Here is a 115,283-nt window from a genome sequence, read left to right on the forward strand (position 1 = left end):
TGGACTCTCGCAGCTTTGAGATTGGGGTGCTATGCAACAATGCAATAATAAAACAGCAGTGTGTACCTGTGCCAGAGACAAAGTGTTATGTACTGAGTTGAATAGGATCCAAACTGCAGCAGTCTGATTGGTCCTAGAACAATAGGATCCAAAAGGCAGCAGTCTGATTGGTCCTAGAACAATAGGATCCAAAAGGCAGCAGTCTGATTGGTCCTAGAACAATAGGATTCAGAATGCAGCAGTCTGATTGGTCCTAGAACAATGCAGCAGTATGATTGGTTGGCAGGAACCACCCAATCATGCTCCAGATAGAAGTGAATCCACAACCTGATTGGCTTACAGTAGTATTCCGGAATTAGCCAATCATGTGCAGCCCATTGTGTAAATAATGCATATAAAGCAGATACTTTGAGGGGATTTTCATTCATTCCTCCTCACCACTATGAGCTGAATAAAGAGCATGAAATCACTTTGCGACTCTTGAGTATATTTCACAAAGGTATGATGAGTATGGACTCCAAGGCCTTTAAGGCATGTGGTTGAAATCCCTTCCTGGAACTTTATTTAGATGTCCCCCTATTAAATCACATACCAGCAAGAGAAGAATAGATTGCACCTTTCTTGTGCCATCTGATTATTATTTTTTTGGGCAGTGCTTCCCAGAGCCATGTCAACCTGCACCTGAACACTCACTCCAGCCTCACCTTTCAGAATGAGGCCCACTCTTCACTCTGTTTAACAGAGACAGTTCCTGGGTTCTCTCTCACTTGACTTTTGGGGGGAAATAAATCCAAAGTAAGTGGGCATAATATTTGGGCCATGCAACCCTATACATACTGTCATGGTAGGGTTGCCATATTCCCCAAAGTGAAAATCTGGACAAAATGACACCATTTTCAACACAACACTCTCCTTTGCAGATGGCACACTTTATAGAAACCTTGATTTACTTGCTGTCCTATAATCAATGTTTTGTGTTTCCAGGCACCCTACTCCTACCCCCACCTAGCAGACCATCTTAAACCATAAATAATGAGGCACGACAAGTTCTTATTTTAGGTCAAAGGATCTCCCTGAACAGTGCCGGATTTACGTATAAGCTAAACAAGCTATAGCTTAGGGCCCCACTCTCTTGGGGGCCCCCCAAAAAATAAAGGGGGGAAAACTGGATGTACATTTCCAAATATAAGATAAAAAACAAATAAAATAAAAAATACACACAGCAACAGTGAATTGAATTTTATTATTACCATCACAGACCAGTTCCGGCTCACTTACAATACCAGGAAAATCATAAAACACAACAGGAATACATTGAATTGCAATTGGGTATAACAGAGACAATTCAGATATAGTGGCAATTAAAAATATATATTAAATCTTGATTACTAAAATATAACCTAAAATTATCATTTAAAACCTTAATCATTCTGGTAGTATAGCTTGTTCCCTAAGTTTTATGGCAGTCACACAGAATTTGGCCACGCTTAGCGTGATCTCTAGATCCTAGTCCTCTACCAGTAGTTTTAGACATTGAAGTTTGGACCCATTTAGAGATTTTTGTATAACAGGAGTGATAAATACCGAGCGTATATCCCTGTAGAAAGGGCAGCATAACAAGACTTGAGAGACAGTTTCTACCTCCATCAAGCTGCATGGGTAGACTCATTCCATGTATGGTGTTTTGTTTTGTGTAGGCTCCTATGATTTATTTTTTATTTTTAAAAAAAGTTTTATAAGTTGTATGTCTTTCTTTCTCTTGATCCTTTTACATGGTTTTGTATATTTTGTGGTATTTTATGCATTGTGATTTGCTGTTATTTCTATTGATTACAGATTGGTAATTCTTTATTGTGGTTGAACGGTTTAATTATTATTTGCTGATGTTTAATTTTACTGTTTACCATTAGATTCTGATGGATTGTTGAATGTTGCTTTGTTTGATATAAATTGTTTAAAGTTATTGTGACTTTTATATTGTTTTATGTTTTATTATATTTTTATGTCTTATTTATATGATGTTAGCTTCTCTAAGCCCGGCTTTGGCCAGGGAGGGCGGGATACAAATAAAAATTGTTGTTGTTGTTGTTATTTAAGTAGTGGGCCTGCTCTCTAAAATATCACCAGTTTGCTCATTTCAATATATAGGTATAGGGTGCCTACATTCTGCTATTTATAATTATTATTATAATTATAAATAAATAAACAAATTATTATTATTATAATTACAATACATTATAATTATAATACATGTATTATAATACATTATAATAAATGGGGGACGCAGGTGGCACTGTGGGTAAAACCTCAGCGCCTAGACTTGCCGATCGCATGGTCGGCGGTTCGAATCCCCGCAGCGGGGTGCGCTCCCGTTGTTCGGTCCCAGCGCCTGCCAACCTAGCAGTTCGAAAGCATCCCCGGGTGCAAGTAGATAAATAGGGACCGCTTACCAGCAGGAAGGTAAACGACGTTCCGTGTGCTGTGCTGGCTCGCCAGATGCAGCTTGTCACGCTGGCCACATGACCCAGAAGTGTCTGCGGACAGCGCTGGCTCCCGGCCTATAGAGTGAGATGAGCGCACAACCCTAGAGTCTGTCAAGACTGGCCCATACAGGCAGGGGTACCTTTACCTTCCCCTCCCCTTGACGGTTAATTTTAATTATCTTTTACTGCTGCATATTCTAAATATTCAATGTTCTATCTTTTTCCATTTAATCTCAGATTACTTTATACTACGGAATTTTTTCAAATTCTGTTAACATTTTAATTTGTTCAGAGTGATTTTTAAAATATTCTACAAACCATTTGAATTCAATTTGGATACAATAACAGAACTGGAGGCCCCTCGACTGTCCTCGGGTCCAGTATTGGACCACTTTTACCAAATATCCCCAACCAATGTGGACAGACTCCTCTGAGCTGGAAAGCCCACCACCTGTCCTCTTGACCCGTGCCCATCCTGGCTGATTGGAGCGTGTCCAGACAAGGTGCTGGGCCCCCTAGGGGATATCATCAATTTTTCCCTTGGCACCAGGACATTCCCAGGGGAATTGAAAGAGGCAGTGGTGTGCCCGCTCTTAAAGAAAACATCATTAGATCCTTTAGATCTATCCAATTACCACCCAGTTTCAAATCTTCCATTCATGGGTAAGGTGATTGAGAGAGTAGTTGCTGAACAACTTGGTGGGTTTCTGGATGAAACATCAGTTCTGGATCCATTCCAATCCAGCTTCTGCTCTGGTCATGGGACCAAGACGGCTCTGGTTGCCCTAACAGATGAGCTCCATAGGAAGCTGGATCGAGGCGGGTGGGGGCTGCTGATTCTTTTAGACCTGTCAGCAGCCTTCAACATGATCGATCACAAACTTCTGGACCACCACCTTGCCGACGTGGGGATCCAGGGCACAGTCCTTCAATGGCTGTGCTCGTTTCTCTCTGGTCGGGGCAGAGGGTGGTGCTTGGGGGGGGAACAGTTGTCATGCCACTCCTTGGTGTGTGGAGTGCCACAGGGTGCAATACTCTTCCCGATGCTTTTCAACATCTTTATGCGCCCCCTCACCCAGCTTGTCTGGAGTTTTGGTTTGGGCTGCCAACAGTATGCTGATGACACCCAACTCTATCTGTTGATGGACGGCCATCCTGATTCGGCCCCAGACACACTGATCAGATGTTTGAAAGCTGTGGCTGGATGGTTACATGGGAGCCGGTTGAAGTTAAATCCTTCAAAGACAACTCCCATCTCTTGCGGGGGTGCAGTTAGTGCCAGCACCGTCCGTTTGGGTGTAATCTTTGACACCTCCCTTTCAATGGAGGTGCAGATTGCAGCTATAACAAAGGCAGCATTTTTTCATCTCCACCAAGCTAAGCATTTGGCTTCTTACCTCTCTCGCCCTGACCTAGCCACAGTGATCCATGCAACGATCACCTCCAAGCTTGATTACTGTAACTCGCTCTACGCGGGGCTGCCCTTGAAGCTCATCCAGAAACTCCAGTGGGTGCAGAATGCCAAGGCGAGGCTCTTTATGGGGTCCTTGCTGTGGGATCACATTCACCCTGTGCTATACCATCTGCACTAGCTCCCAGTGGAGTACAGGATCAGGTTTAAGGCGCTGGTTTTAACCTTTAGGGCCGAATACGGCCTAGGACCCTCGTACAGTGGTGCCCCGCAAGACGAATGCCTCGCTAAACGAAAAACCCGCAAGACGAAAGGGTTTTCCGATTTTTAGCGGCTTTGCAAGACGAATTTCCCTATGGGCTTGCTTCGCAAGACGAAAGCCCATAGGGAAATCTCCGGGGACAGCGGGGAAGCGCAGCGCGCCTTCTCCTCTGTTCCCGGACCTGTCCTAAGGCTTGCGGTGGGAGGTCCGGGAACAGAGGACAAGGCGCGAAGGGCTTCTCCTCTGTTCCCGGGGCTTGCGGTGGGAGGAGGGTTTTTCAAAGTCTTTGCTCCCCCCTGCCTGCCTTCCCGGGAGAGCGGAGAAATTTCCAGGACCTCTTCTGAATGCTGGCGGGGGGCAAAAGTCTTTGTCCCCCCTGCCTGCCTTCCCGGGGGCTTTTAAATCGCCCCGGGACAGCGGAGAAGTCCTCCGCTGTCCCGGGGTTTTTAAAATGCTGGCGGGCAGCAGCGAAGGCTTCGCTGCCACCCGCCAGCATTTTAAAATCGCCCGGGACAGCGGAGAAGTCTCTGCTGTCCCAGGGGCTTTTAAAATGCTGGGGGACGGCAGCGAAGCCTTCGCTGCCGCCTGCCAGCATTTTAAGATCGCCCCGGGACAGTGGAGAAGTCTCCGCTGTCCCGGGAAGGCAGGCGGGGGGGAAGCAAACACTTTCAGACCTGGTCTGAAGGCGGTTTGGCCAAGGTACAGTCTGGCCCCTTCTCTCCTTCTGTAATCTTCACAGAACTCTAGCCCAATGCTTGCCATTAATTTAACTTAATTGATTCTGAACTAATTTTAGAATGTATTTCAATTAATTGACTATGATTTTATGTAAACTGTGCTATTTTTACTGTTGTTAGCCACTCTGAGCCTGGCTTTGGCTGGGGAGGGCACGGTATAAATAAATTATTATTATTATTATTATTATTATTATTATTATTATTATTATTATTATTATTTCTCAAAGGCCCCGTTAGTCCTGCTCTCTCATATTACTAGTTAAAATAGCCATTTCTGCATATTCCATCAACTTCCTCTGCCATTTCTCCTCCTTTGTTGGAGCTGGACCCTCCTTAAATTTCTGAACATATACCATTTGCTGTAGCTGCATATAAAAACATTTCCCCCCCTGATCTCTAAGGACCTCTACACTAGTTATTCCTAAGAGAAAGGCTCCCAGTCCTTTTCCAAAAGACCTTTTAAACAATTTTTTTTTCATTTCATTGTATATCATCTCCCAGAAGCCCTTGGCCATTTTACATATCCACCACGTATAAGGCGCCTTCCTTCCCTTTACATTTCCAGCAGGTATCTGATTTGTACATTTTTGCTACCTTACTAGGTGTCAGGTACCATCTATATATCTTTTTCATAGAATAACATGCTAGAAATTTTAAATCTTTTTTTCCATCATTTCTCCCACACACTGAACTCTATATTATGTCCTAAATTCCTCGTACAATATATCACAACTGATTTTACCAGTTCATCCTTCCTCTCCCATTCTAGAGGTAACTTATACATTTTGAACTGCCTGTAAGCTCCCTTTCAAATTCGGAACTTTGATTCATAAATCCATTTCATTTATCCTATCTGAAAGCTGCATTTAATTGATAATGTTGTAGCCAATCCATCACCCCCTTCCTGATTTCTTCAAATTTCTTTAATTTTATCTCTTGCTCTGAAAAGTCCGAGATCTCTGTACATTGCCCAATGTTGTTCTGTATTCCGTCTTTTCAGAGAAATTGCATCTTTGGGTGAGAGCTATAAAAGTGTTTTCATTTCCTTTTTTTAAAAAAAAAATTATTAACAGGCCAATCACATTACATTATTCAAATCACATTAGTTCCAAATTATACAGCCAAATTTTAAATTTTGTTGAGGGTACCCATACATCAAGCTCCGCACGAGTCCAAAATTCCGGATAACTCCAGGCATCACTTATTTTACTGCTTTAATTAGACAGTTCTATCCAGTTCGATCCGGATAGTCCTTTATTACTTTCTTTCTCTTCTTGTTGTTATCATATATTCCTTTCTTTGCGATCTCTGATGATTTTCACAAGCAGATTGAAAACTGGCGTCTCTGTGTGGGTTTTGTACTCTTCAAAGACCATATCGCTCAGGGACAGCCTCTGTTCAACGCTTCCATAAACAAATTAATCTTCGGTCTGTCCTTTATTTTTTCTCAGGCTAGCCAAATAAATCAAATAAATCAGGGGGCTCTGTCAGGTCAAACTTGCATTCCAACATTCCTTCTCTTTCGAACAATCCTGATTCTCCTCCCCCTGTCCTTCTTTCTCCAGCAAGCCTGTCTTGGCGAGACACCATTTTTTAACTGAGTCATAAAAAAATTCCTCTTTCTCACTGTTCACCAATCTTCTCTCCTATTGTAATCTATCCCACGCAGTTCTTAAAATCCTGCTTATGATTAGTAAAAATGTGACGATCTTATTTCTTTTTGGGGTGAAGGGTTATTAATATCACATCGTGCAAAGAAAAAAAGAGTTTTTTCCTCCACCCCCCTTCGTTCCAAACATACAGTCTCCTAGTGGTAATTCATCAGAAGATTTACTTATCCATCCGTCACTCCCAGGTCACAGAGGTCCATTAATCAGCAGTCTTATCTGTCGAGCTTCACTTGATGTATGTGCTTCAGCTTCATTTCCAATCGTATGTTTCCAATTATAATTCCGAACTGAAGCAACCAGCACGCGCTAATTGGAATCGGCATCAGGAAGATCTGACTTCACCGAGGGCTCGTGCCAAGTGTTTGGCACCCCCATCTCTCGGATCAGGGGGGTGCATTGTGAACACCGCTGGCAAGACAGTTCCCCCCCACCTCCTGGGGGGGTGGGAAGGCTGCATACTTCGCATAGCAGCCCCTTAATTACCTTGCATAGGTCAGAGAGATGTTATTGTCAGCCATCTTCCAACACGCCACCTGGTGGAAAAGTGTTTTCATTTCCAGCAGGTTTTTATATTTTTCCTATACCCTATAAAGCTTCTTTCTAACTACATGGTTCATGCAACTCTTAGGTATTTTAGCTTTATCATACCATAGATATGCAAACTGGCCAGAATTATTATCATGTCGATCTAAGTCTAGCAACTGAATAGTCTTCGGTATTAACCACTCTTTCAACCAACAAAGTCATGCAGCCACATAATAGAAATATAAGTCTGTCAGTAAGAATTGATGCTTTTGAATTATGGTGCTGGAGGAAGCTCTTGAGAGTCTCATGGACTGCAAGAAGATCAAACGTATCCATTCTTAAGGAAATCAGTCCTGAGTGCTCACTGGAAGGACAGAACATGAAGCTGAGGCTCCAATACTTTGGCCACCTCATGAGAAGAGAAGACGAAGACTCCCTGGAAAAGACCCTGATGTTGGGAAAGATGGGGGGTACAAGGAGAAGGGGACGACAGAGGACAAGATGGTTGGACAGTGTTCTCAAAGCTACAAACATGAGTCTGACCAAACTGTGGGAGGCAGTGGAAGACAGGAGTGCCTGGCATGCTCTGGTCCATGGGGTCACGAAGAGTCGGACACAACTAAACGACTAAACAAGAATCCATCGCTGTCTTTAATATTTCTCAAATCTCCCTGGACATCTGTGATGCTGGCACTCTCTCTCATTGCCCAAATGCCAAAGTCCATGTCTTTCGCACTGTCTTTGGCTTTCCTCGGCATCACAAGTGAAATAAAAAGAAAGTAAATGTATCTCTCTGTGTGTGTGTTTGCATATATCTAGTTTCTGAATAAGCTAGTCTATTAAATCTGCAAGCTCCTCTGGGCAGAGACCTGCCCCCCCACCAGCTCTTAGCTGTTACCAATTTATCTTTAGAAACAAATGCACAAATTATTTTCCCCAAACACATGGGATGGAGGAAATTTAGACTTTGAGTCACTGTGCATTTTATTACTGTACAACAAAGGAAACTAGACAGACACTTGTCTCCCCTTACCAAAAATAAATAAATTCGTGATTCTGACTATCAGAGAAATCTGGCAAAATTGCCTGGACTTCTGGAGATCTAATCCAGTTTCACTGCTGAGCTTTGAATTTTAGTGTAACCTGATGGGACTTGTTTTCCCATATCCAGGGAGGTGAAATTGAGGCTGGCAGAGAGACGTGTCCTTGGAGTTATTGGAAGGGGGAAGATATTTAATTTGTTTTCTACACGTGCTTTATATTATGCTATAGCATAATTAGAATTCTAGCAATTTGTCCTGAATCCATTGTTCCTGGTGCTGGCAAAGTGCTCCTTGCAATCTTCTATAAATTCCTCCAACTAAGCCTCTTCATACATCAGTTCCTTGCTTGGCCCAGTGCTGTTCTCAAACTCCTTCCTGGCTCTTCAGCTCTCTAGAATGATGAAGACACTCCTGATCTCCTGCCTCCTCTTGGCCCTGCTTCCTCCAGGTGAGCAGAACTACAGCTGCTGTGCTGTTCATCATGTTTCCAGGAAGGAACTAAGCGGGGGATCAGCCATTAAAGCAGGACAAGGAAGGAACCAGGACTTGTGGTTCCTTTGAAAGGGAGAGGAATAAAGCACAAGGCCAAACAACATAGGATCCTCATTCATAGATTGCTTGTTCCCAATATTTATATTTATTTTTATTTAACGAAATGCGTACAGAGAGGTGGGGTACCAGAGTCTGTCATGCTTGCTGTAGCTGATGGGAGCTGTACTGCAGCAACTTCAGGAGGGTCAAATATTTCCCCACCCCTGCCCTACAGATCCTCTCCCACAGCCTGCAGGAGCCACCTGGGACAACCATTCTCTGGTGTGTCCAAGGCCCGCCCCCATCCACAGAGTTTAAGAGCTACAGGGGAAATATATATAAGGAAGCATTGTGTAAATGAAAAATGGCCCATCTAGTCCAGCATCTTGTTCTTGCCATGGTGCCTGTGGAAAGCCAACAAGCTGGAGCAGAGTGCAACAGCTCCCTTTCTGTAGTTTCCAGAAACTGGTATTTAGAAGCATAGTGCCTCCACTGTTGAAGAGAAAATATTTCCACTGAGGACAGTAGCCAGGAACATACTCATTGTCCCCCATTAAGCCCTTGTTGAAGCCATTCATGTTGGTGGCACTCCCTGCCTGTTATGAGGTGGACATCATAGGAGGAACTGTCATGTTAATGTACCTTTATAGAGACCTATTCCTCCCCCTGTCTGCAGTGGCATCTCTGTTATGTGACACTTGTTGGAATCGAGGAGATCATTGCGAAAACCCCACAGATATGCCATGTTTCTCGTTCAGTAACCAGTCCTGCATGTCAGCACTTGGAGAAAGCAGTATATGTAAGTGAGAAGAACTTTAAACTTTTTGACCACCAAATCATAAACCCCCAGGGTCATGTTCTAAAGCCATATCTTAGCTACAAACCATGGGATATGGCTTTTTCACAAAGCAGTATATTAGATCCTGCACTGGATGTAGGAACCAGAGGGAAATTTAAGTCAGTTCATATTTAAAGGTGAGTTTACCTAATGGGCACTTTCCAAAACAATATGCAAAACAAATCAAAGCCCTCCTTCAACATTTGCACTTCTCCCATTTTTGCAATTCTAGTTGTCCAGCCGTGTAACAAGTCCAAAAATGCACATACTAAGGCAAGGTGTGCATATAAGACCCTACCTGCGCTCCAAATTTAAAGCAGTGCCACACTACTGTGAACAGTCATGGCTTTCCTCAAAGAATCCTGGAAACTATAGCCTGTTAAGAGTCCTTAGACCCCCTATTCCCCTCACAGAGCTATATTCTCAGAGTGGCTTAAGCGTCAATCATTTTTCACAGGGAACTGTCACTCTTCAATAGAAATAGTGTTACACGCCCTTAACATCAAGGCGGCTTACAACAGGAAAGGATTTCCATGACTACAAGCATAAGAGCAGGGCAGTAGCTAGGGGGTGATGAGGAAGGCCCCAGCCAGGGGTGCTGGGAGGGGGGGCACAAAATGGGCTAAAAATAAATATGTCTATAAATAAAAATATTGATTATTGCCTCATAAGAAAAGGTTTTAAATAGAAGGTCTTTATATGATATGTGGGGACTCTGTCTGTGGCTAGGGGGAGCAATTTGTCCATGGCTAGGGGGCTCAATCTGGATGGTCCTGCCAGGGGCGCAGGATCACCTGGCTACGGCTCTACATAAGAGAAGTAGTCATAAACAATAAAACACATCAAAAAGTATGCAAGAAAACTGAACAATTTCCAAATAAATCATAAGAGCTAAAAATATAGAATACCAATTAGTATCAGTTACAGCAACAACAAAAAACAAGCAATACAGAAAACAAACTCAAGAGTTTGTTCAGCAGCCTCAGCTTTTGTAGTTGGAGTCAGTCAGTCAGGGTCCCACCTCCCAGGCCAAGTGAAAAAAGGCCTGCAAGGCAGTGAGCAGGTATGCCCGGAGTCACAACCAAGATGGTCAACAAACCTCCTGTTCTCCCCATGCAAGGAGCCATGGCTGCTTAAAGCAGTATCACCCTGAAGATAGGGCCTAAAGGGGGTGGGTCACATTAAAATGTTGGTGAATTTTCATGAAGACTTTAAAAATGTAGGAAACTGATGTGAAAATGTGGAGACATGAACTTAAAACAAGAACTCAGAAAACGGAAACTGACAATTTTCCCCAATCTAACATGCTCCCTTTGTAAGCTCCACGACAGTCTCTCATCACAGATAGGCAGCCGTGTTGGTCTGCCATAGTCAAAACAAAAAAAAAATCCTTCCAGTAGCACCTTAAAGACCAACTAAGTCAGTTCTTGGTATGAGCTTTCGTGTGCATGCACACTTCTTCAGATACACTGTATGCACACGAAAGCTCATACCAAGAACTGACTTAGTTGGTCTTTAAGGTGCTACTGGAAGGATTTTTTTTTGTTTAGTCTCTCATCAGACCACTTTCCTGTGCTGCCATAAAGCTTATTGCATTGATGAATTGCTTCCCATTAAGCCTCCTCAACTGATCCTATTCAATGATGGGAGGGAAGGTAGAAACTTCTGGAGGGTCAAAAGTTCTCCATCCCTGCCTCACATTCAACAAATAGATAAAACTGGAGGTCTGTCTTTCCGCTGCAGGCAGGGCCAGCCCAAGCCATTTTGACACCTGAGGCGAACCTTTAAATGCTGCCCACCTGTCAGGCAGGGAAGAAGGGTGACTGAAGATTTACATCAAGAACAAGGGGGGGGGGTGGGAATCTACACTGGCGTTAAGTGGACAACAAAGCTGAGAGGAGACCAGCAGCACCTCCTAATTGCCAAGAGGCCACTGCAGAGGTGGAATTGGGGGAGGGGGCTGCCAAGAAGGAAGCTCTTGCACACCACAGCTGCAAAGGCAATAGCAGCCTGAGGGGGGTGACAAAATGGCACACCGCGGGGGGGGCACTTATTGCGGGGCCTGGCCTGCAGAGTGCCTGAGCCACACATCTCTCCTGGAAGTGATCCGGTGGCTTGGGTGCCTGCAGGCTCTGCACCTGGGCAGATTGCCCCGCAGCCCCCCTGGGCAGATTGCCACCCTGCCGCCCACTAGGCAGATTGCCCAGACTCCCAAGGAGGTAGCTCCACCGCTGCTCAGCAGGCAATCATCTCACCTTTCCTCGTGGGAGGGCTGGCCTTGTCTCCAGGTCTAATTATTTCCTTCCAACTCTTTCTTTTATAGTTGGTCTGAAGACACCATTTGTGATCAAGTCCTGCATGAATGCAGACATTTGCAATGGAGGCTATTCCAGTGTCTCCATATCATCATCTTTGTACGCCCACAGCAACATCTTATGCTACGAGTCAGATTTGTGCGACAGATCTGAACCTCCCAAAAGTAAGTATCATCATCAGGAAAGATTGTCTCCCAAACCTCAAGTAATGAGAAGTCAAAGAAAGACAAACAAGTTTTTGGCAGGCGTTTGTCAGGCATTTGTTTCTCGATTTTACAAATAGCCCTGAATCTGGCAGAACAGTTCCCAACTGCATTTAAAATGGTTTTGTCTTTTTGAGAGAAAAGAGGGTCAACCAAAGAAGACTCAGATGAATCGAGAAAAATGAAATGTGGATCTATTTAGTGGGGTATTTTTTTTTTTGCTTGTAGGTTATAGATAATGATGTGCGTGTAAAGGGAAAGTAAGCATTGAATATTAGGAAAGATCAAATATTATGTCAAACAGAAGTTTCTTAGTTACAGGTAGGTAGCCGTGTTGGTCTGCCGGAGTTGAAACAAAATTAAAAAATTCCTTCCAGTAGCACTTTAGAGACCAACTAAGTTTGTTATTGGTATGAGCTTTTGTGTGCATGCACACTTCTTCAGATAATATATTGTCCATTTTGGAAGTATAACCTGACTCTGCTATTCAACAGAGAGAAGTTGTTTATGATGATGTTGAATTATACACAACCCTATACCCAAAGGTCTCAGGGTGGTTCACAGAAAAGATCACAATATATATATAATCAGAATTTTAAAATAACCAATAACACACACCAGAAAAGAGCCATATTTTAAAAGTATATAGGATGTCAAGCAGATGAACCGAAGGTTAAAAAGGAACCTTTTTGCCTGGTGCCTAAAGGAGACATTCCACAGACAAGGATCCACTGCAGAGAAGGATGGTGTGCACCAGGTACAGACACAGGCCTGTATAACCATCCTTTTCAAACTAGAGACAGAAGCTGGGGTTAGGATTTGAACCAAGAACCCCAAAGCTTGAAGCTATGCTGGGCTGGAGCCTGGCTTAGTGAGCTACCATGAATTGAATAGTGAGGCCTCCTCAGGTGCACAGCAAGATAGCAATAAGAGCACACCAGGCAGTGCAAACTGGTAAGGTAGTATGATACCTCTGGATTAGCCAGGCTGTTCTATAAATATCAGGAATGTGGGGAATAAATATCAGGAATGTAGAGTGCATTCTAAGAGGATATCTACATTATTTAATAACATAGCATTGTAAAAGGGGGAAAAATTGCTGAGAGAACAAAACCAAAAACCATGTTTAAATAACAAGATTACTTGAACAACATGCATCATCCATTATCAAAAATTATAAGGGAGCTTCACAGTTTTACCTCATTCCTAGAAACACCCCTGGCATGTCACAGTCCCTCTCCTGCAGCAGCTTCTGATATTTACAACCCTATTCCTTCCTCCAAGGAGCCCTCATGCTCTCCATTTTAGCCTCAAACACCCGTGTAAAATAAGTCACGCTAAGGGGCAGTGTCTGGCCCCAGGTCACCCAGAAAGTGTCATGGCTCAAGTACAGATTTGACCTCTGGTCTCCTCCCACCCTTGTTCCTGATGTAGATGTTCACATTCCCTTGTTCCTAATGTAGACCTTCACTCACCCCTCCCTTCTTTGGTGGGAGGAGGCACCATTTTGTGGTCGCCTTAGCATTCCCAACACCCTGGTGTATGCTTTTATTGTAAACACTACAACAACATTAGGACAAGGAATTCTGAGAGCGGTAGTTTATTAAGGGTGCTGAGAGTTGATAGGAAAACCCCTATCACCCTCACAGAGCTACCATTTAGCAATCAATCCCCACATAGTAGCTCTTATTAGTTAGCATTCTTTGTTAGGTGAAATTATAATTTTATCTAGAATTAAGCCCATCTTTTTCCAGAATAGGTTTTTTTAAAAAAATCAGAAAACTGTTGAGAGTTTTATTTTTCTTCCCCTCTCTAAGAAAGAGGGCCATTTTGTAAAATTTTGTCACCAGTTTGTGTGTATCTGTAGCTACCATTTTGTCGCTCAGAAGGCCCCCAATGGTGCTCATTGCTAAGCCCAATTGCTTAAAACAGTATCCCTGTGCTTGACATGTATGCTGTTGTTAGAGACTTCAGAATCCGGACCAGAATGGAAAAAATCCAGGCAGCAATATTTTAAAACAAAAGTTTTATTGACTTTGGTATATTTGTCAGACAAGCAAAGCAAAGTGGGTACATTCAGCAAAAATGAGAGAATGCCCACCGTCAGTCAGATGCAGACAACTTTTATGCTCTAAGGCAAAGCAACAGTTCAGCCCCTTCACCCACCCCCTTAAACATTCCCCTTTATGCATATTCATTAAAGCTCTACCAATAAACTTGGTGTTTGCCTTGTTCGGTTCCAAGCTGCATTATCCACTAGGTGGTGCTGTAAGCTTATAATCCTCTTGACCTATTTGCAATTCCTTGTAAAACCACATTGACCATCTGTGTTCTCACCGTTAGTTTTGTGGTGGGCTACATCTTCCTGTTGTTGCTCTCTTCTCGGTCTGTTTACTGGAATTGGGTCAATAGCTAGAGCAGGTGTGAAGTGCTCTGACCACACTTGCTGCATTTACAAAAATGCTGTGTGCAGGCAGAGGAGAGAAATAGTTTTTAGCTTTCAGCTTGCTCCTTATAAAATGGCTTCAGTCTGGCTCTCCAAAGTGGACCCAGGTGGACCCCTGGTCCTCACTCCTTCATTCCCCCCTTTCCATCACGAAAATGCTGACCGGTTATGGTTCCTCATTTTCGATTGATGGACCTATAGGTCATAGAGAGCCAGGATATGGGTGCGTGTTGCTGCATTAACTAATGCTCGTTTGTGAATGGTGGAACGGTTAAGTGGCAGTGGGAGAAGTGGTAGTCCACTCGTGGCATCTGTTGGGGCCAAGGTGCATACCAGACATTCTGACTTATTGGCAGAATGGGCTACCATTTCAGCCATTTGTAACTACCTCTTGTAGGGGTTATCGACGCCCCATTCAGTCATTAGACGGGGAAAAAAAAGTTGGCATGGGAGGCCAGGGGACTCTTTCCCGCTTTGGCCAATACACAGGTAGGTTCTCCAATTCTCCAACCAGATATGATATTGTTCATGCCAGCAAGAATACAGGAGCATCCAAAGAAATAGGGCAGTACATACCACTCCTACCCACCAATACTCGGGGGCCATTCCTAATATTCTTTTACTGCTGAAGGGCCCACTGATATTCGTATTCAATTATTCGCTGGGCCTCAGGGGTGACTCTCCACCTTATTTCTGAAGCTCCTACCACTTGGATCAACTTCCCAACTATTCCCGGTGGGTGGGGACCCCTGTGGTTTCCTGGGAGAGTACTATATCCAAAAGGGGCCCCTTCTTCCACGTAAATGATGTTGCACCCACAAGAATATATCCACCCCTGCAACGGCCTGACACACGGGGTGACTATATCAAGGGGTTCTGGGCCCAATACCAAAAGTCCTAGTGGTGCCTCTAAATTTGCTGGAGAGCAAGTTTCTACGTTGGGGACGCTGCCAGTTGGCGCCCCTCCCATCCAATTCTTCCGGAACTAGGTGCCCTGTCTGTCTACTGGGTGGCAACTCTTATGCAGCCACAGGAATACCCTGCCACATTCAAGGGTATTAGGTGTGGAGTTACCAGGCCCACTAGTTCAGGTAGTATTCTGGGATTTTGGGAGGCTTGAGCCACCACGACAACCACAGGTGGGGCGGCAGGATTTACAGGCACCTGTTCAGTAATTTTAATGTGCACCTGATTCAGACACCCTCCCATGCATCACCTGGAGTAAGATTTGGGCCTGGTTTATCAAATGGGGTTGATATATCGCTTTACCTTGCAACCAGCGGGCTATTCCCCCACAACCACAAGAGCAGTCTAGAACTCGATAGATTTCGACCGATCCTGCAGCTCCCCGGAGGAGCCACATCCAAGTGTGCTGGGCAATGCAGTGAATAAAGAGCCACAGTGGGAGAGTGGGGTGCTGTACTGTGGCCGGCCTATTGAACCCTCGTTCCCAAGAGCCAACGAGTATGCCGTCTCTTACCACCGGCAAGACGAGCCAGTCATAGCAGAGGTCAGCAGGCCAATAGGGTTGGTATGGCTTGGTAGGGTCAGGGCAATAAGACATAGAGCAAGTCAATAAAGAAAATAAGAGAGAAAGGAGAAAGTCTTTGTGACTGTCCTTGTGATGATTAGTCGCAGGATCTCGTTGCCCATGGCCCAACGCTTTTCCCTGGTAGCGTCAGACACAAGGTGATGATCAGCTTCAGAGGGTCAGCAGGATTTCTTTTGCAAGTCCAGACACCCTCCGACATCTTGATGTACCCAGGGGATCACCTCGGCTACTTTCACCGCAGTTGGGGATGAGGGGGTCGCCAGACGTTGTCACCCAGTTGGAACTGGTGAACCTGCTCAGCGAGACTGCCACGGGACTGCGCGGTGTACGCTCGAGGGAATACCTGGAAGGGAAGCAAACACACACGACAAACACAGGGATTGCACTTGTCTCGGACTAAAGGCGGTGGCCTGCCATACAAAAGTTCAAAGGGTGATAGTCTCAGTCTCTTGGTTGTCGCACAGGACACAATTTTGGGATGTAGCAGCAGTTAGTTGAGATAGGTTGGGGATGTAGAGTATTCTCCCAAGGTGTGCTTTAGCAGTTGGGCCTCCCAAATGGGTGGGTGGATTCGTGGCAATTCTTCACAATCACGCTGGCCAGATGCTGGGGCACAAAAACACGGCTGTCTGCTCCTTCTTGACGTGCCCACTGATGTTCATCGAGGGTGTAACGCGGTTCCACATCATCCGGAGTGAGTTCTGGGATTATTCTTTTGGCATAGCAGGCATTTCCTGGAAATCTGGGCTGCCAGTTGATAAAGGTTGGCTATATAGACATACTTCTCCAGCTGCTTGGTTGTGGCATCTGGCCCCATGTGGGTGGACTCATAGTATCTGGTTTGTTAGCAGTGCTTAAGATCCCTTCTGGGACCACTGCTCCAATAACTGAGGCGGGGGCCGGTTCCCGGGCTGCTTCCTTGGCCACTCTGTCTGCCAATCGATTTCCTCTGGCCACTTCTCCTGGTCCAGTCTTGTGTCCATAACCTCAATGCAATCGTGCGTCTACTCCTCACCTTCTCCTACCGGCAAAACAGGGTAGCTGGGTTGAGGGCGGTGGTGCCCACTGGTGGAGGTTTCAGAGCTGCCTCACAAGCTGCATTATCTGCTTTCCGGTTGCCTCTAGTGACCATGTCCCGACCTCTGCCATGGCCTTTGCAGTGCATTACAGCAATTTCTTCGGGGGCCCATACAGCTTCTAGTAACGTCTCAACTTCTGGACCGTATTTCAGAGCTTTCCCGGCTCTTTCCATAGGGCGCCATGCGCATGCAGGGTTAAGAAGGCATATTTAGAATCAATATAGATGTTAGCCTTGCATCCAGCTGCCAATTGCAGGGCAATGCCTTTCGCTGTTGGACTTCACCTCAGAGGACAAATAACTCTTGGAGACTTTGGCCTTCTCAGAACTCTTGGAACGGCTTGCCTGGCCTCAGCCTTTCTCCAACACACAGTCCATCATACAGATGCGGTGAACCGTAGAAACAACTTCCCAAAGCAGCCTCAGCCCCCTCTGGGCTTGGTACTCAGCCCCCTCTGGGTTTGGTACTCTTTCTGGGCATCCTCTAGGTCCCTCTGGGCTTTCTGGGCGTCCCACAGTCCCTTCTGGGCTTCCAAGTCCCTCTGGTCTGGCTTCTACTGCAGCCTGACATGCCGTCTTCAGTCCCTGCCATGCAACCCAGGGCTTCTCTAGAGCATCAGTCACGTCTGCTTCACAAGCCTCCGCTGCGCCTGTAGACTTCTCAATGGGCTGGGCAAAGCCTGTTTCAGCCTGTGTACTTTCCCATAGCTGCTTTTCTGCCAGCCAATAGTACATGCGTTTTGACCAGGCTTCCCAATTGGCTCCATGCAGCCTTTCGCAGGGGTAACTCTCATGGCCTTGCTGTTGCTGAGCAGGCATCTTCCTCCCCCTTGGCCGCGGGTCTCTGAATGGCTACGGCGGACCCCTCGGATCCCTGGGTTGTGAGCCATTGCCGTGCCTAACACTGCTGTCTTTTCTTTCCTCCACTGCTTTTCCTCCCTCTTCTCAACATCTCCCCTTTGTTCAAACACCTTTTGGGCGGGTTGTCCCGAACTACACGAAGGGGGGGGGTCAGGACTGTTGCTCCTGCCTCTGCGGTGGACCTGGACCGCTTTAGGTGCTCCCCCAATGCTTAGGCTCAAACATTGCGATAAGCTTCTGCAGCTTCTCGATACATAGTGGTCGAACTTCTGTATTTGTTCATCCTTTCCCTCAATTCTTTAACTTTGGGGTATATTTCCTCCAGGGTCTGGTCACTGGGCTCCGCCTTGTGTACTTCTGGGCTGGCTGGCAGCCCCCCCCTTTCCTGCTTCGGCTCCCGGGGCCGCATATCGGCGGTGGAGCTTTGGGGATATGGGGCTGTCCCTGTCCTCCCAAGGGGGGCCACCACGGCACTTGGATCATATGGGGGTGGTGGAATCAGAACTTCTGCCTCGGGTCCCTGGTAGATGGGCTTTTTGAGTCGATTTTTTTTGCCTGTGCCCCTTTAATTTCAGCCCTAACGGTCATAATTTTGCATTGTTCAGTTTTGCACTTCTTCAGCCAGGGGGGATTTTCTGTTACCATGTTCAGCCAACTGTCTATGTAAGGAATCTGGTCAGGATGGACTTTGACAATGTTGGACCACAATCTTCCAACCAGGGACGTATCATAACTGCCCTTGGAGGGCCAGTCAGTTCCTTGCTGTGTCCAGTCCAATTCACACAGAGTGCGCAAGCGTTCTGGCGTCATCACAACGCCATAGTCTCCGCTGAATCCTTTCTTGAAATTGTTCAGCATGCATTGCAGGGGAGTTACCGGACCTTTTGAGCCACTCCCTCCCATATTTAATATGGCCCTTGTGCAGCGTCCCCAAGCACCAAACACACGCACATGCAGTTCCCAATTTTCCTCGCCCAGTCGAGCTCGCGCTGCTGGGAAACGGAGTACTTATTGGTTCTACCCCAGGGGAATACCCTGGGGTTGCACACACACACGCACCAAGTGCCTCTTTCACTGGACGCTGTACCACACACTAGCCTCCCGGTTCCCCCCCCTTTTTCCTTCTGCCTTCCTTTAAAATCCTTAAGGGTGGGTGGCTATCAGGGGCCAATCCTTCCCTTAATGCCACCAAGCACGCTTGGACATGTGATCAAGATGTCCCTTCCCCTTTTAATTACAAGGGGGTCTTGCCTTCCTCTGTCCCCAGGGCCCTTTTTCCCATGTACTCACCAGCCGGCTGGTCTCTGCCCTGTTCTCCCAACCTCGGTCCTTCAATCCGTTGTCTTCCCTTGAGGGTGCAGCAGAGGGTCAAATTGGCTTCGCCCTCCTCCGAAGAAAGGTTTCGGTGAGCGCTCTTGGAGCAGCGGGGCCTTGGCCCTCGGCTGCTCCCTGTCCAGAGAAGGACAAGGGAGCTGCCTTCTGGTCCTTTGAGGACTTAAGGTCCTCGATCCGAGTCACCTGTGGCACCAGAAATGTTAGAGACTTCAGTATCCGGACCAGAATGGAAAAAATCCAGGCAGCAATATTTTAAAACAAAAGTTTTATTGACTTTGGTTTATTTGTCAGACAAGCAAAGCAAAGTGGGTACATTCAGCAAAAATGAGAGAATGCCCACCGTCAGTCAGATGCAGACAACTTTTATGCTCTAAGGCAAAGCAACAGTTCAGCCCCTTCACCCACCCCCTTAAACATTCCCCTTTATGCATATTCATTAAAGCTCTACCAATAAACTTGGTGTTTGCCTTGTTCGGTTCCAAGCTGCATTATCCACTAGGTGGTGCTGTAAGCTTATAATCCTCTTGACCTATTTGCAATTCCTTGTAAAACCACATTGACCATCTGTGTTCTCACCGTTAGTTTTGTGGTGGGCTACATCTTCCTGTTGTTGCTCTCTTCTCGGTCTGTTTACTGGAATTGGGTCAATAGCTAGAGCAGGTGTGAAGTGCTCTGACCACACTTGCTGCATTTACAAAAATGCTGTGTGCAGGCAGAGGAGAGAAATAGTTTTTAGCTTTCAGCTTGCTCCTTATAAAATGGCTTCAGTCTGGCTCTCCAAAGTGGACCCAGGTGGACCCCTGGTCCTCACTCCTTCACTGTGAATGTGGCCCCAGTCAGAAATCTCTTGCACCATGCATTAATGTAGCCCTGAATGTATGAAGCATGGCTGAAGCACTTTTCTTGGAGAAGTGCTGGGAACTGGTACACATCCCTCTTTGACGGGGCAGCACAACTCCTACCCCTCACATACAGCCAGATGTGGTTTGCATCTGCAGACGAAATACATTGAGTGGACCCTGACTAACAGCAACGTTGGGGTGGTGATTGTTTTACAGTGCCTGCGCGTGAGAAGAGGGAGCCCAATAGACTGAAGTGCCCAAGTTGCATCTCCCTCTCGTCACTAGATTGCGTGGCTGAGAATACCGTCGACTGCATAAATGAGGAGGATCAGTGCTTCTACTCTGCCGCTTACATCTACTATGTGGATGATTGCCAATCCAGTGAGTCTTGTGTAATGGCTAAGGCCCATCTGCACTATGTATATAAAGCAGTATCATGCCACTTTGAACCTTCATGGCTTCCCCCCAAATGCTGGGATACTTAGCTTATGAAGGGTGCTGAAAGTTATTAGGAGACCCACGATGGCCTCACCGAGTGTCAGGGATGGGCAGGAGGAGGGATGTGTGGGCAGGGAGGTGGGCGGAGGAGGAGGAGGAGGATACAGGGGAAGGGGCTAATATTTCCAGGGTTCTGTGCCACCCATGAGGCTGCTCTTGGAGGAGTTAGGAGGAGGGGACCAGGAGATGGAGGAGGCTGCAGAAGAGCTGCAGGAGACGTTGGAAGAGCCTTTAGTGCTCCTAGAGAGAGTCATATAGCTTTGGAAATCTCGGGATCCCTCCTCCACTTCCAATTGTCCTGTGCATAAAAAGCAAAGGTTGGAGTGCTTTTCCATTTTCACTCAGAACGGAAAACGTCTCTTTTTCAGAAAAAAGGTTGCCCACCCTTCTGTCTGAGGGAGAGGTTTTGGATTAAAAAAACATGTTGTTGTTGTTTTCCAACAGGGGAAACCAACCTGATGGTGGCTATCCGAGGCTGTGCAACAAGTAATACGTGTGACTATGTTAAGGGGTTAAGGGCCGCTGGTTTTTATTACGTAGGAATTGAGATCACTGAAGCAGAGTGCACCAAAGCAATGGACGACAATGCCAATGAGCTGTAGCTGAGGGAAGGCAAACCACCACCACCCAGAAAAACCCACCATTTATGGAAATTGGTGGCCTAGTGGTTGAAGCAGGGGTGGTCGCAGCCTGAGGACTCCCAGGCTTTCTTTCCAGAAGTCTAGAAGCTCCTCCTCAAGGACAGGCTGTATTTGACTTTCATGTTCAAAATAAATATATATGGCAAATAATGTGTTTTGTATTATTTTACCAAATGCAACAATTATTGGGGGAAATAATAGTGCTTGGGGATGGGAGATATGTTTTGCAGGGATGAAATCCAAGGTCAGACTTCCATGTCCAATTTTAACCTAACCCAGAAATAGTACCTTGGTTTAAGAACTTTGCTTCAGGATGAGAACAGAAATCGTGCAGCGGTGGCACATTAGTTAAAGTGGTGCTTCAGGTTAAGAACAGTTTCAGGTTAAGAACAGACCTAAAGAACGAATTAAGTTCTTAACCCGAGGTACCACTGTACTACCTGCACCCCAGTCCCCTACGCCCTGTGGAGGGGCATGCAGTGACTGCCTTTGGCCCCCAGGTCAGCGGTTCCCCACCCCTGGTATAGATTACTCAAGGCCTCCATAGTTTCCCAATTTTCTCTCTCCTTTTTCTTCCCTTACTCAGCCAAATGAACAACTAGGTGATTTTAGAAAGAAATTGTGAAACCACGTTTCTTCAGCAGGTACATTGTGAATCCCCTCATCTTCAGCAGGTACATTGGGTGAGCACCACTTTGAGGCAATCAAGTTTTTGGCTAATGTTAGCTTTCCCACAAGCTTCAATTGGAACATCAGCCTGCTGAACCAGTCCAGCTGTTCCAGACCCCTGTTGTTGCAATGGCCAGCAAGATGCCTGTGCAAAGCCTCAAAGCAGGACTGGACAGCAACACCAGTTGTCCCCATCCCGTCCCCCCGCTTGTGATTCCCACCAACTGACATTCACAGGAATACTGTCTCCAACACTTGAGGAAGAACATGGCCAAATTGGTTAGTAGGCATTGATAGCCTTATCCTCCATCATTTTCTTCTAATCCTCAATCAAGCACATCTACGTTGCTGCCCATCTTTACTTCCTGAGAGCAAATTCCAGAGTTTAACTATCTGCTATTTCAAACAGTACAGCGGCCACTCGGGTTGTGTTACCTTCGGGTAATGTAACTTTCGGGTTGTGAACGCAACAAACCTGGAAGTAGGGTTGTCGTTCATGCACATGCAGAAGCGTTCTGCGCACCTTGTGCATGAGCAGAAGTGCTCCACGGCGCCGCACACATGTGCAGAACAGGTGCCTCCGGTTACAAAGATTTCAGGATACGGCCATACTTTCTTCCATCTTTCTCGAATCTTCCAACATTCACTGTCATTGGCTGCCTACAAATTCTAGTATTGTGAGAAAGGAATAACAGCTTTTCTCTCTCCTGTTGCACTAAAGGCTTCCTGTGAATTGAAAGCTGACTAAACCTCAGGTGTGTAGGGAGCTACAAGAATTGCCCCCAATCAAAGGATCTCACTGCTTGAGGTGTAGCATAAGGGTTTGTGCACCCCTCAAGGCACTTTTGGTTCACATTGCTCAGGAATCAGTGGAAATAAACATAAGCACCTTGAATGTGACGTGGCAGCAAGTTGGCAACCTGTGCCACTGTCTCAGCAATAGAGTGACATGTGGCCAGTAGCCTGCTGCTATGAGCACTCTGGCTGTTGTGTTCTGCAATAGCTGCAGCTTCTGGACCTGATACAAAGACAGCCCCACTGCATGCTGGCATAATCAAGTCTTGAAGTTACCAGTCATGAACCCCTGTGTCCAGGCTGCCAAGCAACTGACCTATCTCCAAGATCCAGAAATCACTCATTCATAAGGCCTCCAATTTTTCATGGTTCAAGCTCAGTTTGTTGGCTGTCATGAACCATGGCATCCAAGCACCAATCCAGAGTTTCACTCCAAAACTCCAAATGACTCTTCCCAACAGCTTCATTTTGATGTTCAAGAGCCACTGCATACCCTCCAACATTCCTCAGATGAAAACATGGACATTTCTCACTCCCCACAACTGACACTCCTCCCATTTTTGACCCCCACCCCATGCCCCCCCCCCCCAGCATTTTCTATCAGAAGAATGGCCAGTTCCACAGCCACATCACGAACAGGACACAGCATGTATATCCTCCACTGACCTGAGAATACCCCATAATCCCAGTTTTATTTTATTTCATGTTTGGTACATTTACAAAAAGAAAAGAATGCACCAACAAATAATTTTTTGAAAGTAAAGTGGCAAGATTAGACACAAACATAAAAGATTTTTGGGGGAGAATGGAAATCTAGACTCCTTGCACTCTCCCCCCATGCCGCCCATGGAGGCCTTGCCCTCTGCTTGCCCCTCAGATCCAATGCATTATTTGGGGAAGGGCCTCCATTTTAGCAGCCTCTCCTGCTTTACCTTTGCCATCTCTGCATATAATAATAATAATAATTTTATAATAAATATATTATTTATACCCCGTCCATTTGGCTGGGTTTCCCCAGCCACTCTGGGTGGCTTCCAGCAGAATATTAAAATACAATTCTAAGGCTTTCACCATTCATTTTTCCTTTCAGGGTATTCTCACAATTTTCCATCTCTGAGCATAAAGAAAAGTTCCATTGCCACTTTTCCATGCATACAAGAATACAGCTACATATATAAACAGAGTTTGGAATTTTGCTGACCAATATATCCTGCCAGAAGTGTTCTGGACTCTTGGAAAAGTCAGTTTGATCCCCCCCCCATCATATATCATGCCCCAAAAGACCTTAGCCTTCCTACAGATCTACCACAAGTGACAGAATGACCCCTTGCAATTCTTAAATTTCCAACATTTTTTTGGTACATTCTTATATATTCGATCTAAGCTCTTTAGAGTTAAATAACATCGATACATCACCTTATAATAATTAACTCTTATAAAATGAAGAAGATGGTGAAGGAAGATGACATGAGCCCAATGTCACTCTCCCCACCCTCTCCATTGTGATTATCTACATCTGGGAGTCCCATTCCTCTTAGAAGAAACAATGTGAAGAATCTAAGCTGACAGTAAATTATATAGCAACATTATATATTACACAAATATATACATAATACTAACAGTGCACCAAGAAAACTCTCCCAGGACATCTGTGATGCTGCCACTCTCCCTCTCGCATTGTCCAAATGTCAAATCCACATCATTCACACTGTCTTTGACTTTTATCAGCATCACAAGTGAAACAAAAGCAAAGGACATGGAGCTGTGCTTGTGTATATCCAACCCCAGTAAAAGATAGTCCCTTAAATCTGCAATCTCCTGTGGACACAGACCTGCAATCCCCCCCCCCCCCCGCTCTTAACTCTGTTGTTGTTTAGTCGTGTCCGACTCTTTGTGACCCCCTGGACCAGAGCACCCCAGGCACTCCTGTCATCCACTGCTTCCCACAGTTTGTTCAAATTCATGTTAATAGCTTTGAGAACACTGTCCAACCATCTCGTCCTCTGTCGTACTCTTCTCCTTCTGCCCTCAACCTTTCCCAGCATCAGGGTCTTTTCCGGAGAGTCTTCTCTTCTCGTGAGGTGGCCAAAGTATTGGAGCCTCAGTTTCACGATCTGTCCTTCCAGTGAGAACTCAGGGCTGATTTCTTCAGAAAGGATAGTTTTGATCTTTTTGCAGTCCATGGGATTCTCGTAACTCTAACCAACTTATTTTAAAGAGCAAGTGGACCAATTCTGTACCTCAAACAAGTGCATTTAATGGGACAGAGGAAATCTAGATCATGAGTCACTTTGCATTTTATTACTGTACAACAAAGGAATCTGGACAGACATTTCTCTCCCCTTACCAAAAATTAATAAATTTGTGATTCTGACTATCAGAGAAATCTGGCAAAATTGCCTGGACTTCTGGAAATCTAATCCAATTTCACTGCTGAGCTTTGAATTCTGGTGTCATCTGATGGGGCTTCACTTCCTGGGTGGTGAAATTGTGGGTATCACAGGTTATAGGGGGGACATGTCCTTGGAGCTCTGGGAAGGGGGTAGAGATTGATTTACCCCAAATGCAACTGCATTTAATGGGAGTGAGGGGATCCGAGTCACCGTGCATTTTATGACTGTACCACAAGGGAAATCACAAAAAAAGTTCATACTCTCAGGGAATCTGCCTTGGCTTCCAGAAACCTAATCCAATTTCAGTGCTGTAACCTGATGGGACTCGTTTCCCCACATCCAGGATGGTGAAATTGACACTGGCACAGATTAGGAGGGACGTGTCCTTGGAGTTATTGGAAGGGGGAAGAGATTCAATTGGTTTTCAACACTGTGCTTTACATTATGGTATAGCATGATTAGACTTCTAAAAATTTGTGACACTGTCCTGAACCCATTGTTCCTGTGTGCTGTCAAAGTGATTCTTGCAATCTTCTATAAATCCCCTAAATTAAGCCGTGTCATGCATCAGTTCCTTGCTTGGCCCAGTGCTGTTCTCAAACTCCTTTGTGGCTCTTCAGCTCTCTAGAATGATGAAGACACTCCTGATCTCCTGCCTCCTCTTGACCCTTCTGAATCCAGGTGAGCAGAACTACAGCTGCTGGGCTGTTCATCCTATTTCCAGGAAGGAACTAAGTGGGGGGTCAGCCATTAAAGCAGGAGAAGAAAGGAACAAGGACTTGTGGTTCCTTTGAAAGGGAGAGGAATAAAGCATATGGTCAAGCTACAAGGGATCCTCAATCATAGATAGTTTCTTCCCAATGTTTATATTTGGTTTTTTTATCCAAATACACACTGAGAGGTGCAGTATCCCCAAGTCCATTGGGGGAGCAATGGGGGCAGTTGCCCACTCTTGGGTAAACCAGAATCCTAGGTTTCATCTACAACAAAGAGTATGTTTCTTGAACTTCTTTCCTGTTTGCTTGCCTCATCATCCACTCAAATTCTGCCCCTTCTTCCTGAAACTTTGTTCTCAATATTAAATCTTTATTTTACCAGATGCATACAGAGGTATGGCATCTCCAAGTACATTGGGGGAGCAAAAGAGGCAGTAGTTCACTCTTCAATAAACCAGAGTCCTAGCTTAAATTTAAAGCAGTGCTGTCCAAACTTTTTTCAAAGAGGGCCAGATTTGATGAAGAGAAAAGCTGTGGGGGCCAATCTATAGGCACAAATTTTCTCATATTTCGGAGCAGAATTATCCTGCCCCGACCCCATGCAATCTTTTAGTTTGCTGGTATTACACACCACCCCAATCTCTGAGTGGAGTCAGGTTCCAGGGGTACCAGATGTGCTTACCAGTGTCTGTCATGTTTGCTGGTCTGATGGGAGTTGTAGTACAACAACTTCAGGAGGGTTAAAGGTTACCCCACACCTTCTCTACTGGTCCTCTCCCTCAGACTGCAGGAGCCATCTTGGACAATCATTCTCTGGTCTATGCAAGGACCACCACCTTTCACAGAGTTTAATAACTACAGAAGGAATTTATACTAGTTTGCAGAAACTAGTATTCAAATAGTGCCTCCAATGTTGCAGAAAAAATATATCAATTGAGGATGGTAAACATGAATTTATGCAGTCTGCTTTTGAAGCTATCCAAATCGGTGGCCTTTACTAGCTCTCGTAAAATGGAGTTTGTAGCAGAAAGTGTTGTGTTCATGTACCTTGACGCAAACCTATTCTTCTTACACAGTAACTAAAGTTTTCTAAACCCATTTTCCCCTGTCTGCAGTGGCATCTCTGACATGTGAGTCTTGTTGGAATGAAGGAAAAGATTGCAAAAATGCCACCACTGAGGAGTGTGACGAGTCCAGTGACCAGTCCTGCATGTCTGCCCTTGCAGTTGGCAAAGTGTGTAAGTGAGAAGAACTTTCAGCCTCTTTGATCACCAAAACGTAAACCCCCTGACTCACTTTTGAAGGCCATATCTTAGCCACAAGCCACGGAACATGACTTTTCATAAAGTAGTGTTCTAGGTTCTGCATTGCCTGTAAGAGCAGGGAAGAAATTCAAGTCAGTTCATATTTAAAGGTGTGTTTACTCAATTGGCAGAGCAAAACAAAGCCATCCTTCAGAATCTGCCCTTCTCCCATTTATGCAATTCACTTGTCCACCCATGTAATCAGTAGACAAATGCAAATACTAGGAGCGTAAAGTGTGCATATAGGAACCTACAACAAATGAAGCAATAGTCACCTAATACATAAGAAGAGCTAAAAATAAAGATAGAAAAGAAGCAATAGTCAGTAACAGCAACAAACAATAGTCAGTAACAGCAACAATAGAAGCCAAACAATACCCCAACCCATTCAGCAGCCTCAGCTTTTGTAGTTGGAGTCAGTCTATCAGGTTCCCATCTCCCAGGCCAAGTGAAAAATGACCTGCAAGACAGAGAGCTAGTCCGCCAGGATTCACAGCCAATACGGTCAACAAATATCCCACACACACCCCGCCCCCATGGGGGAAACCATAACTGCTTAAATCAGTATGACCCTGCAGATGGGGCCTAAGAGTAAAAATTACATTCACACTAAATGTTGATGGGGGGTGGGGTGAGTTGGAAACTGGATATGAAAATGTGGAGAAATGAATTTAAAATAAGAAACCAAGAGAAACTGACACTGACATATTGCCCCTTCCTAATTGCCTGTGGTACATGCTCCCTTTATGAGCTCCAGCATCGACTCTCATTGGTCCAGTTACAGGGTGGATTTGATTTAAATCACAATTTAAATCACTAGTCAGTAAAACCTGATTTAAAACATTTTTTTGCAGAAAGACTCATTCTTGCTGGTATAATCTTAATATTTACAACTAGATGAAGGTTTCGTTTTTAGAATAATAAATTTTCAGAGTAGTTTTTAAATTTATATCAAAAATTACTGATTTGGTTATACTATTAGAAAAACATTGAGAGATAATTATTTTAAAAAATTAGGTTTAATAAATTAACTTTATATTTGGACAACTTTTCTGCTGTACTTTATTGGAAGGAAAAAATAATCATTTCATTAATAACAATTTAAACAATTTATTTAACTAAAACAATAACATTATAACATACGTATCCATGTTTGTTAACTGATGTGATTGAATGATTTTTTTAGAAAAACCTTAGAGGGAGTTATAGCACACATGAAAAGCTTAAAACAAATCCTTATTTCCTGATGAGTATAGTCGTTGGACTATAATGTAACTTAAATAGAAAACTATCTTTGGGGGGGGGGGGGAAATCCTCCAAAAGCATTTTTAAAAAACCAATTTAAATTTAAAAAATTTGATTTAAATAAAAAAAATTCTGATTTAAATTTAAAAATCTGATTACTTTGATTTTTATAAAATTTATTTATATCCACTCTCGTCAGCCACAAAACTTATTTCATTGATGAATTCCTTCCCATGAAACCTCCTGAACTGGTCCCACTCAATAAGAAGGGTGGTAGAAACCTCTGGACAGCCAAAGGTTCTCCATTCCTGACTCACATTCAACAAATAGATAAAACTGGAGAGCTCTCTTTCTACTCCAAGCAGGGCCTGCTCAACACAATTGGATACCTGAGTCAAACCATGAAATGTTCCCCACCCAGCAGACCGGGAAGAAAGGGTGACTGAAGATTAGGCCTGGGCAATTTATTGATATATCGCCCCAGGATCGGTATGAGGGGCAGACCGTGATGACAGCATCACTCAGCAGTAAATCGGTGGGGGAAACCTTGCCTATCCTGAGTCCCTCTGCCTCCAGCACCCAGAACGCTGAGTCTCTCATACCGGCAGTGGGAGAAACAAGCTGCATGACAAGGCTTAGAAAGGATATTCCTCCCTCCCTCCTTAAACTGCTTGGGTTAAGAGCACATTGCTGCCCTTGCCTCAGCCAAGCAGTTCTGCGGAAACCCCAAATGAGCCAGTAGTGGGGCAGGGGCTCAGGTGCTCCCCCTCCCCAGCTGCAAGAGCCTGGGTGGAGTGCAGGCTCCGGCGAGAGACAGCCTTGGCTGCCACCTGCCTGCTTTTTCAGCACAGGAGGAAAGACGGAAGCCACTCTGCCAGTCAAAGGCAGCCAGGCAGTGCAGGCAGCCCTGCAAGGGATAGGTAGGGTGGCTTTGCAGCCTGCGCTTTGCAAATGACCATCCCACAAGGAAAGAGGCAGTGTTCCTGCATGGGCACCAGCAAGGCGGAGGGAGCCTCAGAAAGGAGCTACAAGGTGGTATTTGCTAAAATGCATAGAACTCAAGATAAGGCATGTTGGAAATGTAAGGAGAAGGAAGCGAATTTCTTTCAAATGTGGTGGATGTGTCCTAAGATTAAAGTCTACTGGGATATGTTATATAAAATACTTTTAGTAAAAAACCAGAGGCTTTTTTATTACGGATAATAGGTGAAGAAATTCCCCCCAAAAAGACATAAATATATTTATGTATGCTACCACAGCAGAAAGGATACTTTTAGCCCATAAATGGAAGCAGCTGGATCTTCCAACGTGGGAAGAATGCCAGACAAAGATGATTGAATACGCCAAGCTGGCGAGACTGACGGAGGAAATCCAAAACCAGCGCGACAAACTGTTTGAAAAGGACAGGTTATGATTTGATACCTGTTTATAAATATTAGAAGTAAGTCTTTTAAGTATGGAGATAAGGTAAATAGGGTGATTTAGAGATGCGAAGATAAAAGTGATTGCATATGGAAGTCAGGGAGGGGGACGGGAGGAAGTCAATGCTGTGTGATGAAGAAATTTTATTTGTGATGAAGAAATTTTATTTGGTTGTTATAAAGGAAAAAAGAAATTTTAATAAACATTATATTAAAGAAGAAAAAGGAAGGAGCTCCAAGGTCCCTGCCACGAACAACAGGGACATGGGGTGGCTCAAATGGGGGAGAGGAACTGACGAGGAGGTGGCAGATTTTGCCTCCAAGGATCACGCCACAGCTTCAAAGGCAGCAGCATCAGGCAATGCTTTTCTTGGTGGTCAGATCCCCTGCCCCTCTGGATCCTGCCACATAAGGTGACCATCAATCCTTGCCTCATGGGTGGACCAGCCCTATTTCCAGGTCTAGTTATTTCCTTTTCCAATTCTTTCTTTTATAGCACTTTTGGGGTCAGCAATGGTTCTCAAGTCCTGCATCGATACAGAGTTGTGTGATGCAGACTATTCCAGTGCCTCCATAATGTCATCAATGTACATCCACAGCAAGATCTCCTGCTGCAAAACAGATATGTGCAACAGCGGACCTCCCGAAAGTAAGTATCATCATCAGGAAATATGGTCTCACAAAACTCAAGTAATGAGAGAGGTCAAAGAAAGACAAACAAGTTTTGGGCAGTATCCTGATGTCAGGGACTGGCTAGACAAGGAGGAGTGGTGGCAGCCAGGCACTCCAGGAGGTGCCTGAGGGTGACACTAGGAAAGAACATTTCAAACCTGATTCAGACTGGTGGGACAGGGAGGAGCCACTGACAGAGGGAACGAGCAGGGAAGCATTGGAGCCATAGCATGGGGGTGGCGGGAAATAATACAACAAAACCCAAAATATTTTTTTTTAAAAAAAATAATTAATTCAAAGTTATAACAAAACATATTTTCCAAAAACATATCCTTATTCCCCCCCTTTTTCCTCCCCCCCCCCCACAAAACCCATTCCCCCACCCCACCCCCGACTTCCCTCAGTTCCAGTCTTTGGTTTCTCCAATAATGCTATTTTCTGCATGTTACAGAGTTGTATAGATCCTCCAACTGTTTAGCTAATTATTATCAGTAAAATAAAATTGTGGATGTTTATTCAAAACCTGCCAAGGAGTCCAGTTCACTTTGTTGCGTCTTCAAATACTTTGTGAAAGGTTCCCATTCATCCTTAAAGTCACAGTTATCCTTGTCCCGTAGCTTATGTGTCAATTTTGCCAGTATTGCATAATCCACCAATTTTTCTTGCCATGATTTTTTAGTTGGGATTTCTTCAGTCTTCCATCCTTGCGCTACCAGAACTCTCGCGGCCGTTGTCGCATACATGAAGATGTTTTTCAACTTTTTTGGCAGGTCTCTCCCTACAATCCCCAACAAAAATGCCTCAGGTTTTTTAACAAATGTTAAATGGAACATTTTCTTCAGTTCATTGTATATCATTTCCCATTTTTTTTAAAATTACTTTACAATCCAACCACATATGATAAAATGTTCCCTCCTTTTCCTTACACTTCCAACATATGTTTGAACTAGTTTTGTACATTTTCCCTAACTGCACTGGTGTTGTGTACCATCTGTACATCATCTTCATGTAATTCACCTTCAATAGGGAACAATCTGTAAATTTTAAGTCAGTTTTCCATAATTTAACCCAATCCTCCATCATAATGTTGTGACCTACATCTTGTGCCCATTTAATCATAACTGATTTTACCTCTTCATCTTTCGTCTCCCACAAAACCCAAAATATCAATAAGAAGATTACCTGAACAACATGCAGCATCTATTAGCAAAAATTACAAGGAAGCATCACAGTTTTACCTTAGTCTTAGAAACACCCCTGCCATAATGTTACTCACAGTTCCTCTCCTACAGCAGCTTCTGGTATTTACATCCTATGTTTTCCTCCAAAAAGCTTGAGCTCCCGCTCACCATTTTAGCCTCAAAATATCCTGTGAAATAGGTTACGTTGAGAGATGGTTCCGGCCCCAGGCCACTCAGCAAGTGTCATGGCTACAGTGGAATTTGAACCCTGGTCTCCTAGATTCTAGTCCAACCCTCTAACCACTACACGTCACTGGCTCATTGGTTTCCCAGAGTTCTAGCCCCCAAACCTAGACCAACCCACTTTCTTTGATGCATTTGCATTTGTAGAGATATTTTTAGCAGGAGAGGCATCTGTCCTTCTTGTGTGGGAGGGAATTGATTTCTTTGAGGTTTGCATTCAGGGAATTGATATCTTCAGGTTAAAGCAAATGCTAATAAAGATCTATTAGATGCAATGGTCTCCAGTGATGCTTAATTACTTATTATAGAGGAACACTATACAGTGGCACCTCGGGTTACTTACATTTCAGGTTACACACACCGCTAACCCAGAAATAGTGCTTCAGTTTAAGAACTTTGCTTCAGGATGAGAACAGAAATCGTGCTCCGGTAGCACGGCGGCAGCGGGAGGCCCCATTAGCTAAAGTGGTGCTTCAGGTTAAGAACAGTTTCAGGTTAAGAATTAAGTTTCCGGAACGAATTAAGTATGTAACCAGAGGTACCACTGTATAGACAAAGGGAAGAACAAGCAGGTGGTGCAAAAAATAAAAAGTAAAAAAAATTACATTTGTTGCTCCACTCACTTTCGCAACAGGCCCTGCCACTGGCATGTGGCCCTGAGAATCTTGCCCTGAAGGAAATGTGGCCCTCACTGAAACAATTAATATGAAGGTTCAATCTGTAAGCCCCGGCTAGGCTCCTGGCGTACACCAGCTGCTGACACAGGCCTGTATCACCATCCTTTTCAAACTAGAGACAGAAGCTGGGGTTGGGATTTGAACCAAGAACCCCAAAGCTGGAAGGTGCGCTGGGCTGGAGCCTGTTTTACTGAGCTACCATGAATTGCATCCTGAGACCCTCAGGTGCAGAGGAAGATAGGAAGAACAGCACACCAGGCAGTGTGACTGGTAAGGCAGTATCATTGTTCTTCTTCTTTGGTGATCACTCGTAGCCAAGTAAGATTGTCTTTCATAAACACAGTTTTAACAATGAGTCCATAAGTGACCATGGAGGCCAATTCTGGAACAACACGTCCTTCCACAGTGGTGACATTGGATTCTGGGTGGGAGTTGATCATGGTGTGGATTTGCCAAGCATGCCAGTGTGGTGTAGTGGTTAAGAGCGGTAGTCTTGTAATCTGGGGAACCGGGTTCGAGTCTCCGCTCCTCCACATGCAGCTGCTGGGTGACCTTGGGCCAGTCACACTTCTGTGAAGTCTCCCAGCCCCACTCACCTCACAGAATGTTTGTTGTGGGGGAGGAAGGGAAAGGAGAATGTTAGCCGCTTTGAGACTCCTGAAGGGGAGTGAAAGGCGGGATATCAAATCCAAACCCTTCTTCTTCTTAGCACGTTTCTCCCTTACATCCTGAGTTCGAGTGTCTTCAAAGCCCATGACACCTTTGGTAAAGGCTGTTCTCCAATTGAAGCGCTCGCAGGCCAGGGTTTCCCAGTTGTCGGTGTTTAAACTTCATTTTAAAAGATTTGCCTTGAGACAGTCTTTAAAGCTCTTTTCCTGACCACCAGCATTACGCTTTCCATTTTTAAGTTCAGAATAGAGTAGTTACTTTGGAAGACGATCATCAGGCATCTGCACAACATTACCAGTCCAACGAAGATGATGTTGAAGAATCATTGCTTCAATACTGGTGATATTTGCTTCTTCCAGTACACTGATATTAGTTCGCCTGTCTTCCCAAGTGATGTGTAACAATTTTCAGAGACACCGTTGATGAAATCTTTCGAGGAGTTGCAGATGGTGTTTATAAGTGGTCCATGTTTCACAAGCATACAGTAAGGTTGGTAGTACAATAGCTTTGTAAACAAGTATTTTGGTTTCTCTATGAATGTCCCAGTCCTCAAACACTCTGCACTTCAATCGACAGAAAGCTGCACTCGCAGAGCTCAGGGATGCTGGATTCTGGCGTAAGTGTTAGCCCTTGTGGAAAGATAACTGCCTAGGTGGGAGAAGTGAATGACATTTTCCAACCTTACACCATTGAGTTGGATTTGTGGCGCTGCAGAGGGGTTATTTTGTACTTGTTGGTGCAGTACTTTGTTTTTTGGTGTGTTTTTTTTGATGTTGAGCGAAAGGCCAAACTTTTCGTAAGCTTCTGGGAGGATATTTAGGATGGTTTGGAGGTCATCCTGTGAGCGTGCACACACTATGTTGTCATTAGCATACTGAAGCTCTATGAGGGAAGTTACTGTAACCTTACTCTTTGCTTTCAGCCTGCTTAGATTGAAGAACTTTCCATCTGTTAAATATATTATTTCTACTCCGGTGGGGAGTTTTCCTTTGACAAAGTGTAGGATCATGGCAATGAAAACAATGAACAGAGTTGGGGCAATAACACAATCCTGTTTAACACCTGATCCCACTGTGAATGGTTCACTTTGAAAGCCATTGTTATCTGTGATTGTTGCTGTCATATTATCATGGAGGAGTCGGATGATGTTTACAAATTTATCTGGGCAGCCAATTCTCAGAAGGACAGTCCATTACGATTTACAGTGTCTAAAGCCTTAGGTAAAAAAACGACATATATGGGGGTTGGTTTTGATCTCTGCATTTTTCTTGAAGCTGTTGAGCGGTGAAAATCATGTCCACTGTCCCCCTAGAAGGCCAAAAACCATTTGGGGATTCAGGAACGGTCACCTCGGATATTGTTAAGAGATGGCTTGCTAAGATCCTTGCAAAAATTTTGCCACCTGCAGCTAATAGAGAGATGCCTCGATAGTTTCCACAATCAGTTCTGGCACCTTTTTTAAAAAAAAAAAAATTGATAATTTTGGCATCCTTAAAGTCTGCTGGGATCTCTTCTCTCTCCCGGATCTTTTTGATGAGCTTGTGAAGTTGTTGTGTAAGAATTTGTGAGAGGACCTCAGCAGCTACCGGGGAGTTGCGGTTAAGGTGATGTTGGTAATGTTCTTTGCAGCACAGTGCAATTGCTTCTTTATCTTTTAGAAGTGTGATACTATCTGATGAGTGTAGGGGGAATATGCCATGATTTATTGGCCCATAGATGGTCTTTGTGGCTTGGTTCACAGGCTGCAATAATGGATGTTTTTAGCTTGGTCCAGTGTTCCTCGATGTTTTCAGGGAATTCTGAAAGCAGATGGCCCTTAAGAGTCATTTGGAAGCAATCCCACTTAACGGGATCTTGAAGGGCTTGGGTGTTCATTTTGCGCCTTGTTTTCCTTCCTTGAAGCCTGTGTTAAGGTATAATATTGATAGCCATTGTGGAGCATATTAGTCAGTGATCTGTCCAGCAGTTGTCAGCACTCGTCATAGCTCTGGTAAAGAGCAGATCACGGCAATCTTTAGCACAGACCATAACATAGTCTAAGACAGCGGCAGGCAACCTAAGGACCATGGGCTGGATGTGGCCCAATCACCTTCTCAATCCGGCCCGTGGACGGTCCAGAAACCAGCATGTTTTTATATGAGTAGAATGTGTCCTTTTATTTAAAATGCATCTCTGGGTTATTTGTGGGGCATAGGAATTCGGTCATATTTTTTTTCAAAATATAGTCTGGCCCACCACATCGTCTGAGGGATGGTGGACCAACCCATGGCTGAAAAAGGTGGCTACCCCTGGTCTAAGAGGTGCCAGTGGTTTGACCGAGGATGCCGTCAGGGAGTTTTAAATTTATTTTTCTGTCAAAAGAGTGTGTTGAAATCTCACCCAACTCCTGCATTAAAATCACCCAGGAGGATGAGTTTATCTTCCGTAGGCATCTCTGATAGAGCGGTATCCAGCTGAGAGTAAAAAAATTCTTTAATGTCTTCATCGGCATCCAGTGTTGGTGCATAAGCACTTATAAGAGTAGCCTGTTGGTTTTTGGTAAGCTTTATTTGGGGGGTTAAGAGTCACTCATTAATGCCAGTAGGGACTTCTGACGGGAGCTTCAGAAGATCGTTTTTTATAGCGAAGCATACCCTATGTACCCGAAGTTCTTGTTCACTTTCTTTCCAGAAGAAAGTGTAGTCTCCTTTTTCTTCCTTCAGTTGTCCCGTGCCTGCTCTTTGAGTCTCTTGAAGCGCTGCAATATTGATGTTAAAACGTTGCAGCTCTCTTGCAATGATGGCAGTTCTGCATTCAGAACACTCACTATCTGTGTTATCTGTGTCATCCACTCAGGGGGAAAGGGAGGCAGAGTATGTTTAGGGCACCTTTTCTAGCCCCTCCCCCTTTCCTGGGTGAGCAGAGTGGATCGTAAAACGGGCTGCTCAGTCATGGATACAGCTTCCGAGCTACTCAACTGCCTCATTCCTTGGGTCAGAGTGACTGAATCTGTATGTACCGCCCATGTGCTGGTTCATGAGTAGGGGCTTCCAGATTTCATGATCCTGCCCCCGTTACCATTTGCCGATTGCCAGGTGACTTTTGCGGTTTGGGATGGGTTTTTGGAAGACACCAGTACGTGAATTTGTTTTTTGTGTGTAGATCAGTGCATGCTGACCAAGGCACAATCTTCGCAGTAGGGCTCTGTTCCGATGGCATGAGTAGTCACAATGAACCGGTAGATTCCTATCTGGTACAGCCCTTATGCACCTTCACAGCCATTGTAACATACTGCTTGTAATCATCCGCCTGTTCTGCCGTTGAGGATTTTTTGGATCATTCTTTGTCTAGCTCCTTGCCTTTGACCTTACCACCTTGGGTGACCCTGTTAGGAGTACAGGATTCCTGATGGCTTCACTCACATGGGTCATAGGAACGTGCAAACCCACTCACCACAACAAGGTAATGATCCAGTGAGTGAGAAGGCAGTATGATACCTCTGGATTGGCCAGGCCTTCTACAAACATCTGCAACGTGGGCTTCTGCCTTCGCCAACAGAACAGGGCTTTCTAAGAGGATATTTGTATTATTAAACAACATAGCATAGTAAAAGGAAGACTGCAGATAGAACAAAACCAAAAACCACGTATCAATAACGAGATTACTTGAACAACATGCAGCATTCATGAGCAAAAATTACAAGGGAGCTTCACAGTTTTACCTTAGTCCTAGAAACATTCCTCACATGATGTTACTCACAGTCCCTCTCCTGCAGCAGCTTCTGATATTTACATCCCTACTCTTTCCTTCAAAGAGCTTAATGTGGTGTGTCTGGCTCTCCTGCTCACCATTTTAGCCTCAAACACCCATGTGAAATAAGTCAGGCTAAGGGGCAGTGTCTGGCCCCAGGTCACCCAGCAAGTGTCGTGCCTCAAGTACAGATTTGAACTCTGGTCTCCTCCCACCCTTGTTCCTGATGTAGACCTTCAGTCACCCCTCCCTTCTTGGTGGGAGGCGGCACCATTTCGTGGTTCGCCTTAGTATTCCCAACACCTGGTGTATCTTTTTATTGTAAACACTATAACAACACTAGGACCAAGAATTCTGGGAGTGGTAGTTTCTTAAGGGTGCTGAGAGTTAATTGGGAAACCCCGATTCCCCTCACAGAGCTATGGATTAACAAACCAACCCCACACAATAGCCATCCTGACTCGGCCCCAGATACACTGACCAGATGTCTGGAAGCTGTGGCTGGATGGTTACGTGGGAGCCGGTTGAAGTTAAATCCTTCAAAGACAGAGGTCCTCTGGCTGGGACGGAGCAATATGGGATTGAGGGAGCAACTCCCATCTCTTGCGGGGGTGCAATTAGTGCCAGCATCGTCCGTTAAGAGTTTGGGTGTAATCTTCGATACCTCCCTCTCTATGGAGGCACAGATTACAGCTATAACAAAGGCGGCATTTTTTCATCTCCGCCAAGCTAAGCAGTTGGCTTCTTATCTCTCTCGCCCTGACCTAGCCACTGTGATCCACGCGACGGTCACCTCCAGACTGGATTATTGTAACTCGCTCTACGTGGGGCTGCCCTTGAGACTGACCCAGAAACTCCAGTGGGTGCAAAATGCCGCAGCGAGACTCCTTATGGGGTCTTCGCTGCGAGATCATATTCATCCAGTACTATACAAGCTGCACTGGCTCCCGGTGGAGTACAGGATCAGGTTCAAGGTGCTGGTTTTAACCTTTAAAGCCCTATACGGCCTAGGACCCTCGTACCTACGGGACCGCCTCTCCTGGTATGCCCCACAGAGAAATTTACGGTCTGCAAATAAAAACATCCTAAAGATCCCAGGCCACAGAGAGGTTAGGCTGGCCTCAACTAGAGCCAGGGCTTTCTCGGCCGCGGCTCCAATCTGGTGGAACACTCTGTCACAAGAGACTAGGGCTCTGCGGGACCTGTCATCTTTTCGCAGGGCCTGCAAGACAGAGCTGTTCCACCAGGCCTTTGGTCAGGGCGCAGCCTGACCCCCTCCTCTGGCAACCTACACAGAATTTTGCTTGATGGTTGCCATTAATTTGATTGTAATTAATTTTATAATGAATGTTTTTAGAATGTTGAACTATTTTGACTGTTGTTAGCCGCCCTGAGCCCAGCTTCGGCTGGGGAGGGCGGGATATAAATAAAATTTATTATTATTATTATTATTAGCTACCATTTCTTCTTAGGTGAAATCATTATTTTACCAAAACTAAGCACATGTTTTCCCAGAAGTGATTTTTTAAGGATAAATCTATTAAGAGCTTTCTTTCTCTTTCCCCCTCTCGGGAAGAGGGCCATTTTGTAGAATTTTATCATCATTTGTGTGCATCTGTGGCTGCCAAATGCTTAAAGTGGTATCCCTGTGCTTGAAATGTATGCTGTGAATGTGGCCCCAGTCAGAAATCTCTTGTACCATGCCTTAATGTAGTCCTGGATGAATGGAGCATGGCTGAAGCACTCCGCTTGGGAAAGTGCTGGAAGGTGATAGGCATCACTCTTTGAAGGAGGAGTACAATTCCCTCCCATCAAATACAGCATGTTGTGGTTTGCATATGCAAAAGCAATACATTGACTAAATGCAATGTTGGTGTGGTGTGGTGTGGTGATTGTTTTCCAGTGCCTGAATATGAGACAAGGGAGCCCAATGGGCTGAAGTGCCCGAGTTGTTTCTCCACCTTATCAGATGAGTGCGAGGGCTGGAAGACCATTAGCTGCCGAAATGAGGAGGATCAATGCTTCTACGCTGGAGGTCGCATGAAGTTCGGTGAGTCTTGTATAATGGAGTGCAGCTAGGGCCCCATCTTTACAGAAGTATCATGCTACTTTAAGCAGTCATGGCTTCTGCTAAAAGACGCTGGGATACTTTGTTTATTAAGGGTGCTGAATGTTATTAGGAGACCCACGTTGCCCTCACAGAGTGTCTGGGATGGGCAGGAGCCCAAGGAGGAGGGATGTGTGGACAGGGAGGTGGGAGGAGGAGAATACAGGGAAGGGGCTAGTGATTTCTGCAGTTCTTGTCTGGAACTCTGTGCCACTTTATTTTATTTCCCCCCAGAAATACCTTAGAAGCCTATTCAGATAGGGACATGCTCTATTCCCTTTTGCTGTTCATTCGATTGAAATGTAAATGTTTTAATGGTTTTAACTGCTTTTATTGCTAATGTAAGTATTTCTTGTAAACCCCTAGCAGTTTTTACAGCGAATCAAGTGATTTATAGATTTTGTTAAATAAAAATACATCTTAAAATGGCACTTTACATTGGGGGGGCAGGATGGAGACCCACAGGCCCAGGGGCCAAAGGCTCTAGGACTCTCTCTCTCTCTGGCCCTTCAGATCCTCCTTAGCCACACCTCCTCTCCCTAAGCCACACCCTTCTCAAGCCCCACTTCATACCCTACCTGTATGCTTTGGCCTGGCTGGATTGTTGCCCCTGGACTCTTGGTTACCTGGACGGAGGACAAAGAGGGGGGTTTGAATGTATCTAGAAAATAGCCTGCCATGTAAAGGATAATTTTACATATGTTTCCATTGGCCAGTGGACCTCCCAGAAGGTCACCCAGGCTGGAAAAAGGCTCTTGGTCTGAAAAAAGTTCCCCACCCTTCTGTTTGAGGGAGAGGGTATGTATGTTTCTTTTTCCCAACAGCATATGTATGGTTTTTTTCCCAACAGGGGGAAGCACCATGATGGGTGCTGTCCGAGGCTGTGCAACAGCTAGTATGTGTGACTACGGTGAAGGGATGATGGAGACTGGTCTTGAATCATTAGGAGTTGAGGTCACTCAAGCAGAGTGCACTGAAGCAATGGAAGACAATGCCAATGAGCTGTAGCTGAGGGAAGGCAAACCTCCACCGCCAAGAAAAGCCCCCATTTATGGAAATTGGTGGCCCAGTGGTTGAAGCAGGGGAAGTCTCAGCCTGAGGAGACCCAGGCTTTCTTTCTAGAAGTCTAGAAGCTCCTCCTCAAAGACAGGCTGTATTTGACTTTCATGTGCAAATGAAGTCATTGAATCATGTCCAAAATAAATATATATGGCAAATAATGTGTGTTGTATCATTTATCCAAATGCAACATTTGTTGGGGGAAATAATAGTGCTTGGGGATGGGAGCTAGATTTCAGGTTTGAAATCCCTGGCCAGCCTTCCATGTCAAATTTAATTGTGTCCACTTTGTGCTCCCTTGTTGTCAGGGGTAGTGCATCCCATTTCACCACAGCAGCCATGCTCCGTAACCCCCACCAAAGCATCCCTTTCCACTTTGAGGCAATCAAGATTTGTGCTAATGTTAGATTTCCCACAAGCTTCAACTGGCACTGCTTGCATCCACCTGCTGAACCAGTCCAGCTGTTCCAGAACCCTGTTGTCAAAATGGCCAGCAAGATGCCGGTGCAAAGCCTCAAAGCAGGACTGGACAGCAACACCAGACATTCCCCCCCCACACACACACTTGTGATTCCTGACATTCAGAGGAATACCGTCTCCAACACTTGAGGAAGAACATGGCCATCTTGGTTAGTAACCATTGTTAGCCTTATCCTCCATTATTTTCTTCTAATCCTCAATCAAACACATCCACGTTGCTGCCCATCTTTACTACCTGAGAGCAAATTCTAGAGTTTAACAATGTGCTATTTCAAGCAGCACTTTCTTCCATCTTTCTCAGATCTTCCAACATTCACTGCCATTGGCTGCCCACAAATTCTAGTGTTATGAAAAAGGAATAAAAGCTTTCCTCTGTCCTGTTGCACTAAAGGCTTCCTGTGAATTGAAGGCTGACTAAACCTCAGGTGTGTAGGGAGCTACAAGAATTGCCCTACTCAAAGGACCTCACTGCTTGAGATGTAGCATAAGGGTTTGTGCACCCCTCAAGGCACTTTGGGCTCACATTGCTCAGGTACATGTGGAAATAAACATAAGCACCTTGAATGTGACCTGGAAGAAAAATGGCAACAAGTGCCACAGTCTCAGAAACAGAGTGACACGAAGCCAGTAGCCTGCTGCTATGAGCACTCTGGCTGTTGTGTTCTGCACTAGCTTCAGCTTCTGGACCTGATACAAAGACAGCCCCACTGCATGCTGGCATAATCAAGTCTTGAAGTTACCAGTGCATGAACCACTGTGTCCAGGCTGCCAAGCAATTGACCTATCTTCAAGACCCAGAAATCACTCATAAATAAGGCCTCTAGTTTTTCAAGGTTCAAGCTTAGTTTGTTGGCATCCAGGCACCAATCCAGAGTTTCACTCCATGGCATCCAGGCACCAATCCAGAGTTTCACTCCAAAACTCCAATTGACTCTTCCCAACAGCTTCATATTGATGTTCATGAGCCACTGCATACCCTCCAACATTCCTCAGATGAAAACATGGACATTTCTCACTCCACGCAACTGACAAACACCCCATTTCAGTCCCCACATGACCCCCCCCCCCACAACATTTTCTATCAGAAGAATTGGAAGTTCCACAGCCACATCACGAACAGGACACAGCATGTGTATCCTACACTGACCTGAGAATACCCCATAATCCCAGTTTTATTTTATTTCATGTTTGGTACATTTACAAAAAGAAAAGAATGCACCAATAAATAAGTGGCAAGATTAGACACAAACATAAAAGCTTCGAGAACACTATCCAACCATCTCGTCCTCTGTCGTCCCCTGCTCCTTCTGCCCTCAATCTTTATCAGCATGAGAGTCTTATCCAGGGAGCCTTCTCTTCTCATGAGGTGACCAAAGTATGGGAGCCTCAGTTTCACGATCTGTCCTTCCAGTGAGCACTCAGGGCTGATTTCTTCAGAATGGATAGGTTTGATCTTTTTGCAGTCCATGGGACTCTCTTAACTCCAACCACCTTATTTTAAAGAGCAAGTGGAACAATTCTGTACCCCAAACAAGTGCATTTAATGGGACAGAGGAAATCTAGATCATGAGTCACTTTGCATTTTATTATTGTACAACAAAGAAAACTGGACAGACACTTCTCTCCCCTTACCAAAAATTAATAAGTTTGTGATTCTGACTATCAGAGAAATCTGGCAAAATTGCCTGGACTTCTGGAAATCTAATCCAATTTCACTGCTGAGCTTTGAGTTCTGGTGTCACCTGATGGGGCTTCACTTCCTGGGTGGTGAAATTGAGGGTGCCACAGGTTATAGGGGGGACATGTCCTTGGAGCTCTGGGAAGGGGGTAGAGATTGATTTACCCCAAATGCAACTGCATTTAATGGGAGTGAGGGGATCCGAGTCACCGTGCATTTTATGACTGTACCACAAGGGAAACTGTGGACAGACATTTGTCCCCCTTTCAAAAAAGTTCATGTGTCAGAGAAAATGCCTTGGCTTCCAGAAACCTAATCCAATTTCAGTGCTGTAACCTGATGGGAATTGTTTCCCCACATCCAGGATGGTGAAACGGACGCTGGCACGAATTAGGAGGGACGTGTCCTTGGAGTTATTGGAAGGGGGAAGAGATTTAATTGGTTTTCAACACTGTGCTTTAAATTATAGTATAGCATGATTAGACTTCTAAAAATCTGGGACACTGTCCTGAACCCATTGTTCCTGGGTACTGCCAAAGTGCTTCTTGTAATCTCCTATAAATTCCTCCAACTAAGCCTCTTCATGCATCAGTTCCTTGCTCAGCCCAGTGCTGTTCTCGAACGCCTTCCTGGCTCTTCAGCTCTCTAGAATGATGAAGACACTCCTGATCTCCTGCCTCCTCTTGACCCTTCTGAATCCAGGTGAGCAGAACCACAACTGCTGTGCTGATCATTTCCAGGAAGGAACTAAGTGGGGGGTCCCAATAGTGTATATTTGTTTTTATTTAACCAAATACACACTGAGAGGTGCAGTATCCCCAAGTCCATTGGGGGAGTAATGGGGGCAGTTGCCCACTCTTGGATAAACCACAATCCTAGGTTTCATCTACAACAAAGAGTATGTTTCTTGAACTTTTTTCCTGTTTGCTTGCCTCATCGTCCACTCAAATTCTGCCCCTTCTTCCTGAAACATTGTTCTCAATCTTAAATCTTTATTTTACCAAATGCATACAGAGGTGTGGCATCCCCAAGTACATTGGGGGAGCAAAAGAGGCAGTAGTTCACTCTTCAATAAACCAGAGTCCTAGGTTAAATTTAAAGCAGTGCTGTCCAAACTTTTTTCAAAGAGGGCCAGATTTGATGAAGAGAAAAGCTGTGGGGGCCGACCAAAGGGCCAACCAAAATTGTTGAGCATTTTTTAGGACTGAAGTTGTTGAGGTTTTTTCAGGATTTTACCCCTGGAAAATAAACTGCCACAGGGGCAGGATTAAACTGACCAGTGGACCCCTGAAATGGACTTTGGCCATGCCTGATTTAAAGCAAAGAGTAAGTTGCTTACATTTGTAGAAACTTATGATAGGATAGCACACAATCTATAGGCACAATTCTTCTCATATTTCAGAGTGGAATTATCCTGCCCCCCCCCATGAAATCTTTTAGTTGGCTGGTGTTACACACCACCCCAATCTCTGAGAGGAGTCAGGTTCCAGGGGTACCAGATGTGCTTACCAGAGTCTGTCATGTTTGCTGGTGCTGATGGGAGTTGTAGTACAACAACTTCGGGAGGGTTAAAGGTTACCCCACACCTTCTCTGCTGGTCCTCTCCCTCATACTGCAGAAGTTATCTTGGACAATCATTCTCTGGTCTATGCAAGGCCCACCCCCCATTCACAGAGTTTAAGAACTACAAAAGGAATATATGGTATACTAGTTTGCAGAAACTAGTAGTCAAATAGTGCCTCCAATGTTGCAGAAAAAATATATCAATTGAGGATGGTAAACATGAATTTATGCAGTCTGCTTTTGAAGCTATCTAAATCAGTGGCCTTTACTGGCTCTCGTAAGATGGAGTTTGTAGCTGAAAGTGTTGTGTTCATGTACCTTGACGCAGACCTATTCTTCTTACACAGTTACTAAAGTTTTCTAAACCCATTTTTCCCCTGTCTGCAGTGGCAACTCTGACATGTGAGTCTTGTTTCGGTCAAGGAAAAGATTGCAAAAATGCCACTGAGGAGTGTGACGAGTCCAGTGACCAGTCCTGCATGTCTGCCCTTGGAGTTGGCAAACTGTGTAAGTGAGAAGAACTTTCAACTTCTTTGATCACCAAAACATAAACCCCCAGACTCACTTTCGAAGGCCATATCTTAGCCACAAGCCACGGAACATGACTTTTAATAAAGTAGTATTCTAGCCTCTGCATTGCCTGTAGGAGCAAGGAAGAAATTCAAGTCAGTTCATATTTAAAGGTGCGTTTACTCAACTGGCAGAGCAAAACAAAGCCATCCTTCAGAATCTGCCCTTCTCCCATTTTTGCAATTCAGTTGTCCAGCCATGTAATCAATAGACAAATGCACATACTACGGTAAAGTGTGCATATAAGAACCTAAACCAAGTCAATGAACAGTCACCTAATTCATAAGAAGAGCTAAAAATAAAGATAGAAAAGATGGATATCAGTAACAGCAACAAAACAAGCCAAACAATACCCCAACCCAAGTGTTGGTTCAGCAGCCTCAGCTTTTTGAGTTGGAGTCAGTCTATCAGTCACAGCCAATATGGTCAACAAACATCCTGCCCCCCCCCCCGGGGGGAAACCATGACTACCTAAATCAGTATGACCCTGCAGATAGGGCCTAAGAGTAAAAATTACATTCACACTAAATGTTGATGGTGGGGGGAGTTGGAAACTGATATGAAAATGTGGAGAAATGAACTTCAAATAAGAAACCAAGAGAAACTGATATGGACATATTGCCCCTTCCTAATTGCCTGTGGTACACGCTCCCTTCATGAGCTCCAGCATCGACTCTCATTGGTCCAGTTACAGGGTGGATTTGATTTAAATCACAATTTAAATCACTAGTCAGTAAAACTTGATTTAAAATATTTTTTTTTACATAAAGACTCATTCTTGCTGGTGTAATCTTAATATTTACAACTAGATGAAGGTTTTGTTTTTGGAATAATAAATTTTCAGAGCAGTTTTTACAGTTATATCAAAAATACTGATTTGGTTATACTATTAGAAAAACATTGACAAATAATTATGAAATTTTTGTGAGGTTTAATAAATTAACTGTTTATATTTGGACTTCTTTTCTGCTGTATTTTATTGGAAGGAGAAAAAATAATCATTTCATTAATAATAATTTAAATAATTTATTTAACTAAAACAATAACATTATAGCATATGTATCCATGTTTGTTAACTGATGTGATTGAATGATTTTTTTAGAAAAACCTTAGAGGGAGTTATAGCACACATGAAAAGCTTAAAACAAATCCTTATTTCCTGATGAGGATAGTCTTTGGACTATAATATAACCTAAATAGAAATGTATTTTGGGGGGGGGGATCCTCCAAAAAACCAATTTAAATTAAAAAAAAATCTGATTTAAATTAAAAAATTCTGATTTAAATTTAATCTGATTATTTTGATTTTGTTTAAATTGATTTTTATCCACTCTGTCATCCACCTTGGCAGCCACAAAACTTATTTCATTGATGACTTCCTTCCCATGAAGCCTCCTGAACTGGTCCCACTCAATAAGGAGAAGGGTGGTAGAAACCTCTGGACAGCCAAAGGTTCTCCTGTCCTGACTCACATTCAACAAATAGATAAAACTGGAAAACTCTCTTTCCGCTCCAAGCAGGGCCTGCTCAAGACAGTTGGATACCTGAGTCAAACCATGAAATGTTCCCCACCCCGCAGACCCAGAAGAAAGGGTGACTGAAGATTAGGCCTGGGCAATTTATTGATATATCGCCCCAGGACCGGTATGAGGGGCAGACCGTGATGACAGCTTCACTCAGCAGTAAATCGGTGGGGGAAACCTCGCCTATCCTGAGTCCCTCTGCCTCCAGCACCCAGCACACTGAGGAAAAACGAAACAAGCTGCAGCCTGGAGGGGTGGCAGTTTCATCAACGATGTGAAATCATCATCGTGGTCTGTCCCATATACTTGCACTGAGAGAAAAAAGCTGCATGGACAAGGCTTATACATCTTGTTCCTCCCTTCCTCCCTCCCTCCCTCCTTAAACTGCTTGGGTTAAGAGCACACCGCTGCCCTCGCCTCAGCCAAGCAGTTTTGCGGAAACCCCAACCTGCCACTGGCTCACATGAGCAAGTAGTGGGGCGGGGGCTCTGTTAAAGTGCTCCCCCGCCCTAGCTGCAAGAGCCCCACCCCCACTCCTGCTTGCACACAAGTAGGAGTGGTATCTCTGCTTCTAAGCAGGGGAACTGCGAGCCATGTCACCCTTTCCTGTTGAGGGGGCACTGCTGCCCACCTCTCAATGGAGAAGTTTGAAGGAGCCCCCACCTTGCGTGAGTCGACAGTGGAGTGCAGGCTCTGGGCGGAGACAACCTTGGCTGCCACCTGGCTGCCTTTTTCAGCACATGAGAAAAAACGGAGCCCACTCTGCCAGTCAAAGGCTGCCAGGCAGTGCAGGCAGCCCTGCAAGGCACAGGTAGGGTGGCTTTGCAGCCTGAGCTTTGTGAATGACCACCCCACAAGGAAAGAGGCAGTGTGCCTGCACGGGCACCAGCGAGGCAGAGGGAGCCTCAGAAAGGAGCTCCGAGGTGATGTTTGATAAAATGTATGGAACTTAAGATAAGGTATTTTGGAACTGTAAGGAGAAGGAAGGGAATTTCTTTCAAATGTGGTGGATGTGTCCTAAGATTAAAGTCTACTGGGATATGATATATAAAATACTTTTAGTAAAAAAACCAGAGGCTTTCTTATTAGCGATCATAGGTGAAGAAATTCCCCCAAAAAAGACATAAATATATTTATGTATGCTACCATGGCAGAAAGGATACTTTTAGCCCAGAAATGGAAGCAGCAGGAACTTCCAACGTTGGAAGAATGAAAGACAAAGATGATTGAATACGCTGAGCTGGCGAGACTGACGGGGGGAAATCCAAAACCAGCACAACAAACTGTTTGAAAAGGACAGGTTATGATTTGATACCTGTCTTTTAAGTATGGAGATAAGGTAAGTAGGGTGATTTAGAGATGTGAAGATAAAAGTGATTGCATATGAAAGTCAGGGAGGGGGACGGGAGGAAGTCAAAGCTCAATTTGAGCAAAGATATATGTGATGAAGAAATTTTATTTGGTTGTTATAAAGGAAAAAAGAAATTTTAATAAACATTATATTAAAAAAGAAAAAGAAAGGAGCTCCAAGGTCCCTGCCACGAAAAACAGGGACATGGACTGCCGGTATGAGAGACTCAGTGTGCTGGGTGCTGGAGGCAGAAGTACTCAGGACAGGTGGGGTTTCCACCACCGATTTACTGCTGAGTGAAGCTGTCATCACGGTCTGCCCCTCATACTGAAGGCAGCAGCATCAGGCAATGCTTTTCTTGGTGGTCAGATCCCCTGCCCCTCTGGATCCTGCCACATAAGATGGCCATCAATCCTTTTCTCATGGGTGGGCCAGCCCTATTTCCAGGTCTACTTATTTCCTTTTCCAATTCTTTCTTTTATAGCACTTTTGGGGTCAACAATGGTTATCAAGTCCTGCATCGATACCGAGTTGTGTGATGCAGACTATTCCAGTGCCTCCATAACCTCATCAATGTACATCCACGGCAAGACCTCCTGCTGCAAGACAGATATGTGCAACAGTGGACCTCCTGAAAGTAAGTATCATCATCAGGAAATATGGTCTCACAAAACTCAAGTAATGAGAGAGGTCAAAGAAAGACAAACAAGTTTTGAGCAGTATCCTGATGTCAGGGACTGGCTAGACAAGGAGGAGTGGTGGCAGCCAGTCGCTCCAGGAGGTGCCTGAGAGTGACACTAGGAAAGATTTCAAACCTGATTCAGACTGGTGGGACAAGGAGGAGCCATTGACAGAGGGAACGGGCAGGGAAGCATTGGAGCCATAGTATGGGGGTGGCGGGAACTAATAGAACAAAACCCAAAATATCAATAAGAAGATTACTTGAACAACATGCAGCATCTATTAGCAAAAATTACAAGGGAGCGTCACAGTTTTACCTTAGTCCTAGAAACACCCCTCTCATAATGCTACTCACAGTTCCTCTCCTGCAGCAGCTTCTGGTATTTACTTCCTATGCTTTCCTCCAAAAAGCTTGAGCTCCCGCTCACCATTTTAGCCTAAAAAAAATCCAGTAAAATAGGTTACGTTGAGAGATGGTTCCTGGCCCCAGGCCACTCAGCAAGTGTCATGGCTACAGTGGAATTTGAACCCTGGTCTCCTAGATTCTAGTCCAGCCCCCTAACCACTACACGTCACTGGCTCATTGGTTTCCCAGAGTTCTAGCCCCCAAACCTAGACCAACCCACTTTCTTTGATGCATTTGCATTTGTAGAGATATTTTTAGCGGGAGAGGCATCTGTCCTTCTTGTGTGGGAGGGAATTGATTTCTTTGAGGTTTGCATTCAGGGAATTGATATCTTCAGGTTATAGGAAATGATAATAAAGATCTATTAGATGCAATGGACTCCAGTGATGCTTAATTACATATTATAGAGGAACACTAACTCAGAGAAGATGGTGAAATGCAAACAGGGGACACAGAGAGGGCTGAACTCCTCAATGCCTTCTTTGCCTCAGTCTTCTCCGATAAAGAACACAATGCCCGACCTGAAGAATTTGGAGCAAATGATTCAGCAGAGGAAACACAGCCCAGAATAACTAAGGAGATAGTACAAGAATACTTGGCTAGTTTATTTTTTTTTTTTATAATAATTTTTATTAAGGTTTTCCAAATTAAAACAAATTAAAACAAATTAAATCCAATTTATAAACTTTTTGCCAATAACCAGGACTTCCCCTCCCTACCCCCTCTTGTGTTCCAAATCTTCCAAATAAGCAATTAAATTCAACAAGTTCTTATCCCCAAATTACACTCATCATCAGTAACCCAATTTATCCAAATTCCCATCCCCTAAGATCGATCTATTCCCTTCCACGAGTTCCCCCCTTTCAAACATAGTACAGATGGAAATAAAATAAATATGAGTAGTGATTTTACAACCTTTGGATTCCAACTTTCCCTCCCCTCTTTCCCCTTTGCGTTTCACCTATCCCTCTACTTCTAATATCTTCCTGGAGTTCCCACATTACACTATGTCCCTCAGGTTCTTTGCCAGTCTTTAATTACGAGTGTCCAATCATAGAAGGAGTCTATCAAAAAAGGGGCCCATTTCTTCTATCCAGGTTTTTATATCCAGGAGTAAAAACTCCAATTTTGTTTCCATAAGCTTGTCAAACCTGGATATCCCAAATGTTCCCTCTCCCAGTTCTGTCCAGTTCTTGTTGTTTCCTTGTTCTTGTCAATCATTCTCCTCCTTTTTGTTTCTCTGTTCTCCCACAGAAATGTTCTTTTTCCAAAAGTTTCTAGTGTCTCTGCAGAGGCTTGTTATTCAGGAGCAAAGCATTGCATCATGTTCCTTTCATTTTCCAACAAATAGTTCCATTGTTTCCTGTAGTGTATAGACCTCTGTAGACAAAATAATGTTCCATTCCTGCAGTTTCCCAGGAGATTAAAAGTTCCATTCAACTGTTCAAGTTTCCTGTCAAAAACACATGCAATATCCCTCAGCTCCTCTAGATGGATTACAGTAGCAAAGTTCCCTTCCAGAATCACATCCACCAGTCCAAGTAGCTTGTTAGCCCATATTTGAAACAGTTTATGTTCAATTTATAACAAATGTAACCGGCAAAGTCCTCATAACAAAGTCTCTATTTTAATCTTCCTTTTTGACAGCTCTTTGACAGCTGTCAAAACCTCCATTGCTTTTCTCCAGGCAGTTTCACGAATCGCTCCAGGGATTCCGGGGGGGGTTGCTTTTTTAAAACAATTCCACTTTTCTCCTCCAGCTCAATCTTATAATTTTCCCTCGCGAAGTTGCTAATTCGGCGAAATAAGGTTACACTCGATCTTAGTTGTCCAGTCCTTTGTTTTGGCTCTTCCACAATTTAGGGGTGGGCTGACTTCCTTTTTTCCGCCTCCCCCATTCGCTCCAAATTTTGAAAATTTATCCCTTTTTTTTTAGTCCATATTCCAATTACTCACGGGTTCTTCTTTAGATCCAAATTTTCAATAGAAGAAGTCAGCGCTCTCCGCCGGATGGCATGCGGCTGCGCTCGGCAGGGATAGCAGAGAACTCAAAGCACCACGCTTCTCCCCGGCACCCGATCCGTAGCCTTTAAAAAGGCTCCTTCACGAGTCGGGAGAGCGCTAACGGTGCCAGCCGAGTCTCCATGTCCACGGCCTCCTCTGGCCGTGGTTTTTAAGGGTCCCCGCATCGCCGGTGCGGTAGGACCCATCCCCTGCCAAGCAGGCTCCCTCCGGAGCTCGGAGGGAGTCCGCCATTCGGCGATGGCGCCGACCCGGAAGTCAAGAATACTTGGCTAGTTTAGATGTATTCAAGTCTCCAGGGCCAGATGAACTGCATCCAAGAGTATTAAAAGAACTGGCAGATGTGATCTCAGAACCACTGGCAGTCATCTTTGAGAATTCCTGGAGAACAGGCGAAGTCCCGGCAGACTGGAGGAGGGCAAATGTCCCTATTTTCAAAAAGGGGGAAAGAGAGGACCCAAATAATTACCGCCCAGTCAGTCTGACATGAATACCAGGGAAGATTCTGGAGCAGATCATTAAGCAAACAGTCTGTGAGCACCTAGAAAGGAATGCTGTGATCACCAATAGTCAGCATGAATTTCTGAAAAATAAGTCATGTCAGACTAACCTGATCTCGTTTTTTTGACAGAATTACAAGCCTGGTAGATGAAGGGAATGCAGTGGATGTAGCCTACCTTGATTTCAGCAAGGCATTTGACAAGGTGCCCCATGATATTCTTGTAAAGAAGCTGGTAAAATGCGGTCTTGACTATGCTACCACTCAGTGGATTTGTAACTGGCTGACTGACTGAACCCAAAGGGTGCTCATCAATGGTTCCTCTTCATCCTGGAGAAGAGTGACTAGTGGGGTGCCACAGGGTTCTGTCTTGGGCCCGGTCTTATTCAACATCTTTATCAACGACTTGGATGATGGACTCAAGGGCACCCTGATCAAATTTGCAGATGACACCAAACTGGGAGGGGTGGCTAACACCCCAGAGGACAGGATCACACTTCAAAACAACCTTGACAGATTAGAGAACTGGGCCAAAACAAACAAGATGAATTTTAACAGGGAGAAATGTAAAGTATTGCACTTGGGCAAAAAAAAATGAGAGGCACAAATACAAGATGGGTGACACCTGGCTTGAGAGCAGTACATGTGAAAAGGATCTAGGAGTCTTGGTTGACCACAAACTTGACATGAGCCAACAGTGTGACGCAGCAGCTAAAAAAGCCAATGCAATTCTGGGCTGCATCAATAGGAGTATAACATCTAGATCAAGGGAAGTAATAGTGCCACTGTATTCTGCTCTGGTCAGACCTCACCTGGAGTACTGTGTCCAGTTCTGGGCACCACAGTTCAAGAAGGACACTGACAAACTGGAACGTGTCCAGAGGAGGGCAACCAAAATGGTCAAAGGCCTGGAAACGATGCCTTATGTGGAACGGCTAAGGGAGCTGGGCATGTTTAGCCTAGAGAAGAGGAGATTAAGGGGTGATATGATAGCCATGTTCAAATATATAAAAGGATGTCACATAGAGGAGGGAGAAAGGTTGTTTTCTGCTGCTCCAGCGAAGCGGACACAGAGCAATGGATCCAAACTACAAGAAAGAAGATTCCACCTAAACATTAGGAAGAACTTCCTGACAGTAAGAGCTGTTCGACAGTGGAATTTGCTGCCAAGGAGTGTGGTGGAGTCTCCTTCTTTGGAGGTCTTTAAGCAGAGGCTTGACAATCATATGTCAGGAGAGCTCTGATGGTGTTTCCTGCTTGACAGGGAGTTGAACTCGATGGCCCTTGTGGTCTCTTCCAGCTCTAGGATTCCAGGATTCTAGGATTCTAGGATTCTAACAGTTGTACCTCGGGTTACTTACACTTCAGGTTACATACACTTCAGGTTACACACTCCGCTAACCCAGAAATAGTGCTTCAGTTTAAGAACTTTGCTTCAGGATGAAAACAGAAATCGTGCTCTGGCAGCACGACGGCAGCGGGAGGCCCCGTTATTTTTAAAAAAATAAAAAGTAAAAAAAAAATACATTTGTTGCTCCACTCACTTTCGCAACAGGCCCAGCCAATGGCATGTGGCCCTGAGAAGCTTGCCTAGAAGGAAATGTGGCCCTCACTGAAACAATTAATATGAACGTTCCATCTTTAAGCCCCGGCTAGGCTCCTGGCGTACACCATCTGCTGACGCAGGCCTGTATCACCATCCTTTTCAAACTAGAGACAGAAGCTGGGGTTGGGATTTGAACCAAGAACCCCAAAGCTGGAAGCTGCACTCAGCTGGAGCGTGGCTTGGTGAGCTACCATGAATTGCATACTGAGACCCTCAGGGGCAGAGGAAGATAGGAATAACAGCACACCAGGCAGTGCGACTGGTAAGGCAGTATCATTGTTCTTCTTCTTTGGTGATCACTCGTAGCCAAGTAAGATTGTCTTTCATAAACACAGTTTTAACAATGAGTCCGTAAGTGACTATGGAGGCCAATTCTGGAACCACACGTCCTTCCACAGTGGGGACATTGGTTTCTGGGTGGGAGTTGATAATGGTGGGATTTGCCAAGCATGCCTTTCTCTTAGCACATTTCTCCCTTACATCCTGAGTTCAAGTGTCTTCAAAGCCCATGACACCTTTGGTAAAGGCTGTTCTCCAATTGAAGCGCTCGCAGGCCAGGGTTTCCCTGTTGTTGGTGTTTAAACTTCATTTTAAAAGATTTGCCTTGAGAAAGTCTTTAAAGCTCTTTTCCTGACCACCAGCATTACGCTTTCCATTTTTAAGTTCAGAATAGAGTAGTTACTTTAGAAGACGATCATCAGGCATCTGCACAACATGACCAGTCCAACGAAGATGATGATGAAGAATCATTGCTTCAACACTGGTGATATTTGCTTCTTCCAGTACACTGATATTAGTTCGCCTGTCTTCCCAAGTGATGTGTAACAATTTTCAGAGACACCGTTGATGAAATCTTTCGAGGAGTTAGAGATGGTGTTTATAAGTGGTCCATGTTTCACAAGCATACAGTAAAGTTGGTAGTACAACAGCTTTGTAAACAAGTATTTTGGTTTCCCTGTGAATGTCCCGGTCCTCAAACACTCTGCACCTCAATCGACACAAAGCTGCACTCACAGAGCTCAGGGATGCTGGATTTTGGCGTAAGTGTTAGCCCTTGTGGAAAGATAACTGCCTAGGTGGGAGAAGTGATTGACATTTTCCAACCTTACACCATTGAGTTGGATTTGTAGAGCTGCAGAGGGGTTATTTTGTACTTGTTGGTGCAGTACTTTATTTTTTTTTGGATGTTGAGTGACAGGCCAAACTTTTCGTAATCTTCTGGGAGGATATTTAGGATGGTTTGGAGGTCATCCTGTGAGCGTGCACACACTACGTTGTCATTAGCATACTGAAGCTCTATGATGGAAGTTACTGTAACCTTATTCTTTGCTTTCAGCCTGCTCAGATTGAAGAACTTTCCATCTGTTAAATATATTATTTCTACTCCGGTGGGGAGTTTTCCTTTGACAAAGTGTAGGATCATGGCAATGAAAACAATGAATAGAGTTGGGGCAATAACACAATCCTGTTTAACACCTGATCCCACTGTGAATGGTTCACTTTGAAAGCCATTGTTATCTGTGATTGTTGCTGTCATATTATCATGGAGGAGTCGGATGATGCTTAAAAATTTATCTGGGCAGCCAATTCTCAGAAGGACAGTCCATTACGATTTACAGAGTCTAAAGCCTTAGGTAAAAAAACGACATATATGGGGGTTGGTTTTGATCTCTGCATTTTTCTTGAAGCTGTTGAGTGGTGAAAATCATGTCCACTGTCCCCCTAGAAGGCCAAAAACCATTTGGGGATTCAGGAACGGTCACCTCGGATATTGTTAAGAGATGGCTTGCTAAGATCCTTGCAAAAATTTTGCCACCTGCAGCTAATAGAGAGATGCCTCGATAGTTTCCACAATCAGTTCTGGCACCTTTTTTAAAAAAAAAAAAATTGATAATTTTGGCATCCTTAAAGTCTGCTGGGATCTCTTCTCTCTCCCGGATCTTTTTGATGAGCTTGTGAAGTTGTTGTGTAAGAATTTGTGAGAGGACCTCAGCAGCTACCGGGGAGTTGCGGTTAAGGTGATGTTGGTAATGTTCTTTCCAGCACAGTGCAATAGCTTCTTTAACTTTTAGACGTGTGATACTATCTGATGAGTGTAGGGGGCATATGCCATGATTTATTGGCCCATAGATGGTCTTTGTGACTTTGTTCACAGGCTGCAATAATGGATGTTTTTAGCTTGGTCCAGTGTTCCTCGATGTTTTCAGGGAATTCTGAAAGCAGGTGGCCCTTAAGAGTCATTTGGAAGCAATCCCACTTAATGGGATCTTGAAGGGCTTGGGTGTTCATTTTGCGCCTTGTTTTCTTTCCTTGAAGCCTGCGTTAAGGTATAATATTGATAGCCATTGTGGAGCGTATTAGTCAGTGATCTGTCCAGCAGTCGTCGGCACGCGTCATAGCTCTGGTAAGGAGCAGATCACGGTGATCTTTAGCACAGACAATAACATAGTCTAAGACAGCGGCAGGCAACCTAAGGACCATGGGCTGGATGTGGCCCAATCCACCTTCTGGACGGTCCAGAAACCAGCATGTTTTTACATGAGTAGAATGTGTCCTTTTATTTAAAATGCATCTCTGGGTTATTTGTGGGGCATAGGAATTCGGTCATATTTTTTTTTTCAAAATATAGTCTGGCCCACCACATGGTCTGAGGGATGGTGGACCAACCCATGGCTGAAAAAGGTTGCTGACCCCTGGTCTAAGAGGTGCCAGTGGTTTGACCGAGGATGCCTCCAGGGAGTTTTAAATTTATTTTTCTGTCAAAAGAGTGTGTTGGTAGTAACAAGGTTGTGCGCTGCACATATCGTCAAAAGTAAGATTCCGTTCTGGTTGCTGTTGCCAATTCCTTCTTTCCCAATAATCCCAGGCCACCGATCGAAATCTCACCCAACTCCTTCATTAAAATCACCCAGGAGGATGAGTTTATCTTCCGTAGGCATCTCTGATAGAGCGGTATCCAGCTGAGAGTAAAAAAATTCTTTAATGTCTTCTTCAGCATCCAGTGTTGGTGCATAAGCACTTATAAGAGTAGCCTGTTGGTTTTTGGTAAACTTTATTTGGGGGGGTTAAGAGTCACTCATTAATGCCAGTAGGGACTTCTGACGGGAGCTTCACAAGATCGTTTTTTATAGCGAAGCATACCCTATGTACCCGAAATTCTTATTCAGATAGACCTTTCCAGAAGAAAGTGTAGTCTCCTTTTTCTACCTTCAGTTGTCCCTCACCTGCTCTTTGAGTCTCTTGAAGCGCTGCAGTATTGATGTTAAAACGTTGCAGCTCTCAGTCATGGATACAGCTTCCGAGCTGCTCAACTGCCTCATTCCTTGGGTCAGAGTGACTGAATCCGTATGCACTGCCCATGTGCTGGTTCATGAGTAGGGGCTTCCAGATTTCATGATCCTGCCCCTGTTACCATTTGCCGATTGCCAGGTGACTTTTGCGGTTTGGGTTTGGGATGGGTTTTTGGAAGACACCAGTACGTGAATTTGTTTTATGTGTGTAGATCAGTGCATGCTCACCAAGGCACAATCTTCGCAGTAGGGCTCTGTTCCAATGGCATGAGTAGTCACAATGAACCGGTAGATTCCTATCTGGTACAGCCCTTATCCACCTTCACAGCCATTGTAACATACCGCTTGTTATCATCTGCCTGTTCTGCCGTTGAGGACTTTTTGGATCATTCTTTGTCTGGCTCCTTCCCTTTAACCTTACCGCCTTGGGTGACCCTGTTAGGAGTACAGGATTCCTGCTGGGAGTACGAGATTCCCGACGGCTTCACTCACTCAAGTCATAGGAACGTGCAAACCCACTCACCAGAACAAGGTGGTGATCCAGTGAGTGATAAGGCAGTATGATACCTCTGGATTGGCCAGGCCTTCTACAGACTGCTGAGATAAGATGGCACCCGGCACACTTCCCCTGTGCTGGAGTGAGACTCTGCACGTGCTTTTAGCAGTAGCTGCTCAAAGAGGGCACCAAGTGCACCACTTTGATGTGGATGTGGCTTATTTGAACTCGGATCTGAAGGAGGATCTGTACATGTTACCTCCTCCAGGGTTTGAGGGCAATAAGCCAGGTGTTGTATGGAAGCTACACAAGTCAATTTATGGTTTGAAACAGTCAGCCAGAAATTGGAACATGTGCCTGAATGAAGCTCTGGAAAGTTTGGGTTTCCGGAAGAGTCTTGCAGACAGTTGCCTGTACCTGAAGGGGTCAGGAGAGACACAAGAAGCGATTCTGGTGTTCGTAGGTGATATTCTGTATGTGGCACAGACAGGTAGACAGGTGCAAGGTTTTGCCAAAGAGCTTGGTAAGAAGTTTAAGCTCAAAAACCTTGGTCCCGTTCAGTTTTATCTAGGCATTAGACAGGTCTGAGAACGGGGGTTTCTTGCTCAGTCAGAAAGGCAAGATTGAGCAGTTGCTTGAGAAGTTCTGGATGTCTGACTGTGCAGGGGTCAGAATGTTTTTATTTTGTTTGTTATTGGTATGAAAATTGGGACATTCGTGGAAGGGAATTTTGGTCGATCTTAGAAAAAATGTTTTAAGAATGAGTATTGATGTATAAGTATAGATGTTTAAGTTTGGATAAGGTAAAACTGGTTTTTAAAATGAATTAAATTAAAGGAAAATAAGGTTAGCAAAAATAAATTGAGGAAATGGATGAAAGAGAAAAAGTAAAATAATAATATGTTAAAATAAATTATTAAGTTAAAGTTGAGAAATAAGTAATAAGGATTTGCTGAGCTAATAAATTGAATTGGAATACAAGAAGGGGAGGTGTGAGGAGGTCTGAGAAATAAGTTAAAAGAAAATAAGTAATTGAAATTTTATGTGTTTTTTAATTGTTTTTAAGTTTTGTATTTTTGTATGTTTGTTATTTTTTTGTTTGTTTTTGTTTTTGTTTTATTATAGAAAATGCTAATAAATATTCATTAAAAAAGAAAGATAAGTTATTGGAAGATTCGCTGTGTTTTTTAATGGTTTTTATTTTCCTGTTTTCTTCTTTTTCTTTTTCTTTTTTTTCTTCTTTTTCCTTATTGTGATGTGTTGTTTTGTTTTTGTTTAATATGGTGTTTTTACTTTTAATTTTTGTAACCTTTAAAACTTTAATAAATATTATTTAAAAAGAAAAAAGAAAAATCATCTGTCAGCATGAGCGCATACCTGGCTCCGCCCAGACTCGGCACTGGCATGGGTCCACAAAGGTCTGTATGCAGTAGCTCAAAAGGCCTTGTGGTTACCCTCTCCGATCTGGGATAACTGCACCTTTTTACCTTTTCCCTCTTGCATGCCCTACAATCCAAGAACTTATCACATGCTCTCATCTTACAACCCTCAGTGCATTCTGGCAACTTCTGGATATATTTCCAACAGCTATGCAACATTCTTCGGTGCCACAAATGAGCACACGAATCATGTGTGGGAACGTTAGCACACTGCGCCTGTGCTGTTTCAGCGTCCCCCTTACACTCCAGAGGTGTCTCCAGAACAAAGAGGTTGTTCTGACATGCAACATTGACCAGTTGTTTCCCACCCCTGGAAATAGAACAGACATCATTTTCAAAGCAAACCTTATAACCCTCCTTTACAAGAGCAGATACAGATAAAAGACAACACTTCATTCCTGGCACAACGTAGACTTCCAGCTCTGCCTGTAAAAAAGAAACAAACACATTGCCAACAGTGGTTAATTGTCTCTGTGAGCCATCAGCAAGAGTGACTGTTTTCCCAGTTGAAGCAGCCCTGCAGTTCCACATTTCGCCACTAGATGGCATCAGGTGATGGCTGGCTCCTGAGTCAATGACCCAACGCAGCATGCTGCCCTCACTGGAGTTGTCCTTCAACGTTGCCATGGAGGCAGCTAGGTGATAAGAAGAACCGTCCTTCTCACTTCCTCTGTCACGTCCTCCTTTGTATTCCCACGCTGGCCTCCTTTCCTAGTCTGGCTGCCATGGAAACCTGGCTAGCTGCCACGAGGACTTGGCTGACTGCCATGGGAAGCGACCTTGGAGACATCCTGCCCGGCCTCTCTGGCTCTCCTCAGACAGGACCAACACAGGTGTTCAACAGACCCGCAGACAAAGCAACGACGAGTGGAAAAAGCCTGAACTGTGCCTTCTGGCTTGGCGCCCCCCCATGCTACCGGCAGGGCACCCTGCGCCAGCTCGGCCCTCTCTGAGACGGCGTTCTTCCTCATCACACAAACGCCCAGTCACATACTGCAGAGTAAGATCCGCTAGATTCATCGATTCCAAAGTTAGACACAAATTGTCATAACTTTTGTCCAGAGAGCTGAGCAAAATATAAACTTTCAGTTCCTCAGTAAAGTTGACTTGCAACAGTCTCAGCTTGTTGAAAACAGAGAGCATCTTAGTCACATGCTATCTGATGCTATCACCAGGACGCAGCTTCAGCTCAAACAAGCTTCTGGTGGTGTGGATCTTTGCCCCAGCTGTGGTCCTGTGGTGCACTCTCTCTAGTGCCTGGTAGGCCTCCTGGGCAGTCTCAAGACCCTCCACCAAAGGTAGCTGTGAGCCCTCCAAACTGAGCACTATAGCTCCTAGGGCTTTCTGGTCTTTCCTCTGTGAGGCATGGGCGGCTGCAACAACTGCTGCTGCAGCTCCGGCTGGAGCTTGCAGTGGGGGCCCTTGGGTCACCTCCCACAGACCCTTGGCTACCAGCCAGGCCTTCAGCTTCCTTGACCGCTCCTCCCAGTTGCTCCCATTTAATTTTTCAAAAGGGACTGAGAATGACTCCTGGCCATCTGCCATCTTCTCCCCCGGGGCTGAGCCTACTCACGTCACCAGCAGCTCCTCTTGGCACCCGGTCCTGAAGATGAGATCCTCCCCAGCAAGCTTCACTGCCTCAAACGTTAGGCAGGAGCTCCAGCTGGCTTCTCCCACACACACAGGCACGACGTGGCAACAGCTTCCAAAGCTTGGCTGGTTCCATGACCTGCTGAGATAAGATGGCGCCCGGCACACTTCCCCTGTGCCGATGGACGCCTGTGCCGATAGAAAAAACTTGAGCTCTCTTTGCAGCTCTTAGCAGAGATCTGCAGCGGCAGAAAATGTTGCCTTGTGTGTGGATAAAAAATCAGACTGTACGCAGGCTTCTTCCTAATCTCTAACAGCCTTTAATGAGAAGACAAACATCATAAATCAGCCCAGCGAGAGAGCAGGCATTCTTTCCTCTCTTAGTCCAAAGAGCTTGAGGTGGCATTTCTGGCTCTCCTGCTCACCATTTTAGCCTCAAACACCCATGGGAAATAAGTCAGGCTAAGGGGCAGTGTCTGGCCCCAGGTCACCCAGAAAGTGTCATGGCTCAAGTACAGATTTGAACTATGGTCTCCTCCCACCCTTGTTCCTGATGTAGATGTTCACATTCCCTTGTTCCTGATGTAGACCTTCACTCACCCGTCGCTTCTTGGTGGAAGGCGGCACCATTTTGTGGTTCGCCTTAGTATTCCCAACAACCTGGTGTATCTTTTTATTGTAAACACTATAACAACACTAGGACCAAGAATTCTGGGAGTGGTAGTTTCTTAAGGGTGCTGAGAGTTAATTGGGAAACCCCGATTCCCCTCACAGAGCTATGGATTAACAAACAAACCCCACACAATAGTTCTTATTAGCTACCATTTCTTAGGTGAAATCATTATTTTACCAAAACTAAGCACATGTTTTCCAGAAGTGATTTTTTAAGGATAAAACTACTAAAAGCTTTCTTTCTCTTTCCCGCTCTCAGGAAGAGGGCCATTTTGTAGACTTTTATCATCATTTGTGTCCATTCTTAGCTACCATTTTATCTCTCAGAATGCCCCCCAATGCTGCTCAGTGCTAAGCCCAATTGCTTAAAGAGGTACCCCTTTGCTTGAAATGTATGCTGTGAATGTGGCCCCAGTGAGAAATCTCTTGCACCATGCATTAATGTAGCCCTGGATGAATGGAGCATGGCTGAAGCACTCCCCTTGGAGAAGTGGTTGGAAGGTGGTACGCATCCATCTTGGAAGGGGAAGCATAATTCCCACCACTCACATACAGCACGTTGTGGTTTGCATCTGCAAAAGAAATACATTGACTAACTCCAATGTTGGTGTGGTGTGGTGATTGTTTTCCAGTGCCTGAGAGTGAGAAAAGGGAGCTCAATGGACTGAAGTGCCCCAGTTGCATCAACATCTTGTCAGATGAGTGTGAGAGCAATAAGACCGTCAGCTGTAGAAATGAGGAGGATCAATGCTTCTACGCTGGGGGTTTCGTGAAGTTCGGTGAGTCTTGTATAATGGAGTGCAGCTAGGGCCCCATCTTTGAGGAAGTATCATGCTACTTTCAGCAGTCATGGTTTCTGCTAAAAGACACTAGGATACTTTGTTTATTAAGGGTGCTGAAGGTTATTAGGAGACCCACGTTGCCCTCACAGAGTGTCTGGGATGGGCAAGAGCCCAAGGAGGAGAGATGTGTGGACAGGGAGGTGGGAGGAGGAAAATACAGGGAAGGGGCTGGTGATTTCTGGGGTTCTTGCCTGGAACCCTGCACCAGTTTATTCCATTTTTTCCCCAGGAACACCTTAAAAGCCTATTCATATAGGGACATGCTCTATTCCCTTTTGCTGTTCATTCGATTGAGTTTTAAATGTTTTAATGATTTTAACTGCTTTTATTGCTAATGTAAATATTTCTTGTAAACCCTTAGCAGTTTTTACTGCAAGCAAGCGGTATATAGATTTTGTTAAATAAAAATACATCTAAAAATTTGCACTTTAAATTGGAGGGGGCAGGATGGAGACCCACAGGCCCTGGAGCCAAAGGCATTCCTCTAGGACTCTCTCTCTCTTTCTCTGGCCCTTCTGTTTGAGGGAGTTGCCCACCCTTATGTTTGAGGGAGAGGGTTTTGAATTTCAAAAATATGTATGTGGTTTTTTTCCAATAGGGGAAACCACGCTGACGGGTGCTCTCCGAGGCTGTGCAACAGCTAGTATGTGTGACTACGGTCAGGGGATGATGGTGACTTATCTTAAATCATTGGGATATGAGATCACTCGATTAGAGTGCACTGAAGCAACGGACAATGATGCCAATGAGCTGTAGCTGAGGGAAGGCAAACCTCCACCGCCCAAAAGAACCCACCATTTATGGAAATTGGCGGCCCAGTGGTTGAAGCAGGGGTGGTCTCAGCCTGAGGACTCCCAGGCTTTCTTTCCAGAAGTCTAGAAGCTCCTCCTCAAAGACAGGCTGTATTTGACTTTCATGTGCAAATGAAGTCATTGAATCATGTCCAAAATAAATATATATGGCAAATAATGTGTGTTGTATCATTTATCCAAATGCAACAATTGTTGGGGGAAATAATAGTGCTTCGAGATGGGAGCTAGATTTCAGGTTTGAAATCCCTGGCCAGCCTTCCATGTCAAATTTATTTGTGTCCACTTTGGGCTCCCTTGTTGTCAGGAGTAGTACATCCCATTTCACCACAGCAGCCATGCTATGTAACCCCCACCAAAGCATCCCTTTCCACTTTGAGGCGAACAAGATTTGTGCTAATGTTAGATTTCCCACAAGCTTCAACTGGCACAGCTTGCATCCTCCTGCTGAACCAGTCCAGCTGTTCCAGAACCCTGTTGTCGAAATGGCCAGCAAGATGCCTGTGCAAAGCCTCAAAGCAGGACTGGACAGCAACACCAGTTGTCCCCATCCCGTCCCCCCGCTTGTGATTCCCACCAACTGACATTCACAGGAATACTGTCTCCAACATTTGAGGAGGAACATGGCCAACTTGGTTAGTAGCCATTGATAGCCTTATCCTCCATTATTTTCTTCTAATCCTCAATCAAGCACATCCACATTGCTGTCCATCTTTACTTCCTGAGAGCAAATTCCAGAGTTTAACTATCTGCTATTTCAAGCAGCACTTTCTTCCATCTTTCTCAGATCTTCCAACATTCACTGCCATTGGCTGCCCAAAAATTCTAGTGTTATGAAAAAGGAATAAAAGCTTTTCTCTGTCCTGTTGCACTAAAGGCTTCCTGTGAATTGAAGGCTGACTAAACCTCAGATGTGTAGGGAGCTACAAGAATTGCCCCAATCAAAGGATCTCACTGCTTGAGGTGAGGGAATGCACACTCCTCAAGGCACCTTGGGCTCACATTGCTCAGGTATCTGTGGAAATAAACATAAGCACCTTGAATGTGACCTGGAAGAAAATTGGCAACAAGTGCCACTGTCTCAGAAACAGAGTGACACGTAGCCAGAAATTTTTTTGAAAGTGGCATTATGTGGGGAAGGGCCTCCGTTTTAGCAGTCTCTCCTGCTTTACCTTTGCCATCTCTGCATATAATAATAATAATAATAATAATAATAATAATAATAATAATATAATAAATATATTATTTATACCCCGTCCATCTGGCTGGGTTTCCCCAGCCACTCTGGGTGGCTTCCAGCAGAATATTAAAATCCAATTCTAATGCTTTCACCATTCATTCTTCTTTTCTTGTTATTCTCACAACTTTCCACTTCTGAGCATAAAGATCCTTTGCCACTGTACCTGCATACATGAATACAGCTGGATACATAAACAGAGTTGGAATTTTGCTGACCAATATCCCCTGCCAGAAGGGTTCTGGACTCTTGGAAAAGTCAGTTTGAATCCACCCCCTCCCCATTATATATCATGCCCCAAAAGAGCTTAGCCTTCCTACAGGTCTACCACATGTGACAGAATGACCCCTTGCAATTCTTACATTTCCAACATTTTTTTGGTACATTCTTATATGTTCGATCTAAGCTCTTTAGAGTTAAATAACATCGGTACATCATCTTATAATAATTAACTTATAATATGAAGAAGAGGATGGTGAAGGAAGAGGACATGAGTCCAATGTCACTCTCCCCACCTTCTCCATTGTGATTACCAACATCTGGGAGTCCCATCCTTCTTAGAAGAAACAATGTGAAGAATCTAAGCTGACAGTAAATTATATAGCAACATTATATATTACACCAATATATACATCTCTCCCTCTCTCATTGTCCAAATGCCAAATCCGCATCATTCACACTGTCTTTGACTTTTATCAGCATCACAAGTGAAACAAAAGCAAAGGACGTGGTGCTGTGCTAGTGTATATCCAGCCCCAGTAAAAGATAGTCCCTAAAATCGGCAAGCTCCTCTGGACACAGACATGCAATCCCCGCACCTGCTCTTAACTCTGTTGTTGTTTAGTCGTGTCTGACTCTTCATGACCCCCTGGACCAGAGCACCCCAGGCACTCCTGTCTTTCGCTGCCTCCTGCAGTTTGGTCAAACTCATGCTGGTAGCTTCAAGAACACTTTCCAACCATCTCGTCCTCTGTCGTCCCCTTCTCCTTCTGCCCTAAATCTTTCCCAGCATCAGAGCCTTTTCCAGGGAGCCTTCTCTTCTCATGAGGTGGCCAAAGTATTGGAGCCTCAGCTTCATGATCTGTCCTTCCAGTGAGCACTCAGGGCTGATTTCTTCAGAATGGAGTCGGTGGAAGAAGATTGGAAGAAATTTAAAGTTTACTTACAGAAACATTGTAAAATTAAGGAATGTTAGAAGGAAGCTGGAATGAAGTTATGTGGTTTTAGCAGAAATGTTATAAAGGACTAAGTAAAAATGGATTGTTAATTGGTGAAAGAAGAGAATGTAAAATTACAGTATATTAAGATAAATTATTAGGATAAAAACAAAGATGGAAAGGATTTGCTGAAATATCTAACTGAACTAGAATACAAAAAAGGGAGGTGTGAGGAGGTCAAGGAAACAAGCAAATGAAAGATAAGTTATGGGATAATTTGATTTGTTTTTTAATTGTTTGTATTTTTCTGTTGTTGGTTTTTTGTTTCTTTTTTGTTTGTTTTTATTTATTGTGATGTATTGCCTTTTTTGCTTAATTTGGTGTTTTTTCTTTTTTCCTTTTGTAACCTTTAAAACTTGAATAAATATTATTTTTAAAAAATTTAAAAAAACAAAACAGAATGGATAGGTTTGATCTTTTTGCAGTCCATGGGACTCTCTTATCTCTAACCAACTTATTTATAAAGAGCAAGTGGACCAATTCTGTACCCCAAACAAGTGAATTTAATGGGACAGAGGAAATCTAGATCATGAGTCACTGTGCATTTTATTACTGTACAACAAAGGAAACTGGACAGACACTTGTCTCCCCTTACCAAAAATAAATAAATTCATGATTCTGACTATCAGAGAAATCTGGCAAAATTGCCTGGACGTCTGGAAATCTAATCCAATTTCACTGCTGAGCTTTGAATTTTGGTGTCACCTGATGGGGCTTCACTTCCTGGGTGGTGAAATTGAAGGTGCCACAGGTTTAGGGAGGGACATGTCCTTGGAGCTCTTGGAAAGGGGAAGAGATTGATTTACCCCAAATGCAACTGCATTTAATGGGAGTGAGGGGATCCAAGTCACTGTGCATTTTATTACTGTACCACAAGGGAAACCATCAATCAATTTCCTTTATTCGACCGATAGTCAGAGATAAAACACAATACAGAATCATAAACTAAATCATCATAGGGGTACATAAATAAGGTAGGGCCATAGTAGTAAACCTCTCACAGATAACCCACATCAAAGCATTCAGTTATATGTTTCCGACACTTGAGTGCCAGGAAAAGGAATTTAGCCACTGACAAAGTTGTTTTCCCAGAAGACGTATTTAGATATGCTGTCTGCTTTCCTCTTTGTCGGGGACTGAGCTGGAGTAAGTATGGGGTTATAAGATACTGTCTTAAATCGTTGTAGAAGGGACAGCTCAGTAAAATGTGCTCTGTGGATTCTACCTCACCCAACGCACAATGGCATAATCTCTGGTCATATGGGACTCCTCCATATCTTCCCTTCAGAACCGCCGAGTCAAGAACATTCAGCCTAGCCGCAGTAAATAGTCTGCGGTATTCCACGTAGTGGATATCCGCCAGGTAGCGAGCTGGAGCAGCCCGATACATCTGCTCCCCCAGAAACAACCCAGGTTTCACACAGGCTATGTCCTCCTGTCTGGCAATATCCCTTAATCTTTGGGCGATCACCGCCTTTGCGTGGCTATACATCATGGACTCTATATAAAGGGAGGACAACCCGCACTTCTGCACTTCCTCCACTATCTCCCCTTCCCATGGAGATTTAAAGTTATCCCTCAGAATCAAGGGGGCCAAACCCACCGGTCTGAAACAGAGCTTGAGCCATAGCCATAACTTCGCTTTCAGGGCCACATACCTAAAGGCTTGACAACCGGTTTCCAATCTCATGATCGCACCTGCCACGGAGGGGGGGATCCTGAGTATGGCCCTGAGGAATTGGGTTTGGATAGATTCCAATTTTTCATAGTCCCTACGTGAGCCCAAGGCAATGCCCACCAGCAGAAGAGGGAGGACTTTCATTTTAAAGAGTTGCAAGGCAACTTTGACAGTTTGTGCCTGTTTCTTGGAGTACAGGGTTCTAATCACCAAGGCTGCTTTCAATGCGTTTGAGGCTATGTATTCTCTGTGCGCCAAGAAGGACCTATTTGATCTTACAACCTGACCCAGGTATTTGAAACAACTGACCTGCTCTAAAGGAATACCATTAATTGACCATAAATTAGGTTTCAGTCGAGCAGCAAAGACCATTATTTTGGTCTTGGCATAATTTAGTTGGAGCTCGTGTTGGGTCTCATACTCATGAAGAGCTCGAAGCATCCTCCTTAATCCGATGGGGGAGGTAGCTAATAGGGCGGCATCGTCTGCATACAGTAGGACATTCAAGGCTCGTCCTGCCAGTTTTGGTGGATGGAAATCAGCATTTGCCATATGCACCACTAGCGAATTAATATAGAAATTAAACAGAGCAGGGGCAAGCAAACAGCCCTGTCTTACCCCTCTAGTGGTGGCAACCGGATTGGAGACTAGCCCCTTGCTATCTAGCCTAATCCTCAGGAAGGTATTTGTATGCAAATTAATAATCAGCAGGAGAAGGCGGCGGTCGATAGATGTCGCTGCCAATTTTGCACATAGCTGGTTCCTGGGAATTAGATCAAAGGCCTGCTTAAAGTCTATAAAGGCGACGTGGAGGGCTTTTAGGCCATTGTCAGCGTACTTGGTGGCCAAGTGATTTAGGATTAAGATTTGGTCTGTTGTTGATCTTCCAGGGCGGAAACCCGCCTGTTCCTCTGCGATGATATTGTTGCTTTCCATCCAGGTCGTTAATTTGTTAAGTAGAAATCTTGAATAGATCTTCCCGATAACATTTAGCAGGCTAATTGGTCTAAAATTAGCCGGGTCTGTGCACGGCCCTTTCTTGTGAATTAACACAATCAGTGCAGAGTTCCAGCTTGGAGGAAATTGTGCTGTTTTGTTTATATAAGTAAAAAGAGCTGCTAGGGGTGGACACCACCAATCCTTATTGGCTTTAATAACATCTATGGAAATAAGATCGTCTCCGGGTGCCTTGCCCGGCTCAAATTGACCTATAAGTGTTTCCACTTCAGAGCCGGTAACAGGTTCCCACTCAGGCAAGGGGGCCAATTCTATCCTTCCTCCGCTGGCAGCGTGAGCTGCATATAAATCAGAGAAGAAGCTTTCCCAGGTGTCAGCTGAAATTTGGGGTTCTATCCTTGACCACAGTCTACCCAGGTATTGAGAAATTTGGTGCCAAAAGGAGGAGGGATTTCTATTTTCTGCAGCTTTTAGAAGGTTATTCCAATCATTTCTTTCTGCCGCAAGCTTCTTTTCCTTTAATAGTGCTTTATACCTTCTCTTGAGGTTCATAAGGTGACTGCTAGGTGCGGGGTCATTTGATGCCCTATATGCCAAGAATTCATTATATAGGTTGTTCTTGAAGTGTCTACATTCCTTGTCAAACCACTTTTTATGTGAGAAATGGTTACTATTCATTACCGAGGCCTTAGCCAACAAAGGTTTTAGCAGTTCTACTAAATTGTCATATATTGGCAGTGGCTCAACTACCTGGACAAGGGAGTCCCTTGTCTCTTGCAGTTGGTCAGACCAAAGGAGTTCATTTATCCGTTGAGCCAAATTGTCGGTCCATTTTAAGGCAGTGGGCCTCATCTGAAGCTAGTTATTTGTAATAGGCACACAGGAATAGGTAGCCAATTCTCCATCCAGGGTCAGAGAGAATTCTAATGGAAAATGGTCACTTTCCAGCCTCGTTACCACCCTAAAGTTGGAAATTTTGGGAACTAGGTCTACTGATGTCCAAATAAAATCTATGGTAGAGGCTCGGGAGCCTGACCAGAAAGTAAATTTGGCAGGGTAATCAGAACTGAGAGCTCCGTTTAGAAGGTGAAAATTAAGAGCCATCAAAGTTTGTCTACATTTAAAACCTGCGTATGTAGCAACACTGTCTTTAAAGTTCCTGGGTAAAAGGTCTGAGGTTAAAATGGGTAGTGGGGGATATTTATTATATTTAGCAAATAATGATTTATCAGAGTGAGACAATCGGCCATTGAAATCTCCTGCAACTAGAAAGGTGGCTTCAGGATATTTCTCTAGGAGAGTTTCAAGAATCAGTTGAATTCCCCTCCATCTTTGGTCCACCAGGTTTTTCTTGTAGGTTGGGTGCAAATAAACATTAATCACCACGAACACTTCCTCCGCTGTTTGTAGCTTTACACCCAGCATGGATGACGACTGGATGTCGATTTGTTCCACCTGCAGATTTAAGGCCAAAGAAACTAAGGTAGCCAACCCACCTTGTGGTCTACCAGGTGATAGTGAATTCTGTTGTGCATTCAGATAGAAGCCCTTATACCCTGATAAGGAGAAGCCCTCACAAGCCCAGGTCTCTTGCAGTAAAAGAATACGACTGCCTTTTATGTAGGCGACAAAGGATGGGTCCATCAGCTTAGGTTTAATGCCAGCTACATTCCAGGATAAGAAAGTAAGTGATCTCCTGGTCACCCCTTCGAGTCATGCTGGGCCTTGCGGAACCAGCACAGCAGAATCCACCTGGGAATGCATGTGGCGAGGGGGGGGGGCAATAGGCTGGAAGAAGGAAGTAATTGTAGCTTGCTTACCCGGCAATTTCCAAACACCACTTACCGCAGCAGCAGCCATGGATTGAGGCTTAATTTTTGGTAGCTGCAGGGATGGATTCTGGTGCACGGGAGTATCACTTAACGACAGGTCCATAGACTCTGCATTTAAGGTATGCTCTAAGATTGAGAGGGGTGGACCTTTTGGGTCAGCGGTTGCTGTAGGGAACATGCAGTGTAAGGCAGGTGGAAGACATCCTTTTCGGTTTGCCTCCAAAAGAGCATTCAGTCTTGCCACAGCTTCCGAGTTTGACCAGAGGGTTGTCGAATCTTCCACTGTATCCTGCCCGGGCTTGACATCCCGAGGCCGTGTACAGCCAGGTTGCAGATCAAGGGTCGTTAAAACGGGTTCCACTTGGGCTTGTGTAGACTGCTCTTCAATTGGTGAGGAATTCATCTTATTTACATGAGCATGATCTTCTGAGTTACGGAGACAGAGTAGCAACTCGTCCAGTCTGTCCGTTATCTCTGTTCGCTCCAGTTTTGGCAATTGGGAGAAGGATAGAAGTAACTCACGCTCCGTAGAATTCTCCAGATGTATAGCCTTTGTCAGTGGAGGCGGGGGGGGCAGTCCAGCTAATTAGATCTGCGGCCAGGGGAGTTGGAGTCGTGGCAATTGGCGGACCCTCAGACTTGTCTGCTTTCTTTTTGAACAAGCAGTTTGGTAAGAGGGGGCAGATCTTGGTATTGGTAAAGACTCTTGTAGCAAGGATTCCATAGTTAATTAGAAGGCTTCTTGGGGACATAATAAGTAAAGGGAGCTTTTTGGTTTTAAAGGAGAGCAGCACTCTCTGCCTCTGAGGTCTGCTGCTAATATGGTCAGTATGCTTCAGGTCAATAGAGCTAGGGATTACCCCCAGGAGCTCCGCTAGGTGTCTCCTTATATCACTCTTATAATGCCAGTTTATCACCTTGCCTCTAAAGGGGCAAACCGTTAAGCAGATTTTGGTAGCTTGCAGCAGCAGTTTGTAAGGAGGTGCATAGTGTTGTTCCTTCTTATTTTTCTCACTTTGCTCACTTTTCTGATTGCCAGCAACTTGAGAAATTATACAGGAGGTGTGAGGTAAAATGGGTGCTCTGGACATTTGTATGGGTTTCCTCTCAGGTGGTACATCAGGGGAACTGTCTTTACCTGTTAGGGATACAAGCGAGATAATCTTCTCCAAGGATCCTCGGATGTCTTTTATGTATTTAAAGATATAGTCCACTGTTTTAGCAGCTAGGTCTAGAGTAGTCAAGTGTTCAAATAGTATCTCATCAATGCAACTTTCACGGGCTCTAGTGCAGTCATACAAGTGGATACCAGTATTATTGTTGCTTGAAGGTTTAATAGGCAGGTTATCAAAAGGTTCTTTCGAAATGGTTTCCTCGTTATTCATCTCTGCTAGCAGTGTGAAAGAGTTTGAAACCGGAATATTAAAAATACCCTTTGTACTTTCAGATTCACTAATTTTTGTTTGTTTAGCAAGAGGCAGGCATCTCAGTTCCTCTGTGTCGTCTAAATCTCTGGAATCTCTGATACGTTTCCCAGTTCCTCTCCCACAAGCAGGGCTGTATAATTGCTTAGTCATTTCTCTCTTCATGCAGCCGCCCCAAGTTTCAGGGTCAATGGTTGTTTCCTCGATAGAAAGAGGCGTCCTCCTACTTACTAGTTAACACTAAAACTAAAAACTAAAAACTAAGGTTAAAAGTTAATAGGTTTCTATACTCATTAAAACAAATTTGAAAGATAAAAGCTAAAAAATAAGTCAGAGAGCTCACACTCATTTTATTACTGTACCACAAGGGAAACTGCAGACAGACATTTGTCCCCCTTTCAAAAAAGTTCATGCTGTCAGAGAAAATGCCTTGGCTTCCAGAAACTTAATCCAATTTCAGTGCTGTAACCTGATGGGACTCGTTTCCCCACATCCAGGACGCTGGCACAGATTAGGAGGGACGTGTCCTTGGAGTTATTGGAAGGAGGAAGAAATTTAATTGGTTTTCAAATCTGTGCTTTAAATTATAGAATAGCATGATTAGACTTCTAAAAATTTGGGACACTGTCCTGAACCCATTGTTCCTGGGTGCTGCCAAAGTGCTTCTTGTAATCTCCTATAAATTCCTCCAACTAAGCCTCTTCATGCATCAGTTCCTTGCTCAGCCCAGTGCTGTTCTCGAACGCCTTCCTGGCTCTTCAGCTCTCTAGAATGATGAAGACACTCCTGATCTCCTGCCTCCTCTTGACCCTTCTGAATCCAGGTGAGCAGAACCACAACTGCTGTGCTGATCATTTCCAGGAAGGAACTAAGTGGGGGGTCAGCCATTAAAGCAGGAGAAGAAAGGAACAAGGACTTGTGGTTCCTTTGAAAGGGAGCGGAATAAAGCATATGGTCAACCTACAAGGGATCCTCAATCTTAGATAGTTTCTTCCCAATGTTTATATTTGTTTTTATTTAACCAAATACATACTGAGAGGTGTAGTATCCCCAAGTCCATTGGGGGAGCAATGGGGGCAGTTGCCCACTCTTGGATAAACCAGAATCCTAGGTTTCATCTACAACAAAGAGTATGTTTCTTGAACTTTTTTCCTGTTTGCTTGCCTCATCGTCCACTCAAATTCTGCCCCTTCCTCCTGAAACTTTGTTCTCAATCTTAAATCTTTATTTTACCAAATGCATACAGAGGTGTGGCATCCCCAAGTACATTGGGGGAGCAAAAGAGGCAGTAGTTCACTCTTCAATAAACCAGAGTCCTAGGTTAAATTTAAAGCAGTGCTGTCCAAACTTTTTTCAAAGAGGGCCAGATTTGATGAAGAGAAAAGCTGTGGGGGCCGACCAAAGTTTTTGAGCATTTTTTAGGACTGAAGTTGCAAAAGAGGCACTAGTTCACTCTTCAATAAACCAGAATCCTAGCTTAAATTTAAAGCAGTGGTGTCCAAACCTTTTTCAAAGAGAGCCAGATCTGATGAAGAGAAAAGCCATGGGGGCTGACCAAAGGGCCAACCAAAATTGTTGAGCATTTTTTAGGACTGAAGTTGTTGAGGTTTTTTCAGGATTTTACCCCAGGAAAATAAACTGCACAGGGACCGGATTAAACTGACCAGGGGGCCCCTGAAATGGACTTTGGCCATGCCTGATTTAAAGCAAAGAGTAAGTTGCTTACATTTGTAGAAACTTATGATAGGATAGCACACAATCTATAGGGACAATTCTTCTCATATTTCAGAGTGGAATTATCCTGCCCCCCCCATGAAATCTTTTAGTTGGCTGGTGTTACACAGAACCCCAATCTCTGAGTGGAGTCAGGTTCCAGGGGTAACAGATGTGCTTACCAGAGTCTGTCATGTTTGCTGGTGCTGATGGGAGTTGTAGTACAACAACTTCGGGAGGGTTAAAGGTTACCCCACACCTTCTCTACTGGTCCTCTCCCTTAGACTGCAGGAGTCATCTTCAACAATCATTCTCTGGTCTATGCAAGGCCCACCCCCATTCACAGATTTTAAGAACTACAGAAGGAATATATACTAGTTTGCAGAAACTAGTAGTCACGTAGTGCCTCCAATGTTGCAGAAAAAATATATCAATTGCGAATGGTAAACATGAATTTATCCAGTCCGCTTTTGAAGCTATCAAATTTGGTGGCCTTTGCTACCTCTCGTAAGATGGAGTTTGTAGCAGAAAGTGTTGTGTTCATGTACTGCAGGACCTACGCAGACCTATTCTTCCTACACAGTTACTAAAGTTTTCTAAACCCATTTTTCCCTGTCTGCAGTGGCAACTCTGACATGTGAGGCTTGTTTCGGTCAAGGAAAAGATTGCAAAAATGCCACGATTGAGGAGTGTGACGAGTCCAGTGACCAGTCCTGCATGTCTGCCCTTGGAGTTGGCAAACTGTGTAAGTGAGAAGAACTTTCAACCTCTTTGATCACCAAAACATAAACCCCCTGACTCACTTTCTAAGGCCATATCTTAGCCACAAACCACTGAAAAAGACTTTTCATAAAGAAGTGTTGTAGGTTCTGCATTGCCTGTAGGAGCAGGGAAGAAATCCAAGTCAGTTCATATTTAAAGGTGTGTTTACTCAATTGGCAGAGCAAAACAAAACATCCTTCAGAATCTACCCTTCTCCCATTTTTGCAATTCAGTTGCCCAGCCATGTAATCAATATACAAATGCACATACTAGGGTAAAGTGTGCATATAAGAACCTACAACAAAATGAAGCAACAGTCACCAAATTCATAAGAAGAGCTAAAAATAAAGATAGAAAAGATGGATATCAGTAACAGCAACAAAACAAGCCAAACAATACCCCAACCCAAGTGTCGGTTCAGCAGCCTCAGCTTTTGTAGTTGGAGTCAGTCTATCAGGTTCCCATCTCCCAGGCCAAGTGAAAAATGACCTGCAAGGCAGAGAGCTAGTCCGTCAGGATTCACAGCCAATATGGTCAACAAACATCCCCCCACCCCCATGGGGGAAAACATAACTACTTAAATCAGTATGACCCTGCAGATAGGACCTAAGAGTGAAAATAACATTCACACTAAATGTTGATGGTGGGGATGAGGAGTTGGAAACTGATATGAAAATGTGGAGAAATGAATTTAAAATAAGAAACCAAGAGAAACTGACACTGACATATTGCCCCTTCCTAATTGTCTGTGGTACATGCTCCCTTTATGAGCTCCAGCATCAACTCTCATTGGTCCAGTTACAGGGAGGATTTGATTTAAATCACAATTTAAAACACTAGTCAGTAAAACTTAATTTAAAACATTTTTTTACATAAAGACTCATTCTTGCTGGTGTAATCTTAATATTTACAACTAGATGAAGGTTTTGTTTTTGGAATAATAAATTTTCAGAGTAGTTTTTAAAGTTATATCATAAATTACTGATTTGGTTATACTATTAGAAAAACATTGACAAATAATTATGAATTTTTTGTGAGGTTTAATAAATTAACTGTTTATATTTGGACTTCTTTTCTGCTGTATTTTATTGGAAGGAGAAAAAATAATCATTTCATTAATAATAATTTAAATAATTTATTTAACTAAAACAATAACATTATAGCATATGCATCCATGTTTGTTAACTGATGTGATTAAACGATTTTTTAAGAAAAACCTTAGAGGGAGTTATAGCACACATGAAAAGCTTAAAACAAATCCTTATTTCCTGATGAGGATAGTCTTTGGACTATAATATAACTTAAATAGAAAACTGTCTTGGGGGGGGGGGGATCCTCCAAAAGCATTTTTTCAAAAAACACAATTTAAATTTAAAAAATCTGATTTAAATAAAAAAATCTAATTTAAATTTAAAAATCTGATTATTTAAACATTTAAAAATCTGATTATTTTGATTTTTTAAATTGAATTTTATCCACTCTGTGGATACCTTTATCCACTCTGGATACCTGAGGAAAACCATGAAATGTTTCCCACCCCACAGAAATGGAAGAAAGGGTGACTGAAGATTAGCCCTGGGCGATTTATTGACATATCCCCCCAGGACCGGTATGAGGGGCAGACCGTGATGACAGCTTCACTCAGCAGTAAATCGGTGGAGGAAACCCTGCCTATTCTGAGTCCCTCTGCCTCCAGCACCCAGCATGCTGAGGAAAAACAAAACAAGCTGCAGCCTGGAGCTGGAGGCAGAGGGACTCAGGAGGGGTGACAGTTTCATCAACGATGTGAAATCATCATTGTGGTCTGTCCCATATACTTGCACTGGGAGAAAAAAGCTGCATGGACAAGGCTTATACATCTTGTTCCTCCCTCCCTCCCTCCTTAAACTGCTTGACTTAAGAGCACACTGCTGCCCTCGCCTCAGCCAAGCAATTTTGCAAAAACCACAAATGACCACTGGCTCACATGAGCCAGTAGTGGGGCGGGGACTCAGTTAAAGTGCTCTCCCTCCCCAGCTGCAAGAGCCTGACTTGGCTGCCACCTGGTGCCGTTTTCAACACAGGAGGAAAGACAGAGCCCACTCTGCCAATCAAAGGCAGCCAGGCACTGCAGGCAGCCCTGCAAGGCACAGGTAGGGTGGCTTTGAATCCTGCGCTTTGCGAATGACCACCCCACAAGGAAAGAGGCAGTGTGCCTGCACGGGCACCAGCGAGGCGGAGGGAGCCTCAGAAAGGAGCTCCAAGGTGGTATTTGCTAAAATGTATAGAACTTAAGATAAGGTATTTTGGAACTGTAAGGAGAAGGAAGGGAATTCCTTTCAAATGTGGTGGACGTGTCCTAAGATTAAAGTCTACTGAGATATGTTATATAAAATACTTTTATTAAAAAAACCAGAGGCTTTTTTATTAGCGATCATAGGTGAAGAAATTCCCCCCAAAAAGACATAAATATATTTATGTATGCTACCATGGAAGAAAGGATACGTTTAGCCCAGAAATGGAAGCAGTAGGAACTTCCAACATTGGAAGAATGCCAGACAAAGATGATTGAATACGCTGAGCCGTCGAGACTGACGGGGGAAATCTGAAACCAGCAAGATGAACTGTTTGAAAAGGACAGGTTATGATTTGATACCTGTTACTAAATATTAGAAGTAAGTCTTTTAAGTATGGAGATAAAGTAAATAGGGTGATTTAGAAATGCAAAATAAAAGTGATTGCATATGGAAGTCAGGGAGGGGGATAGGAGGAAGTCAGAGCTCAATTTGAGCAAAGATATATGTGATGAAGAAATTTTATTTGGTTGTTATAGAGGAAAAAAGAAATTTTAATAAACATTATATTGAAAAGAAAAAGGAAGGAGCTCCAAGGTCCCTGCCATGAATAACAGGGACATGGGTTGGCTCAAATGGGGGAGAGGAACTGACGAGGAGGTGACAGATCTTGCCTCCAAGGATCACACCACAGCTTCAAAGGCAGCAGCATCAGGCAATGCTTTTCTTGATGGTCAGATCCCCTGCCCCTCTGGATCCTGCCACATAAGGTGATCATCAACCCTTGCCTCATGGGTGGACCAGCCCTATCCCCAGGTCTAGTTATTTCCTTTTCCAATTCTTTTATAGCATTTTTGGGGTCAACAATGGTTTTCAAGTCCTGCATCAAGACAGAGTTGTGTGCTGTAGCCTATGGCAGTGCCTCCATAACCTCATCACTGTACATCCAGAGCAAGGCCTCCTGCTGCAAGACAGATATGTGCAACAGTGGACCTCCCGAAAGTAAGTATCATCATCAGGAAATATGGTCTCACAAAACTTAAGTAATGAGAGAGATCAAAGAAAGATCAAAGAAAGACAAACAAGTTTTGGGCAGTATCCTGATCTCAGTGACTGGCTAGACAAGGAGGAGCGGTGGCAGCCAGTCGCTCCAGGAGGTGCCTGAGGGTGACACTAGGAAAGATTTCAAACCTGATTCAGACTGGTGGGACAAGGAGGAGCCACTGACAGAGGGAAGCAGCAGGAAAGCATTGGAGCCATAGTATGGGGGTGGCGGGAACTAATAGAACAAAACCCAAAATATCAATAAGCAAAAATTACAAGGGAGCGTCACAGTTTTACCTTAGTCCTAGACACACCCCTCCCATAATGCTACTCACAGTTCCTCTCCTGCAGCAGCTTCTGGTATTTACATCCTATGCTTTCCTCCAAAAAGCTTGAGCTCCCGCTCACCATTTTAGCCTCAAAGCATCCTGTGAAATAGGTTAGGCTGAGAGATGGTTCCTGGTCCCAAGCCACTCAGCAAGTGTCATGGCTACATTGAAATTTGAACCCTGGTCTCCTAGATTCTAGTCCAACTTTCTAACCACTTCACATCACTGGCTCATTGGTTTCCCAGAGTTCTAGCCCTGAAACCTAGAGTGACCCATTTTCTTTGATGCATTTGCATTTGTAGAGATATTTTTAGTGGGACAGACTGGTAAGGCAGTATGATTCTTCTTCTTCTTTGGCGATCACTCGTAGCCAAGTTAGATTTTCTTTTATAAACACGGTTTTAACAATGAGTCCGTAATTGACTGTGGAGGCCAATTCTGGAACCACACGTCCTTCCACAGTGGGGACATTGGTTTCTGGGTGGGAGTTGATCACGGTGTGGATATCCAAGCATGCCTTCCTCTTAGCACATTTCTCCGTTACATCCTGAGTTTGTCTTCAAAGCCCATGACACCTTTGGTAAAGGCTGTTCTCCAATTGAAGTGCTCGCAGGCCAGGGTTTCCCAGTTGTCAGTGTTTATACTTCATTTTTAAAGATTTGCCTTGAGACCGTCTTTAAACCTCTTTTGCTGACCACCAGCATTATGCTCTCCATTTTTAAGTTAATCAGGCATCTGCACAACATGACCAGTCCAACGAAGATGATGTTGAATAATCATTGCTTCAACACTGGTGATATTTGCTTCTTCCAGTACACTGATATTAGTTTGTGTGTCTTCCCAAGTGATGTGTAAAAAATTTCAGAGACACCGTTGATGAAATCTTTCGAGGAGTTAGAGATGGTGTTTATAAGTGGTGCATGTTTCACAAGCATACAGTAAGGTTGTTAGTACAATAGCTTTGTAAACAAGCATTTTGGTTTCCCTGTGACACTCTGCACTTCAATCGACAGAAAGCTGCACTCGCAGAGCTCAGGGATGCTGGATTTTGGCATAAGTGTTAGCCCTTGTGGAAAGATAATTGCCTAGGTAGAAGAAGTGATTGACATTTTCCAACGTTACACCATTGAGTTGGATTTGTGGAGCTGCAGAGGGGTTATTTGTACTTGTTGATGCAGTACTTGTTTTTTGGGATGTTGAGCGACAGGCCAAACTTTTTGTAATCTTCTGGGAAGATATTTAGGATGGTTTGGAGGTCATCCTGTGAGCGTGCACACACTATGTTGTCATTAGCATACTGAAGCTCTATGATGGAAGTTCTGTAACCTTACTCTTTGCTTTCAGCCTGCTCAGATTGAAGAACTTTCCATCTGTTAAATATATGGTTTCTACTCCGGTGGGGAGTTTCCCTTCGACAATGATAATTGTCAGATCATTTGTAGGATCATGGCAATGAAAACAATGAATAGAGTTGGGGCAATAACACAACCCTCTTTAACCCCTGATCCCACTGTGAATGGTTCACTTTGAAAGCCATTGTTATCTGCGATTGTTGCTGTAATATTATCATGGAGGAGTCGGATGATGTTTACAAATTTATCTGAGCAGCCAATTCTCAGAAGGACAGTCCACAGGGCATTAAGATTTACAGTGTCTAAAGCCTTAGGTCAAAAAACGGCACATACGGGGGTTGGTTTTGATCTCTGCATTTTTCTGGAAGCTGTTGAGTGGTGAAAATCATGTCCACTGTCCCCCTAGAAGGCCAAAAACCATTTTGGGATTCAGGAACAATCACCTCGGATATTGTTAAGAGATGGTTTGCTAAGATCCTTGCAAGAATTTTACCACCTGCAACTAACAGAGAGATGCCTCAATAGTTTCTGCAATCAGTTCTGTCACCTTTTTTAAAAAAAGAAGATAATTTTGGCATCCATAAAGTCTGCTGGGATCTCTTCTCTCTCCCAGATTTTTTTGATGAGCTGGTGAAGTTGTTGTGTAAGTTCAATTTCACCCACTTTGAAGACTTTGGCAGGTATCCCCTCAGGTCTGCTTGTTTTGTTTTGTTTTTTTTGTTTTGTTTTTCATATGGTTAACAGCTGTACATAACTCTCCCAGATTTGGAGATACTGCAAGCTCATCTCTAACTTGTTTTTGCAAATTTGTGAGAGGACCTCAGCAGCTACGGGGGAGTTACAGTTAAGGAGATGTCAGTAATGTTCTTTAAAGCAGTGTAATAGCTTCTTTATCTTTTAGAAGTGTGATCCCGTCTGCTGAGCGTAGGGGGAATATGCCATTATTTATTCGCCCATAGATGGTCTTTGTGACTTTGTTCACAGGCTGCAATAATGGATGTTTTTAGCTTGGTCCAGTGTTCCTCGATGTTATCAGGGAATTCTGAAAGCAGATGGCCCTTAAGTCATTTGGAAGCAATCCCACTTAACGGGATCTTGAAGGGCTTGGATGTTCATTTTGCGCCTTGTTTTCCTTCCTTGAAGCCTATGTTAAAGTATAATATTGATAGCCATTGTGGAGCGTATTAGTCAGTGATCTGTCCAGCAGTCGTCGGCACTCGTCCTACCTCTGGTAAGGAGCAGATCACGGTGATCTTTAGCACAGACAATAACATAGTCTAAGACAGCAGCAAACAACCTAAGGACCAAGGGCCAGATGTGGCCCAATCACCTTCTCAATCCGGCCCGTGGACGGTCCAGAAATCAGCGTGTTTTTACATGAGTAGAATGTGTCCTTTTATTTAAAATGCTTCTCTGGGTTATTTGTATGGCCTGCCTGGTGTTTTGACATGAGCAGTATGTATGCCTTTATTTAAAATGCATCTCTGGGTTATTTGTGGGGCATAGGAATTCGGTCGTATTTTTTTTTCAAAATTTAGTCTGGCCCACCAAATGGTCTGAGGGATGGTGGACCAGCCCATGGCTGAAAAAGGTTGCTGACCCCTGGTCTAAGAGGTGCCAGAGTGTGTTGGTAGTAACAAGGTTGTGCGCTGCACATATCGTCAAAAGTAAGATTCAGTTCCTGTTTTTTGCCAATTCCTTCTTTCCCAATAGTCTCAGGCCACCAATTGAAATCTCACCCAACTCCTGCATTAAAATCACCCAGGAGGATGAGTTTATTTTCCTTAGGCATCTCTGATAGAACGGTATCCAGCTGAGAGTAAAAATTTTCTTTAATGTCTTCATCGGCATCCAGTGTTGGTGTATAAGCGCTTATAAGAGTAGCCTGTTGGTTTTTGGTGTGCTTTATTCGAAGGGTTGAGAGTCACTCATTAATGCCGGTAGGGACTTCTGACAGGAGCTTCACAAGATCATTTTTTATAGCAAAGCCTACTCCATGTATCCGAAGTTCTTCTTCAGATAGACCTTTCCAGAAGAAAGTGTAGTCTCCTTTTTCTTCCTTCAGTTGTCCCTCGCCTGCTCTTTGAGTCTCTTGAAGCGCTGCAATAGTGATGTCAAAACATTGCAGCTCTCTTGCAATGATGGCAGTTCTGCATTCAGAACACTCACTATCTGTGTTATCTGACAAAGTCTGTATATTCCATGTTCCAAAATTCAATTGTGTTTTACAACCGCTAGGTGGTGACCCCACTGGGCGCAGTCATCCAGTCAGGGGGAAAGGGAGGCAGACTATGTTTAGGGCACCTTTTCTAGCCCCTCCCCCTTTCCAGGGTGAGCAGAGTGGATCCTAAAAAGGGCTGCTCAGTCATGGATACAGCTTCCGAGCTGCTCAACTGCCTCATTCCTTGGGTCAGAGTGACTGAATATGTATCTACCTCTGTGGAAGCCGCCCGGAGTGGCTGGGGAAACCCAGCCAGATGGGTGGGGTACAAATAATAAATTATTATTATTATTATTATTATTATTATTATTCACAGTAGGGCTCTGTTCCGATGGCATGAGTAGTCACAATGAACCGGTAGATTCCTATCTGCTGCAGCCCTTATCTGCCTTCACAGCTGTTGTAACATACCGCTAGTTATCATCCACCTGTTCTGCCGTTGAGGACTTTTTGGATCATTCTTTGTCTAGCTCCTTCCCTTTGACCTTACTGCCTTGGGTGACCCTGTTAGGAGTACAGGATTCCTGATGGCTTCGCTCACACGGGTCATAGGAATGTGGAAGCCCACTCACCACAACAAGGTGATGATCCAGCAAGTGAGAAGGCAGTATGATACCTCTGGATTGGCCAGGCCTTCTACAAACATCCGCAACATGGGCTTCTGCCTTCACCAACAGAACAGTGCTTTCTAAGAGGATATCTGCATTATTTAATAACATAACATAGTAAAAGAAAAACTGCACATAGAACAAAACCAAAAACCATGTATCAATAACAAGATTACTTGAACAACATGCAGCATTCATGAGCAAAAATTACAAGGGAGCTTCACAGTTTTACCTTAGTCCTAGAAACATTCCTTGTGTGATGTTACTCACAGTCCCTCTCCTGCAGCACATTCTGATATTTACATCCCTACTCTTTTGTCCAAAGAGCTTGAGGTGGCATTTCTGGCTCTCCTGCTCACCATTTTAGCCTCAAACACCCATGTGAAATAAGTCAGGCTAAGGGGCAGTGTCTGGCCCCAGGTCACTCAGCAAGTTTCGTGGCTCAAGTACAGATTTGAACTCTGGTCTACTCCCACCCTTGTTACTGATGTAGATGTTCACATTCCCTTGTTCCTGATAAAACAAAAAAAAATTCCTTCCAGTAGCATCTTAAAGACCAACTAAGTCAGTTCTTGGTATTAATACCCCTCCCCACCTTCTCACTATATAGAAGGGTCTGGAAACTTCTATTTCAGTGTATCTGAAGAAGTGTGCATGCACACGAAAGCTCATACCAAGAACTGACTTAGTTGCTCTTTAAGGTGCTACTGGAAGGAATTTTTTTTGTTTTGACTATGGCAGACCAACACGGCTACCTATCTGTAACCTTGTTCCTGATGTAGATCTTCACTCACCCCTCCCTTCTTGTTGGGAGGAGGCACCATTTTGTGGTTCGCCTTAGTATTCTCAACACCCTGGTGTATGTTTTTATTGTAAACACTATAACAACACTAGGACCAAGAATTCTGGGAGTGGTAGTTTCTTAAGGGTGCTGAGAGTTAATTGGGAAACCCTGATTCCCCTCACAGAGCTATGGATTAACAAACAAACCCCACACAATAGTTCTTATTAGCTGGCATTTTTTCTTAGGTGAAATCATTATTTTACCAAAACTAAGCACATGTTTTCCCAGAAGTGATTTTTAAGGATAAAACTACTAAGAGTTTTCTTTCTCTTTCCCGCTCTTGGGAAGAGGGCCATTCTGTAGAATTTTATCATCGTTTGTGTACATCTGTGGCTGCCATTTTGTCTCTCAGAATGCCCCCCAATGCTGCTCAGTGCTAAGCCCAATTGCTTAAAGTGGTATCCCTTTGCTTGAAATGTATGCTGTGAATTTGGCCCCAGTTAGAAATCACTTGCACCATGCCTTAATGTAGTCCTGGATGAATGGAGCATGGCTGAAGCACTCCACTTGCAGAAGTGGTAGAAGGTGGTACGCATCCATCTTGGAAGGGGAAGCATAATTCCCACCCCTCACATACAGCAAGTTGTGGTTTGCATCTGCAAAAGAAATACATTGACTAATTGCAATGCTGGTGTGGTGTGGTGATTGTTTTCCAGTGCCTGAGAGTGAGACGAGGGAGCTCAATGGGCTGAAGTGCCCGAGTTGCTTCTCCATCCTGACAGATGAGTGTGAGGGCAATAAGACCGTCAGCTGCAGAAATAAGGAGGATCAATGCTTCTTCGCTGGGGGTCGCATGAAGTATGGTGAGTCTTGTATAATGGACTGCAACTAGGGCCCCATCTTTGAGGAAGTATCATGCTACTTTGAGCAGTCATGGCTTCCCCTAAAAGATGCTAGGATACTTTGTTTATTAAGGGTGCTGAAAGTTATTAGGAGAGCCCAAGGAGGAGGGATGTGTGGACAGGGAGGTGGGAGGAGGAGGAGAATACAGGGAAGGGCTAGTGATTTCTGCAGTTCTTGCCTGGAACCCTGCACCAGTTTATTCCATTTTTTTCCCAGCAACACCTTAAAAGCCTATTCAGATAGGGACATGCTCTATTCCCTTTTGCTGTTTTAATGGTTTTAACTGCTTTTATTGCTAATGTAAATATTTCTTGTAAACCCCTAGCAGTTTTTACTGCAATCAAGCGGAATATAGTTTTTGTTAAATAAAAATACATCTTAAAATTTGCACGTTAAATTGGAGGGGGCAGGATGGAGACCCACAGGCCCAGGAGCCGAAGGCACTCCTCTGGGACTCTCTCTCTCTGGCCCTTTGGATCCTCCTTAGCCACACCTCCTCTCCCTAGGCCACACCCCTCACAAGCCCCACTTCATACCCTACCTGTATGCTTTGGCCTGGCTGGATTGTTGCCCCTGAACTCTTGGTTACCTGGAGGGAGGACGGGGGGCGGGGTTGAATGTATGTATAAAATAGCCTGCCATGTAAAGGTGAATTTTACATATGTTTCCATTGGCCAGTGGACCTCCCATAAGGTCACCCAGACTGGAAAACAGCTCTTGGTCTGAAAAAAGTTGCCCACTGTTGTGTTTAAGGGGGAGGGTTTTGGATTTCAAAAATATGTGTGTGCTTTTTTTTTCCAACAGGGGGAAGCAGCCTGATTGGTGCTCTCCGAGGCTGTGCAACAGCTAGTATGTGTGACTACGGTCAGGAGATGCTGGTGTCTTATCTTACATCACTGGGATGTGAGGTCACTCAATTTGAGTGCACTGACGCAATGGACGAGGATGCCAATGAGCTGTAGGTGAGGGAAGGCAAACCTCCACCGCCCAGAAGAACCCACCATTTATGGAAATTGGCGGCCTAGTGGTTGAAGCAGGGGTGGTCTCAGCCTGAGGACTCCCAGGCTTTCTTTCCAGAAGTCTAGAAGATCCTCCTTAAAGACAGGCTGTATTTGACTTTCATGTGCAAATGAATCATGTCCAAAATAAATATATATGGCAAGTAATGTGTGTTGTATCATTTATCCAAATGCAACATTTGTTGGGGGAAATAATAGTGCTTGGGGATGGGAGCTAGATTTCAGCCTTCCATGTCAAATTTTTATTGTGTCCACTTTGGGCTCCCTTGTTGTCAGGGGTTTCACCACAGCAGCCATGCTACGTAACCCCCACCAAAGCATCCCTTCCCTATGTTGTGTGGCAACAGCACAAAGTGGCATAGCAGCAGCAGGATCTGGCTAGATCTTATGAGATTTTGGGGAGAGTTTGCTGGAAAACAGTGCTGATGCCAGTGCCATTTCTCTGCTGCCTATGGGGCAGGTGGGACACCCACTTATTGTGAGAAAGACATAAACTGGACTGTGTACACAACCTTCAAAAAATAAAGAGAAGAAACATTTAGAACGGGCACAGAACCTCTCTGGATCCATTGGGACAAGTAGGCAGGGGAATGTTATCAGAAGAGGAAGCAGATGGAGGAAGAGGAGTTGTAGCATTTTATGTAGTCTTACACAAAATGGAAATGCTAGTCTTCACACAATATATGCAAATTTTTTTGGAGATCCCCCTTGTGACCCCAAGCAGAGGAACGATGTACCATCTACACCCCCATCTCCTGGGTCCTGTGGAGAAGCATGCAGTGGCTGCATTTGACCCCCAGGCCAGAGGTTCCCCACCTCTGGTAGCGATTACTAAAGGGCTCCATAGTTTCCCATTTTTCTCTCTCCTTTGGCTTCCCTTACTCAGCCAAATGAGCAGCTTGGTGATTTTAGAAAGAAATTGTGAAACCATGCTTCTTCAGCAAGTACTTTGTGAATCCACTCATCCTCAGCAGGTACACTGGGTGAGCACCACTTAGAGGCAATCAAGATTTGGGCAAATGTTAGATTTCGCATAAGCTTCAACTGGCCAGAACTTACATCAGCCTGCTGAACCAGGCCTGTTACCATCAATTTTGGACGCACAAAGACTTTATTAAATACTTGGGTATAATGATTTAATCCGATATAGACCAAATTGTAAAATTTAAATTTGAATCGAATTATAAATGAGATTTCTTTTGATATTGAAAGGTGGGGACCTCAAAATGAATGTTGTTCCCAGGTTTTTATACATTCTTAGAGGATTACCAAAACATAGCCCCAAATTTTACTTCCAAAAAATAAATCAACTATTTAGATCATGCCTATGGGGTACAAAGCCACCAAAAATATCACTACATAAAATGCAACTTCCAACTAAGGAAGGTGGCTTTGGTCTCCCAAATCTGGAACTATATCACCAGGCCTACCTGCTGAGTAAGACTAATGATTGGAGAGCTAGCAGGAATCCCAACTGGGCTACTCTCGTATATAGTTTCTTTGAACCTCTTGTAGGGTGGACTAAACTCAGCTCCAATTTTATGAAACATCCTATTATCTTGGAGACTATTAAAGCACCTGTAAAAATTTGGATGAATATAAATAAAAATAATGACGACCCCTATCAGCATGAGAAATTAACAATATGGGCCAACCCAAAATTAAAAATTGGAAATCAAGTAATAATTTGGCAAAATTGGATGAAAAAAGGTATTTTGACATTGAATCAATTAAATGACAAATTTGTGGAACATAAGACTTTGCATGTAAAGTATGGATTAACCAGTGAAACACAATGACAATACATCCAATTGATACATATGTTGGAAAGGCAGTTTGGCCCTAACGCTATAGCAGCATCGGAAACACCCATGCTGCTACAAGATTTAATTTCTGCAACAACAACAAAAAAACTTACACTATATAAAACCCTACTCAACAGAAAGAAGTATGATTTAGAATATGATAGACAAAAATGGAGTGAAGAGTTAAGGGTACAGATAACAAATGATATATGGGAGTCAAGTATAAAATCAACTGAAATAGCTTCTATGGATCTAAGACTAAGACTTATTCAGCAGAAAATAATTTTCAGAGTCCATTGGACTCCAGCAAAACTTTACCAGAAGAAAATAACAAATGCAGACAACTGCTGGAGATGTGGAAGTAAAAATGCAAACTTAGTACATATGATGATTAACTGCCTGATGATAAGATCACTTTGGTGTGAGGTGATGATATATATAGCAAGAGTAATAAAAAGAAATTGTTATTTAGGGGATTTGAATTTAATTCTAAATTATATACCGGAAATGTGGGAGATTACAAGGAGATTACAATGCATATTAGAAGCAAAAAAAACTTGTTTTGATGAATGGGAAGAGCCACAAAAAGATCCCATTGAGCACATGGATTGACAATATGGACAGACTAGTTACACAAGAATGAATTGCATATCGACGCAAATTAAGAATGGATAAATATGAAGAAATCTGGAAGGAATACTTAAGAAGAAGAAGAGTTTGGATTTGATATCCCGCCTTTCACTCCCCTTCAGGAGTCTCAAGGCGGCTCACAATCTCCTTTCCCTTCCTCCCCCACAACAAACACTCTGTGAGGTGAGTGGGGCTGAGAGACTTCACAGAAGTGTGACTGGCCCAAGGTCACCCAGCAGCTGCATGTGGAGGAGCGGAGACACGAACCCGGTTCCCCAGATTAGGAGACTACCGCTCTTAACCACTACACCACACTGGCTTCCCACCACACTAAGCGATAAGGCAGAAAGTGGTGGGAAGTAGGGGAGGAGAGGTGGGGAAATATTGTTTAAAAGGTGTAGTTATAGGTATATCAGTACTCAAATCTGAATTGTTAAATTGTGTTATTAGTGTTATTGTGGTTTTTGTTGTATGTTGTTTTTTGTGGTTGCTATTTGTATTGAAAAAATGATTAAATAAATAGAAAAACCAGGCCTGTTGTTCCAGAACCCAATTGTCACAATGGCCAACCAGATTATTTATTTATTTCATTTCTATACAGCTTTATATTTTAAAGAATAATCTCAAAGCGGTTTACAGAATATTAAAACATCCAAAAAAAAATTAAAAACTGTAGAAAGTCAAATATAGCGTTTACAGTCAAAGCAATATAATTAACAGAAAACTAAAATATTATCTTAAAGATTTCAAAATAAAACATTGCAAAGGAGGTCAACTACAGAATACATATTTAACACAACCAAAGTTACCGGTAACAAACAAAAAAATCTTAAACATTTCCCCCCCCCCAAAAAAAAAAACCATTTCCAAGTGAAATCAAAATTTAAAACAGCATAATTTAAAACAGCACATTTAAAACAGCATAATTAACAAGACAATACAATATTTTCAGAAGCATGACACGGCAGTTTGGCAGGCACAAAAAGATGGGGCAGAAGAATCCCGTACTTAGGGTTTGGGGTCAGGCATAGCGATGCCCCTCTGGTCTCCCCAGGAGCCTCTTTAGTAAAGTTGGTGAATCTGGCCCCGCCCCCTAGGGTAGTCCAGGTCGAAAGGGCCTTGCAGGAAGCGGCCTTCACGACTCACAGCTGGGCGATGCCTGTGCAAAGCCTAAAAGCAGGACTGGATAGTGACACCACTCTCCCCCCCCCCCCCTTGTGATTCCCAGCAGTTGATATTCAAAGGAATACTATCTCCAACAGCTGGGGTAGGATATGGCCAAGTGGGATAGTAGCCATTGATAGCCTTATCCTCCATGATTCCTTTTTCTCTAATCCTCAGTCAAGCAAATCCAAGTTGCTTCCTGTGAGCGAATTCCAGAGTTTAACCATGTGCTATTTCAAGGAGCATTTTCTTCCATCTGTCTCGAATCTTCCAACATTCAGTTTCATTGGCTGCCCACGGATTCTAGTGTTATGAGAAAGGAATGAAAACGTTTATCAATTTTTATGTATTTTTAGAACCCACCTTATTTCTCTGATTGCAAATTGCTTAAAACTGTTCTGAATCTTATGCTTTAATCCCACAATCCATCCTGAGACTTTAAGGTGAGAAACAGATAGTCAATAACAACAGCAAGAAGTAGGGAACACACTGGGAATTTTCAGGGGTAGTGGGGGGGGTTGATCACCACCAGGGTGATCCATCGCTGTGGCTGGAGACTTGATCTGGAATCTGACCTGCAGAAGTCATCGTATCATAGAGCTGGAAGGGACCCCCCCTCCCCCGTCATTTAGTTCAACAACTCAGGTGATAACTGCTCATCTGACAAAACTAGACATGACCCCAGGAAGGTGTACGTATTTGGAATTCTATTCCACCTTTTGCTGCAGATATGTGGGATTGTTACATGCCACATTGTAGCCTTATGAGGCTTTGCCCTCGGGTGGGAAAAATATTGTGCCCGGGAAAGGGAAGTCAACAGACACTCAAGGAATAGTTTCAGAGAAAAAGCTTTATTTCTACCATCCATGAACTGGTAGAAGGAGCAAGTGTGATAACTCACAAAACAAGCACGGATTCACAGTCATTTGCACAGAGCATATATTCCCCTTCTAGTTCCCTCCCCTTTCTCCTCCTCCTCCAGGAGTCCTGCCCATGAGTTCCTCTGAGCATGAACAGAAAGCTCCTATCTTTGGGACTATTGTGGACTCTTCCCAGGAAAGGGGGTGAGAAGCCAAGGGGTTTCAGCAGGTCCAACATGTTGCAACTGAATGAGATAAGAGTCAGTTCTGTTCTTTTAGTGAGGTCAACTGGCCTGAGAAATTGTTCTATTCAGCTACCTTTGTTACAGCAGAGCAAATGAGCTAATGCCTTTTAGCTGCTGAGAAAATGATTTTGAAAAGCTTTGAGAAGCTTTGAGCCTGCTTTGGGGGGGGTGACTTCGGGCCTAGGTGGGGTCACCTGTCCTCACCTTCCTTCAACATGTCTGTTTACATTCCAGCACAGATTGAAAATCTGATGCACTGGCATCAGCACCATTTTCCAGCAAGCTCTCGCCAAAATCTCATGAAACCTAACCAGAACTTGCTGCCGCCATGCCAGTTTATGCTGTTGCCACGCAACCTAGGGAAGGGATGCTTTCGTGTGAGTTACACAGCACGGCTGCTGTGCCATTCCCCATTTCACCTCAAGTGGCAAAATGGGATGCACCATCCCTGACAACAAGGGAGCCCAAAGTTGACACTTTATTGATTAAAATTGGACATGGAAATCTGGCTAGGGATTTCACTCCTGAAATATATCTCCTATCTCCAAGCACTATTATTTTTTCCAACAAATGATGCATTTGAATAAATGATAGAACACACATTATTTGCCATATATATTTATTTTGGACATGATTCAATGGCTTCATTTGCACATGAAAGTCAAATACAGCCTGTCTTTGAGGAGGAGCCTCTAGACTTCTGGAAAGAAAGCCTGGGAGTCCTCAGGCTGAGACCTCCCCTCTTCAACCACTAGGCCACCAATTTCCATAAATGGTGGGTTCTTCTGGGCTGTGGAGGTTTGCCTTCCCTCAGCTACAAGCTCATTAGCATCGTCCTCCATTGCTTTGGTGCACTCTGCATGAATGACCGCAATACTGAATCTTTCCAAAAGAAATTCAAACAACCAATCAGTCTGGTTACAGAAAGAAGCTGTTGCACAGCCTCGGATAGCGCCCAATATGTCAGCTCCCCCTGTTAGGAAAAAAACACACACATTTGCTTTTGGAATCCAAAACCCTCCCCCTCAAACAGAAGGGTGGGCAACTTTTTTTCAGACCAAGGCCCTTTTTTGATTCTGGGTGACCTTCTGGGAAGTGCACATGCCAATGGAAACATATGTAAAATTCACCTTTACACGGCAGGCTATTTTCTAGATACATTCAAATCCCCCTCTTTGTCCTCCCTCCAGGTAACCAAGAGTTCAGGGGCAACAACCCAGCCAGGCCATAGCATACAGGTAGGGTATGAAGTGGGGCTTGTGAGGGGTGTGGCCTAGGGAGAGGAGGTGTGGCTAAGTAGGATCCAAAGGGCCAGAGAAAGAGAGTCATAGAGGGATGACCTTGGATCTTGGGCCTGTGGGTCTCCATCCTTCCTCCTCTTCCAAATGAAAGTACAAATTTTAAGATGTATTTTTATTTAACAAAATCTATATATTGCTTGATTGCAGTAAAAACTGCTAGGGGTTTACAAGAAATATTTACATTAGCAATAAAAGCAGATAAAACCTGAAATATACTCGGAGTTGAGTGTTGATTTCATGCTCTTTATATCAGCTCATGATGAACAGGGAGTGGCTATATATACATTATTTACACAATGGGTCCTGCGTGATTGGCTGATTCAACTCCCCTCCTGGAGCCTGATTGGGCTGCTGCTGCAGGCCAATCAGCTCGCTGATTCACTTCCTTCTGGAGCCAGATTGGGCAGCTCCTGCAGACCAATCAGGGTGCTCCCATCTAGGATCCTACTTGCCTATTGTTCTAGGATCTAAGCTCAGTACATAACGTGGGTCTCCTAATAAACTTCAGAACCCTTAATAAACTAAGTACCCTAGCGTCTTTTAGAGGAAGCCATGACTGCTCAAAGTGGTGTGATACTGCTTTAAATGCATAGTATAGATGGGCCCCAACTACACTCCATCATACAAGGCTCACCGAAAGTAAAATGAAGCCCAAAGTAGAAGCATTGATCCTCCTCATTTCTACAGCTGACAGTTCTGATGTACTCGCACACGTCTGTGTGGGATTCGAAGCAAGCCGGGCACTTCAGCCCATTCTTCTTCCTCTTCTCATGCTCAGGAACTGTAAAACAATCACCACACCACCCCAAGTTGGGGGTCAATGTATTTCTTTGGCAGATGCAAACCACAACTTGCTGTATGTAAGGGGCAGTAATTGTTCTCCTCCTTCAAAGAGGGATGTGTACCACCTTCCAGCACTTCTCCAAGCAGAGTGCTTCAACCATGCTCCATTCATCCAGGGCTACATTAAGGCATGGGGCAAGAGATTTTGACTAGGGCCACATTCATAGCATACATTTCAAGCACAGGGATACCACTTTAAGCAATTGGGCTTAGCACTGAGCAGCATTGGGGGGCATTCTGAGAGACAAAATGGTAGCCACAGATGCACACAAACGATGATAAAATTCTACAAATTGGCCCTCTTTCTTAGAGCGAGAAAGAGAAAGAAAGCTCTCAGCAGTTTTATCCTTTAAAAAATCTCTTCTGGAAAAAGATGTGCTTAGTTCTAGGTAAAATAATGATTTCATAAAGATAATAATGATTTCAATAAAGATAGTAGGTAATAATAGCTATTGTGTGGGGTTTGATTGCTAATCCATTACTCTGTGAGGGGGATAGGGGTTTTCCTATAAATTCACAGCACCCTTAATAAACTACCTCTCACATAATTCTTTGTCCTAGTGTTGCTATAGTGCTTTCAATAAAAGCATACACCAGGGTGGGGAAAGTGGTAAGGTGAACCACAAAATGGAGGGGTTATATATCAGTTCCCTTTAAGAGGGGTTATATATCAGTTCCCTCTCACACAAGAAGGACAGAGGCCTGTCCCACTAAAAATATCTCTACAAATGCAAATGCATCGAAGAAAGTGGGTTGGTGTAGGTTTGGGGGCTAGAGCCAGTGAGGTGTAGTGGTTAGAGGGTTGGACTAGAATCTAGGAGACCAGGGTTCAAATTCCACTGTAGCCATGACACTTGCTGAGTGGCCTGGGGCCGGAACCATCTCTCAGCGTAACCTATTTTACTGGATATTTTACTGGATATTTTGAGGCTAAAATGGTGAGTGGGAGCTCAAGAGTTTTGGAGGAAAGCATAGGATGTAAATACCAGAAGCTGCTACAGGAGAGGAACTGTGAGTAACATTATGGGAGGGGTATTTCTAGGACTAAGCTAAAACTGTGACACTCCCTTATAATTTTTGCTAATGAATGCTGCATGTTGTTCTAGTAATCTTATTGGGATTTTGGGTTTTGTTGTATTATTTCCCTCCACCCCCATACTATGGCTCCAATGCTTCCCTGCTGGTTCCCTCTGTCGGTGGCTCCTCCCTGTCCCACCAGTCTGAATCAGGTTTGAAATCTTCTTTCCTAGTGCCACCCTCAGGCACCTGCTGGAGCAACTGGCTGCCACCACTCCTCCTTGTCTAGCCAGTCTCTGACATCAGGATACTGCCCAAAACTTGTTTGTCTTTCTTTGACCTCTCTCATTGCTTGAGTTTTGTGAAACCATCTTTCCTGATGATGATACTTACCTTCAGGAGGTCCGCTGTTGCACATATCTGTCTTGCAGCAGGACATCTTGCTGTAGATGTAAATTGAATCCATTAGGGAGCCACTGGAATAGTTTGCATCACACAACTCTGTCTTGATGCAGGACTTGAGAACCATTGGGATCGTGTAAACTAGTAAAAAAGAATAGGAAGGAAATAACTAGACCTGGAGATGAGGCATCTAATCATAAGCCTGCATTTTTTATCAAAGCTTATATATTTCAATCAGGGCCTGTATCTTAAAGATTTTCAAAATGTTTCATGCCAGGCAAAAGACCAGCTGCCTAAAAGGCCTTGGCAATGTTTTTTTCCTCCTAGACAAGGGGCCCCCTGATTTATAGCAGAAAACAATTCTCAAAGTCGTAAAAAAGGAAATTACAGGCTGAGAGCAGACACTGATCCTACATGTTACAGAAGATAAAAAAGCAGAGATAAACATGATTAGGAATGAGTAAATAATAAAATGATACCATGTGCCTCCCAGTAAAATGAGCCATATCTTCTTCCTAAGGTTAAAAAGGCCAAGAGCAATGGAGAGGCATCTAGCTGGCAGAAAAAGAGAGCATTTTAAGGAAATCTTTTAAAGCTGTTTCTTTTTTTTTTAACTGAGAGAGTTAAAGGGCAATAAATGTTGGGAAGAGCTAATGGGAAAGGAGGGGTGAAAGGAGGGGTGTAAACTGAAGAGGCTTCTTTTGAAGCTGTTTTTTTTACTGAGTTCCTTTTTTACTTTACAAAGGCCTTATTCCTTTTAAAAGGCTACCTATGATAATGTATTAAATATATTGGCTTAAATGTAATTATGCAAAGGATTTAAGAAATGCTAGATTCTTATTTCATATAGTTGTAAGAGTTTTAACTATCCTGAAATTAAGTCAGCCACCAGGCTAGCCCCCTGCCAGACAGGAGACGCCATAGAGCACTCCTGATATATAGTTCTCAGGCTTTTTGTTTAGAAACCTTCAAATGAAGGAGATCTTTCAATGTTGATGTGAACTCAAGATCCTTGACATCTGTTGAAGATAAAAATTCAAGATTAACTATCTGTTTTGGAAGGCAATAGGGCAAGGAGGGCAAGAGGTGAGCTGGTAATTAAGATTCCTTGTTGAGACACATGTAAGATATATTACTACTTATTTGTCATTTATAGATGGAAGAATATATAGCTCTTTGTGTTCCATAAAAGGACAGAAGGAAGTGGGTGTATCTTTTGTGATTGGTTCTAGCAAACAGCCAATAGGAATTTCAACCAGGCTGATTGGACAGAGGCAGCCACAGGAGGAGCAAGGGGGCTGGATTAAGGAAATATAAGTGCTGGCCAGAATGGCAGGAGGCCAGGCCAGAGCTTGGTAACCATACCACTGTGCCTCTCATTTATTTGTCTGACAAATAAATTATTATTTTAATTTCTCTATTGCTGCGTTGAATATTTCATTCCAGCTAAGCGTTAACCACAAGCAGGGTGCTACAGAGACAGGGCTGGCGCACTCATGAGGAAAGCTTTGATTATCACCTTATGTGGCAGGATCCACAGGGGCAGCAGATCTGACCGCCAGGTAAAGAATTACCTGATGTTGCTGCCTTTGAAGCTGTGGTGTGTAACTTGAAGGCAAGATCTGCCACTTCTTCGTCAGTTCCTCTCCCCCATTTGAGCGACCCAATGCCCCTGTCATTCATGGCAGGGACCTCGGAGCTCCTTTCCGAGGCTCCCTCCACCTTCGCTGGTGTCCGTGGAGGCACACAGCCTCTTTTCTCGAGGGGTGGTCATTCTCTCCAGGAGGAAAGATGCAGCCCACCCTCCCAAGTGAAATCCACAAGGCACAGGATTCAAACTCACTCAATCTTCGCCTCACTCTATCTTCGCTTGCAGAGCATGGCTGCCTGCGCTGCCTGGCTATCTTCGACAGGGAGGGTGGCCTCCATCTTTCCAACTGTGGTGAAAAAGGCAGCCAGGTGGCAGCCAAGATGACAGCCAAGACGACCTCCACCCAGAGCGTGCACCTCACCACTGGCTCGTGTAAGATGGGGGCTCCTTCAAGCTTCTACACTGAGCAGTGGGCAGCCATGCCCCCCACAATGGGAAAGGGTGATGGAGCCCATAATACACCAGGTGAACAGCTGGGATACCTCTCCTACTCGTGTGCAAGCAGGAGCGGGGTCATGGCTCTTGCAACTGGGGAGGGGGAGCAGTGTGAGCCAGTGGTGGGTTGGGATTTCTTCAAAACTGTTTGGCTGAGGCAAGGGCAGCGGTGTGCTCTTAACCCAAGCAGATTAAGGATTGAATGGGATCAGTTCAGAAGGCTTCATGGGAATTCATCAATGAAATAAGTTTTGTTGCTGCCCACGTAACTGGACCAATGAGAGTCGATGCTGGAGCTCATAAAGGGAGCATGTACCACAGGCAATTAGGAAGGGACAATATGTCCGTATCAGTTTTTCTTGGTTTCTTATTTTAAGTTCATTTCTCCACATTTTCATATCAGTTTCCAACTCCTCATCCCCACCATCAACATTTAGTCTGAATGTTATTTTCACTCTTAGGCCCTATCTGCAGGGTCATACAGATTTAAGCAGTCATGGTTTCCCCCGTGGGAGGGGGGCAGGAAGTTTGTTGACCATCTTGGCTGTGAATCCTGGCGGACTAGCTCTCTGCCTTGCAGGCCTGGGAGATGGGAACCGACAGACTGACTCCAACTACAAAAGCTGAGGCTGCTGGACGGACACTTGAGTTGGGGTATTGTTTGGCTTGTTGTTTTTATATCAATGTTGTGGCTGTTGCTTGATTTTGTTGTAGGTTCTTATATGCACACTTTACCCTAGTATGTGCATTTGTCTACTGATTACATGGCTGGACAACTGAATTGCAAAAATGGGAGTAGGGCAGATTCTGAAGGATGGCTTTGTTTTGCTCTGCCAGTTGAGTAAACACACCTTTAAATATGAACTGGCTTGAATTTCTTCCCTGCTCCTAAAGGCAATGCAGAACTTAGAACAACTCTTTATGAAAAGTCATGTTCCGTGGCTTGTGGCTAAGATGTGGCCTTAGAAAGTGAGTCTAGGGGTTTACGTTTTAGTGGTCAAAAAGGTTGAAAGTTCTCACTTACGCATTTTGCCAACTCCAACAACAGACATGCAGGACTGGTCACTGGACTCATCACACACCTCAGTCTTGCTACGGCAATCTATTCCTTCACTGTTCCAACAAGACTCACATATCAGAGATGCCACTGCAGACAGGGAGTAATGGGTTTACAAATCCTTAGCAACTATGTAGGGGGAATAGGTCTGTGTCAAGGTACAGAAATACAACACTTTCTGCTACAAACCCCATCTTACGAGAGGCAGCAAAGGCCACCAACTTGGATAGCTTCGAAAGCGGAATAGATAAATACATGGTTACCATCCTCAATTGATATATTCTTTCTCCAACATTGGAGGCACTATTCATCTGAATACTAGTTTCTGGAAAGCGCAGAAAGGGAGCTGTTGCACTCAGATCTTTCTTAAGGGCTTCCCATAAGACCCATGGCAAGAAAAAGATGCTGGACTAGATGGGCCATTGTTCATCTACATAATGCTTTCTATATATATTCCCTCTCTAGTTCTTAAACTCTGTGAATGGGGGTGGACCTTGCATAGACCAGAGTATGATTGTCCATGATGGCTCCTGCAGTCTGAGGGAGAGGAACAGTAGAGAAGGTGTTGGGAAACCTTTAACCCTCCTGAAGTTGTTGTACTACAACTCCCATCAGCTCCAGCAAACATAGTAAAGACTCTGATAAGTGCATCTGGTGCCCCTAAAACCTGACTCTACTCAAGAGATTGGGTGGAGTGTAACACCAGCAAACTAAAACATTGAATTTGGGCAGGATAATTCCACTTCAAAATATGAGATCGTCTCCTATCATATACATTGTCTCGTATCATAAGTTTTTACAAATGCAAGAAACTTACTCTTTGCTTTAAATATAAACTACTATTCTGGTTTATCGAAGAGTGAGCTACTGCCTCTCTTGCTCCCCCAATGTACTTGGGAATACCACACCTCTCTGTACGCATTTGGTTAAATAAAAATTGAGTATTGGGAAGAAGGAAAATCTATCATGGAGGATCCCTTGTAGTTTGGCCTTGTGCTTTATTCCTCTCCCTTTCAAAGGAACCACAAGTCCTTCTTCCTTTCTTCTCCTGCTTTAATGGCTGACCCCCCACTTAGTTCCTTCCTGCAAACAGGATGATCAGCACAGCAGTTGTGGTTGTGCTCACCTAGACTCAGAAGGGTCAAGAGGAGGCAGGAGATCAGGAGTGTCTTCCTCATTCTAGAGAGCTGAAGAGGCAGGAAGGAGTTCTGGGTCGAGCAAGGAACTGATGCACAAAGTTGGATTAATTTATAGAAAATTGCAAGAAGCACTTTGCCAGGAACCCGGAACAACGTGTTCAGGACAGTGTCACAAATTGCTAGAATTCTAATCATGCTATAAGGTAATGTAAAGCACAGTGTTGAAAACCAGTTAAATCTCTTCCCCCTTCCAAGAACTCTTCAGGACACGTCCCTCCTAATCTGTTCCAGCCTCAATTTCTCTACCCTGGATGTGGGGAAACGAGTCCCATCAGGTTACAGCACTGAAATTGGATTATGTTTCTGGAAGCCAAGGCAGTTTCCCTGACAGCATGAACTTTTTTGAAAGGGGGACAAATGTCTCTCCAGAATTTCCTTTATTGTACAGTTATAAAATGCACAGTGACTCATGATCTAGATTTCCTCAGTCCCATTAAATGCACTTGTCTTTGGGGTAAAGAACTGGTCCACTTGTTCTTTAACATAAGTTGGTTACACTTAATAGCAGGGGGTGGGGTTGCAGGCCTCTGTCCAGAGAAGCTTGCGGATTTAAGGGACGATCTTTTACTGCGGCTGTTTTTCTTCTAAGAAGAATGAGACTCCCAGATGTTGGTAATCACAATGGAGGGGGTGAAGAGAGTGACATTGGGCTCATGTCCTCTTCCCTCACTATCTTCTTTTTCACATTCTTATTTAGACATGTTTATTGTAAGAGAGAATTATTATAAGATGATGTACCAATGGTATTTAACTTCAAAGTGTTGCATATATAGCAGATTAATTGTGCTGCAGAAAGCATGCTAGGGAGACCACACATTCAGGAAACAACAAAGAAACACAAAAAAATCTTTTGCTTGGCTTTAATTACAAAAACAAAAACTCCTCTTACATTAAATCTATAAGTATGACCCATTCACCAGAGTACTGAGAGAGGTACACACTGCTCTTTATATACTATATCCAATTGCTGATGCAGCTTAATTAACACAACTTAACAGCACCTGCTATACTGTTTCACAGCTGTAAAACTAGGCCATGATATCTACTCTGGCTTTTAAAGAGATATGCATCTTGTGAAACAATAATAAACCTTAATGTTTAAATAAACCATTCAACACAAAGAGGTTAGCTTGAATGTATAAGAATGTGCCCAATAAGTTTTGGAAATGTAAACATTGCAATGGGTCATTCTGTCACATGGGGTGGACCTGCAGGGAGGGTAAGGTCTTTGGGACATGTTATATAATGATTTTTTAAAAATAAAAAATCAGACTGACTTTTCCAAGAGTCCAGAACCCATCTGGCTGGGGATATTGATCAGCAAAATTCCAAAGCAAGGGATCTTTATGCTCTTAGGTGTAACGTTGTGAGAATACCCTGAAAGGAAGAATCTCCCTATTTTCATCAGAGGAATGTTGGAGGGTGTGCAGTGTCTATTGAACATCAATATGAAGCTGTTGGAAATGATCATTTGGAGTTTTGGAGTGAAGTGTCATCCATACTGAAATATACTCAGAGTCGAGAGTGGATTTCATGCTCTTTATTCAGCTCATAGTGGTGAGGAGGAATGAATTTTTCCCCAAAGTATCTGCTTTATATACATTATTTACACAATTGGCTGCACATGATTGGCTAATTCTGGAATTCTCCTGTAGGCCAATCAGGTTGTGGATTCACTTCCATCTGGAGCTGGATTGGGTGGCTCCTGCAGACCAATCATACTGCTGCATTGCTCTAGGACATATCAGACTGCTGCATTCTGAATCCTGTTGTTCTAGGACCAATCAGACTGCTGTATTTTGGATCCTATTCAACTCAGTACATAACACATATGTTGAAGATACCCAGCCCTAGAAACTCCATAACGCAAACTCTGGATTGGTGCTTGGATGCCATGGTGTATAACAGCCAACAAACTGAGCTTGAACCGTGAAAAGCTGGAGGCTTATGACTGAGTGATTTTTGAGTCTTAGAGATAGGTCAATTGCTTGGCAGCTTGGACACAGTGGTTCATGCACTGGTAACTTCTAGACTTGATTATGGCAACATGCAGTGGGGCTGCCTTTGCATCAGGTCTGGAAGCTGCAGCTTAGTGCACAACGCAACAGCCATAGAGTGCTCATAGCAGCAGGCTACTGGCTACGTGTCACTCTGTTGCTGAGACAGTGGTAAAAAGGACCCCTGACCATTAGGTCCAGTTGTGACCGACTCTGGGGACGCGGTGCTCATCTCGCTTTATTGGCCGAAGGAGCCAGCGTACAGCTTCCGGGTCATGTGGCCAGCATGACGAAGCCGCTTCTGGTGAACCAGAGCAGCGCAGGGAAACGCCATTTACCTTCCCACCGGAGTGGTACCTATTTATCTACTTGCACTTTGACGTGCTTTCAAACTGCTGGTGGTTGCCAATTTGCTGCTAGGTCACATCCAAAGTGACCACATTCAAAGCTTTATTACCACAAATTCCTTTTTATTCCTTTCTCATAACACTAGAATTTGTGGGCAGCCAATGACCGTGAATGTTGGAAGATTCAAGAAAGATGGAAGAAAGTGCTGCTTGAAATACACATAGTTAAACTCTGGAATTTGCATTCAGGAAGTAAAGATGGGCAGCAACTGGGATGTGTTTGGTTGAGGATTAGAAGAAAATACTGGAGAAGTCTATCAATTCCTGCTAACCAAGTTGGCCATGTTTTTCCTCAAGTGTTGGAGTCAGTATTCCTATGAATGTTAGTTGTTGGGAATCTCAAGTGGGGGAGAGAGAGAGAGAGACTGGTGTTGCTGTCCAGTCCTGCTTTGAGGCTTTGCACAGGCATCTTGCTGGCCATTGCGACAACAGGGTTCTGGCACAGCCGGACTGGTTCAGCAGGCTGATGCAAGCTGTGCCAGTTGAAGCTTGTGGGAAATCTAACATTAGCCCAAATCTTGATTGCCTCAAAGTGGTGCTCACCCAGTGTACCTGCTGAAGACGTGTGGATTCACAATGTGCTTGCTGAAGAAACATGGTTTCACAGATTCTTTCTAAAATCACCAAGCTGTTCATTTGGCTGAATCAGAGAAGCCAAAGGAGAGAAAAAATGGGGAAACTTTGGAGCCCTTTTGTAATCTATACCAGGGGTGGGGAACCTCTGACCTGGGGGCCAAATGCAGCCATTGCCTGCCTCTCCATTGCTTATACCATTCTTTAAAAAGAACTTGAACTCTATCTGAAACTGAACTGGATTTAAAATGGAGGACTGAGAAATAATACAATGCCAATTGATGGAATGATTTATAAATATGTACTTTACCAAAAAGGCATCTGTTGGCTAAAGGTCAAGATAAAAAGAAGAGGACAAGATTATTTACTGTGAATACCGGCTAAAATAAATTTAGTAACTTTGATTTATTATATTGGATTCTCTTTACTGACTACCAATATCGGGAGATTTTAAAAGGTGCTACAATGCAGCATTGAGAGACAGAAAATGGAAGGCTGTGCCAGACTCCTGGGAGCATCAGAGAGCCCCAACACCATGGTCTTAAACTTTTTATTTATAGTTGTGAAAAGGAACGTTTTTAGTAATTGAAATCTATATAAATATTTTATGTTGGATCTTTTTTTTTTTACGTGAATGGATGCAAAGATTTGAATATATAATTGTTAAAAATTGATATTTGTGGGAGAGGGAATAGGTTTGAAAAATAGGCTTCCTCTACTGCAGGCATCCCCAACCTTTGGCCCTCCAGATGTTTTGGACTACAATTCCCATCAGCCCTGACCATTGGTCCTGCAAGCTTGGGATCATGGGAGTTGTAGGCCAAAATATCTGGAGGGCCGCAGGCTGGGAATGCCTGCTCTACTGAGTCTATGACCTTGATAAAGTACTGATAAAGCTAAAAAGAATGCATGCTGTGGTGGGAAAGAACTCTGTGTTTTGGAATTAAACTCTATAGAGGAAGCTGGGAAAAGGAAAGAGAATTGCCCACCACCACCACCCCCGGTCAATCTAAACTGGAAACGGCAAAAGGAAAAAGTTCAGTGCTAAAACTAACTAGTCAGGCCACAAGGCAAGATAATTTAAAATATGAATTGTTTGATTCACTTTTAGATATTAAAATAGAATCTGAGCAGATAAAAGAAGATGTTAACAATGCAGCCTCTAAAAAATTTAAAATACCAGTCCAGTGATACCTCAGGATGCGAATGGACTCCATTCCGGAGCCCTGTTTGCATCCTGAACAGAACGTAAGACACAACAGCGTATCTGCACGTGCGCGGGTCGCATTTTGCCACTTTCGCGCATGTGCGTGATGTCATTTTGACCATCTGTGCATTCGCGAGCGGCAAAACCTGGAAGTAATGCGAGGACTTCCGGGTTAGCACCATCGGCAATGGCAGAATTCCTCTGACTCAGAGGAACCCGCTCCGTGAAAATCGGGTCTTGCCACCGCGGCGAAGGCGGAGATCCCTTAAAAATCCCAGGCGGAGGAAGCCTGGGAACATGGGATTCGGCTGACACTAGGAGCGCATCCCCTACTCACAGGGAAACCCCTTTTTCGGGGATCCGAAGCGATGTGGGGTGAGCAGCGCGGTGTCTTGAATCGACCGCTATTTTTACGGAGTGAAGCCGCACAGCCGTTGCCGGAGAGCGCTGACTTTTTCCTGTGGACAATTGGACTCTAAACAAGTACCCGTGAGTAGAACGGAAAATTGGATTAAGAAACACTTTAATTTGGCCTTGAAGCGGGAAGGTCTAAACAGGAAGTCCGCCTTCCGCTTTTTGTATATAGACTGAAGCAAAAATTGTGCAAGCCAAAGTCTGGAAAGTTGTATATAAAGACCTAAATTTCCTTCATTTTTAACCATCAAAACCCCTCTTGGAAGCAGGGGGAAAGAGGGGGAATTTTGATTGTTTAAGCCTGCGGAGAGAGAGTAAAGAAAGATAAATTTCCACCGTCTCAAACCTGGGAACGGGGTGTCAGAGACAGAAACTTTTGGGGAAGCCCATCAACTGTGAATGGAATGTTCTTTGACAGATAGTTAAAGAAAAGAAACAAATTGATTCCAAAGTTACCTTTTGCATTTAAAAGAAAAAAAATTGAAAAATGAAAGTAACTTTCTTTTGCTGGACTTGCCTTTAAAAGATGGATACAAATGGAAATTGTTCCCTCTAGAGGGAGCTTGTTAAATTATTGCTGGAGTCGATCTGGGGATTTCACAGCTGTGGAGATTAGGATCGTGAGACCAGACTCTGACCTTGAACAAAAATGGATATAGAAGAAGTTTGGTGCTTGCTTTTTGCAAGACAAATGCTTTGCTGGAACAGATGCATGAGAAGATGAATTTGATGACTGTTGCAGTTCAAAATTTTGGACAAACAGTGAATACTTATATAGAAACCACTCAGGACCCAACACAGGAACCTGTTTTGACAGGGCAAGTGCAAATGCAGAAGACAATCGAGGAGGTTGCTGCTGAACCTCAAGCAACACAAATGGATAGAACTGAGGCCCTGCAGGAGCATAAGCCGCTGTTTTTGAAGATTGAACTTGGAGTGGGCCAGGGGGGTCTGGAGTTGTGGGGGTCCTTAATTTTGGAGGGACTTTGAAACATGCATTTAAATATTTTCTGGGCTACCCGGTTGACTGTGGGGAATGGGACTGTGAGGAATGGGCTGATCTGTTGAGGGGAGATGGAGATATTTTGGGGTTGGAGTTTCCCCGAGACCTACTCCTCAATGAGAAAGGAAAGAAATTAAGAAAGAGACCAACAAAAGACAAGGCAAAGTGCTGGTATAAACAAGAAGAAGAATCGCAGAAGGGACATGGAAAAGACTTAAGAGCCTCGGACATAAGACTACCAGGTTGATGGACTAGATGGAATGGACAGTAAGGTCTGACATAACCCGAGACCAGGAAGAAGAGACGTTGGATGAAGATTGGAAGAAAGCTTTAAAATTTTATTTTGGGAATTAGGAAAAATGGTGGAATGAAATCATTTGGCTTTAGTAGAAATGATATTAGGAGTTATGCATAAATAAGTATTAAGTTTTAGGATTTAAGGTATTTTATCGTAAGATAAGGTTAAAATAAATTAAGGTAAATTGAATGACAGAATATTGTGAAAGATGAAAAGGATTTGCTGAGTTAATTGATAGGTTAGACTGTTAAGATAAATTATCCAATAAAAATTGAGAAAGATGGAAAGAATTTAATTATTTGTTTCAGCAAATTCTTTCCATCTTTCCCTTTTTGTAGAACACAAAAAGGGAGGTGTGAGGAGGTCGATGAAACAAGTAAATGAAAGACAAAGAGATGGAATATTGGATGTGTGTTTTATTTTATTTTATTATTCTTTTATTGTTATTGCTGTATTTTTCTTTCTATTTTTATTTCTTCTTCTTTTTTCTATCTATTTTTTATATATTGTAATGTATATGTTGTTATTTTTTTGCTGTTTGTTTTCTTTTTCTCTTTTCTGTAATCTCTAAATTCTTAATAAATATCATTTTTTTAAAAACGGAAGTAATGCACTCCGTTACTTTGTTACTCCTGGGTCGCCGCGGAGCACAACCTGAAAGCACTCACCCTGAAGCGTATTTATCCCTAGGTATGACTATATACATTTAGAGGCTGCGAGGCCATTAAAAGAGGTGAATGCACAAACCACCAAGGTGGGACTGGTAGACAAACGAGGTCTGAGGAAAATTCAAGGGCAAGTAAGAATAGTCAAAGACAAAAATGAAATTGCATGTGTAATGATATGGGAGGACCTGACTGATAAAGATGGTACCTCGTGTGAAATTAATTGGGAGGCTTTGACTGCATTAGAGAAGAAACAAAAAGGAAGGGAAAAATATTTAAGAGGCTACCTTATGTGGTGGCAATGTAAAATTATCAAAAATGCCTGGGAAAAGACATATAAAGATTTGAAGAAAATGTGGGATGGCAAATGATTGTTGTTTTTTTTAAAAAATGAAGTTATATTGAGGTGTACAGGACTTGATGGATTGTTTGAGTGAAAGACTTTGTTCCAACATGCTAGATTGGATGCCAGGCCAAGACTGATGGAAGGAAGAAGCCCTGACCAAAGAAGATAAAGAAGAAGAAAAAGAAGATTGGCAAAATAAACTACTGACCTGTGCAGGACAAATTATTACAAAAAACGGCAATTGTTTAATGCATAGTTTTTAAGCTTTGTGTATAGATCTTTACATTGGTATAACTCAGTGTGGTGTAGTGGTTAAGAGCGGTAGTCTCGTAATCTGGTGAACCGGGTTCAATTCCCCGCTCCTCCACATGCAGCTGCTGGGTGACCTTGGGCCAGTCACACTTCCTTGAAGTCTCTCAGCCCCACTCACCTCACAGAGTGTTTGTTGTGGGGGAGGAAGGGAAAGGAGAATGTTAGCCGCTTTGAGACACCTTAAAGGGAGTGAAAGGCGGGATATCAAATCCAAACTCCTCTTCTTCTTCTTCATGGGTCAGCAAACTTTTTCATCAGGGGGCCAGTCCACTGTCCCTCAGACCTTGTGGGGGGCTGGACTATATTTTGAAAAATATAAATACCCTGCAAGCCAGTCCCACAGCTGCCTCCGGACCTAGAAGAGGAACGCACTCTGCACACACTCAGGAGCATGTCTCGGCGGGTAAGCCGCACACACGGAGCGCAGGCACCAGACAGCTCGCCCTCCAGCTGTTCTAGCATGGCCACCGAGCACACCACCAGTAGCAGGGCCAAGTGGGGCGCCAGGCGCAGGGCCAGCAGGCACGCCAAGCTCCAGCTGAAGCCATGATGCCCATGGCATGGCCCACGACCACAGCCGTCCTCTCCATCCGTGGCCGTGCTGGGTTTACTTCAGCAAGTGGGCAGCAAGGCTTCGGATTGGCTGCAGGAACTTCCTGCAGCCAATCCGAAGCTGCGCCAGCATCGCCACCTGCCCAGAACCATCTGACTGACACCTCTCGCTCTCCTGGCTACAGCGAAATTGGAAGGGGGAAGATATTTAATTTGTTTTCAACACTGCTTTACATTAGGGTATAGCACAATTAGAATTCTAGCAATTTATGACACTGTCCTGAACCCATTGTTCCTGGATGCTGGCAAAGTGCTTCTTGCAATCTTCTATATATTCCCCCAACTAAGCCTCTTCGTGCATCAGTTCCTAGCTCAGCCCAGTGCTTTTCTCGAACTCCTTCCTGGCTCTTCAGCTTTATAGAACGATGAAGACACTACTGATCTCCTGCCTCCTCTTGGCCCTTCTTCCTCCAGGTGAGCAGAACCACAGCTGCTGTGCTCTTCATCATGTTTCCAGAAAGGAACTAAGTGGGGCTCAGCCATTAAAGCAGGAGAAGGAAGGAACAAGGACTTGTGGTTCCTTTGAAAGGGAGAGGAATAAAGCATATGGTCAAGCTACAAGGGATCCTCAATCATAGATTGTTTGTTCTCAATATTTATTTTTATTTAAACAAATACATACTGAGAGTTGTGGTATCCCCAATTCCATTGGGAAGAAGTTATTCACTCCTGGATAAACCAGAAACCTAGCTTTCATCCACAACAAAGGGTATGTTTTTCCACTTTTTTCCAGTTTGTTTACCTCATCATCCACTCAAATTCTGCCCCTACCTTCTGAAACTTTTGTCTCTCGCTCACTTCAGCTAGGTGTTTTCCCCATTTTCTGTCCAGCCCAAAGAGTTTCTCTTAATTGCCTTCTTAATGAGTTAATGACTATCATCAGCCTTTTATTCCTCCAACGACCCCATCCAGCTAGCTCCACTGACAGAGGCTCCAACTCTAGGGGGCCCTGGGGTTCCTTGACACCCCCAAAATATTTTCTGTAGGTGCCCCACCTCTGTCCTCTGCCACTCATCCTTTGCTGCTATCAGTGCTGTGTCTATTAACCTCAATTTCTTCCCTTCACCGCCATCCCTTCCCCTTTTCAGTGTACTGTATAGTCAGTTATAAGTGAAGGGCGGATTCAGGTCCATATTGGTGCGTCTGTATAAGAGTGAGAAAAAGAGAGTAAGAAAGAGAAAGATTCCAGATAAACATATGCAGAGTGTTATGTCGACAATAGGAGGTTTTTCTCCACTCAGGGGTGTCCTGGTGATACAAAATGCACCCCAAGGATATTGAGTCCCATTTCATTACTGAACTCCTTAGTTTGGCTTGACACAGACTAAAGAGAAGTCAAAGTAGTTATTCCAGTTCCACTGAGCTGCTTGCCCATAATTCATTTTCAATTCAATAGGTAATATGTTAAAACTCATCCTTCAGGTACTCACATATTAAAGCTTAGCCCCCCCCCCCACCTCCTCCATGAGGTTTTATCTATTCACCACTTCTCAAATAAATATACCTTTCCTTTTTAAGTTCTGCTAGTGCACATGTGGAGCATCTTTGACAAACTCCAGTGCCCATCATCCAGAGCCATTGGTCATGCTTTCTGGAGCTGATGGGAGTTGTAGTTCAGCTACTTGTGGAGTGTCAAAGGTTTCCTCACACCTGCCCTACAGGTCCTCTCTCTCAGACTACAGGAGCCACTCTCTGGTCTCTCCAAGACTCAGCCCCCATTCACACACAGCTTAAGAACTACAAAGGAAATATACTGTATATAGACAGCACTGCATAAGTGAAAAATGGCCCGTTTGGTCCACTATCTTGTTGTCACCATGGTGAACCAGATACCTATGGGAAGTTCGCAAGCAGGATCTAATAGTGCCTACAGTGTTAGAGAGAGAAAAATATCTCTTGAGGCTGGAAGCCAGCAACAGACTTATTAACCCCCTTGAATTTATCTGTTCCTTTTCTTAAGCCATTCAAGTTGGTGGCCTTCGCTGCCTCTCATGAGATGGACTTTGTAGGAGGAACTGTGGTGCTGATGTGCCTTAATGTACCCATTTCCCTTATGTGGATGGTACTAAGGTTTCCTAAACCCATCTCCCCATGTCTGCAGTGGCATCTCTGAAATGTGAGTTATGCTGGAATCAAGGAAAAGACTGCAAAAACACCTCCCTGTTGGGAATTACAACTCCCATTCAGGAGTGTAATACGGACATAAATCGGTTCTGCATATCTGGCATAGGAGACGCCAAAATGGGTAAGTGAGAAGAACTTTCAGCCTTTTTGACCACCAAAACGAAGTCTGGGAATTCGACTCACTTTCTAAGGCCATATCTTAGCTATAAACCACAGGGTGTGGCTTTTCATAAAGCAGTGTTCTAGATCCTGTATTGCATGTAGGAAACAGAGGGAAATTCAAGTCAGTTTATCTACTTGGCTCTTTCCAAAACAATATGGAAAGCCAAACAAAGCCTTCCTTCCACATCCACACTTCTCCCATTTTTGCAATCCAGTTGTCCAGTCGTGTAATTTATATTTTATTCTATGTCTGTTCCCCTGAAAGATGAATCTAGAAATACCCTTTTGCCATTCCTTGAGGTGTCCTGTCTTGCCTATCACCTGTATCAACTGGAATAGAAACAGCACTCTCTGCTGGTGAATTTTCATGAGGACTTTTCAAAAGTTCTCCATCCCTGCCTCACATTCAACAAATAGATAAAACTGGAGGTCTCTCTTTCCCCTCCAGGCCGGGCCAGCCCAGGATATTGTGACACCTCAGGAGAACCATGAAATGCTGCCCACCGGCCAGGCAGGGAAGAAGGGGGGACTGAAGATCTACATCAGGAACAAGGGGGGTGGGAATGGGGATCTACACTGGAATTGTGTGGGAATAAGATGTACGTTGGCAACAAGGCTGGGAGGAGACCAGAAGCACCTCCTAATTGCCAAGAGGCGCCATTTGGAGGGGCTGCCAGGGAGGCCTGGCCTCCAAAGCAAAGCTGCAAAGGTGGCAGCTGCCTGCAATGCTTTCATTGGAGGCTGCCCCTGAGGAATATTTCCTCTTGTGTGGGCAAGCCGTATCTCCAGGTCTTGTTATTTCCTTCCAATTCTTTCTTCTATAGCTGGTTCTGCAAGGAAATTTGTTTTCAAGTCCTGTGTCAATGGAGAGTTTTGCCATGCAGGCTATTCCAGTGCCACTGTAACATCAGATATGTACATGTTGATCAAGACCTCCTGCTGCAACACAGATATGTGCAACAGTGAAACTCTCGAAAGTAAGTAGCAGCAGCAGGGGGGCGGTTCAAGAGGGCTGGTTTCCCCAGGTGCATTCGCTTCCCTCTCCCTGCTGGGAAGACCCCTCCCCAGACCCCACCAACATCACTGCCACCCAGCCCTGACAGGAGGCGTTTCCAGGCAGGGCAGGGGCAACTCACCTTCCCCTTGAGGAGAGAAGAGGCAGGGAGACAATGGAGATGAAGGGCAGGCCTCTCAGCAGAGTCTGCCTCCTTCCCTCCCTCCTGCCTCCAGTCCTTTTCCAAATTAGAGACAGAAACTTGGGTTGGGATTTGAACTGAGAACCCCAAAGCTTGAAGTTAGGCTGGGCTGAACTACATATTGAGGCCTCCTCAGGTGTGACTGGTGCGGCAGTATGATGCCTCTGGACTGGCCAGGCCAACCTCGCCTGATATTATTCACAGTCCCTCTCCTGCAGCAGCTTCTGATATTTACCCTTTTCTCCAAAGAGCTCACCATTTTAGACTCAAAACACCCTGTGAAATAGGCCAGGCTGAGAGATCATGGCTGGCATAAGGTCACCCAGCAAGCATCATGGCTTCAGCATGGATTTAAACCCTGGTTTCCCAGATTCTAGTCCAACCCTCTAACCACTACATCACAGTGTCTCATTGGATTCCCAGAGCTCTAAGCCTTCCTCCAAAACCTAGGCTCCTCCTCTTTCTCTGATGCATTTTTAGAGCTATTTTTAGCAGGACAGACTCCTTTCCCGTTTCTGTGTGAGGAATTTAATTTCTTCAGGTTTGCATCCTTCTAAAGCAAATGCTAATAAAACTATATTAGATACCATGGACTCCTGCGCCACCTACACAAATCCTTCCTTCACCTCTTGTTCCATTTTCCCTATTTGAAGATGTTGTCCTAAGCCGCAATTAGCCCTATGGAGGAAGGGGAAAGCAAGCAGTTAGTCCGGGTGCAGAGCCAGCCCACCCATGAGGTAAGGTGAGATGACCTCCTCAGGCAGCAGGATCCACAGAGCCAGCCTCCAAGGAATGCTTTGCCTGCTGCTGCTGCCACTGCCACCAACACAGTAGTGCCCACCTTGGAGGCTAGAAACGAGCGTCAAAGTGGGGGCGGGGGGGGGGGAATTACCACACACACAGGACTACTTCCTTGCCTTTAGCAATCCCCCCACCCTGGTGTATACTGTTGTATACAGCACTACAAAGAATTATGGGAGTGGTAGTTTGTTAAGGGTACTGAGAGTTGGTAGGAAAAACACAATCCACCTCACAGAGCTACGGTTTAGCAATCAACCCCTACAAAATAGCTCTTATTAGCTACCATTTTTTTTTACGTGAAATCGTAATGTCACCTAGAACTAAGCACATCTTTTTCCAGAAGAGATTTTTTAAGGAGGAAACTGCTAAGAGTTTTCTTTTTCTTCCCCTCTCTAAGAAAGAGGGCCATTTTCTAGAATTTCATCACCATCTTGTGTGTTTCTGTAGATATCATTTTGTCTCTCAGAATGCCCTCCAATGGTGCTCAGTGCTAAGCCCAATTGATTAAAGCAGTATCCTTGTGCTTGAAATGTATGCTGTGAATGTGGCCCCAGTCAGAAATCTCTTGCACCATGCCTTAATGTAGCCGAGAAGGAATGGAGCAAGGCTGCAGCACTGTACTTGGAGTAGTGCTGGGAGCTGGTACACATCCCTCTTGGAAGGGGGAGCACAATTCCCACCCCTCACAGACAGCCAGATGTGGTTGGAAGCTGCAAACTAACTGCAATGTTGGGGTGGTGTGGTAATTGCTTTACAGTGCCTGAGCCTGAGGAGAGGGAGGACAATGGGCTGAAGTGTCCAAGTTGCGCCTACTTTGGAGCAGATCAGTGCCGAGCTCAGAAAACCGTCAGCTGCAGAAATGACGAGGACCACTGCTTCTACTTTGGGGGTAGCATCGGTGTTGGTGAGTCTCTGCAATCAGTGAGTGCAGCTAGGGCCCCATCTGCCCTATGAATTTAAAGCAGTATCATGCCACCTTGAACAGCCAGGAGCCAGGAGGAGGAGACCAGGAAGCCAGATACAAAGCAAGAGAAAGAGGCAGGAGAAGAGTTGCAGGATGTCCCTTTTTCTTCCCATCCATCCACCCTCCCTCAGAGTCTGGAGAGCTCTGGAGACCCAGAGAGAGTCATAGCTTTGGAAACTTGGGATCCTCCCTGCACTTCCACTTTTCCCATGCCTAGAAAGCAGAGTTCCTGATTGTTTTCCACGTGCAACATCCTTTCTAGGCATGGGTCTGATTGGTTTTGCCTTGCCCCACTACTTTCGTCCCAGGAAATCTGCAGGCGAAAAACCAATTGCTTATTGTTCCAATTCTGCACCGAACCACAGGGTTTTGCCCAGGGTAAAGCAGCAAAGCAAATAGAAGAATGGATGAGCCCTGGGTATGTTCAGGACACAGAGCTACCATTTCCATGATTGTCTTGGAAAAGGGGTTGGTTGTTAAACCACTCTGGGAATTAGGCTTAGCCAAGGGAGGATGGTTAATGCTACTCTGCTGAGCAAGACAAGTTCTTGTGACTCACAAAACTTAGGTAGCTTGTAGTCAGGCCCAGGCTGCTGCTGTCACCCCCCCAAAGCTGGACCAAGTTGGAACAATCCTAATTCTCCATCACTTGAACTAAGAACTGAACCATAGAGTTCCACTGGAACCTGAAGTGGAGCCGGCAGAAATGACTGTTCTGTTAGCAAGTCTAGATGTGCCCCAGGGTGACAGATAGATGCCAGGAATATACTGGTGACAGCCAGATGCATATCGAAAAAGTATACCATATTGTGCTGTTCTGAAAACTACAAGATCATTGATAAACCTTGATGAATTGCTGCCTGGAACCCTGTAGCTGTTTATTCCATTTTTTCCTAGCAACTCCATAAAACATTTTTGTTTAGACACACCTATCCAGACATGTAGATCAGTATGCATTCCATTCCCTTTTGCTATTCATTCTAATGAGTTTTAAATATTTTAATGGTTTTAAATACCTAATGTTATTTTATACCTTTTATACCTAATGTTAATATTTCATGTAAACCCCTAGAGGTTTTTACTGCAATCAAGTGGTAAATAGATATTTTAAAATACAAACACATTTCAACAATTGCACCTTAATTTTTGAGGGGCCAGGATGGAGACCCTCAGGCCCAGGGGCCACAGGCATCCCTCTAAGACCCTCTCTCTCTCTCTGGCCTTTGGGATTCTCCTTAGCCACACCTCCTCTCTCTAGGCCACTCCCCTCACAAGCCCCATTTCATACCTATCTGGTTTGGCCTGACTGGATTGCCCACAGACATGTTTGTGTGGTTTTTTCCCCGACAGGGACTTTTATGCTACAGGCTGCTGCCCGAGGCTGTGCGACGGCAAGTATGTGTCGCTTCATTGATGGAGTGGCAAAGCTTGTGAATGAAAATATCGGAGCCGGGACCACTAGAGCAGAGTGCTTCAAAAAAAATCACTCTGCCCATGAGCTGTAACTGAGAGAGAGCACAAGTCTCCAGCTCCCAGAACAACCCACAATTTAGGGAAATTGGCTGCCTTGTGAAGCCTCCCAGCCTTTATTGCCAGAAGTCTAGAAGCTACTCCTCAATGACAGGTTGTATTTGACTTTCATGTTCAAATGAGGTCATTGAATCATGTCCAATATAAATATATATGCCAAATAATGAGTGTTGTATTGTGTGTTTTTTTACAAATGTAACATTTGTTGAGGGAAACATTTGTCAGGGATGTAGCAGAATCAGACGAATTGAAAGGGTCTGACTCTGAGAATGAGAGAACACAGTCACAGGCAGCTCCAGAGTGGGTGAGTTGAGCCCTGCCACTCTTCAGAGTTTCAAGACATTTTAGAGCAGCAGACCCAGGAAGCTCACAGACCGGAAAGGAAGGGGGAGACCACCTTGGGGGGAGTTGCTAGGCAACCTGGAGGAAAGCAGCATTCAGGGTACTCTTCTTTAGAGAGTGGGGGTGAAGTCTGCCCACTTTCTCCATGAAGCAGGAGAGAAGAAAGGGTTAAGATGCAACGGAAGGACAAGAGGGGAAGGGCCAGACACTGTTGGCCTTCATGTTGCGTACACGGCAGGGACACAGACTGGGCAATTCTTAGCTGAGAATGGCAGGCTCATGCCACTCTCTCTGTCTTAATTGTTAATAAACTTACCATAAATCTTCCAAGAGGCTCATTAATTCTTATCGGAGCTTGTTTGCCTGCCTGAGATCATTACATCTCCCTAAGAAAGAGGACTGTTTTGTAGAAGATTGTCCACCATTGTGTGTGTGTGTGTGTGCGCGCGCGTGCGTGCGTGTACATGAGGGGGTGGCTACTATTTTGTATCTTGGAATGTAGCCCTGAATGAATGGAGCAAGGCTGAAGCACTGCACTTGGAGAAATGCTGGAAGCTGATACAATTCCCGCCCCTCACCTACAACAAGATGTGGATTGCAACTGCAAAAGAAATACGCTGAGCAGACTAACGACAAGGGTTGTTTCACATTGCCTGAGTATGAGCAAAGGATGCCCAATGGGCTCAAGGGCCTGAATTGCTTCTCCCTCATGTCAGATAGTTGTGTGGCTCAACTATAAAAATAAGGAGGATCGCTGCTTCTACTATGGAGTCAGCATCAGTACTGGTGAGTCTTGTATAACGGGGTGCAGCATTTACAGCAGTATCATCAAAAATGGTGGGAAACGTAGATTCTTAAGGGGGCTGAAAGTTATTAGGAGACCCCCTCAATTACCCTCACAGAGTGTCAGGGATGGACAAGGCCCCAAAGGGGGTGATGTGTGGGCAGAGGAGGCAGGCGCAGAGGAGTTGGGTGGAGGATACGGGGAAGGGGCATAGGAGCTAACTCCTAGGAGCCGTGGGGGCTTTTGTGCCCACAATAAAATATTTGGGCTGGATTCTCCCCCCCCCCCAAGTTAATGGGCATTGCTATTCTACACTGCATCATGTGATCAGTTATGCAGGGCAGGGGTTGTCTGGGCCACCTCAATATTTTATTCTAGGCATTGCAGGGAAGGAGCTAGTGATTTCTGGGGTTCTGTGCCACCCGTGAGGCTTCTCCTGGTGGTGTTACTGGAGAAGTCTGAAGGAGGAGACCAGGAGAAGGAGGAGACAGTAGAAGAGCAGCAAGGGGTATGAGCTTTTGTGTGCATGTACACTTCTTCAGATAGTTTGGAGAGTTTGTGGTGCACCCACAGGCAGTCATATCTTTTTGTCCCATGCCTGGAAAGCACACTTCCAGGTGGTTGTCCACTTGCATCATCCTTTCCAGGCACAGGTCTGATTGGTTTTGCCTTGCCCCACTGGCAGTGGTGGAGCTTCATGCTCCGACACCGGGGGGGGGGGGGTAGAGAGCAGGCAGGGGCGGGGCTGGTTGCATCCCGGGGGTATGGCGCACCGCTCGTAGGGGCACGTCCTGGTTCACGCTGCTGGGAGCGGTGCGCTCCCCCCTCACGCCTCTTCCTCCGCCAGTGCCGACTGCTTTCCTTCCAGGAAATCTGCAGAAAAACCTGATTGCTGATTGTTCCAATTCAGCACTAAACCACAGGATTTTTCATGAGGGAAAGCGATGCAGAGGTTTGCGTGACACCTGGCTGTGTTCAGGACACAGAGCTACCATTTCCTTTTTTCTTTTGAATTTTTTTATTCAATTTTTCATAACACATTTCAATTTAAACATATCATTCACCTTCACATTTGGATTCCCAGAATCCCTTGACTTCCCCCCACCCCTCTCTGGCTTCCATATCTATCCTTTATTTGAGCTTATCTTTATTTTTTTCCAGTTTATTATATCTATTATTAACTTTTCCAATATATTTTGTACTTTACAAGTATTACTCTAATCCTGCCAAAGTTTTTAGTTGTTCTCTTAAATACTTTATAAATTTTTCCCATTCTCTCTCAAACTTCTTCTCGTCCTGGTCTCTCATTCTCCCGGTCACTTTTGCCATTTCTGCATAGTTCATCATCATCATCCAATCTTCTTTGGTTGGAACTTTATCCTCTTTCCATCTCCGGACCAATAGTATTCTCACTGCTGTCATTGCCTACATTAAAGGTTTTTATTGCTCTCTCTCAGCTGGCAACAAAGACTGCTCTGTTAGCAAAAATTGGCACCTCGCTTGGAGGCGATGGGGTAGGCAGGGCACCCAAAGGTGTGCTGCATGGGAGCCTTTTATAATTTGCTTAGAGTCAATTTGTAGAGCATCCCATTTCAAACTTGGATTTTCTAGAAGCACCTGTGAGAGACAATTGGAAAGAAATAGCTACATCTGCTAAAAAAATAAATAAATCCTGCCATTCCTTATCAAAATGATGCATTCTAACATATTTTTTGCCAAAGAGGTAATATAAGAAAAGAAAATCCTACAAGCACCAGATTTGTAAGCTAATACTTCAGTAATTTCTTTAAGAATCAATCAACGAGTACAGCATATTTTCTTCTGCAAAGGCTCCACAAGGAAGTAACATCTGCCTTGACTCTTGCATTCCTTGTTTTCCACTGCATGCATATAAGCTACAGAGAAAAATACCTCACCTTCCAAATCCACTGCCACATGTGTCTGTTTCATAGTCAGTAAATTGTAGTTTTCAAACTCTTTCTTAGGAAAAACACAATTTTCACAGAGTGTCAGGCCTAATGAGCAAAGCAGATCATTCCCTGTGGGTCTTCCTCTATGAAATCAACTGCCAAGATGAAAAGTCCCCGACGCCCCATATCTGCCTATATCTCCTCCTCTACAGGGCTTTTTCCAAGACTGAGACTGTGAGCAGCTAATGTTTCCTCTGTCCTTTTTATGCCCCTCCTGGGGATTTTTCAGTGGGAGGACAAAGGGGAAGAGCCTGTTGCAGCAGGAGGGGAAGACACCTGTAACCAGAGGCATCAACTTGGGCCCCAGATTGTGGGTGCCCACCACACACACACACAAACACACACAATGTGATGCCATGACATCAACATCACATCATGCCATCACCTGCTGCCCTTCAAGTAAAGATGTGTATTGATGCTAGGAGAGGATGTATTGATTATATATTATCCTTCCTTCCTCACGTTTGTGAATTCAGCAGAGTGCATCCCCTTGCAGCTGAAAAAGTCTTTACCATGGATGTATTTATTGAATATTGTCTTTCTGGATAATAGATTGCCAGAAGAAATATCAACAACCTCAGTTATGCAGATGACACAACCTTGATGGCAGAAAGTGAGGAGGAATTAAAGAACCTTTTAATGAGGGTGAAAGAGGAGAGTGCAAAATATGGTCTGAAGCTCAACATCAAAAAAATGAAGATCATGGCCACTGGGCCCATCACCTCCTGGCAAATACAAGGGGAAGAAATGGAGGCAGTGAGAGGTTTTACTTTCTTGGGCTCCATGATCACTTCAGATGGTGACAGCAGCCACGAAATTAAAAGACGCCTGCTTCCTGGGAGAAAAGCAATGACAAACCTAGACAGCATCCTAAATAGCAGAGACATCACTTTGCCAACAAAGGTCCGTATAGTTAAAGCTATGGTTTTCCCAGTAGTGATGTATGGAAGTGAGAGCTGGACCATAAAGAAGGCTGATTGCCAAAGAATTGATGCTTTTCAATTATGGTGCTGGAGGAGACTCTTGAGAGTCCCATGGACTGCAAGAAGATCAAACCTATCCATTCTTAAGGAAATCAGCCCTGAGTGCTCACTGGAAGGACAGATCGTGAAGCTGAGGCTCCAATACTTTGGCCACCTCATGAGAAGGGAAGACTCCCTGGAAAAGACCCTGATGATGGGAAAGATTGAGGGCACAAGGAGAAGGGGGCGACAGAGGACGAGATGGTTGGACAGTGTTCTCGAAGCAGAAGAATGATGTACCACCTGCATCCCCCTCTCCTGGGCCCTGTGGAGAGACAGTCAGTGGCTGCATTTGGCCCCCAGGTCAGAGGTTCCCCACTCCTGGTATAGATTACTAAAGACCTCCATACTTTCCCAATTTTATCTCTCCTTTGGCTTCTCTGACTCAGCCAAAAGAAGAGCTTGGTGATTTTAGAAAGAAATTGTGAAACCATGTTTCTTCAGCAAGTACATTGTGAATCCACTCGCCTTCAGTGGGTACACTGGGTGAGCAATCAAGATTTGGGCAATTGTTAGATTTCCCACAAGCTTCAACTGACTAGAGCTTACATCAGCCTGCTGAACCATGAGGATATTTCACCCCTCCCATTGCAAGAATCTGCTGCTCTTCCAGAGAGGAGGGGGGGGATTTTATCTCTGTTATCTCTGTGTTGATAAGGTCACGGCAGAAAGCAGCTGTAACACTCAGTGCAGTGCAGCCTCTCCATTTGTATATAGTTTGTATAGTACAGTAGCTGTTAGTGAATAAAAGAAGATATTCTTCAGCGCTGTCGTCTGAGTGATGTATGCTCTGCTGTATTCTGCTGTGCACGGCTGTCTTCTGGAAGTGAGTTCGGTGCTCACAGCTCTGAGTTGTGAGTCCACAGCGCTTAGACCTGTACCTGAAGAGAAGGTGTCTGGATGTGCTACCCCAGCTCGCCTGCC

At 44.1% G+C, this 115,283-nt stretch overlaps 3 protein-coding genes across 4 annotated transcripts; 2 read left to right on the top strand and 1 right to left on the bottom strand.

Annotated features, from left to right (window-relative positions):
* Positions 1–25,721: 25,721 nt before the first annotated feature.
* On the top strand, positions 25,722–61,816 carry LOC310851709 (phospholipase A2 inhibitor gamma subunit B-like). Its single transcript, XM_083754369.1, has 5 exons — positions 25,722–25,809; positions 26,960–27,082; positions 30,311–30,463; positions 60,650–60,796; positions 61,458–61,816. The coding sequence occupies exons 1-5, from the start codon at positions 25,758–25,760 to the stop codon at positions 61,613–61,615; spliced, it is 633 nt and encodes a 210-aa protein (XP_083610495.1). The 5' UTR covers positions 25,722–25,757; the 3' UTR covers positions 61,616–61,816.
* An 8,862-nt stretch (positions 61,817–70,678) lies between these two features.
* LOC310851708 (phospholipase A2 inhibitor and Ly6/PLAUR domain-containing protein-like) lies at positions 70,679–83,119 on the top strand. 2 transcript variants are annotated; one of them, XM_083754367.1, is made up of 5 exons: positions 70,680–70,836; positions 72,349–72,471; positions 75,611–75,763; positions 81,816–81,962; positions 82,807–83,119. In XM_083754367.1, the coding sequence occupies exons 1-5, from the start codon at positions 70,785–70,787 to the stop codon at positions 82,962–82,964; spliced, it is 633 nt and encodes a 210-aa protein (XP_083610493.1). In that variant the 5' UTR covers positions 70,680–70,784; the 3' UTR covers positions 82,965–83,119. The 2 variants fall into 2 exon arrangements, with proteins under 2 accessions (XP_083610494.1, XP_083610493.1); XM_083754368.1 differs by lacking the exon at positions 75,611–75,763 and having other exon boundaries at positions 70,679–70,836.
* A 5,208-nt stretch (positions 83,120–88,327) lies between these two features.
* LOC310851649 (phospholipase A2 inhibitor gamma subunit B-like) lies at positions 88,328–95,661 on the bottom strand. The gene is made up of 5 exons (XM_083754256.1): positions 95,558–95,661; positions 94,399–94,521; positions 91,280–91,429; positions 89,661–89,807; positions 88,328–88,698 (listed from the first exon to the last, which is right to left on the bottom strand). The coding sequence occupies exons 1-5, from the start codon at positions 95,607–95,609 to the stop codon at positions 88,418–88,420; spliced, it is 753 nt and encodes a 250-aa protein (XP_083610382.1). The 5' UTR covers positions 95,610–95,661; the 3' UTR covers positions 88,328–88,417.
* Positions 95,662–115,283: the final 19,622 nt, after the last annotated feature.

This window comes from Podarcis gaigeae (genome assembly GCF_964106915.1).
Source record: "Podarcis gaigeae genome assembly, chromosome: 8".
Lineage (NCBI taxonomy): Eukaryota > Metazoa > Chordata > Lepidosauria > Squamata > Lacertidae > Podarcis > Podarcis gaigeae.

Excerpts from the sequence above, each read along its gene's own strand:
- LOC310851709 (XM_083754369.1), top strand. The coding sequence starts at position 25,758 with ATGATGAAGACACTCCTGATCTCCTGCCTCCTCTTGACCCTTCTGAAT. Across the intron at positions 30,464-60,649 it reads CAACAGCGGACCTCCCGAAA|TGCCTGAGAGTGAGAAAAGG; the intron begins GTAAGTATCATC and ends ATTGTTTTCCAG. Across the intron at positions 60,797-61,457 it reads TGGGGGTTTCGTGAAGTTCG|GGGAAACCACGCTGACGGGT; the intron begins GTGAGTCTTGTA and ends TTTTTCCAATAG.
- LOC310851708 (XM_083754367.1), top strand. The coding sequence starts at position 70,785 with ATGATGAAGACACTCCTGATCTCCTGCCTCCTCTTGACCCTTCTGAAT. Across the intron at positions 75,764-81,815 it reads CAACAGTGGACCTCCCGAAA|TGCCTGAGAGTGAGACGAGG; the intron begins GTAAGTATCATC and ends ATTGTTTTCCAG. Across the intron at positions 81,963-82,806 it reads TGGGGGTCGCATGAAGTATG|GGGGAAGCAGCCTGATTGGT; the intron begins GTGAGTCTTGTA and ends TTTTTCCAACAG.
- LOC310851649 (XM_083754256.1), bottom strand. The coding sequence starts at position 95,609 with ATGAGGAAGACACTCCTGATCTCCTGCCTCCTCTTGACCCTTCTGAGT. Across the intron at positions 89,808-91,279 it reads CAACAGCGGACCTCCTGAAG|TTCCTGAGCATGAGAAGAGG; the intron begins GTAAGTATCATC and ends ATTGTTTTACAG. Across the intron at positions 88,699-89,660 it reads TGGGCTTCATTTTACTTTCG|GGGGAGCTGACATATTGGGC; the intron begins GTGAGCCTTGTA and ends TTTTCCTAACAG.